The sequence below is a fragment of the Pinus tabuliformis genome, chromosome 9 (genome assembly GCF_031772625.1).
Source record: "Pinus tabuliformis cultivar Carrire ecotype Pingquan chromosome 9, CPIR1, whole genome shotgun sequence".
NCBI lineage: Eukaryota > Viridiplantae > Streptophyta > Pinopsida > Pinales > Pinaceae > Pinus > Pinus tabuliformis.
The window spans coordinates 1921827676-1921971854 of record NC_142307.1 but is presented as its reverse complement, the minus strand read 5'-3'; the positions used below and the strand labels follow the sequence as shown (position 1 = coordinate 1921971854).

The 144179-nt window shown below is 35.6% G+C and overlaps 3 pseudogenes; all 3 read left to right on the top strand.

Annotated features, from left to right (window-relative positions):
* Window positions 1-32696: 32696 nt before the first annotated feature.
* Window positions 32697-89682, top strand: LOC149156623 (putative nucleoredoxin 1; annotated as a pseudogene).
* A 17566-nt stretch (window positions 89683-107248) lies between these two features.
* Window positions 107249-141150, top strand: LOC149156622 (1-phosphatidylinositol-3-phosphate 5-kinase FAB1B-like; annotated as a pseudogene).
* A 1147-nt stretch (window positions 141151-142297) lies between these two features.
* LOC149156621 (1-phosphatidylinositol-3-phosphate 5-kinase FAB1A pseudogene) lies at window positions 142298-143825 on the top strand (annotated as a pseudogene).
* The last annotated feature ends 354 nt before the right edge of the window (window positions 143826-144179 follow it).

Below are 144179 nucleotides of genomic sequence, written 5' to 3'. Positions count from 1 at the left end.
AAGAGGATAGTATTTAGCAACCAATGGTACACTTGACCTAATTAGGGAGGGGAGATGGATCAAGGAATGAATTTTCAATGAAAGGTAATGCAAGGATCCCAATGAGATTGCTAGCCTAAGGGAAATGGAGGGCAATAATTGGTCTTTGAGCTAGGGCTGGCAATATCTCAAGATCCCACCATCAGAATCTCATGAAAATTGGAGGGCTTCTTGAGGACACACCACCGTAGTTGTGGACCAAAAATTGAAGTATTTGGATGGCTATATTGAGAGATAATTGATGTCCTAGGTGACCTATGTAGGCTAGGCCTAGAAAAAGAGGGGAAGGTGAAAGAAATAAGCTTTAAAGTGATAACCAGAGGAGGACTATTTCTTTTCCTTCGGGAGAGATGGATTCATGGAATATTAAGAGTTTGGATTGATCAAAAGAAACATTTCATCTATTAATTAGAGCATAGACTAATTTATAGATGAAATGAATTTTTTATCCAGAATCTAGCTATACAATTTCAAGCATGATTGTTATTTTTTGTTGTTCAAAATATATTTTTGAATGCATGAATAGATTCAACACCCTAAAGCCCTGAGAGTTACCTCTATTTGTCGGTAGTTGAGGCACCTCTGTTATTTATAGGTAGAACTCTCTTAACAGTCTTGGGGTCAGGCTTCATGGTCTGCCTGGTACAAATATTCCATGGATGTTGCAATCATTGATCCTAGGAGACCATGAAAAAATTCTTGAACTCAATATTTAAAAAAAAATTATTATTTAAATAACAAAACTGAGTGATATAATAAAAAAGCAAAAATGAATATATATAATTGGTTTGTTTGTTTGTGTTAATTAAAAGTGTTATAAAATATCAATAAACTCACTCTTAATGACCATACTAAAAATAAATGTAAAAAATTATTTCACACTCACTTTCAATCATAAATAAAATAGATATGAAATAACATAATAAAATATGAACTTAAAAAAAAAATACTATATATACATTATATAAAACAATTGAATATATATGGTAAAACAATTGAATATATATGGTTAAAACAATTTAATGAATTTTTATATTTTATGCCTAAATAAATTTTAAACAAATTGAACAAATAGTCTTTTTATATTTTGAACAACAAAAAATAACAATCATGCTTGAAATTGTATAGCTAGATTCTGGATAAAAAATTCATTTCATCTATAAATTAGTCTATGCTCTAATTAATAGATGAAATGTTGAGAAGGAGGTAGTTGTGTTTTTTATATTTGTTTATGTAATTGATTTTATTGATTGTGTTATTTATTTTGTTCATAGAGAAGGAAATTTCTATCCTGGGTCTAAGTTTGATCAAACGTGGGATTACATATTTGATATGCAGAGTAAATATTACATGTGGCATTACAATGGCAATAAAAGTGCTATGATGAAGTGAGTTCTATTGGGCACAAATAAAATTGGCGTATAGTCATTCATGCTAAATGTTGGATTCTTGCAATATCAGTGGTATTTTGATTTGTGTTGATTGCACTTTATATCATGTGGTGCATGGGAAGTAATTGGCCTAGAACTAGGGCACTACAATCATAATTAAAGACACAAATGGAGCCAAGACATTGTCTCAATTTGATCACTTTTATTGATTCTAGCTTGGTTAGATATTCACATGAAAAGGAGTTGCACCAAAAGAAAAGTTGTTAATGATAGAGTATTTTTAGAGTCTTGGTTTTTGTTGGATTGATTACTATTGTGTTGTTAGTTGGTTGATATCTCTAGGTTACACTAGAAAGTGGGAGTGTCTCTAATCGTTGTTAGTTGGCTGATATCTCTAGGTTACACTAGAAAGTGGGAGTGTCTCTAATCTTCAGAAGTAGTGACACTCAAAATTGAACCAAGAATAAAGGCCTCGTATCCATTCAAAGAACATAGATCTCTATGTAAGTTAGAGAAACAAAGATCGAGAAGTTAGTTTGGCAAACTCTTACTGTTGGTGAAGTGAGTGGGCTATAAGTCTCTCATTTATGGAACATAACATACCAAAGTAGATGAATCTTTGATAGTGATGTAGTTCCTAGTTATTTGAAGATAAACTAGACTCAGTATGAGTGAAAAAAAGTTTGGAAGACTTGTAGGTCATCAATGTTTAGCTTGAAGAAGAGAATAGGAACTTGAAGGAGAGAGTCCAAATGTAAGACTAGAGGATAAAAAATATGGAGAAGAAACTTGAGACCTTTACAAGACTATTACCATTGATAAAGAACCAATTTTCCTAATTCTAAGACTCGTTCACTACCATGAGGGAAGAATAAGATAAGAGAAAATCACAACTCTTCCAATTTGGGGAGAACTTAACTCAAATGGATAGTTGATAAGAGGACAGTCTCACTCAAATGATGGCTTAGATAAAGCTAAATCATGAGATAAGCTACAAGTAGCTATCTAAAAGGCCATTAAAGCAAAGCCACCTTCCATTAATACCACCAAAGCCAACACCATGATTGAGACAACTCTTATAATCTTACCTTCCTTATTTCTTAAGAAACTTTTCGTGAATTTGAAAAGCAGACAGGTGACATTGGTTTTAAGATAATTGGATTTGGAAGATCATTCTAGTAAATCTTAATGGGCAGAAAATGCCATACACTGATCTTAGTTGCCACCTAAAGTAGGAGGAGCCTATAAATCAAGTTGGAAGATCATTGGACTAAGTTTTCTCTCCTCCTTGACATCCTTATCCATGGAATCTAAGTTTTCTCTTCACTTTGACCATCAAAATTATCTTGTTCTTCCCGTACCTATTGTTTATTCACCATGTGTGTGTTGGGTCGTGTTATATTCTTTCCACGACTAGCCCATGTAGTTAACCGGGGGGTTAGATGGGGGGCGGAGCCCCCCCTTCGTTTCACTGATTGCGTAGCGGGGGGGTCACAGGGGGTTTGAGGGGTGCAGGTAACCCCACTTTATGGGGTTCGGGGCAGCACCCCGGAAAATTTTGGTTTTGGAACCTATGTTAGGTTGGGCAGACCCACCTATGGTTTTGTGCATGATTTTCGTACATGTTTTTTGGACATGATGGTTTTCGGTCCATGGTATTGGACGCGATCATTTTCGGTCCATGGTATTGGATGATTCGGCATGTATAAATATGTATTATAACATTGAAAGGAACATAATAAGAAAAATCAAGCAGGTAGTCCCGGTTTTGGGATCCAGGGGAAAATCTCTGTGTATATGTGTTTTATGTGTTATGCTCTTACATTGTTTATTTTTTATGTTTTAGAATTCGTATGCAGGTGATTTTTGTACGGGGTTAAAACCTACATTTGGTATCAGAGCTGTTTTGGCTTCAAGGGGACGCCTTTGTCGCTGAGGAGTTTCACTCAGGCTTGCGGTAGACCCTGTTCAATGGGAGATCTGGGAGATCCATTTTGGTGGTGAAAGAAGATGGCGAGCAGTGGAAAGATAGAGATCGAGAAATTTAATGGTCATAGTTTTGAGTTGTGGAAACTCAAGATGGAGGATCTGTTGGTGGATAAAAATCAGTGGATCACGGTAGATCTGGGTACTAAACCAACGGGAGTCTCCGATGAAGAATGGAAGAAGTTGGATCAGAAGGCAAAGAGCACAATATGATTGTGTGTCTCAGATTCAGTATTGTTGAATGTATCAGGAGAAGCTACGATAAAGGCTTTGTGGGACAAGTTAGGGACTTTGTACCAGTCTAAGTCTTTGGTGAATAAACTGTTCCTGCAGAAAAAGCTGTATAACTTGAGGATGAAAGATGGAGACTCGGTGATAGAGCATCTGAATGCATTTAATATTGTGGTAAGTTAGTTAGCATCTATTGATGTTAAAATTTCAAATGAAGATAAGTACATCGGTTTGTTTTGTTCTCTACTAGATTCGTGGGATAGTCTGCTTATTGCAATAGGTAGCAATGCAACTACCTTGTAGTTTGATGAAATAGTCTCATCCTTGCTGATGGAGGAGATGAGACGAAAAAATATGGAGAGTGAGAATGGTGATGCCTTGTCTGTACGAGGATGGTCCCAGAATAGAAACAAAAATAATTCATCGAGTGGGAGATCTAAATCTCCAAGAAAACCTATAAAGGTGGTGTGCTGGAATGTGGAAAGGAAGGACACTACAAAAGGGACTATAAATCTAAAGCGCCTGATAAAGGAAAGGGATCTGATGATGCTCCTTTTGCATAGGTGACAACCACCTCAGATGAAGGTCGGGATGTGTACTTGGCTTCTTCAAGTACAAATGTAGATCATGAGGCATGGTTGATTGACTCAGGTGCATCCTTTCACTTCACTCCCCATGGAGAGTGGTTCTGCGAGTATGATAAATACGATGGTGGTGATGTCTTCTTAGGAGATGATAGGAAGGCTAGAATTGTTGGTCGCGGAAAAGTAAAGTTGAAGTTGCAAGGTGGAAGGGTTAGAACACTTCCGGGTGTTCTGCATATTCCTGCATTGGCCAAAAATCTGATTTCTGTAAGCAAGTTGGATGATGCAGGTGTAAAAACAGTGTTCTAGAAGGATACCTGCAAGATGGTTCAGGAGCACTGGTACTGATGCAGGGAGTTCGAATTGGAACTCTGTACAAGCTGTAAGGTAGCAAAGTTATTGATGGGTGCAATAGTTCTATGGTTCCCAAAAGTGGAGTAGAAAATCTAGTGGTCTCTGGAGAGAAGACCATGCTGTGGTATCAAAGGCTTGGACATATTGGAGAGAAAGGCCTTCAAATACTTCATGGTAAAGGTATGAGTAATAGCTCTCTGGATTTTGATTTCTATGAAAATTGTGTATATGGGAAGCAGAATCGGGTGAGTTTCCCCTCTGGTGGTAAGAGGGCGAAACATATATTATAGCTTGTGCATAGTGATGTGTTTGGACCTGTGAAGGTTCCATCACTGGGTAAGCTTGATTACTATGCATCATTTATAGATGACTTCTCAAGGAATACATGGATATATTTCCTTAAGAAGAAATCTGAAGTCTTTGACAGGTTTAAAGAATTCAAGGCTCTGGTGGAAAACTAGACAGAGAAGAAGATAAAGGTGTTGAGGATAGATAATAGTCGAGAGTTTTGCAGTAAGGAATTTGAAGAATTCTGTAAGTGTGGTATAACATGGCATAAGACTACTCCATATACACCTCAGCAAAATGGAGTTGCAGAAAGAATGAACAAGATGTTGATGGAAAGGGTAAGAAGCATGCTCAGTGGTGCTGGGTTAGGATAGGAATTCTGGGTAGAGGCAATGAAGACAACATGTTACCTGGTCAACAGATCACCTTCATTAGTGTTGGAGGATAAAACTCCACAAGAGGTTTGGACTGGTAAGAAACCCTTCTTTCACATCTGAGGGTACTTGGATGTGATGCATATGTACATGTTCCAAAGGAGAAACAAACCAAGTTGGATAGTAAATCTGAAAAGTGTATCTTTATTGGGTATAAGGATGGTTTAAAGGGTTATAAGCTTTGGAACCTAGTAACAAGGAAGGTTGTGTACAGCTGATATGTGGTGTTCAGAGAGGTGAAAGATGTTATTAAACATGAAGTTCAACTAAAGGAACCTGAGAAGAGAGAGTGTGAGCTAAAGGAGGAAGAATCAGATTCTACAGCAGAGGAGGAATCAGAAGATGAAGAGCCACAAACTCCGAGTGTGAGAAGATCAGTTCGAAAAATAAGGCAGCTAGAAAGGTATAGTCCATCTGCTTTCTGCTCAAATTTTTCTTTATCTATTACTGATGATGATCCCAGAACTGTGAAGGAAGCAGTAGATTCAGAGGATGGAAAACTCTGGAAAGAGGCCATGGTTGATGAAATGGCATCTTTTCACAAAAATGAGGCTTGGGATCTAGTGGAGTTGTCGGCTGGAAGGAAACCCATTGGCAACAAATGGGTGTTCAAGAAGAATACAAATGCAGAAGGAAAGGTGGAGAAATACAAATCTTGGTTGGTAGCAAAAGGTTATTCACAGGTAGTGGGGATTGATTTGGTGATATTTTTTCTCTTGTTTCCAAGGTAACCTCTATTAGATTACTTTTATTTGTTGTTGCTGCTTTTGATTTTGAGGTAGAATAGATGGATGTGAAGACAACATTTCTTCACGGGGATCTGGAAGAGGAAATCTACATGAAGCAACCTGAAGGCTTTGCGGTGAAGGGTAAGAAAGAACTAGTATGCAAGTTAAAGAAGTCTTTGTATGGGTTAATACAGTCACCAAGGATGTGGTATCTGAAATTTGATACATTTATATGGGGACTTGGCTTCACTAGAAGCAAAGCAGATCACTATGTGTATTTTAAATTAATTGGTGACTATGTTATTTATTTGGTCTTGTATGTGGATTATATATTGCTGGTTGGAAATGACAAAGAAATTATCCAGGATTTGAAGACCCAATTGTCCTCCAAATTCGACATGAAAGATCTTGGTGCTGCAAACTATATTTTGGGCATGGAAATTAAAAGAGATCGGGCAAAGAGGAAGCTCTAGTTAAACCAGAGGAAGCATGTCGAGACAATATTGTAGAGATTTAATATGCAGGATAATAAACTGGTGAAGGTTCCTATTCCTGCAGGTGTAAAGTTATCTGCTGAACAATGTCCCAAGACACAAGAAGAGGAAGAGGACATGTCCCGTGTTCCATATGAAAGTGCAGTCGGTAGCCTGATGTATGCAATGGTCTATACTAGACCAGACATTGCACATGCAGTGGGAGTATTGAGCATGTTTATGTCAAAACCAGGAAAGGAGCATTGGACAGCAGTGAAGCAGGTTTTCAGGTATTTGCGTGGCACTAGTGATTATGGTTTGTGCTACCAAGGAAGACCAGGATTAGACTGAGTGTTGGATATTCGTGCCTTTGTTCATGCAGACTGGGCTGGAGATCTGGATCAGAGAAGATCTACAAGTGGGTATGTGTTTAACCTATTTGGAGTTGCAGTTAGTTGGATGAGTAAGAAACAATCTGTAGTGGCACTCTCAACTACAGAGGCAGAATACATGGCAACCACTCATGCAAGAAAGGAAGTAATTTGGTTGCAAAGATTGTGTTCAAGTATGGGGTTAGTACAGGGAGCTATAAGGATAGACTGTGACAACCAAAGTGAAATTTTCTTGGAAAAGAACCCTGCATATCATTCAAAGACAAAGCACATTGATGTTCAGTATCACTTTGTGAGGGATATGATAGTAGACAAAAAGGTGTTGTTGGTAAAGGTGGACACTTTGAATAATACTGCAGATGCATTGACAAAATCTGTGAGCTTTGAGAAGTTCTCTTGGTGTAGAGAAACAATGGGCGTTGCAGGGCTGGAAAAATGACTAAGCTCTCTTGTGGCCCCCTGTGGAAAGAAAACAACAGGTGGGAGAATGTTGGGTTGTGTTATATTCTTTCCACAACTAGCCTGCGTAGTTAACCGGGGGGTTAGATGGGGGGCGGAGCCCCCCCCCTTTGTTTCGTTGATTGCATAGCGGGGGGGTCATAGGGGGTTTGAGGGGTGTAGGTAACCCCCCGAAAATTTTTGGTTTTGGAACCTATGTTAGATTGGGCAGACCCACCTATGGTTTTGTGCATGATTTTCGCACATGTTTTTTGGACGCGATGGTTTTCGGTCCATGGTATTGGGCGCAATGATTTTCGGTCCATGGTATTAGATGCTTCGGCATGTATAAATATGTATTATAACATTGAAAGGAACATAATAAAAAAAATCAAGCTGGTAGTCCCGGTTTTGGGATCCAGGGGAAAATCTCTATGTATATGTGTTTTATGTGTTATGCTCTCGCATTGTTTATTTTCTATGTTTTAGAATTCGTATGCAGGTAATTTTAAGTACAGGGTTAAAACCTACAGTGTGGCCCTTTGTTCTAGTCGTTAAGCAGCCTAGGAATAGGTCACAAAGAACTAGGATGTTCTAGGTCATATTTTTAGGTTTTTATATTATGAACAAGTTTTTTCTATGCTTATATTTAGTAGCAAATAAGAGGGACTTCATTTTCAAACAATGTCCCTAATTTTGGGCTCTATGGGAATGCTTATTTACAGTAGAATCTTAATTTTTATCTAAACATGGAAATTTCCATTGCTCATGTATGGATCAAATTGTTGCATCTACTCATTATTTTCAAGGATGAGGACTCTCTCAAAAATATTGGAAACCAGTTGGGTTGTAATACCCTAGGTTTTATTCCCAAATTAGTAATGGATATATGCACATGATGAAGGAACTAAGAGCCTAGCTATGTAATGGATTTGAATATTTATAGTAACATCATCACCAACTATAGAGCGAATAAGGACAAATGTATAGGTGGCTATGATTCCATGAGAGGGCAGTAACTAGAGGGGCTACAATTTTGGTTTATATTTTTACTACACTCATTTTGGAAAAAATGGAAAAGATGGCTATGTGAGCCTCTTGGGTGAGACCATGTGGCATTTTGAGATCATGCATATTTAACCATACAATTTTGATTGTTTAGGGGATTATTCATTCTTCACTTTCGTTGTGAGGTTCTTTCTTCATAGACAGAAGAGGATTTTTATGGAAAGGAGCCATTTTTTGTGGTTGTAGGTTAATCTTTGTTATGTTCTAGCTGAGAAATGCCTAAGTGCATGAATGCATTGATGGTGAACTTGTCCATACATTATGAGTCTCTAGAGATTTTAACATTGAGATTTCATTGCAGAGAAAGGGAAAATTGGTATTTCGTATGCCAAGGTCAATGATCTAATTTAAAAAGATACTTGAAAATAAGGGGTTGCTTTTTCATCAAACAACATTGATTTTTGGGCTAACCAAAAACCTAGAAAGTTAGAAAGGGGAAAGGGGATTTCTTTCCATTACTTTAGTTCATTTTTACACCACAATTTTTTTAAGCATTGATCCATGAATGTTCCTCCCCAACCTTCCTTCACTCCTACAACTTATTCAACTTACAACCATTACCTCTTGACATGGAAACACTTAATTAGTAAATTATTAATAGATTTAACATCTTCTCTATGCAAAATATAAATATAGGTTCTTGCATAGAATATTTTTTCATATTTCGCCATGTTGAGACCTTATGCATTATAGCTAGCCACATAATTTAGTTTTCTCTAGAGCTCTGACCTTCAACAATTATTTCACCACCAAGATTTGTTATATGTTTACTTTAAGAAGTAGGCATGATATCCCAACCTAGTCAAATAATGTATGATAGTTTTTCTTTGAATAAATTATTCATTATTCATCCTTAGTAATTCTAACATGACTTCTTTGTAGTTACTTAATATAGGCATTCCATATGACATCATTCTCCCATATTAATCCTAGATTTTCTTCCTTTTCTCCGCCCCTATTTCCATATACTAGTGATCTCCTATTCTACTACTTCATTAATAGTGAAAATTTCTTTATACTAAATCATTTCTATCAATATTTCATGTAACATATATTTTTTTAATGGATATGAGCTATGGGTCCACTCTAACCATCACTTGCTTCCCAAATTCTACCTTCCATACCAACCATCTACCTAATAGTGGAAATGACTAGGCCAACACCTCCTAGTGAGTGGAAACATAGGTAATGGATTTCCTTAATCTTGTAATCAATCCACTACTAATCCCCATCTCATGCACTTCTAAATTAATATATCTTCCCACAAGATTTCTTAAGTAATGACTCTACATAGGCTTTTTGCTACCAAAGATTTCCTAAAGTAATGGATATTCTTTAGACCTTATCCTCCTTCCTATTTTGACTTCTCAATCTTACCACTTTATTATTGAAATAATTTCAATTGGTTTTTTCCCAATCCATAAAAAACTAAGAATTATTTTCTTAATTTTCTCTAAAATCCCCTTTGAAATATGATAGTGTGTTCCAAAAACTTGAATCACCTATAGCAAGAATTTCACTCTTTCTAACCATATATCACACCAATTTTGATACTTTCCTCAACTTTTCCATCTAGCCATTACAAGTACTTATTCCCAAAATAATTGGGCTTAAGAGGTAACCACACATGGGTGAATGCATGAAGATGGGTTACACTTTTGTGCCAAATGTGGCGATGAAATTTTATTTATTTTTCTCTTTTATTGAGTTGAAGCCCTCAAAATTGATATAATCATTTTGAATTTTGATTTGGAGTAAAAAGACAATTTGTGGAGAATTATGCTATTGTCCTAATGATATTTGTTTCAAAAAAAATTAGTGTCGTATAATCTGTCAATTTTCCACTAAATGAAATGTTTTCCCTTACAATTTTTCACAAATCTTAAGAGGTATGCATGTGTTCACGTAGGATAACTTAGTCTAAAATGTGTAATTTAAAAACAATATATATGTGAGCATGATCTACACTAACAAAACTAAGATTTTCAAATTAAAAATTTGTCTTTTTATGAAATTTTTTTATTTTTTTTATTTATTTTCCAAAGTTGGCGAAGTAATATTTCAATTGCATTTTACAGACACATGTGTCATGTAATATTATTTTCAATTGTTTAAATAAATTGAAAAACCAAGAGTACCCTTTTGAATAGAACTCGTAAATGAAGATAGTGGTATTTTTTGAAATTTTTTTATTGTGTATATTTTATGTTATTGATTTTTTATTCAACCCCTTTGAAACTGTCCAAAAAATCTCAAGCATTGTGTTTAAAAGAAATTAGATAAAAAATATCATAGAAATCTAAAAGTGTCAAACTCATATTCCATTGGATAGAGGATTCTTTCGCGAATTCAACATTATCAACTCTTCTACTTAAGGATAAATTTCACCCTAAATCTGCCAAGGTACAAAATGGTGTTGCTAAGAAATCTGCAGAAGGGGAGCTAAAACCCTGTTTTTTAGGCCTTTAGTAGCTCGATCAAGTGCTTGAGATAAAATTTCAAATAACTCAATCAAGGGCTTAAGAAACTGTCTATCGATCACTTAACATGGTTAAATAAAGGCTCGATTTAGATTTAAAGCTCAATCTAGCTTTAAGGCTAGATATAGCTTATAACTCTATCTAGATTGGTAGGCTTGATCGAGACCATATCTTGATAAATATTTAAGGCTTGATCAAGACCATAGCTTGATCAATCTTTAAGGCTTGATTGTGCCAATTTTTTTAATTCCATTCCTAGGTTGTATTGGTGGGAAATTTCAAAACCATAGCTCCATCGACCCTATTGCTTAATCGAGCCATTATCTTGATTAAGCTCCTAGATAGCCTTGGGTTACACAAGAGCTTGATTGATGGTTTGTTTTAATTCTTAATCAAGTTATCTGTAATCCCTCAAACATCTCGATCGAGGGCTCAAATATTGCTCAATCAAGAGCTTAAAATGACTCAATATAGTTGTTGTTTTCCACCCACAACATGCCCTATATTGCCAAAAAGTGTAACCCAACTTCATGCATAGACAAAAATATTTAAAACCCTCATTCAAGCACCATCCAAGGCCATGCTTTTTGAATGAAATTTTATGTAAAACCTATCTTTTTAATTATATGTGTTAACCTAAAAAGGATATATCATGTTTAGTAATGTCAATTGTTACTTCCCCTACCTTCACACTCGTGTTTTCCACTCAATAATGATAAATTGATAAAACACAAGTGCATCCCTAAGGGAAATTTGACTTCCATAGCTATGGCTAATCTATACAATTCAAGAATTTCTTATGAATTTCTATCATAACTCAAATCCCATTTTACAAATAACAATACATCATCAATAAATGGAAAGTGTGACAAAGTTTAATCTCTTCCCATCTTTACACTAGAAATTATTGTTAGAAACCAAGATAATGCTGAGAGGGGGGTGAATCAGTATTGAGATCATTTTACAACTTTCTTTCACAAAGTAAGGAATACTAAAACACCAATAAACACTTCAGAAATCATACATATAAGCATCACAAGAATCAAAACAAGAAGCACATATTAAATGCATAGATTATTCAATCTTTTCTTCAATTTCTTTTACAAAGGCAAGCTTAAACTTTCCTTTTCAATGTTATCTTACATCCACCGAAAGGAAGGAACTACTCCCTAATTTACCAGCTACCACTAAAAAGAGCTACTACCCTTGTTTTATCAGCTACCATTGAAAGGGGATATTTCCCTTGGTTTATAAACTACCATTGAAAGGAGCTACTACCCATGATTGTTTACTAGCCACTACAGGAAGGAGCTACAACCCGTGATTTGTAAGTTGTCACTTGCTTAACCTCCTTGATTCATCTTTCATCTCATTTTCAAACTCAAATCATGAAAGTCTATTTCTCATAAAAAAAACAATCTCACCTCATGCAATCAACAAAAATAACCTTCAACACCTTCGACACCTTCTATGATCTTTGATCAATTCACCAACACACACCAACAATAACAACAACAACCTTCTTGCTAATTCAATTATGCATATAAATAATTAGAGATAATATTTTTAGATTTAGAGCTTTAGTTAAGTTCATCTCTTAATCATGCATGAATTTATATTTTTACCTATATTTTACTTTTGTTACGTCTTCTTGATGTGTTCATATTGTCTTCATACTTTGGTTTGTTTTTTCTAAGGTGAGAACCTCAGTTTAACTGCCAATTTCTTCAATTTTAGACATACAGGGTTGTTGATGACACTGGACTTGCCAACATTCAAGGGATCTCCCTAATATGAGTTCCCAACTAGACCTCACACTGTTTGGAGTAGGGGTCACAATAGTGGGTGGTAATGTTATGCCTTGACTTGCGAAAACGCGTAGAGTAAAGTATGGTAACTTTAGGTGAGAGAAAGTATGTGACCCTGCGGAGCGTCAAGTGTGATGCATGAAAGTTCCAACACATGAATGGAAAAGGAAGTTCACCCTTTGGAAGCTTGTAACATTATGCAGCTTGCAAGGAACACACGAGCATAATGACATCACAAGCTAAGTTGCAGAATATTCCACAAGTTAAAGTGATGGATTAATACAACAATATGCATTTAACGAGATTCATACAAATGCAAACAAAATATTTCATAAGATTAAGCGTAAGTTAAATAACATACATTGTAAATACAACAAGAATAGTCCTACTATATCCATAATATATGCATGAAATCATGTTGGATCTGATTTTATTAGTATAAGTGAAAGTTCCACTCATACATACACCATTGAAAGACCACCAGCCCAAATAGTGGTACATTAAAGTCAAGAACACCTGCTCCTCCAAATAAGTACACTTGGTCTATGCTACGTAGAATCCAAGGCTCTTCACAATACTCCCAAGCTCCTTTAAGCCTAAGCCTAGCCAAAAGCTTGGCTCCCAAAATACTGTTACATAAGTTATGAGGTTCTATTTATAACAAGAGGGGTGACTCTTCAACTCCCCTATGTGACCTTTGGACTACCCTCATGACTCTTCAACTTATTTACAAAAATGACTCATTACATTACATCATGACTCTTCATATTCCAATATTGACACTTGGAATTTCACTTACAACATAATTCCAAATAATATTACATTTTACACTTGTACCCATATAAGACAAAATAGGGTCCAGACAACTTGAGAGCCTAACAAGGCATAACACTGTGATGATTGAGTTTGGGATAAATGTAGATCAACAACCTCCACTTGTTGCTTCTCGGTCACATATTTGTGCCAAGCTTGATACTGTGTGATGATGTCCCCAAATTGCATGATGGTGTCTCATTGGAAGTGGATTCTAGCCTCCATGACATCCAGGTACAATGTCTTGGAACAGGTTTCAAGTTTGTTCTTAAGAATGAGCAACATTGTTCTGACTTGGATAGGACCATTGATGTACTTTTGCATGTTCTCTTTGTTCACCTCTAAATCCTCCTTGGTGGAAATCTGTTTCAGCTGCTCCAAGTACTCTTTGATCTCCTATCAGAATTGATTCCTGGATTTGGCTTTAGTGAGCGAATCAACTGATGGAATCTGGTGTGTTCTCACCAAGACATCCAAACTACTGAAAAACCATACATATGATGCCAGAATGCTACCAATAAATGAGGTGAGCTGCTTGTTGTTCTGAATCAACATCCAAACTTTCTCTTTCTCCAGCTCTACCCATGGCTTCATTTTCTTCACTAAGTCAAGTGGTGCCCATTTGTATTTCTTTGACCACTCTTGCACATAGGAAATGGGAACTTGCATGTTCTTGAGAGTTTTAACAAACACTTTTCCTTACTATTGTAAGCTATGCAAACAGACGACTTCTTTATGTATGATGACAAACCCCTCATAGAGCCTCTGCATGGTTTCTCCAAGTGTTGATACTTCAACAAGTATCGATGCTCTCATCTCCTCTAAGTAAACTTTTGCAGAAAATACATATTGGGTTGCTACGTGGAGTTGTTTTGCCTCTTGCCTGGTAGCCTTCAAGTTTTGTGCCAATTGCTCATTCTCGGTCGTCAAATACTAAATGTTTGATCTTGTTGCTCCTACATAGGCCAAGTTAGTTTCGGCAATGGCATTTGGATGCTTCCTGGTGTCTAAAACTATCACCCTTCCTCTAACAATTGCAGGTGATGCATGATCATCCGGAAAATGCTTTCTCCGTTCTTGTACAATATGCTTTTGGAACTCATCAAACGACAAATTGTAAACATCCATTATCATATCATCTTCTAGGGGAACAACACCCCCTTCCTCGCTCAGGGTTGCCTCTACTATTGGAGGTGGTGGAGACTGAGTCATGACTTGTGCTGTGCTCAACATTAGATCAAAATCTTTATTCTATGGCTCCTATTCCATCTCCATGTCTATCATTTCAATCAAGTGCTCAATATGTTGAGAAATCTCTCGATCCTGCATCTGTTCACCTTTCTCCTCAGTTGTTGGTTGGTTTTGTTCCTGCTCTTCAACCTCTATCGACATTGTTTCCTCTGTCATTACACCTTTCCTTTGTTCTTCTTCCTTCTTCTACTTCTCTTCTCATTCTCTCCTCCTCAACTCCTATTATTCCTTTAGCTTTTGCTCTATCTTCTACAACTTCAGTTTTGCTTCATGCAAGCTCTGCTTTTCTCTCTTCCTCCGCTCCACCCTTTGTATCTTGTTCTTCCTCTTTTCTTCTGCTACCAAATATTCTTTCATGATAATAGGATCTTCTTTCATCTTGCAACTTTTTTCTCCCTATGGATTGTCGGCAAACTTCCTCTTTCCCTTGTCCTTCATGGGATTGTTGCTTTCTATGATGTTTCTTCTAGAGTTACTGTCATCTATGGAGTAGCCTGTGAAGTCCCTGCTAATGAAAGGCTCATGGAGTTTGGAGGCATTGAAAAAATACCTCTATGGATCCTCCTCTAGCCAACGGAATGCCCCACCGATCCACGGAAAGTAAACTCTCGCAAAATGGTATTTTCCAATACCACGGGGATCATCCGAATTAAAGTCTCCAGTAACAAATTCAAACTTCACTATCTCCTTTCCCTCATCATCTGTGACTTTCAAGTTCTTTGTCTTGTATAATCCAATTTTAAAAGGAAGAGTGGGTCATGATGCTTTCTTCTTCCTATGCAATGTTACTAACAACCCTGTGGTGAGATGATACGACACTTCTTGCATGACAAGTTTATTAGTGGCATACCTTGGTAAGACATGCAAAGGATTCTCTCTGCCAAACACTCTAAGGAAGGTTCCACCTTGTGAGGCATACCAATCTATGATGTCTGCTATTGCCCCCTTTTCTCCTGGTGACATGCAAGGTGGATCTTCTTCAAAGGTGAGTTTGTACAGTGCGATGATGAAGTAGTTAGTTAGTTGTGACATTACTCCTTGATAGTTGCAATCCAAAAGAAACTTGCAATAGATGTGCACTCAGGCTCTCATGGTGTCTATGTCCAGTTCATGTCAGGGAACTGTTGTTGTGCACAAATCACATCCACTAAATATGCATACATATAAAACCTTGCTCGCTCACCATCGAGAGGACTTTAAGCCTGTGATACATGGGCCTTCAACTGTCGAGACAATAGATCTGACAAGTTGAATGGATTCCCCTCTTTCACCACCTCTTCCAATAAGACTTAACACCCTTTAGGAAAATTTTTCCTGCTCTTCTAACCATGGATCCTACAAGCTAAGATAACCAAGAGTTGGTAGGCCTTCTTGAGAGAATTTTTCTTGTATACATGGGTTGGTGTCTATCGAAACTTCGATGGCTCTTTCACCCAACCTCTAGAAATTTCTCTTGTGTTCACATAGATTTGGGTGGCATATAAAGGTGAGTCCATGCACTCTACTGGCTCAAGCAAGTGATACATGTGATAATAGTCTTATTCCTAGAAAGTGGTAAGATTTTTTCTGTTGGCACTGCTCAATATCATCTTCTTCTCATCAATGTGAGACAATCCAATTGATGACATTTGTACACGAGAAGGTTGGATACATGCATGCAGACTTGTATAATAACGAATGTCGGATATTGAGACACACCTATCGGTCCTCTAAGTCTGCCTCAAAGTCCTTTGCAAAAGCATCATTAACTTGTGCCATGTGAGTTATGATCCCTTTTCTATAAACAATTGAGTATTTGCATACAATGGAAAGTCTATTGGCGCTTGTTCAACTGCTTCCCCAGTAATTATTTTAGTGGTTTCTTTTGAAGAAGCACACTTATGTTCCATGGTAACAGTGACTACTAGAGAGGTGCTCAACAACTACTGTACATGTTAGACATAAAATACACTTGGAAAGCAAATATTAGTCTTAAGAAAATCTACTTACAAGGCATGTTCAAGCATCAAAATTAGAATCTGATGGGGAGGATTGCACAATTCTCATTGACAAGAGGGATTGGCTGCCTATGGGAACTATGAACTATGTAGTCCCAACACTAGAGTTGAAGCTTGTGGCTTGAAACTGCACAATGTGTAGTTCAACCTCGACAATGGTTTGGGAGAGCCCATGCAATGGCTAAGGTGAAAGGCCAACTAGTGGAACTTCACAGTACGCAGTTGGAACCAACTTGTACTTTGCACTACCCAATTCCAGAGGCCATGCTTGTGGCTTGACCCTTAGGATTGCACAGTGCCCAGCCAGGAAAAGTGAAAACTGGCCAAGGAAAGTGAAAATATGCCCGAGGGAAGTGTTTAAAACAAGCACATTTGAGAGATAGTGTGAGATTAAGTGAAAATATAACTAAGTATGAGTAAATCCATGTAGATCAAGTGTAGAAATTAATCAAACAGAAGGAAAATCAAGTATGTGAGGGGTGTCGCCGCAACCACGACCATTGGTGAAGAAACAGGAAAACCAATTTAACACTTGTAAAAGCTAATCTAAAAATTAAAACAACACTTCTACAAGTTAAAACAAGTTGAAATGCCAAAAAATATGAAGAGAAATAAGTGAAACAATGCTCACACAAGAAAAATGACAAAAAGCGATAGAAAAAGTGGCAAAAGATGACAAAAGTGAAACTCACCCAGAAAAGCGATGATGATTGCACTGAAGGTTCCTTGATCTCCTCGAGAATGCTAGAGATCCAAGATCATATGTGAAAATGAGCTCTAGAAGCATCTATTAAATAGATTTGAGGGAATTAGGGTTTATGACGCGCATGCCTAAAATCAAGGAAAGACAACACTTGACAGAAGTTTATAAAAATAATGAAAGTTCCTCCTTCGAGATGCTAAAAATATATCCCTATTTTTTAGGGATGTTTTTTTCTTTTTTAGCTTTTTGATATTTTATTTTTTTTATCTTTTTTGGGGAAACTCGTGATACACACTACTAGGAAAGACTGTTCAGTTTTGGGGAACTGGGCAACTTTTCGGCTTAGTGCACTGTGCATTTTCTGAGCTTAATGATGGATTGCATAGTTTCTGGGTTCAGTGTTAGATTGCCTTCCATGACTACACAATTTTTTAGCTCAAGGATTTCTACCAGTCAGGACTGAAAAATTCCCATCATCAAGGTAGCTTGCCCTCAAGGATTGCGCAGTTTCTGGAGGAAACCTCAGAACTGATGTGAGACCAAGTTGCGAGATCAACTTGTGAGTTAGAAAGATCATCTAAGTGTGTGAAAACAAGTCAACACTACGAAAAAGAAAAAGATAATTCTTAGTTGAAGCATGAATACCTAAATTAGTGCAAGACTAGCTCATGTGGATAAGAAGGAAGGCTCCAAAATCGAAGCATAGGAAAAATTTTGGAGGGTGGTTGTAGCCGTTACAACATTGGCGACACGGTGGTAGAACTCCAACTATCTGAATGGATCTTGTCTCGTGAAAGAAAGGTCTAACTATTCTGGAAATATTGTTCAGTTAATTGATTATCACATCTTCTTCACTTAGTTTGAGTTAAAGATATAGTCCCTACCATTCTCTTCATCGGCAGCACACATACCAAGCCAAGTCAGGATGAGTTGTTTTGATTGGGGATGAGGAGTATATAAATGTACAAGTGAAATAGATTGTCAGAGTCTTAGTTTTTATCTATGGTCTTGTTGTAGTGCCAATAGGCTTGGACAGTACCCGGACGGAGTCACTTCAGGAACACAAGCATTTCTCCGCTGCCAGTGAGCCTGGATAGTACCCCGACGAAGTTTCTTGCTTCACCTCTCTGAGTAGGAATCCTTTCTCTTATTTCGCCCTTTATTTCATTTTTCATTTTTTCCTTTCTATGGGTTCAAAGAACCATGCATAGGCACTTATTTATTTCATGGGGCGGAAGAGGGATCTTGACTTATTAAGAGCAGAAGAGGTTGTCCCTTCAGGGAAGGATGTTTATGTATAGCTCTGACATACTTGTTAAGGTTTTCCTCCTCTCCTTACTCTATTTGACTTAGTTGACTAGGATTAACTGAAAATAGAAGACCGACTCAAGTAGGCGGTACTAGTTAAGAGTGAAATCATCTTGATTTCACTATGACTCTCTCTAAAATGATGTATTTTCCATCATAGTATCATCGACTAGAGGAAATGTAAGATTAACATAAAGAGAGGGGATAAATAGATAACCAAGTGTTGATAGCAGTACAACTTCCTCTTGGATTTCACCGAGCTTGTCTGAGAAGACAAACATAGTCTCATGCAAAAACTAACCTTTAAATGAAAAGAAAACAAACTAAAGGAAAGAAGTGGAGCGAAAGCGAAACAAAGTGAAGAAAATCAAAGGAAACAACAAAGAAAAGAAAAACTACTCCTACTCCTAACCTAAGTAGAGCGTAGGCCAAACTTACGTAAAGAGATACTTCTAATGTCGTCGTCGATGCATTGGTTGGTCTATGTAGGCGAGGGAATGCATGTCAAGAAAGATATACAAGTATAACAACAAACAAGAAAGATAAGACAATACAAACCAAAACGTTCGAAGTTTGAATGAACATGTAGAAAAGTAAAAATGAAAAGTGCATGAAATACACTTTGCAGGTGTACCATAGTGTTTAAACAAACTATGAATCAAATACATGCAGGCATAAAATTGAAAGGAGAGTGAACACGAATAAAGAAGAAAATGTTCACTTTGGTACTGTGCTTGCCATGTATGACTTCTCCAGTGACTGAGCAATAGGATCGTGTGATACAAATGGAGGATGCAAAAATTGTAAAATAGATTGATATCCAATGTGTATGAGAGAGTGATGAGGAGCCTGGAAAGATTTAACACATTTTTGATAGGAAGTGGAATTGACCTTAAGACTATGCGAACCTAACATAACCATCATCTCAGGTTGAAGTGCCTTGACAGCTTAGGGAAGTTCCAATTAATCATAAGATGTATCATCAAAGATCGATGGATTAGAAGGAGGTCATCCTCCACCACAGATTCTTGTTCAGACTCCCACACATACTCATCGAAAATGATACTATGGGTTGGTTGTTCAACACCAACTCCATCCAGAACTTGATCCTCATGAACATTAAAAAATAGATTCAAAATAGGTGAACACAACACATCACAATCTGTAGGATCAGAGGGACCAAAGGACAGAGGACGAGGAGATAGCACTCCATCACAACCATCGGACTGACAGTCCGAACCTGTGTTGAAATTCTAGGTATGTGAGGTGGGAAAGATGGTGGTAGATCAACAAATGAATTTTCAACTTCTCCTGCCTCAAACTACAGAACTAGAGTTGTTTAATGAGAAGAGGATGAAGGGTCACTTGGAAAAACAACCTTGTCTGTCATAGATTGAGAAGCTCTAACACAGAGGTACGTTAGGAGAGGTTCAGAAGGTGCAAGTTCATGTATATTTTCTGAAATGTGAACAAGATATTGAAATATTCATGTCAAGAACTTCCAATCAACTTCATCTTTCAAAAATTCAAAACACAAATGTATGAAACAATTGTGAAAATGACGCAGTGATTCATTAGGTGATTTTCACAATTCGAAAATTTTCTTGCACTGATGTTTATGATCATACATATCAAAAGCGCGAAACAAATATGTGACAATATGTACGAAAGAGTGTATGGAGGCATCTGAAAATGTGTGACACCATTACCTTACGTGCCCTTTGAACGTGCGAATGAACAACCAACATGCTCACAATGGATGTTGTGCTCTGTGCAGAAATCAATAAAATGAGTAGTATGCTCAAATAACATTATCTCACCCTCTCAAGGAACATACACAAATTTATTTTCATGTGGTTTTGGAACCTCTCTTGGCATATTAATTGAGTCATTAAACAATTAAGTGGATGAAAAACTTAAGGGGCATTGCAAATTTCCTCACCCTCCTTGCCAACCATTTTTCCAAAGAGTTCTAAAAGCTAGGTTTTTAGTCATGTTGGGCATAGAATCCACCATAATGTTTAGCCCTCTTAAGGATTGATAGAATCTTACACTTTTGAATCCTTCTATTAGATTTTGAATATAACAAATCAACATTCTCAAACGAGTTTCCTTTCGAAGAGTTTTGTTTACCATGTGTCAAATGATGACATCTAAATACACTATTACGAATCAAACATTGCATATGTTTTGACTCTTCGCTATCAAGAGTCCTTTCCAAAGGGCCAAGGCTTCCACATGATTGTTTATTGTTTTTCCAATTCTATGGAAAATAATTTTCCTTCCTTTCCTTCAAGGTAAAATATTAACACACCCAATAGGATGAGGTGTAATATATTCTTTCTAGCGATACTTGTGGCCATAAGACATTCTGCCAATTCCCACCCCCCAATTAAATGTCCATAACACTTTCATAGAAGACCAAAAATGAACACCACTCGAGTCTTAAAGAGTCCATTGGTGACATTTCTTTCCAAACATAGGAATAAGACTCTAGTTAGACAAGACATGACAAGAAATCAAATCTCTCGTTCATGGGCTATACAAATATATTTAGGTATTGTGCCAATTCCCAAACATAAAGACATGCACTATGGTCCATCCCATCCTATCAAGCTTAATGAAGGTGAAAGCCCTCAAGAATGTTTGAGTAGCATGTCCAATAGTCCTAAGGAACATATACAAATTTATGTTCATTTGGCTTTGGCACTTCTCTTGGCATATTAATTGAGTCATTAAACAATTAAGTGGATGCAAAACTTAAGGGGCATTGCAAGTTTCCTCACCCCTCTTGCCAACCATTTTTCCAAAGAGTTCCAAAAGCTAGGTTGCTAGCAATGTTAGGCATAGAAGCCACCATAATGTTTAGCCCTCTTAAGGAGTGGTAGAACCTTACACTTTTGAATCCTTCTATTGGATTTTTAATGTAACAAATCAGCATTCTCAATTGAGTTTCATTTGGAGGAGTTTTGATTACCACGTGTCAAATGATTACCATTAAATGCACAATTACAAATAACACATTTTATATGTTTTGGCTTTTCATTCTCAAGAGTCATTTCCAAAGGACCAAGGCTTCCCTATAATGTTTGGGAAGCTGATAAAATTGAATTTAATCCATGAAAGGTTTGAAAATAAGGGATATTATATGTGTGTTGGGGCTTCGAAAATGAATAGTTTTAGTGAGATTATAGTATTATAATGATTAAAATAATTATCTATATATATAAATGAAAAAATAGATTTATTATTATTATTTTTAAATAAATTTATTTATTAATAAAAATAAAATAAATAAAATATATTAAGTCTAGAAAATCTTGGATAGAGAAACAGTGCTCTGTAATGCCCAACTTAATTGAAGTATATGAAATTTTTTATTAACAAAATTTTGTGAAATATACAGGGTTATACGACCTCATAGACCTTCTCTCAAGATTATAATTAAAGTAAATTTAGTTATTCCAAAAACAGAACATGCATTTTCTCCCCTTGGACTTTTGCATTAATTGATGTAAAATCAGTTAGTTTGTCTTTCTTTCTTTTCCAGGAAGAAAACTGGCTTTGTGTGCTCCAAATTCTTACACTTTCGAAACAATCCTAAAGTTATTCGAAATTCAAATAAAGTTTTTCCTATTTTATAATATTAAAAATTATATATTTTTAAATAAATAAATAAATATTAATTTTTTAATAAAATTAAAAACATAAATATTTAAAATATTAATATAAAATTGCATTTATATAAAATTTAAGTTATTTCCATATTATTTAAATTTATATTTGATTTTAAGTTTGCACATTCAAAATCTATCATTTTAAAATAATTTGATATAGTTATTATATAAATTAATCTTATTTTAATTTGTATGTAATTTTAAATTTCTATGTATTTATTTTTTAATATTATTAATTAATTTTTCTATACTTAAATTCAGGAATGTTACCTAATTTTTATTTATAATATTTTCTTTATAAAATTATTATTATTATTATTTTAATGTTTATGATTAAATTATATTTTATTTAAGTTTGAATGAAGATTTTTATGAGTGGGAATGAGGATTTTTTTTAATGGGAAAATAATTAAATTTAACTTCATTTAAATAGGAATGAGGATATTTATGAGAGGGAATGAGGATTCTTTTAAGCCGGAAAATAATCAAATTTAACGAGGATACTTATGAGCGGGAATGAGAATTCTTTTAAGCCGGAAAATAATCAAATTTAACGAGGATACTTATGAGTGGGAATGAGGATTCTTTTAAGCCAGAAAATAATCAAATTTAACGAGGATACTTATGAGCGGGAATGAAGATTCTTTTGAGCGGGAATGATGATTCTTTTAAGCTGAAAAATAATCAAATTTAACTTCATTTAACCTAGAATGAGGATTCTTATGAGCGGGAATGAGGATTCTTTTAAGCGAGAAAAAGAAAGAAAGAAATTATAAAAGGGCACAACTTTGTTCTAGTAAAAGGATAGGAAGAGCCATACAAGGAATGCAAGAAGAAGTATTGTGAGGATACTTATGAGGGGGAATGAGGATTCTTTTAAGCCAGAAAATAATCAAATTTAATGAGGATACTTATGAGCGGGAATGAAGATTCTTTTGAGCGGGAATGAGGATTCTTTTAAGCTGAAAAATAATCAAATTTAACTTCATTTAACCTAGAATGAGGATTCTTATGAGCGGGAATGAGGATTCTTTTAAGCGAGAAAAAGAAAGAAAGAAATTATAAAAGGGCACAACATTGTTCTAGTAGAGGGATAGGAAGAGCCATACAAGTGTGTATGTGGAATATTTGGGTAAAGATGCAGCGATGTGGAATGTTTGGGTAAAGATGCAACAGTAGTGTATAGCTCTGTTTGGGTAAAGATGCAACAGTAGTGTATAACTCTGATAAGAAGATGACAAGAAACTCTGGGTAGAAGATGACTTTAGCCGGAATGAGGCTTCTTTTACATGGGTAAGAGAAGCAAGAAATTATAAAAGACCCTTTGTTGTAGGAGAGGGATAAGGAGAGGGATACAAGGAATACAAGAAGAAACACTCTGTGTATGTGGAATATTTGGGTAAAGATGCAATGATGTGGAATGTTTGGGTAAAATGGAGCGACAATATAGAGTCCTGATAAGAAGATGACAGGATCATGATTTCAGGTAAGTTCTTGCAAGTTATTGTTTTTTTGTTGAGTTGCATGATTTTTATAGATATCTTCTCTTCAAATTCTTTAAAAATCAATTTAAATAAAAATTTTGATTTTGTGTTTTATTAGTTGATTTCTATTTGTGATTATGTAAGTATATTTGATTTTTTTTGTTGTTTTACACAATATGCACTTTTGATGGTTAAAATATGGTTTTATGCGTGATTTTTTTTCTTATAATAGAACATGAATAGTAATAGTAATAGTAATATCATAACCCTAACCCTAACCCTAATTTTATAGTTGATATTTTTTTTAAGAACATAATTATTTGCGTCATTGTAAATCCAAAATTTCTTTCCAGCACTGTAAACCCAAAATTCCCTTTTCTATTGAAAAGAAAGAAAAATTCATAACCCTAACCCTACTTTGATAGTTGATATTTTTTTTGAAGCAAATAATTATTCTCATCAATATAAATCCAAAATTCCTTTCTGTCCCTATAAATCCAAAATTCCCTTTTCTATGAAAAAAAAAAACCAGACAAAAAAAATAAAAATTATCCCAAATCCCCTTTAAAAACAAAAAAAATTAAAAATTTATAAAAAAGAACATGTTCCCACCAAGAAAATCTCTCTCGCCCTTATCATGTGCTCTTTTTCACCCCCATACTGCTGGGAAGGAACAGTACAACACATTCGAAAGGAAAGTAGGCTATCCCTGTTGATATCTAATAGCAGCGTGTAATGCTTAGGAAAAGAGTCGATAAATCCACTGTAGAATGAGCCAGTGGATCCACTTTAAAATATGTTCTATTTTTGCAGCCCTAGAAAAGGCATCAAACCCTAGTACGTTCTTTGAAATCTAAATACCTTTATAAACTTCCGATTATAAATAATACACTGAAGTTGTAAGTTGAATACATTATGGATACATAATATAAACAGATTTCCTGACTAGAAATGTGATCAGATAAGAGTCTCTTGTGAAACTTCAATATAAACAGATTTCCTGACTAGAAATGTGATCAGATAAGAGTCTCTTGTGAAACTTCAATATCCTGTGATACAAGAGATGAGGCAGCCAATATAGAGATCAAAGATACACAGGATTATGTTGAAGAGATCTAAAGAACAAAACATTTAAAACCATAGCAAGGGCACGAATCAAAACATAATGTTAACCACAGATTTACAGCACACTCACGAAAGAAATAAAGAATATCTACTGCAAGTCTCCATATCCTATGATGCCACATATCAGAGAGCCAACTTGAAGGTTGAATAAAGGATCCAATGGAAGAGCTGTAGAGACTATAACCTAAAAGAAGGTACATAATCCCAATCAGAAGTTTTTTTTAAAAAGAAGTGACTTTCAGGCATAATATCTTACTTCAGGTCAGAAACTAATAAATAGTAAGAGAAGGTAAAACCATATAGTATGTGTGCAATTTGCTTAGTTGTAAGGATATCTATACTAAGTTACTGAAATGGGAAAAGGAAATCAGAAGGCAAATAGGAACAGAACTATAAATTGGTTACAGGACTCTGGATCATCTTAACAGAAAAATGAAAGAGGTATATTTGTACTATCAAGATAGGAATGGGAAGAAGAACATAACAAAAACCTGGGCTTTTAGTGAAGTTTATAATAACATAAATTTCAGGGGATAAGAAATCTAAACAGATTATCCTTCCAAAATATATTATAGATAAAATCAATCAATAATCTTGTAATAAATTGTCAGGAAGGAAATGGAAATGAGAACATAAACTAAACTAGAAACAGGTCTCTTGGGCAAGCTTCTGGTAACATAGACTACATGAATCTCATATTGATATCATATCTTCTAGTAGCATAGATTACATGAATCTCAGATTGATGTCATATTGAGAGAAGGTAAAACCAAACAATGTGCGTGCAATTTGCCAAGTTGCTAAGACATTCATGCTAGGTTACTGGAATGGGAAAAGGGAAACAAAATTGGAAGTACCAATGGAATTATAAATTGGCCTAGAAGGTTTCAGGGAATCTAAATGAAACCCCTTCTCTTCTCTTAGTATATATTATAAATTTGATTGGTAATGTACAATTGTGGTGTCAAGATAGGAATGTGAACAAAAATGTAGCAAGAAATGGGCTAGGTGTCATGGGATAAGAAAACTAGAATAATCACCTTTCCAAAATATATTGTAGATACAGATCGATTACTAATGTACTATTAAAATGTCTAGAAAGAAATAGAATTGAGAACAAGAGCTAAACTAGAAACAACTCTCATTGTCAAGCTTCTGGTATATAAACAACATAAATTTTATATTGATGCCATAGAAATAAATTTATAAACAAGGCCTCTGCATAGTTAAATGGAGTGAAATTAAAAAATTTAAGTTAAGAGAAAAAAATCTAGATTTTACTAAATTATTATCTCCCAGATGAGACATTTGTCATATTTAACTAATATAATCCATGCCTCTAATAAAACCAAAAGAAAAACAATGAAAGTCTTACTTACTGTATTGAGGTTCTTTGAATTCCATAAATCGTTTTCATTTTACAGTCACTCTTCATACTGCCTAATGACACCAATTTTCCAGTCAGCCTACCTATGCACAACCAATTTCATATGATATCATTTATTTTCACAAAGTTTGCATTTATCATGGAGAAAGGAGAAAAAACCATTCTTTTACACCTAAATCATTATAGATATCAATTGAACAAAGATAAAATAATAAGATTTACCGAACGATATTATGCAAAATGGCTTTAGTTCATTAATATTTTTTTGGCTTTTTTCCTTGTTCAATGGGTATATATTATTGGTTAGTGTTATTGTATATTAAAATGATGTGATACCGTTCTCCCTTCTTCCTTGGAAATCTAAAACTTATGCAATTCTTGGGGATTTATAACATTTTTGTACCTAAAGGCTGATATCATATGAATTTGGTTGTGCATTGAGTGATTGGAAAGTGCATTTCATTGGGACATATGATCAATGATTTAAAGTGGAAACCATCAATGATTCAACCAATCAATTGTACGTACAGTTCAATGGAACCCAAGACAGTAACTAAGACTTCTATTGCTTTTCTTTCTTTTGGGAGTACCAGAGACATGGGTTATGCTAGTTGCATTGAGACATTCTCATTGTAGGAATAATGATTTAATAAAATGTTGATTGTTCTCTGGAATAGTTTATAGTGTTTGACTATGTTAATCTGGAATAGTTTATAGTGTTTGACTATGGTGATACTCTGTTGCTTAAATTTCTTATATAGCATCAAAACGTTTTATGTAATCTGTTTTTCTCAGTCTATAAATAGTTTATAGTGTTTGACTATTGTGATACTTTGTTGCTTAAATTTCTTATATAGCATCAAAACGTTTTATGTAATCTATTTTTCTCAGTCTATACTTTGTAATCTGTTTTTTTAGTCTATACTTCTACAGATGTCCATCTCAGGGATAATGATTTTAAAATATAGTTTGTTCTATTAACCTAAAATAGTATATAGCCTTTCATTTGACTATTGTGATGATTTGTTACTTAATCTGCCTGTAAAATCAAAATGTTTTCTGTCATGTTCTTTTCTTAATTTATACCATTACAGATGGTACCAGAGACCTATCCTATGTTATGCTATTAACATCTTCTTGATCCTATTCTAATCTTGACATTATATTTGTACATTACTGATTGATTTTAAATGCATATTATATAATGGACGAGAGGATGTGTGTTCATGTTAATGTTAATATTTTCCTTAGCATCATTACATTCCTATTTTGTGTTCTCTTTTTCATTTTCTGGTTTCTGGTAATAAAGAGTGGGTGTGGCAATTTATACACATGCTCTGTTTAGTTTAAACCTCTATTAATATGTATTCGTATGACCTGAAGTAGCCTATTTTCCCTAATACCCCCTGTATCACGACTTACTTTTCAACTGCCTCTTTAACTTTGCCCTTGGATTTTATTCAATCTCTACTTTGGCTGCTTCATCTATTGTATTAGAAGATAGGAAAAGTTGGAGTGACTTTTTTAATTGGTATTTAGTGAATTGATAATTTTTTTGGTTGGAATTGTGTTGTGTTATAGATTTATGGGTTTTTAGATTTTATTATTTAAAATTTTTTACTGTGATAAAAGTAAATATAAAAATTTGGAATTCATAAGATGTGTATGGTTTGATGTTTTTGCTAATAATGTATATGATTTAGTTGTTGTTAAATTGGATTCTTCATTTTAGTGTTAATAAGTATTTATTTGTTTTTCCTAATTTTAGAGTTAATAAGTATTTATTTGTTTTTCTTAATTGTAATAAAAACATTAGGAATGATTGTTTTAAGATTTTTGTGGTTGGTATCGTGATTATTAGAGTTCGGATTTGATTCCATAGTATCCATTTTTGAGTGGACGTTTTGAGTCTACAACAAGATGATCTTGCTATAGACTTGAAACTTCCACTAAAAAATAGTTACTGTGGAATCAAATCCAAACTCCAATAATCAACATTAAAAATTGCAAATGGAATGTCAAGCACAAATGGTTCAACTACTTTACTTTCCATACTAATCCATTTTCAGACATACTCCTGAAGTTTAAATATGATATTTAACTTTTATAAATTTATAAATAGATTCTTACTCTGACTTTCCTATATTAGAAGTTATTTTTATGTAAACAATTTTATTATATATAATAAATAAATATAAATATAAATATTATTTATATATTAATATTTTTCTAGATTATATTATTTTTCATTGCTTAAAAAACTACATAAATAATAAAGTATTTAAAAATATAAATAAAATATATTGAAAATATTATAAATAATTTAATATATATTAATTTTTTACCTTACTTATGTATTATAGATTAAGTTTTTGTGATGAATTTTCAACTCAATAAATGTTTTGGACCTCATTTAAACACAAGACCATGGTGTTTCAGAGTCATGTTGATTTATACATAAAAACTTAATTATTTATTTTTTATCTTTCTATAAACTGGTTCTATCCCATAAGACTTTCTAGCATCCTCTTCTTTCAATTTTTATCTTTTGATTTTATGAAAACAATTAAAAATTCATTTAGAAAAATTACATTAAATAAAAAATACAATAAAAAAGAGTAAAGAGATATATTCCCACCTGTGTTTGAATTTTTTTCGAAATTTCCTTTTTCAATTTTTTTTGTTAATGTTAATATTATTAAAAAAAAAAAAAAAAGCAGAAATGAAGATTCTTATGAGTAGGAAGCACTATTCTTATAGGTAGGAAAGAGAAGTTAGAAAGTATAAAAGACCATAACAAATAATAATACTAATAATAGAAGCAACACATGTAAAATGATAAGTAAAAATACAGCAGTTGCATAGAATTTTAATAAAAAGATGACAAGATCATGATTTCAGGTAAATTTCTGTAATTTTTTATTTTTAATTTTTTTTGGTTGAATTGAATAAATTTGATATATATTCTCTTTAAATTTTTTAAAAATCAACTAAATAATTTGATTTTGTATTTTATTAAATAATTTGTAAATTTGATTTATCAATTTTTTTAAACATTAATTAAAAATGATTTTTTATCTTATTAGATGATTTGTAATTTTGATTTGTTAATTATGTTCTATTTTATCGTTGCATTAAAGAATTTGCAGCTTTGATTAATAGTACTCTGAAGTTATAGCTTCAATACAGTGATATTTATAATAACATAAACAGATTTTCTGAATAGGCATCACGCGTCTGACTGGACGTGTGATCACGTAACAGTCTCTTGTGAAACCTCAATATCTTGAGAGAAATTAAAACCACACAGTATGTGGGAAGGAAAAAAGATCACATATTTGGATGAAGTGATGAGGTTTTTTTAAGTAATTTTTACAAAGTTAATTACTTAAGAATTTAGAGAAATTTTTAGACTTGTTGTTAGGATAATATGGTGTGACTAATTGAACTACTATTTTATTTATTTTAAAAAAATGGTTATCATTAAAGATATTTAGTTTTTTTCGTTGTTTTGGAAAAAATCATAATGAAAATGGATGCGCATAGATTTTTCACATCTAAAAATATAAGGATATAGGAAACAACAAATTGATAAGATGGAATTTATGGTTAGAAAAAATTGATATTGAGTTTGAATATAGAGCAAGTAATAACAATGTTTTTATTGATTTCTTAGTCAGGGAATTTCAAGTGCCAATGAAGATAGTGAAAATGGTAGCAAGCAAGCTCTTATTGATTTCTTAACTAGGGAATTTCAATTGCCAATCAAGCTAGTGAAAATGGTAACAAGCAAGCAAGAATCAAGAGAGCAAGAGAATCCAGATATTTTGCGTCTTACTTGCAGAATAAAGACATGTCCAACAGAAATTCAAGAAAAAATATTTGAAAAATGGGCTTATCAATCCAATTCATATGATAACACAGAAGAATGGAGAAGCAAAGGATATTGCACCACCTACATAGATAAAAGTGACAATGGAAGGGTTTATTTGGAATTCTATAAGGCACATATAGATGATTGGTCTTCTTTATTAAATTTTCTTAAGTTTCATAAAGAAGTTATAATTGGCTTTGATTGTAGCCTTTTGATGAACAATCCATGGAGTTCTTTGTTTGAAATATTTATTGCTAAATATGTTCCTTGCACTGATGAGAGCCTCAAAGATGCAGATTTAATCGTAATTCTTCAGTCAGATTTGAAGATTGCTGCACAATTTAACTTATGCTTCAGGTTTGCTATTACATTGGAAAGTACCAAAGTATCTTCACTTGATCGGAAATCAAATCATGAGGAACCAAGATTCCAAATAAAATCCACTTTTTCCAGCGATCCCATATCTGAAGAAACATTTATTGAGTGCTTACAAGAGAGTCCTTTTGAAAGATGTTTCTCTTATCATATCATGGAATATAACTCAGATCTAGAAGAAGATGATCCAAATGACATGATACCTCCTACTAGTTGAGCAAAGTGAAGTAGGTGGGTCTTATATAACAATACCATGATAGTTGGCAAGTGACTATCTAGTTGTGTTGTCAAAGTCATGTTTATTTTTTGTCTTCTCAAGCTGTATGGACAATGTTGAGTTTTTAATAGGGTTTCCAAATCCTTCCTAGTGTGTTATAAAAGGAATGTTCAAGATCATTATTAGAAATTATGTGTATCTAGAGCCCAATGTACTAAGAAAGATATTTTCCAAATCACTGGTTTTGCAAGAAGAATTAGTGTTGGAGTTTGTATCAAATATTGGGTTTCTAAGCTTCTTGAATTTTGCAAGACTTTCTTTAATATAAGTAGTAATTTTTGTATCTCTCTATTTTCTATCTGTATCAATATAAATATTAAGTTCTCTAAAGTTTTTGGGTGCTATAGAAGTTCTTTGTTTTAATATGTGTTTCAACTTTTATGATATGGACTACCCTTTAAGTATGTTTAAGAAATAATATTAATTTATTTAGTTTATAAGATATTGTAAATTTTTTTAAATTGAGTGGATTTAGTTATTATTTTAACTTTTCCCTATTATTTAAATTATTATTTTTCATTCTTAACTAAGAATTCCTTTAAAAATATAATTAATCATTTTTCCTTCTTAAATAAGAAGTTTTCATAGTCCAAAAATTTAGATCAAACAATGGGTGCTTGATTTGAATCCCCTAAATTAAGCATTATTTTATATCAACAAATTTATTGTGAATGCCATTTACAAATATGAAAAAGCATTCTTTTTTTATAGTCCAAAAATTTAGATCAAACAATTATCGTTAATGTTTTTAGGTATTACTTCTTATAAGTGGGTTTTTGATTTGAATCCTGTAAATTAAGCATTATTTTATATCAACAAATTTATTATAAATTTCATTTACAAATATGAAAAATGATTCTTTAAATCTTATAAATGATTTATTTTTAAAAATTTAGGGAAAAAAATAAAAACTTAATTATTCAAATGATACAAACAAAAACTTTAAATGAATTTTCTTTTGGGACAAAATATGTTTTCCTTTTCCTCATATTTGATAAAAACTTAAAAACAAATAAATATGTATAAGAAATAATGATTTATTTAGTTTTTTTTTTTAAATGGTAACTATATTTTTTATAATTTTGTTAATATTTTTATAGTTTTTATTATCATTATCTATCTTAAATAAACTAATTTTATCTATATCAATATCATACATTGGTGGAAAATAAAATTTTAAATTACTCTCATGTATAATATTTTGCAAATTGGATGGAAAGCTATGAGATTGGACCAGGATCAATTATTACTTTAAACTTCAGATTGAGAGGAGGGACTCCATCTCAAGGACAGCAAAATGGTGACAAGGGGAAAAAAACTGCATCCTACAAAAACATTCTTCAGGGCAGCAGAGACGCAGGGCCCTCTTCAGATCCAAGCAGAAACATACCCAGGCCATACATTGTAGATCAGGCAGAACAAACCCCAGCCTTAAATCTAGACGCTACAGGGCTAGACGATTTCGTGAAGTCCTATGAAACACAGGCTCTAATCTGCAGATTCAACAACTTTTGGCCCAAACCTTTGGACATATTCCATTGGATTTTCACCAGATGGACCATGGAATGTGAGATTCACCTATGTTCAAAGGGGTTTTTTATCGTAAAATTTACATCCCAGGAAGTCAGAGATACAGTCATCAGTACAGGGCCATGGTTCTGGGGAACATCGGGGCTATTTATGACCCCATGGTTCCCAGATTTTGATCCAAACAAAATGACTGTAACAAAAATGCCGGTCTGGGTCAGACTATACAATCTCCCCCTGCACTTCTGGACCGAACGAGTCTTGGAAGGCATTGGGAACAGTATAGGGAAATACATAAAAACAGACCTGGAAAGGATTGATGATAGGATCTATACTTTCGCACGTATTTGTGTGGAAGTAGATTTAAGTAAAGGGTTGCCGGACAACATAAGGCTGATCTACAAACAACAAAACTGGCTGCAAGTATTAGATTATGAAAACACCGCCTTCAGATGTAGGCTATGCAGACAGACAGGACACCTACAAAGCACGTGTCCAGAAGCAAAGAAAACCAACAAGAAGCAGAAAGGGAAGCAGAAGAAAGGGTGGCAATTCTCACCTCCAGATTCAGAGGAAGAAGAGTCAGAAGCAGAGGAGGAAGAGACCCCTGCAGAAAAGACTGAGATATCACAAGAAATGGAGAATCAGAAGGGAACCAATCCGAACGGCAAGACAGAGATGACAAGGGTGGATCCAAGTACAGGAGGCATCAAACGTCATCACCACTCTGACACTTCAGACTCAGACAAAGAAATCACTCCACAGAATGCAGAAACACAGATAGTCATAGCTTCGATTGAGCCCTCTCAAGGAGAGTGGCGTAAGGTCGAAAAGAAAAAGGGGAGGAAAACTTGAAGCGCGAGTCTCACTTGCTGCCGGAATTCAGTTTTTTTGCTTCTTTTTCTTTCCATCTCCTCTCTTCTCATCTTCTCTTCTCTCTCTTTTTCATTGCACGTTAGCCTCTAACGTTGCGGAGGGTGCGAAAGCACTCGAGCCTTAATGGCGGTCAACAGAATGTATCAGTGTAACTTTCATTACCTTTTTAATAAAGTTACTGTTTTTTTCCTTGGAAAAAAAAATAATATTTTGCAAATTCACTTTAAATTTTAATTTATAAAGTTTAATATATGAGATTCACTTCCTTCTATTAATTTATTGATAATCTAGTTTTTGTTGTTAGAATATCCCATCCTTTATTATGTTTTTTTTGTATATTAAGAATATAACACTTTGTTGTAATATTTTTTTCAATATAATTATATTTTTTAAAAATAAATTAATTATAAAAATAATGTGATCATTTTATTTATTTGTTATTTTAATTTGAAGATTTGAATTCAATAAATAAAAAGCTTTCTATATAGCAATGTAAAACTGAGTGTATCATTAAAATTTTCTTATTAAAATTTTTCTAAGTTTTTCTAGGTGGTAAAAATAGTACATTTTAAATCATTTCATTTTATATCTCATTCATGTTTTTATGTGCCATATTTGTGTTTCTTTTTATGACCTTTGTCTTAATGTGCATCTCCATATTGTATCACACTTTGTGTCCCTAACATGCTTTGTGTCTATATTTATAATTTCAATGAGTCCATATTTGCATGCTTTTATCTAAAAGTGAGGTTTTGTTTACATCCTATCAAAATTGAGGTATTATTTTTGTACTTGTATTAACATTCACATGGCTTTGTTTACATCTTATCCAAAATTGCGGTGTCATTTTTATCATTGTATCAACATTCTCATCTCATATTACATCCCTATGTCATGATTTGCATCTTGAGACTCAAATTGTGTAAGTTTTACATCCATGCACCTCAATTTGTGTCTTAGTTTGATTTCTTATGTCCCCCTTTTCATAATAGTTTATTCCCTTGCATCCTTATTGTGTCATTTTATGTGTCCTTGCATGTTATTTTACATCCAAAGCACCTGATTAATAACTTATCATGATTAAGTAAAATAATAATAATAATAGTTGTTAATTAATTATTATTCAAATTTATTGTTAATTATATTAGAAAATTTTATTTAATTGTAATTATTTATTTTCACTTATAAATCTTTTTTTATATCAAACATATAAGGTTAATGAAATCGATAGATCTATTTTTAGTTGAGATGTGTCTAATCTAGGCAATATCATTCAACCAATTTCATGACATAAGAAAAAATTCACGTATAGATACACTTTGATGAAATTTTAGTTCAAATGAATACATACAGAGTAACTTTTATTCTTGCAATAAATATCCCATCGCTATCCCATTGTATGTCAACTATCTAGAGATATAATTAAAGTAATCTTAGTGATAACGATGAGAGAAATGTTATTGTAGAAATAAGGGTTTCAATCCTCGCACCCCTCAAGGTGTTTCCACTACATTTTTTCTAGTAATCGCTTAAATGCTAACATTCGAAATTTCTTTAGCATCTATTGTCAAATTTCCTCTAGTCCCCTTCAAATTTGCAAATATTTAGGTTGTCCCATTCATATCTCTCTTCATGCCTACAAAAATGATATCGTCCTCTATGCTTGCTACCTCTATACTTTGATACCCCTTAGTGAATGCTAACACCTCAAATCCTTTGGGTTTCCAACCCATAAATTTAGTCTTACACATTATTCAAGAACACTCTATCAATTGGAAAACTTGTTGGCTTTTTATATCATCCCTCCCTATGTTAACTTGTTGGTTTTTTACATGAATGGGGAATCTTGTTGGTTCGTTATATCGTCCTCTATGCTTGCTACCTCTAGACTTTGATACCCTTAGTCAAACCTAGCACCTTAACTCCTTTGGGTTTTCAAACCATAACTTTAGTCTTACACATCATTCAAGGCACCCTATTAATGGGGAAACTTGTTGGTTTGTTATATCATCACTCCCCTTCATAAAGTGTCCAATTCATCAAAGAATTTTTAACTCCCTCCATAACAATATATTAAGATGCAACAATCTAGATGGATTTCTTTCATCATCATTAACTAATTTGTACATTCAATGGGATTTTTACCAAAGTTAGTAGATTCTCATAACTAGATATTGATAACTTGGAAATCAAAAATTCAAAAGGAGGCATGCCTTACCCATGTACCATAGGGTTATTGTAGTGAAATTTAACTTGGTGAAACATTTGGACCTCATCAATGGCACTAGACCATGGCTTGTGTATGAAACTCTAATTCCTAATATTTGGTCCCCTCTATGATTTCTCTCCCTCCATAGCTTTATTATGAGTAAGACATCCCAACCTCCCTCTCCAATGTTGGGGTTTTGATTCTTTGAAAGTAATTGGAAATTAACTTGAAAATTCCATTTCAAGAGTGAAGAAATTTAGCAAAGATATATTGCCACATATGTCTAATTTTTTGTGTGGAAATTGAATCCTCCATTGAATTCCCATCAAAGATCAAACTAGGAAAATATTACACTTTGTTTTATTCTTTGGACCATAAATAATTGAATCTTGTTGCAAACCATATTCTAGTAATATGAATGTCAACATGTATTTCCCCGAGGTTGAAACCCTAAACAAGATAAAAACTATAGAAAATCCCAACCTGATAGATGGGGACATCAAAGTAGAATTATTTAATTATAAAAATTTCCTAGTGGAGACCTCCCCATCATCTCTAAATGGAGCATTATTATGGATGGAGAGCTCCAAATCATACCCATATATATTAAAAAGGCAACACCAATATTCCCCATGGAAGGTAATTGAAGGAGAAGAATCATCCTCATTACTAATAAAATTTCTACAAATTAATAAGACTCCAACGTCCCTCAAGGATAATTTAGAAAAAAATGATCTTAGATGATATATACCATGTGAAAAATGAACCCTACAACAAACTCCTTACTTAGCATGAGCATAACATTTCCATCCCACCCTAAGCACTTTTAAAGCCCTATACATAGAAAATATAGGAAAATGTTGCATATTTAGAGTTTCATTATACCCCTCAACCCCCTAAGGAAGACAATCAAGCCCTTGAGGAATCCCCATTTAGTAACATATGCAAGGATTCAATAGACATCCAGATGGATTTCCAAGAATGGTTCACACCTTTCCATGAGAAATGGAAGAATGGATGAAAATAACAAAGAAAAAACACACAAATATTTATAACTAATGCCAGTTTATATGACTCAACAATGGAATAGGAAACTTAATCAATATTTTTACCTTTACAAGTTACTTTGTAATCGATCTGTATGGATCTATACAAGTTCCTTAAATAATTCAAGAATTCTAAAATAAAAATAAAAAAATCTTCACTTTAAAATCCCACAATCTCTTTTGAGGAAGGTGAAGAACCCAATCAAAAGTAACTACATTAATTATTTGCACTCTATTATGTTTTATTACTAACTATATGAACAATCCACAACATTCAAATCATACAATTATTCTTTTATGTTTAGAAAAAAAAGTATAATCACAAGTTTCACGATCCATTGTTAGAATATCATCACAGGCATTTCCCTCATCAATGTGTAAGAGTGAAATAAAAGAACTATTTAATTAATTAAAGTATTCTCAACCTTGTAACATGATACAATTAAAAATTCAAGATTTTAAGGAGGGAAAAGCCTCTAACATTGGCATGATTTTCCTTGAGTTAACTAATTGTTCACTATTTTCTTGGATCAGTGCCCTATGCTTTATTGCAACCTCATTTTGTGGCTTCTTTGTCTTGTCTGGAGGCCACCCTAAAATCCTTCATTTGAATGCCAATACTGGACTATGAAGAACTCAGGCCCAGTTGATTTCTTTCCTTGCTTCTAAGATAGGCATTATACAAAATTATAGCATAATGATATGGAATGTCCACATCTTTTCTATGCCTTTATTTTACAAGGGAAATTAGTCAAGGGTCATCCAAATCCATATATTCTGGTAGGGCTTGTACTTAAGCTTCTTCCGAAGGGGAACTAATCATTTCCTGTGGTGTTGGATTTTATTAGTGCTCTTCAAAAGACTTTTGTGCGGGCTCTATAGGATTCAATAGAGGGTTATGGGATTTTCCTACTGTTGAATCTATGCTTCATTGAAAGTTTCCTATCTTTGGAGACTCCTTCGTAAAGGAGAGAGACTCAAATGTATTTCCAAATTTGGGGATCTGGTCAAGATTTGAGGTACCTTAAGGAATCATTTTTTTCTTCTTTGGGCAACTTTTCACTAATAATATTGCTCTTTCTAATAAAGGTGTGCTTCAAATGATTCCTTGGTATTCATTGAACAATCCCTAACAATATTACCTTATTAATGACAATGTCTTCATCTAAAAGGGACATGTTCATAATCTAAAGATTACTTCTAAACATTATTCTGACAATAAATATCTAGGGAGGTTGGAAGAGGCTAGGAAATATTCATGTAAACATAGATCTTATAACACCCTCCTCCCACATCTACCTAAGTAATTGGCCAATCAAGGTAAACATGTGATGAGAGGCTACTGTGATTGGATTCAACCTCCTATGTGACCTTAATGAAATGGAATCAACAGAGACACAACATACATAACTTCCACATCATCTACAGGACCCCTGAGAACCATTCCAATACTTTAGGTGGCTTACCCTTGGGTCCCACTGAAGTTTTTGATCACTTTACCTTTGGACGCTCTCATGATATGGGCATGCCAACATCCAGGGACCTCGGACGCTCTCACAGGCCTGCAAGCCAGCGTTCAAGGACCTTTTTGTCTAGGTCTGTGCCAACATCCCCAGGATTTGAGCCACTTTTTCAGGCCCAGAGCCCAAGCCACTTCCCATAATGGAATGACATCTTCAAAGCAATAAAATAACAGGGAAACAATGATGCAAAATCAAATAGTTGAACAAGCCCTTAACCAAACCCTTACTAGTCATGACAGGCATTTCGCCAAACATATCACAAACATGTAATCCATAGGTGTAAACAAATTTTTTAAGAATAGGGATCTCGTACTTATCTGAGAATCTCTATGAGCCATTTTTCCCTCATTCCATATGTTGCATTAACATATATTAGGTTTTAGATGCATTGTCCATTCATTTACAAGTAAAAACATAATGAGAGCCATAAATAGATGTTGTCATAAAACATATACATAACCATCATAGTAACAATAGAAATACCATACATACATCAGCCATAGAATCCACATATAAACTAGTACATTTACACATGAAATCCAAAGGGATGAATTTCTCATTAATGAATGTAGAAACCAATAGGGGATGGGACTAACACTTTCCACCTGACCATAGATTAGCTGAACCAAATCTCTCTTCAACCAATCACCCATGTTCCATATTCCAAACTTGAAAGTGGGACTCATAACCAACTGAAAAGAACTAAACAAACATGGATGCTGCTGGATTTCTCCACCTAAATCGTGAGGAATTTGAGTGCCTCCTAGTCTCTCAGGATTTATCCTAATCCACAGTTTGCTCCAGGGATCACTAGGCCCTACACCGAGATCCACTCTCCAGGATTTACTGTACATCCCATCCCGAGACTACTAGGCCCAATGGAGAGTAATCCACCTCTTGTCTTTACCGTATATTCTGCCATTTATTAGCAAGGATTCCTAGGCTAGTGGCTTTACCATGATCCACAGTCTGGTTCAAGGACCACTACGCCATGTGTTTGTCATTTCGAAGATCCACCCCACTGAAATTTGAATCCATATGGCAATCCATCTCAACTGATGTATGAGAACCCATCTCATCAAGGCTATTAGGAAATGACAAGGTTAGGTTGAAAACACTGTCACACCTAGCAAAACGCTACAACAAAAAAGGTCATTGGTGAGGGTCATGCCTGTGACAAACCTTTAAGTTTCATCACCAATGTTGCATTTGGTGACGGTCCTTAAAAAATCATCATTGTAAGTGCATATAGTGACAATCCTTTAAGGTTTGTCACCAAAGTCATTTTCAATGATACTTTTGGTGAGGGTTGTTAAAGGCCCATCACTACTTCTCTCTTTGGTGACATTTCTAGTTACGATATTTTATTGGCCCTCACCAATGCTCTTTTTGGTTACTTTTGGTGATGGTCAAAAAATGTTCGTCATCATTGATCATTCCAATGAGTTTTTGATGACGTTATGTGACTATTGCTATATTTTTTTCAAAAGATAACGATTTATGACCATTGTTATGGAGCCTTTTTCATTGTGTGTCCAAATCCATAATGGTTAGAGTCAATCAATTTGTTAAGAAGTAATTAGTGTGTTTGATTTCCCTCAAGTACTGAGAATATAATTTTCTTATGAGTCAACAAATGATTCATATCTATTAGGTTTATTATCTAGCAAATTCTTTTTAAATGAAGTTCCACTAGTGTGTGTAGGAACCATATTATTTAATACATAATCATGCTCAAACAATTCTATTAATGGGAGAGACATAGCAATCCTCAAGACTCCTATGGAAAATCTTGACATGCTTTGGCACACACTAACATTCCTTAGTACCTCACATGTCTTGAAACGTATTTGTTTTAACAACCCCACCCCACATTTACCTACTCTTACAAGCTCTCTAGGGTAAACATGAGCTGAGAATTACTATGACATGACTAGACAATCAAGTTCCAATTATGGAAGTGGGGTCTACTAACCGAAAACTTACAACAACCTCATGGGGATACCTGATCACCCAGATGTCAGGCAACAACCCCTAGCGATCTTCCCCTAAGCTGGAACTTTATTTTTGCCTGACTTCATAGTCCAACTACATGCATGCAGGACATAAGGCTCTAGTTGCACACATAAGCCTTCCTCCATGCAGTTACAGTCAAGATTTCTTAGTTAAGAGATTGTGGCTAGAAGCCCTATTCTGAATTTTCAGGGCTAGCTACAAACCAACTACCTAGAACAACCCAGAATTGTCCATAATCCAACCTATGATGATAATAAGTCTGCATAATAAATACTAATGCTAAGATCTTGCCCAAACTTTTCAAACACATGATAAACATTTCGTCAAACACATGGTAAGCATAGTAACTATAGGTCATGAATGCAGATCTATTCATTGTTTCTTTAGCTTCATCAGATAATCATCAAGAAGAATCAATGCCCTCTCAAGCTAGCTTCATCAAACACTAGTTATCCCATGCATTCACATAACATTCAATAATTTATTGAGCCATAAGAAAGATCCATAACAAGAGAACATTATACAACAAGAATATTCCATGCTTATAACCAACATTTAACCAAAATGAATTCAAGAAAAACTAGTCATAAAATTAACACAATAAACAATACATGTACTCATTGATCTCAATGAGAAATAACACATAATAACATATTCATAAAGTCAACCAAGTCAAGGACTTCAACTTACAACCCAACCATAGATTGGGTTGAACCAAATATTATTTTAGCCAATCATCTCGATGTCATATTCCAAACATGAATGTGGGATCATCACATGGGATAAAACAAACAAAAAACCAATCAAGGAATCGAGAGGCTAAACCACCTCTACCCTCAACCATAGTGATTTCACCTAAACCAGCCTAGAAATCACTAACACCAAAACAAGCTTGGATGCCTCTGACTTTCTTCATCAAACCAAGATGAATTTTCCTATCTCCATTCATTTGCCAAAAGTTCCAGGAGAAATACCATCTCCACCCTTGACCCTTGGGAATTTTCCTGGGACCACCTCAACTAGGATCCAAAATATACCAGTCATCCAAAGCTTAACCAAAATAGGGAACTCACTAGATCATATGTATCCAGGAAATGGCAAGGCAAGGTTGAAAACACTTTCAATCTAGGCAAATCTCATGCCAATGATAACAAAGTAACTAAATAAATAAATCCATGTACCATGCATTCAAATCGCAACAAGGAAATCACACATGCAACCTGTTACCTGCAATGTTCTCCTTCTATAACTACTTTTCCAACCTTCTTCTTTGTTTCCCATGAATTCCTTTGGTTGATTTCTTGCTTTCTTACATTTTTCCAAGTGCTTTCTCTCTCGAAGTCCAAGTGAGATAGCCTCAATATCCAAGAGAATGCTCAAATGCTCCTCGTGTAACCAAGAAATGATTCAAAGTAACTAAGAGTAGCTAAGAGAAGCATAGAATGTTATCTCTCTCCTTTTGTTTCCTTTTCCTTAATTTTCCTTTGCATGCATATTCTTGTCTCTTCATCTTCCTTTTCTCCTATTTTCCTTTATTTCTTTAATTAATTGTCATTTATTGTCTTTTTCTTTTGCCAATGTCAATACCTATTTCCACATCCAATAATATGCCACAAGTGATTCCCATTATAATGTTTTTCCCTCCATTCATCTTGGAATACGTGTCTCATGACCTTGGTTTAATTATTTACATGGAAAATAAACCTTGGGTTGCTACATTTGTACCTAGAACATCTTTCCATGACCAAGGTTCCCAAGCACACATTGGCATGCCCTAGCAAAACATAGCACTCCCTTAGCATGTGGTTACATGCCCTGGAAGACCTTGGCAAGCATTGACTTACATTAGCACTTTGCATGCATTGACACATGGTATGTATTGGAACCTATTGTAAGTGTGCCTAGCATGCCCCTTTTGAAGAAGGTAAAGTCCTCACTTATTAACCCTCTTATGTGTTCATTTCTTTGCATTGTAGCTTAATTCTCTCATTTTTTTCCTTAACACTCCTTGACACATGTTGGCACACCCTAGAACCCTAAACATCTTAGCATGCCTTAGAACCTAGCATTTCTTGGCATGCCTTGGCACTATTTGGCACATGTTAGCATACCCTTAAACTCGATAACAAACTTTTGCACTTATTGACATGCCCTGGTATTCCCTAGCATGCCTTACCACTACCTATCATACCCTATCACTCCATCCTTGACACACCTAACACTCATTGGCAGTCCCTAGCACACCCTTATATTCATTCATTTCCATGCATTTTAACCTAGTGCTTCCTTGTGTTTCCCTAGTACTCCCTAATACTCCTTGGTGTGCATTGGCACTCTCTAGCACTCTTCGACATGCGTTGCCACTCCATAGAATGTGTAACACTCCTTGACACACATTGGCAATTGCAAAGTCTTAGCATGTCTAGCATGCATTGATATTCCTTGGTATGTTTTGGCATGGTTTAAGATTAAAGTTACTTGAGATCAATTATTGGAAAATAAGAGAGAAGTAACAAAGGAAGATTTGGCACTTAGAATACACTAACACTTGGAATATGATATGTTTTGGCACCTACATTACTACAAAAAAGGCTTTTAGGGGTGGTTTGGCTTGTCGTAGTCTTCCAAAACCACCTCTAGAAGTGTTTTTATGGATTTAGGGGCGGTTTTTGAAAACCCCCCAGAAAGTCATGAAATTTTGAACTTTTTTGGGAGGTTTTCTAACAACCACCTCTAAAAGTGTTTTCTCATGAATTTTGGAGTGATTTTTTAAGTTATTGCTCCTAAATATATTTTTCATGGTGGTCTTTTCAAACCCACCTCAGAAAGTCATGAAAATTGAGCTTTAGTGGGTGGGGGGGTTGGGTTTCTAACATCTTCCTCTAAAAGTGTTTTCTCATGACTTTTTTTTTGCCCAGAGGGGTAGGGCTTAAATGAATTCCCCTAAATATATTTTTCACGGTGGTTTTTAACCACCCCCCCGAAAGTGATGAAAAATAAACTTTTTTGTGGCAAAGGGTTTCTAACAACCACCTTTAAAAGTGTTTTCTCATGACTTTTGTTCGGGGGGGGGGCAATTAAATTACTGCTCCAAATTACATTTTTCATGGTGGGTTTTTGACAAGCCCCTAAAATTCATGAGAAATAAACTTTTGAAGGAAGTTTTTGAAACCCTCCCTCGCCTTCCCCCCCCCCAAAAAAAAAGTCATGAGAATTGAACATTTAGAGGCAGTCATTTAACAACTGCCTCTAAAAGTTCAATTCTCATGACTTTTTTTTTTTGGGAGGGGGAGGGTGTCGAAACCACATCCAAAATTTCAATTCTTGTGAATTTTAAGGGGGATTGTTTGATAAAACCCCTTAAAAATCATTACAATGTAAATTTTGGAGGCAGTTTTGGACAAAAATCCACCCACACCACTCCCCCCCCCAAAACAAAAAAAAAGAAAAAAAAAGAAAAGAAAAAGAAAAAAAAGAAAAAAAAGAAAAAAAAAGTAGTCTTTAGAATTGAACTTTGGAGGTGGTTTTTAATTGATCACCTCCAAATGTTCAATTCTCATGAATTTTTGGGGATTGGGATCTTTTGGTGTATTGAACGGGGTAAGGGGACATAAGGGTAGCATGAATGGGTAAAAGTGAGAGGTTTGAGCATGGTTTACTTAGATCTATAATCCTAGCATTAAAGAATGAGAAGGGGCCTTAGGACCTCATGGCATAGGGGCTAGGGGGCTTAGAGGGAAGGAAATGAGAGTAATTGATAGGGGAACTCCCAATAGTTGTGTTAAGGGGATTAGGGGCCCCATTATCACAACCCATAACAACTAAATTCCTCCCATTAACCCACAAGCCATAATCCCTTAACCCCTAAACTCATAATTCATAACCCATTAACTCCTTGATCCCTTAAAACCTAAGCAACTAGCACCTAAATTAGAATCCTTGAACAACCCTTAAAGTCACGACAATGTAACTTTTGGAGGAAATTTTGGACAACCCTTCGCCCCCACCCCCACACCCCCCCTGGCAACCCCACCACACCACCCCCCCCATCCCCCACCCCCAACAAAAGTTACGAGAATTAAAATTTTAGAGGTGATTGTTAAATGATTGCCTCCAAATATTCAATTCTCATGACTTTTGGGAGAAGGGGATATTTTGTTGTATTTAAAGGGGAAAAGGGAAATAAGGCTAGCATAGATGAGTAGAAGTGAGAGGTTCAAGCATGATTTAGTAAGATCTATAATTGTACCATTAGAGAATCATAAGGGACCATAGGACCTAAGGAAATAGGGTCTAGGGGGCCTAGAGGGAAGACAACAAGAGGAATTGATAATAGAACCCCCAATATTATGATAAGGGGCCCCATTATCAAAACCCATAAGCCCTTAACATATAACTAAATTCCCTATCTTCTTAACCCCATAGTCATAATCCCTTAACCCATACACTCATAACTCATAACCCATTAAGCCCTTGATCCCTTAAACCTTAAGCCAATAACCCGTTAACCCCTAACCCCTAACTTAGAATCCTTGAAACCCCTAAGACCTCACCCCTTATCCTCATAAAACCTGAAACTTAACCTTTAATCCCTATCCCCTAACCCCTTGACTAGTTGACACTTGAATCCCATAACCCTTAAGCACTTAGCCCCTAAATCTTGTGACCCAGAAGCCTTTTGTACTTAACCTTTAACCTCAGAAGCTCTTAACCACTAAATCATTAACCTCTAACCCATAAACCCCTGAAACCTCAATCCCTTGGCCCTCAACACCCTCATACCTTACCCTTTACCCTTAACCCCTGACTCTTAAACCCATAAACCCCATTAACACCTAGAACCCCTAAACCTTCCTCCCAAACTATATGTGGTCCAACACTAATATTATTGGTAATATTAGGTTTTTGTTCACTAAACCATCAAAATAAAACCTCCAAGCACTACTAGGGTCTAAGGAAAAGAGCCATAAGGTCCTCAAATATGATTTACATTTATGGACAATCACATTTCCCCCAAATATCCTGGACATATTTTCTTTCAAAGGGAAATAATATGATCCTATAATGTCCACAAATGCATCTAAGTTCACAGGAATAAAGTAAGGATCATCTCCATGCATGACCCAAATGTAATTCATGTCCACTCAAAAGAAAAAAGAGGATATAAGGATGTCCCTTTAGCTATCATCATCCTTTAACACTGGTCCATTCTCTTACCAAATGTATGGGTAACAGTCCCATACAATTCTACAATATTTCTCAAAGGTTTTGTCCACAACATGATCAAAACAACATTCAAATTCCCTTAGTTTTCTCCAAGTGATCTATTTGAAACTAACACAAGCAGTCCTCAACTACATGAATGGTGCAATCTTCAAGTTATCCATATCTAGGTTCATCCCATTTTGACCCCCTTTTTTGTGCCTTCAATACAAAGTTGACCATGGTCATTTTCTAATTGGATCTCCATTTTTCATCTAGCGAAAATGCCACCTCGTTCTTTAAGAATGGCTTGCTTCTAAACAAAATTACACTAATACTCTAAACATATATGGGGCTAGAAGATACATTAATAGAAGAAAACATAGGTAAAACACAACCTTATTTGTCAAACATAGGTCAAACATATAAAAAATTTAAAATAGTTTACACATGTAATTCTTACATTGTTGGATGGCTTTGGATTAACTCCACCATTTTATTTCCCCATATCCATGGTAGTTTTTCATTCCATTAATTATTCAACAATTGCTTTCAATTTTCCAAGTTCCTTGTCTTTTACTCTCAATTTATCTTGTGTATCATGCAGTTAAAGTTGACTGGAGAACTCTCAATAGTTGTGATAAGGGGATCAAGGGCTCCCTTATCACAATCCATAAACCCTAATGCATTTAACCCCTTAGTCAAGGGGGCGCAAGGGTGTAATTGTAGGGGCATTGAGACAAAATTTAGGGGTTCATAGCAATAGGAGAAATTGAATGGTGTCACCAAAAAGGTGGAAGGGGTATCTTGTTGTGTATTGAATGGGGCAAGAGGAAGTACAAGAATGGTTTAGTATGATTTATAATCCTAGAATTATAGAATGAGAAGGTGACTTAAGACCTAATGTCATATGGGCTAAGTGGCCTAGAGGGAAGGAAACTAGATGAATTGAGAGGGAAGCCCCCAATAGTTGTGATAAGGGGATTAAGAGTCCCATTATCACAAACCATATTCCCTTAACCCATAACCACTAAATTCCATATTCCCCTTAAACTCCAAGTCACAATCCCTTAACCTACACACTCATAACTCATAGCCCATTAAATTTTAAGCCAATAACCCCTAACCTAAAATACATGAATACCCTAAGCCCTAACCCTTGACTTAAAATCCACGAACCCCCTATTCCCTAGCCCCTTATCCTCTTAACTTGTGATCCTTAACCCCTAATCCCCACTAGTGCATATGGGTGGAAAATCCAATGTCATACTTCGATAGGTCGGTCATACTGTTGGATTTTACTTCCAAATATTTTTTGTATTTAAAAAAAACCCCGACATTTGTCAGATATCTGACAAACACAATTATCTCGGATATCCGACGATATGTTAGTCAAATATTTGACGATAATTTTTTTGGTTAGATATGCAACGAAAATTGAATGTTCATCAAATATCTGACATTTGACTAAGTCAATTATGTATCTATTGGAATATTGACTATTGACAATGTCAATATTTTTCAAGTTGGACAACATCTCTCTAGTCAACATCCATCGAATGTTCATCAGAATGGCTATTTTTTTTCATAATACAAAAATATTTGATTTTTCTATTTGCATTACAAATAGTTAAACACTATTGAGGTTTATTTTTTAAGATATTCACCATTGAAAATTTGGTAAGGAAAAATGTCACATAAAATTCCTCCAAGAAGACAAGGAGATGTGAGATCTACATTGGAGGCTTTGGGTGATTTACTTCCCTTGTTTCATCCATATTTATCATCCTTAAGCCCTCACAAAATTCACAATTACTCCAAAGAGAATTTCAATCTCTGAAGTTTGAACATGCCAAAAATTGATTTATTTCGAACCCTTTTTTTACAATCGAACATCATGAATTATTGAGTGCACCCATCATGCTTCTTATGGGATGGGACCTAGGTATGAACACCTTGAAAAACATAAAGGAAACCTATGTACTAAGGCTTAGTTGGACCAACATATAACACAACAATTTTCATCTCAATTTGGCAATGATAGAACAAAAATTAAATTTTTCCCACTACTAACATTTGTCCTTCCATTTCTAGCTAACAAACAAAAAATCCTCACATGATATCTAAAGAATAGGAAGCGAAGGAGTTGCAATCATACATGCATTAAGCATAGAAGAAACCGAGAAATCAACTAAGAGTGTTCATATGAATCCAAGGCACTTTGAGGCATTCAAGAGCACTCTCCTTAACATTGTACTAACATTCATCCATTTGTGTAACTATAACATTAGGTTATATCGTGTATGCAGTGCATATAGAAACTATGGCTAAAACGTTTCTCATTATCCATGAAGCTACAAATGATCAGGTCCAAGACATTAACATTTATTTCATTCTTGTTATGGTGTATAACATACCCCGACATATTATAGTTGACCCATACATAGAAGCTAAGGTCAGTCTGTGATTAAAAATAATGTTGATTGGGGTTAAGGTTTTATATAATTAAGAAAATTGGTCAAAACCATAGAGGTGGTTTTCCACATTGGAGAAACAACTTTCCTTTCATCACTAACTTGCACCACCCTTACAATGCATATACACATCCTAATGGAGTACGTATGACTGCCAATAAACCATCAAAACCTATATTACAACCCTTGAAATTTGATTGGTCTAAGTCTTAAGAAAACCATAATGCATTAATCCCAACTTCCAAGGATAGGATGATAATTATGATGATAAAGACGATGGTGGTTACAATGACAATGATGATGATGATGGTAATGACCTTGCCTAATCTTCCCAATTTTTAAATGTCATCATTGTCATAATCATAATCATTATATTTAGCATCCTCATCCAAGTCATCATCATATGATGATCATTATCATCATTGTCATTGAATTTTGAGGATTTCCCATCACAAATTGTAATTTGGATGTCATAGGACATGTTACCCCACCTTCTATATGGGTTTTTAGAGGATATTTTTAAATTTTGATTGTTATCTCAACCCCTGTGATTCTTGTCACATCGATCATTTTCCAATTGAGATATATGGATCTATATGTAATTCATGGATGTATCACTGGTTTGATGATAACTTTCCTTGTCCATCTAGGACACTAGGTGTAGGAAGAGGTTGCTTTAGCTATCACATTTAACTTGATATGTATGATCCATGTGTATATGATATCTCCAATGTGTATTATTTTTACCATGATCACTTAAGCATTCTATTCTAACTCTTGATTCTTTGGCTATAAGTTCTAAGCTTGGTTGTTCCACGTTGTTACTTGTAAGGGACTCTTCGCTAATGACATAACATATGTTGAGTCTCAAAATTGTCTTCCATTTTCATCCATATTTCCATCATTTCATGTCCATTTAGCCTTCATCTCATGACTATCTAGCCCTAAAACCCTACATCAAGTAATCATATTCACAAACATATGGGTTAGAATCCTTATTTCCCAAAGTTATTTATTTTATGCATTATAACTGAATTAATGATTAAAAAATAGGAAATTAACATAGTTTCATATACCTATATATGTGTTATGAGTTTTGTGACATATGTAGGCTTATTTGGAGGTTCTAGAAGGATCTTACTTGGCCTCCCAAGCGCAAATTCGAATTTAAACTCAAGAGGTGGACCATATTCCAAGGAGAAAGATCATGAAGATCTTGATGTGTCATGGGATTTGTATATAGTATTTAGGGGTAAGTTGAGACAAGTATGGATCTAGTAGATATTTAAGCCATTTACATTTGTTGAGAATATACCCTAATTCATGTATAAATAAAAGGAGAATCCTTCAAAGGAAGCCAACAGTTGTCAGTTATTCATTAGCATCAGATTTATGATTGTTCATTCAACATGAATAATATCATTTTCTTGCAATTATGAGTTATGAATGTTGCTTGATTCTTAAGGAGTGATAACTATTCATGTGTGCTCATTGAGGAATGGATGGATCCCCATCAACCACAATTCACATACATCTATAACATAGTTTAATTTCTATTATTTCCTTTCATGCAGGTGTGATTTACTTTCTGCAAGTGTGTTTTGTTATGTGAAGATTGATTTCCTTTCATTAGCTAGTTTTAATGTGAGAAGGAAAATCAGGACTCTTGAACAAGAGGCTTTTCTCCATGAGCTAAGAACTGAATTTGAAACAATATTTACTGGCTTTCATTTATATGCTTTCTTTCCTGCTTTCTTAGATGAAATGGTAATGTTATTGAAGTAGAACTGTGAGGAATGACAACTAGGACCTCCTAAGTTAGGAGTCTCTTCTCTTGCTTTCTACACATTAAAACTATTGCTCTTTAGTTTCTCTTTTTGAGGATAGTACTATGGGGAAGGACAACCAGGACCTCCTAAGTTATGAGCCTCTTCCTCCGCTTACTACATCTTGAATCAGATACTTTTTAGTTTTTTAAAACATAGAACTTATTTGTAATATGCATTTCCATTCTAAACAAACTTTCTACAATAGTTTCATCTGAGGTCCCATATATTTTGGTTTGATTCTAAGTTTACAAAACCCCCAGGTTGAAAAATTAAATGAGAGGGACTTAACATACAATTAAATTGCCCTACAACATAGTACCATCCTTAATTCAAGGAGATCATAATGATATACATGTTTTTTTTGAGGATAGGCTGGGCCTAAACTAGGGCTTGCCCTTTTATTGGATAGAAGAATACTAATCTACCCACAATAGGATGTTATTCACCATGATTGTGTGAGGCTTAGTCGAGCTTGGATGCCCCTTGGGATAGTTAATTCCCCCAAAGTGGCTTCCATCCTCAACCCCTCCCCATGAGGTTTGAATCTGTGACCTAGGGGGACTAAACCCATGCAAACCAAGTAGTCTACACCTCATGGGTCATAATGGTGTACTTATTAAAATTATTATTATATATAGTGATTGAACAATATTTATTGACTATTAACTACTTATACAATTAAATAGATTCAAAACTTAAAAAAAATTCAAAATATTAAGTATATATAAATTTAACAACTCAACTTTACATTTTTAATAAAATAACATATTCTTTTTTTGTTATAGATGTATTCAATGTACACAACAAATTGAGAGTAAGTTAAGAAGAGAAGAAGTAGACATAAGATGTAGATTTTAATTAGAGTTAAGGGGCTTAGATTTGAGGGGTATAGGGTGTAAGGGGTAAATAGTTCATATTTTAGCGGCTTAAGGGTTAATATGAATAGACTAGGGCTCAATGGTTAATACATTTGGGGTTAATAGGTTAGTGTTAAAGGTAGGTTTAGGGGGTTTAGGACATAGGGGATTTAGAGCCTTCTGAAGATGATGAAACCATAGCATGGAAAGAGATAATATTTCAAGCATAATACCATTGTATGGATTTTCCATTTGAAAGAATAGTTTTATTGAATTTATCAACTACTAGGATTCACTCAAGGTTTACATCCATTTGAGTTTCAACATAAGTAAGATGAGTCATCCTAATAAACAATTTATCTTCCTCGATATTTTCCATGTCATTGGTAATGTGTATGCTAGTGTACATACTTCCTTTTAACTTTTGCATTAAACGATGAAGTGGAAGAGAGTTATGCCTTTAGGAGATGAATCCCTTATCAATGATGATGAAGTTTTGTATTGAACTCAAGTTTACTACAAGCATTCAATGTTAAGACAATGAAAAATATCTTAGATTATGAACCAAGATATCCTTTCAAGTTTACTTCCATTTATGCCATTTTAGTTTGAAATTATAACTTATTGAATCTTAATGAAAATTTTCCACCACATGGTATTTTCTTATTAAATACAAGTAATAAATTAGATTTCCCATTTTTAAGGATTGCCAAGTTTACCCAATTATAGGTGGCACACGTCAAACTTGCGCCTAATAAGTATGGTTTGTTATCTATGATAGCTCCCCTTTTCTAGATATTGGATTATGATGATTCCATGTGCATAACTTTCTTTATGTAGGCTTTAGATATGTAACTTTATTATGGTAAGACTAGCATACCTAGGTAGACCTCTTATGTTCCCTTGGTTTTGTATGACAATTGCAAATGATAATAACTAGAATAACCATGAGGAAATACTATAAACGAGTAGTATACAAATTTAAGGCACTCATAACCCTCATCTTATCCACAGTACTATTGAGAAATGGCAACAAGAAAAATCCAATTTAAATTTGTCCTCGAATTTAAATTGTGAATTAAAATTGAATTCTATTCTCATAACAACTTGTAAATAGTTAATTAAGTTTAATTAACTTAATTATCCTAGGAATTTTGAGTTGGAAGTCTTTCTAAAGTCATGTATTTGTTCTCCCTAAGTTTTAGGGGTCTAGTATGAGTTTAATTGTGATTTGTAATTAGATAATTCCATTTACTGAGTTATGTTCAGTTAAATTAGTTTACTGAGTTACTTTTAACTAAAGATTCTCTCATGAGAAACTAATGCATGTCAGTTCAAAGAAATACCCAGTTGAGACTAGAGTGCAGGGACAACATACTATTAATTGTATGATTTACTGAGTTGTAAATACCATGCATGCAATCAGAAAAGAACCTATGTTTGGATTTCATAGTTTTTGAAGCATGAATTCCCTTTAAATATGGACTATTCATCCTAGGAATTACGCAAGGAAATAGGAGCTTTGAGGGGCAGCAAAATTGGCTAAGTGTTGGGCAAGGGTTTTCTTGTGAGCTGAGAGAGTTGAGCATACTTGTGTGGAATTGTTCTAGTGAGAACAAGCTTTGTATCTTCACTTATATTTCTAATATATGTAATACAAATAGTGGGGTTTTGAGTAGTGTCTTTATCCATATACATCTTATGCTATGTGCCATTGATTTATCTTCTTCTTGTTCATATTGTTTTCATCGACCTATTGGCTTCCGCTAGTTGAAATTAGAACTAGATTCTTGTTCTGTGCTTTAGTACATTGCATGAGCTTATGAATCTACAAGATTTTCTACATGGTATCGGAGCTGAATTCAATATAGTAGAGGAGATTTCAAATTTTTGAGTTTTGGATTTCAAGTGAAATTCGAATTTGCAATACATACTTCAAGATCAGTAGATGGCATTCTACAGTTTGCGGCTATAGTATGCCTTGGAAGGAAGATCGAATTTTATATCCTGGAGGGACAAAATGGAGGCTGTGCTAGAGGATAATGGCTTGAAGGAATTTGTTGATCAAGAAATTCCTAAGCTAGTAGCATCAAATGCACAAAATTTGGTCAAATGGAAGAAGTGTGTGGTGAAGCCGAGGTGGATAATCCTTGAAGGAGTTCGAGACCACATTGTCTCGAGTCTCCATGGCAAGGAAAATTGATATGCTATTTGGAAAGCATTGATGGACTTGTATCAGAACAACAGTGACCAAAGGAAATTGGCACTGAAGGACAAACTTTGAAAAATCTAAATGGTTAAAGGTGAGACTATTCCAAAATACTTGACCAAGTTCACTCAATGTCATGATGAACTTGGAAGAGTTGAAATCATAGTTTCGGAGGATGATATGGTGAGTCTTGTTCTTCTAGGACTTCCAAAGAGTTGGTATAGTTATTAGGACTCTTGCAATGGTCAGGAGAAGCTATCGGATTGGTAACAATGGTGGTCGGATTTGATGCAGGAGGAGATAAGGAGGAACACCAGGGATGGATCTTCATCAAACACTGATGATGAAGAGAATTGTGCCTTAGCGATTAAGGTGAAGAATGGGAAACGGAAAGCTTCCAATTCCAAATCAGATTCTTATCATGGAGGTAAGAAGAAATATGTGACAAAAGTTAAGTGCTTAAATTGTCATGAGCTAGGCCATTTTGCTACAAATTGTCCACCCAAGAAGTCCAGGAAGAAGTCCTCAGGAGGAGCGTTGGGTGAGGATTTGGCCTCTAATTTCGAATTGGAATTTTCCCTCATTACATGCATGGTGTCATCAATGATAGGAAGTGTAAGGTAATTAGATAGTGGATATTCATTCCACATGACTAGCGACAAAGAGTTATTCAGTGACCTGGAGGAGAAGGATCTCGAGATGTATATCTTCAGAGGGAGAATGAGGCTCTACTCACCTTGAAGAATGTTATGTATGTTCCCAAGCTCAATAAGAACTTGGTATATGTTTCCATGCTTGATGATAGAGGCTATGATGTGATCTTCTTGAAAGGAAAGGAATTCCATCAACACGTAGCTACAGGTAAAGTAAAGAAGATAGGGATTTGGGTGAAGAATATCTATAAGCTAGAGGTAGAGGAGTGTGCTACTTTGAGCACAAAAGCAGAAAGGGTGAAGAGCTGATACATTAGCGAGTTGTGGCACAAGCGATTGGGCCACTTGTATCATGGGGCTTCGAAGATATTGCAGCGAATCTCTACCGGTCTTCCCAAAGGTACACTTGAGCAAGTTGATACATGCAAGGGATGTACTTTGGGAAAATACTCCAAGCCTTCCTTTCACGACAGAGACAGTTGGGCAGAGGTTATTCTAGAGTGAGTCCATTCAGATGTGTGTGGACCATTCTCGATAGCATCCATGACCAAACATAGGTATTATGTTATATTTGTTGATGACTTTTCTCGAAAATGTTGGATATTTTTCATGCAAAAAAAGGATCAAACTTTCACAAACTTTTGTGAGTTTAAATCATTGGTGGAGAATGATTTGGTAAAGAAGGTTAAATCTCTACGGAGTGATAACAGTGGTGAGTATGTCTCAAATTAGTTTAATAACTTATGTGTAGTGGAAGGGATTAAAAAGGAGTTGACGACATCCCATAACCCTCCGTAGATCGGGGTGGCTGAGAGGAAGAACAAAAGCATAGTAGGGGAAGTGAGGGAAATGTTGCATGATCAGGGTCTACCACTACACTTGTGGGCTAAGGCATGCAACACAATGATTTATGTTTAGAGCCGTAGCCTACATTGAATACTTGAGATGAAGACACTAGAGGAGGCTTATTCCAGTAACAGGCCAGATGTTGGTCACTTCAGGAATTTTGGGTTATCAGTATACTGCCATGTGACCAAATATGCACGGAAGAAGCTTGAGCCAACAACAAAATTGGGGATATTTGTGGGGTAGACTGATACACCTCACAACTATTGGGTTTACTTTTCGACCAGCAGGATGACAATGGTTCGCAGGGATGTTAGATTTGATGAGGAGAAGGCCAGGTGAGTTTCCATTGAGAGGGATCTTGAGATACATGTAGATGAGGATATTTTAGCTCCTAAGTTTGAGGAGACTTAGAGTGATGTGGATCAGCCACATGCAGAGGATCCAGAAGTGGAGACATCCACTTAGGCAAAGTCTTCCAGAGATGGGATAAATCACACCAGATAGGCAGATAGATTGTTGTCGGATGCCAGAGAGAATGTGGGAGCACCCACATCACAACGCAAACAGAGGAGATCACTCGATAGGTGCATTGGATACATGGCTCTTATGAGTGGATATGATGTGATAGAGCCATCTTCCTTTGAGGAAGGAGTGCAACAATTGGTTTGGGTTGATTCCATGGTGGAGGAGTATCATTCCATAGTTCATAAAAGTGTTTGGGATGTGGTCCTGAGATTGGAGGATAAGTCTGTGGTGAGCTCCCATTGGCTCTACAAAGTAAAGCAAGATGTAGATGGTAGTGTGGAGAAGCATAAGGTTAGATTTGTTGCTCGTGGCTTTTCACAGGTAGAGGGGATTGACTATGGTGAGAGCTTTTCTCCCGCTGCAATGTACTTGTCGATTAGATCTATATTGGCACTATCATCACAGATGGGTTGGAAGATACATCTTATGGATGTAAAGACAACCTTCCTTAATGAAATGATTAAGGAAGAGGTGTAAATAGAGAAACCTGAAGGTTTTGAGACCTTTGACCATGAGTCGCATGTGTGCTGGCTCAAGAGAGCTTTGTATGGGTTGAAGTAAGCACCGTATGCTTGGTACACCAGGATAAATAGCTACTTCACCAGGTTGGGCTTCACTCTGGGTTTCACGAAGAGTGAAGCAAATGTGAACCTATACCACAAAGTGGTGGAAGGTAAGTTATTGATCATTGTACTTTATGTTGATGATCTCTTGCTAACAGGTGATGATCAACTGATCAAATATTATAAGGAGGACCTTGAAAGAGAGTTTGAGATGAAGGACATGGGGTTCATGCATTAATTTTTTGGCATGGAGGTATGCCAGGGAGATGGGGAGTTGTTTGTGTCTCAGGGAAAGTATGCCAACGAGATACTCATGATATTCTGCATGGAGAGCAACAAACCCATGGAAACTCCTTTAGTAAGTAACTAGAGATAAAAGAGGATGCTACTTCAAGGGAAGCAGTGGAAGCTACAGTTTACAGGAAGCCTGTGGGTTCACTCATGTACTTGGTGAACACATGACTGGATATGTGCTATGCAATTAACCAAATTAGTCAAGCGATGGTTAGGCCTACCAAGATGTATTGGAAGGCAACAAGGCATGTGTTGAGATACCTCAGGGGAAATTCTTAGTATGGATTATGGTACAGATAGATAGAAGGAGTGAAGCTTCAAGGCTTCACCGATGCAATTGGGAAGGGAGTCCATCTGATTGAAAGAGCACATCTAGAGGGATCTTCAATATTGGGTCAACAACAGTTTCTTAGTACAAAAGGAAACAAAGATCAATTTCACTCAGTTCCAGAGGCAGCGTACATGGCTGTGAGTCAAGAAACATGTGAGGCCATTTGGATGAGGAAGTGATTGACACAAGAGCTCCTCTAAGTCTTCCAGTTGGTTTGTTTGGACAGTGGATGGACCCAACTATGATTTACTGATAATTAGAGTTGTATCAAACTCTTTGAAAATCTAGTTTTTCATGATCGGTCCAAGAATATTGATATCCGATATCATGATCTCAGAGATTGTGTATTGAGGTGGATTATGTTGTTAGATTACATTCCCACGAAGGAGCAAGATGCTAAAATTTTTACAAAGGCATTGTCAAGATGTAAATTCGAGTTTCACAGAGACAGGATCAGGGTAGCTAATAATCCCTTTCTTGTTGAGAGGAAGTGTTGAGAAATGGAAATAAGAAATTCTAGTTTAAATTTGTCCTTGAATTTAATCTGTGAATTAAAATCGAATTATATTCTTATAGCAACCTATGAATAGTTAAATATTTTAATTAACTTAATTAGCTTAGGAATTTCGAGTTGGAAGTCTTTATGAAGTCATGTATATGTTCTCCCTAAGTTTTAGGGGTCCAACATGAGTTTAACTGTGAGTTGTAAAGATAACTCAGTTTATTGAGTTATGTTCAGTTAAATTAGTTTTAATTGTTTATGGAAATAATAGAGAGTTAACAATTAGTTTGTGCACTAGTGCATCCACAAGTGTCACTCTAGTTAACTGAATATTCCCTCATGAGAAACTCATGCATGTCAGTTCAGAGAAAGACCCAGTTGAGACTAGAGCGCAAGGATAGTGCACTATCAGTTGTATGATTTATTGAGTTGTAAATATCATGCATGCAATTAGAGAAGAATCTATATTTGGATTGCGTAATTTTGGAAGCATGAATTATCTTTAAATATGGGCTATTAATCCTAGGAATTACACAAGGAAATAGGGGCTTGTAGGGCAACCTAATTGGTTAAGTGTTGGCCAAGAGCTTTCTTGTGAGCTGAGAGAGTTGAGCATACTTGTGCGGAATTATTCTAGTGAGAACAAGCTTTGTATCTTCACTCATATTTCTAATATATGAAATATAGATAGTGGAGTTTTGAGCAGTGAATTTCCCCAGATATATCTTGTGTTATGTTCCAATGATTTATCTTGTTCTTTTCATATCGTTTTCATCAATCTATTGGCTTCTGCTAGTTGAAAGTAGAAGTAGATTCTTGTCTTGTGCTTTAGTACATTGCATGATCTTGTGAATCTACAAGTACTAGATACTCTTCACTAAATATGTTTGATATCACCTTACACTAGTAGTTCTTAACTAAAAGAATCCATCAAACGATATCTTAATTTCACGTTTTTCTTCTCAATTAATCTAATTGTACAACTACCTTAAGAAGGGCGATGCTAGAAAAAGGGACCAAAATTTTACGAAATACTAGTTGCTAAATCCTTATCTTACTCTATCTTCATTGCCCATACCTAGCCAATGAGAGCACAAGAACACCTACTTCTATAGAGGCGCCTATAATACTTTTGTGGGTTTGAATAATCACCCTTTGGTTAGTGTGTACACACTAGCCTAGATTCTAAAGTGATGTCCTTACAATCATAATCCACTAGGTGTATTTGCTCTTAAAAACTATTCATAGATGTCCCTTTTATGGCCAAGTTCAAACAAATTGATTCCTCCTACCTACCTAGTACCTCCATTTATTTCATAACAAGACTACCCTACAAGCCGCCAAATGTCTATCATATCCATGAGGTCATTAATATTTTTTGGTCAAAATATAGCTACATTGGAACAAACTTAGCTCTAGAGCCTATGTTATTTTTCAACCCCTCATGTTTATGGACAAATAGATATCAATATTCTAAAGCATGTGGAAGCCAAACTATCACCTTTCCCAAGTTGACTCCCTATACTGAACATCATGGAAAATATCTGAAGATTATTTATCCTTACTAAACCAAACATTTCATTGAGATTGATCATTACCATGACATTACTATGTTGCACTTTTTAACTACACAAAACTTATTTTAATTTCACTAATTCACATTTTTTATATCAATCCATCAAAATCCCCTCAAATAATGTTTGGTAACATAAAGACCCAATGATTTTTATATGATTAATAAAACCCTATTAACCAAAAGAAAAGACTTACACATTTCATTTAAATTTAATTCCACTTGAAAAACACACGCGTTTAATTTAAGGTTTCATGGGATTTGTCTTTCAAATATCAAAATTGTTTTTTCCCTCGTTTATTTCCTCAAGTTGTAAGGTTTACCTAGGTAAGGAGGAGAAGGGAGGACGCAACCATGTGATTATAGGAATGTTGAATTCATTCAAGATATTGGATTCTCGATTACTCCAATCGTGGTGATTCCCTTCTGCAGAGAGAATTTGCACAAGGTTCCCCACACTCTTTGGTGATGCCCCGTCGCCAAGCCCTCCATCTCTCTTTTCAACTTCAAAATACTTCTAGACAAGCACAACAAGGTACTCAATAGGCTATATGTTCAGGATTCCATGGAGTAAGATGAAGTTGAGGGCATCCCAAAAAGGGCCTTGGACAGGAGAAATTTTAAGGATGGAAAATTATCTTGAAGTTTAAAAACATTAGCGAATCTCACTAGTCCCTAATGTGAAAACTATAAAATGTTTATTGATGTATTTGTAAAAATATTCAAATTTATAATGATTTTATAAATACTTTCTATATAATGTTGGGGATTATTATGGTAAAATAATTTTATATTGTAAAATCAAGTCGAATAATTTTTATAAAAGACGGAAATTGGTGAATATTTTTTTTGGAAAAATCATGGAAAATTAGCCCACCTGTGAATATTAGCCCCTAAAATTTACCACAGCCTTGATTTTCCTGGACCCCATGCTCCCAAGAGTCCCAAAGCAAAGAAATTGGATCATGAGGAAATGGACGTGGACTCAGAAAAACAGGATTAAGGATCTGTGCTAGAGGAGAATCTTCTAAAGGCTATGAAACCCACTCAAGAGGTGGCTAACTACATTTTATTTTGGTAACTATATTTCAGGGAATGTGAGTGATAGGCATGTATCAACCAATGGGGGATTAGATCCTACTCTCTTGGGCACATCATTTCTTTTGAAAATTTTCGTCCACACCTCATCAATCCATGATGTTTCAATAGCTATTGCATTAACTATATAACATACAGTAGAAAATTTCCAATCTAATGGTTGTGGAGACTATGTATTCACTGTTTTTACATAGTTGGAAGCTTCTTGAAATAATTTTTCACAAATAACATCTTTCCCAAGTAACACCTACATACCAAGGCTATTACTTCTATAGATAGTTCTAACTTCTGTCCTTGTCTTCAAGAATTTAAAACCAATTTCCTTCATGTTGAAGAGATGAGACATTACTCCAATCTAAGTCTTTTATAAGAACACATATTTCACTAGCCAAGGTCATGAAAATGGCATCCAGTATGTCAATAATGGATATTTGAAACTTCGAAACTGTCATTTCACTAGGTACTGAAATTTTTTTATATTGTATGAAAATGAAATTCCTTGAATGCCACAGAATTGGTAGCACCTACCTCTTGCAATCATCAAGACAAAAATTCAACAGGTAATCGAATCTTATGATATTTTCTTTACATAGATTCTTAGGATTAAGGTTGAGAAAAGAATTAATGATTAGTGAAATTTCAAATGTTGATCCCACAGGTTTAGAGAAATGCTCAGAAACAGATGCTAGTATCCCTTGTAGTGGTTTTATATTAAACCCAACCTCTATGTCTACAGTGTCACCATTTTTATCCTTTATATATGTAGACACAAACAACCATTTCAATGTTTTCTTCAAAGGTTGTCATTCCTCCAATATATTGTTAGCGTCAATTGGGAAAGGTCTCCTATGCATATGTGGAAGTCACGTTGCTTGCAAAAGGAGGTGAACTAGAATGCATTAGTCACAAGCTTGGCATGAACCCTATATTGCTTCCTAGAGGCCAAGAGTAATATGGATAGAGTATGTCTTAAAGGATGTATATATATCATTCTAAAAGTTTTTCATACTATTATACTTTGTTCTATTGTGTTGAATATCATAAAATTTGATTTATTTAACTATTGAGCCTAATTATTATTATTTACATATGTTTTCCCTTTATTAATAAAATTCTACTGAGAATTTGAACTCCAATTTCTGTGGTTTCATAATCATTGAAAATGGGTACCATAATGCATGCATATTATGGTAGAGGAATATCATTAATGTGAAACAACATAAATAGATGACAAAATAGCAAGAAATGAATGACTTCAATACAATGTGTCCTTTAGCTATGAAGAGCAATCATTGGCATATTTTCTTGGCAATGATTTCTTTGGTGTAATTGTACTGCAAATGGGAGTTCTCTTGTCTATATATAGTGATTGGGAAATGCCTAAAATATCTCCTGCTACTGAGGATTATATTCTTTAGAAACCAGTAAAATTGGTGTCTAAGATGAACTCTTCAGTTTTTGGCATTGTCATGCAACCCTGAGGTAAGGTTGTTACCACTGCACCCACTAGGCGTTTTCATTCTTCAGGTGGCATGTTTTTATAAATAAAAACCTGGATTCATATTAATATTGGAGAATACTATGATGGTGCCTTCCCTGAGGGAAAAATTATAGATCAAGGTGCTTTTCAAGGCATATTGGTTCCATTCATTTTCCACTCTATTCCATTTGATGGTTTTGTGGTAAAATACACCAAGTTATAATTAATGAGTGGATTAGTTTCTGTAACTCACTATTCAAATTACATGAATGCTTCACACAACACCCCAAGCTCTAGCACTTTGCAATCCTATATTTTACTTTCCTAAACATACAACTAGGAAAAGAAAGTCCTCTAAGCACACTAGTAACTTTTCGATAGCCATCATCAAACTCCACATGCAGTTTGCAACCACATGAAATAAGCTTTAGTGAACAACTTATTTTTAACATTAAGCAGTCCCCAACCTCTAATAACTAGTTTGTTGAACATGTTTCCAACATTTCAAGGTTCCATTATATTTAACCATGCTTTATATACACCACCTTTCTTATCACATAATGTAGCCAATACAACCAATACGTTCAATGACAAACAACATGTCCTCACAATCAATTAGTTTGAAACAATTAACTTGTAATAATATCATTAATTGCAGTACACCTGAGCTTCTTAAAGTGAGAACAAAAATAAACCTTCACCCTCCATAAAGCCCTTGACAAAACTTTGCATCATATCTTTGAAGTGAAATGATATTTATATTACGTTTACACCATTGTTGACTTAATGTTACAAAAATGATCCTTGTACATGAATCATTGCAGGGGTTCTTCTCAACTTCTGGCATTGACTCAGGCTCAATCAATTGTTACCAAATTTTACCTTATGGGTAGTTCCTAATAGAACTTGAAAGAGATACAATCATATCTTTATTCCCATATAAATATGATACAGACAAAAAAGTCCTCTAGATCCGTCTCTAACAATAAATACCAAATTGTATTTGTTTGAATGGAAGAAGACAAAAATAAATAGTCCATGTGAAAAATCTTGTCTTCTTTTATTAGTGGATTTAGTTCATTATATATGTTTGAATCAAAATTTTTATTAGTGGAATCATTAGCTAATAGATTGCACCCTGGAGATAATCTTTCCCAATAATTAATAAGCAGTAATACTCTTGCATCTAAAAAAACGTACAATGCAAGAAATCAACTGTTTGTGCAAAAGGAAATGATGGCATAGCTATATGAAAAAAAATGATGATATTAAACCATTACCAAGAGCTAGGGTTTTAAAAGCGAGTTAAAGAAATAATTATAGACTTTTTGCCCTATATCCCTATACGTGTCCAACATGATAGGGTCTTTTAAAGAGTCCCACGACATCCACAAGTCACCATCTCATAGAATTGTTTTCAGAATCTCTCTTATTGATATTCATATTATGTGTCAAATTTCAGACACACAAGTCCCCTATATGCAACAAATTTATTTGATCTCCATTTCACCAAATTTCAATTGTGATTTCCCTTCCTCCTAGAGTTTGTCCTTAGAAAAAAAGCTCCAAAGGTGCTTCACCATCCCCATTAAGCACACAACATGAAACAATAGTTTTCAAGGTCATAAACACATGCATCGAAATTTTATCAAACACTTACGTCCAATACCCAAGATCCCACCAAGTGATTTTTTTGCATGTTCATGGGGATGAAAACCCACATTTATTATTGCCTACAACACCCATGAATTTAAAATTTTTCTATACAGGAACACCAATTTCATAGATGAATTCTCACATGTTATTTTTCAATTAACCTCGTGTATAAGAGAGATTTTCCCTTTCTTATGCATTGGCATATACAAAAATATTATTATACAACCCACTTCGAGGAGCCATTATAAACTGACGCAACTATGAACAACCTTTCAATATTTTGGCTTCTCGAATTCTCAAAGAACCGAAATTTATCAAGGATTACATTGTCAACCTTTAGTCTCTAGGATGTTTTCAAAGGGATATGGTTGATTATAAAGCTATGTTGGGAATTTAACTTATATTATGAATACTAAAATTCCTAGATGATTGCTTCTATAGAACTATACACCAGAGAACACACACCATATATTCTGATTTCCTTTAAATTGAGGTAGCAAGTTTTAATTTTCTAAATCTATGTCCCAAAATTGGTTTTTCAGTAGTGTAAAAGTGAAATGTTAATGTGAAAACAAATAAGAAATAATTCCTTTAAAAGGTTATGTCAAACTATCTAGTTTCCATAAATAGAAACCAATGAGGAGTCCTTTGTTAATATGATAGTGGGTAAGATACTTGATCATGGCCTAGAGTTATCCAGAGATCATTACAATTCCAGCCCACAAGGGGTATGTATGACATATGAGATCCTGGAGTCAATTAAAATGAATACAACAAAACCCACGTCATGACTCAAAGAAACTTATCAGTACATCTCAAATAAATTAATCAGTATGTGTGGATGGATTAAAAGAACATGATCTCAATCATCTTGATGCCAACAATCAATTGAGACTCAGATGCATAGTCTTGCAGTCACCCTAGTAACTGAAGTAAACCACCAATCTTCACAACTCTACTGAGGTAAGGAGACTAGTTACGACTAAGTTGGAAATGCTAGCTCTATGAGTAAGAAGCAAAATGGTCTTAGTAATCCTAGCTAGGTGACAACTATATTGGATGTGAAACAATTTGTGATTAAGAAAAAATTGCAACAAACATATTAATTTAGTAGATCTTATATTGTCCAAAATCTTCTACAATATTTAAATTTTCCAACTATTTGTCAGCATACTAATGGAGTGAACCACCTATTAACATCATATTTTTATCTAAGTTGTGTTACCACTCAACTAGTAGGGGTCCTAGGAGGGAATCCTAAAGGGACAATTGCTAGGTCAAGGGAAAACAATGGAGCAATAACCCACTGTCACCTTAGCTAAAGCGCCCTTCTCTTTACAAAATTTCACCAGTGGGATGAGACCGAGTATGATAAGGATCACAAAGATGAATAGATTAAAGATACGATGAATGGTGATCCTAGAATCCTATTCATAAGAGAGGCTCAAGATTGTGGCTTGCTTGTCTTGGAAGACAAGATGGAAGGCTCTCTAGGAAGGGCTTGGGGAGAATTTCAAGGGTTAGGTTTTGAGTATGTGTCTTATAAAGGAGATTCCTAAGCCCTAGAATTCTTGTGGAAACTTGGGTTCCAGGTGATCTTTGAAGAATTAACCTTGATAGTACATGGTAGCACACAGGACGAAGTGGACCCGAGGTTAGGTCAAGAGGATAGTATTTAGCAACCAATGTTACACTTGACCTAATTAGGGAGGGGAGAGGGATCAAGGAATGAATTTTCAATGAAAGGTAATGCAAGGATCCAAATGAGGTTGCTAGCCTAAGGGAAACGAAGGGCAATAATTGGTCTTCAAGCTAGGGCTGGCAATATGTTAAGATCCCACCATTAGAATCTCATGAAAATTGGAGGGCTTCTTGAGGACACACCACCGTAGTTGTGGACCAAAAATTGAAATATTTGGATGGCTATATTGAGAGATAATTGATGCCCTAGGTGACCTATGTATGCTAGGCCTAGAAAAGAGGGGAAGGTGAAAGAAATAAGATTTAAAGTGATAAACAGAGGAGGACTATTTCTTTTTCCTTCGGGAGAGATGGATTCATGGAATATTAAGAGTTTGGATTGATTTTCACTTGTCAATGAGGCCTAAAAGACAACTTCGTCGGGCATTAGGGCTTAATGGAATTAGCTTCAAGGTAATTTATCCTTTGTTCAAGAATATTTGGTGACTTTTGAAGACAAGGATGTCTCTAGGAACATTCATTCATTCAAGTATGGCCCAATCATGATACAACACTATTTAGAGATTTAATTTCCATAATTTCATTCCAAGAAAAGCAACAAACTAACCCTAGAATAGAGAAAATCCCAATATCATGAATGTAGCAAAATAAAGAATCAAAATAGAATTAACATAGTACTTACATGTAAGAATAATATATTCAATCACCAAGATATGCCAATCATAGAAGCTCCGAGACAAATAAGAATAACCAAACATCGAAATTCATCCAAAAAGTCTCATCCTCAAAAGATAGGGAAAATATCACAAGAAGATATGATCCAATCCAAGTGATTATGAGATAATAAACTCATCTCACTTGTATTTATACACCAATGAGGAGTTCGAATTCGCCTCCTTGGCCTACATAAGCCCCAAAAATAAAATAATGTTTTAATAATCTAATGTTTGCTGACAAGCCCACCAAAATAGCTCATAAATGAAAGAATAAGACTCTCAAGAGGTCAAATAATAATCTATGCATGTCGTAGGGCCCTCTAATATGCCTAATGAGGTCCATGGGTGCCATAATGAAGAGTGGGACCCTCAAAAGTGATGGAAAATGGGTTGGCCACTTGTTCTCCAAACAATAAACCCGTGGTGCTCCCTGTGAAAATTCGGCTAACCTCGAATCCTACTACAGAAACTGATTTAGTTTCTTCTATTTTTTAGATGAATTAACCAAATTATTTATTGTGTTCTACGATAAATATCAAAACTAATACGTTGCAGCTTTCACAAACAAAATTATACTGCAGAAGAAAAATAATGCTGGAAGATTAGATGCACATACATAGAAATACACAATTATTTTTGGACTAAGTTCCCGGGAAACCCCAACTCGGGAAAATCGGTGCAGTAGTTGTGGGTTTTATTATTATGCAGTAGTAACTATGAGTACAATATTATGGATGCTCAAATCTAGCAACCCATATAGAGAAATGACTAGCAATAAATCTAGTTATAAAAATATCATGCCCACAAGCGACCCAACAATGACCTTGGCTAAAGTTGAGCTACTCTTTGTTGCCTCTACGTAGTCACCACGTCAGCCTATGCAGTACTATGTCCCATAAATTAGAACTGCTTCCCTCTCACTATCTGATCATCTGCTGTCTAGAATATGGATCCTCTTGGCCTTTGGACTCTCTCTCCAACTTCTAGAACTAATCACTACTTCTCCCAAGCAAAATACAGAATCCCCTTTGAAGCATTGTGCTTCCTCGACGTGGTTCTGTGCTGCTTCTCTGTGGCACTCAATGCCTCTCTGCAATGCACTCATGGGAACTAGAAAATATCCCTCTGACCTTACTATACCTACCCCTCTCTCACTGCTTCGAGCTCACTAGCTCTCTCTCCGACAACTCAACGCTGCTACTCAGGAAATCGATCTACTAGTGAAATCAAACTGTCGGTGTCTTCTCTCCAAGCCCCATTGAGTTTCTTCTTATAATCTCTCGTTGAGATGTCAATGGCCATGATTAAAAATTAATCAATGGCTAAGATTAACTAGAACTCGATCCAAGTCTTTTTCTAGAAGATTCTCACCATGACTTAATTAATACCCTTTAATTAATCATATTTCCTAAGTTTAGACTTAGGAAACATTAAAAAAATGATTAATTATTTTAGTTAAGTCATCTCTAGGTGTAGTTTCCAAAAACAATTTCTGGGTTTTGGAGATTTCATATATTCTAGCCTCTCCACAAAACTCCAAGGCTAGAACTCATCTGACGCTACAAAACTAACACTCCCAATGGGTGTGGGGGTACAATAATAACCTCATGGGTCTCCAAATGAGTCAAAGATTCTTGTAGATCATATACAAGGGCTCTGATGATGATGTATGGGATTCCACATCGCCCTACAAGTCCTAGGTCAGCTTTCAAGTGCATGATACATCTGTGGGGCTAGCTGGGAAAAAATGAACAAGGTGCATCTTCCTCTTCCAATGGGAGTATCTCGAGCATCTCTAACCATCCTTGGGGATCCATTGAGTGTTTTCTATTATTGTGGAGGCCCATGGCTCTCAAAACACACCTTACATGTGCCAATGTAGCCCTCTATAGAATTAGGACCCTGTCTAGGGAGACCAAACCCAGGATGGAGACCATCTGCAATCCTGCATAAGATCCAATGTGTCACCTAGCCTTCCAGTACAACAGGTCATTAGAGAAATCGAGTAAATGAACTTACTAGTCACGAAACATAGGTGGGGATTTCGTAATGGCCCGCCCTTCCATAATGGGCTTCGGGATGTGCCAATGTCTTCTAAACTCCAAATGGGGTTAACGAAGTATCTTATTAGGTGGTTTCCACTTCTAAAGGGGATAATATGTTCAAGGTATATTCTTCAAAAGGTGGTGGCATGTGACAAATAGGTGAATGGAGTAGGGGATGAGAAGGGGCAGCCTTGGGTCACACGTTGGGGTAAAATGGTAGCTCATAAGAGGGAAACCCACACTTGGGTTTATAATGTATAGGAGGGAGTAATCGTGGTACATGAGGTGCCCCGACCTTGATTTTTCCACCCTTATTTATATGTCTTTTGGTTTTTTTATTATTTTCTTTGATTAACTGCTCGTGGCTCAAGGTGTAATAGCATGATGCATAAGATATAGTAGTGAATACCCCCTTTTAAGGTAGTGTGGTTCATTGCCCACCGGGGGTTGGGACAAACATGGGTTCCTATATGATGAAAGAGGCTCATAGAACCTGTAGGAACTAGGGTGATGGCCATGATGATGGGGTAGAGCTCACATATTGGCTTTTGCCCACCTGCTAAATGTGTTTGTCTCGACTATCTTTTGCATTTTGTGGTATAGTTTCCTGTTGAGTGTGGAAAAATATGCTTTTATCCTTATTTTTAGCTGCATCATCCTTCGGGGCATCATTCCAAGCGTGACGAAAGGTGTGGGCAAGGGGAAGGGGTGAGCTAACCCTATGTGGACCCAATGGAGGAATGTGGACTCGGGCAGGAGAAATGATTAAGGCGATAATAATGAGTGGAAAAGGGGGTAATATGAGAAGATAAAGGAGCAGGACCACACAACCAAAATGAGGGTTTCCCATGAAATACCATTCCTAAAGCCAAATGGCTAGTAAAAGAGATTCCACGAGACTAGAATGTAAGGTTAATATCTAAAAAGGGGTCTAGGGGACCTGGGCACAAACTTGACCCATTCTTTCCACTAAATCCCCCCATTAATCCATACCAAGAAGTGTCCATGATAAGCAAACTACAATACTCAATTACCAAATGACAAGGCATACCTTTAGGTTCGGGAGGATCACCTTTAAACATATGATCATGGTAGATGGGCGAGGGGCCACATGGCTAGCTCAGGTGGAGAAGAAATGGCACAATGAGCTAGCTGGTGGCTACAAGGGGATGCTAGCTACCAGCTGAGGACCATCTTGGAGAAAAAAAAAACTCCTAGGGATATCACCCACAAAATGGTCGGTAACAAACTCCACTGGAAATAGGCAATAAGTAGCACCAGTTGTTCAAATTTTTGGAGTATTTGCAGAGACCTGCACAATAATGATACTTGAATGCATGTAAACAAAGGCCTACTTACCAACTCATATGAGATTTTATGAACACAGGAACATTTGGTTTCTTTTCCATCTACCATAGTAACCAAGAAGTTGTAGTAACCATATATTCCAGAATCCTAGAAATTCAAAATTGCAATTATTTGTTACCATCATTTTGGTGATTTAGCAAAATTAATTAATGCTATAACATTTTGTTGTCATTGTCTTGAATAATGGTCTCATTTGGCTAGAGTTTTAGTTCCTCAAAGAAGCTACTACAACTAATGCTTACTTGAGGTCCACAATCCCTAGTTTTTGATAATTCATTTTCATATCTACATGCATTGTTTCTGCAAACCATTGAATTATTGAGCCTGATCATCCGATCTATTATCTAAATAGGTGTGTCACTTTGCCAATAATTTCTACAAAGACTTTAGAAGGTATTCTTATCAATTGAAATATAATGAACATTCCCAAATTGTGTTGGGAGTTGATTACTTTGTATGCCTTTAGCTATGGTGGCTATTTCGGCAACAACAATTTAAGTTTCGCAAAATTTTCTGACAATACATCAACTCAACAAATCAAACATCTTCCAAAATTTGTTGCAGTACTCAAAACTGGGAATGTAGCACAAGATACCTTAAAACTATGAACTTTTAGTGGCTTCCATGGTAATGGAATAAACCACCTCTTTCTACTAGATTCTATTTAAGACACAGGAAATAGACAAGAATCAACAATGGTGGTGCAATGTTTCCAACCATCATGAGGGTGATATTCAAAAACAATGAAAAAAGATATTTTAAGAAGGGAAACTAGGTATTATGAGCCTTTACTGACATGCATATTGGGATTCTACACCATCTGCATTAGACATAAAAATACACAACATGATTATGTGACTTGTCACAATACTAAAGTGAAGTAGTAGTTACAAAATCCTAGAACTCCAAAATGCATTTATTTTACCAACATTTTTCTTTCATTAACCTTAATATAGCTCCTTAGTTTTCTTAGGCTAGAGCTTTAGGGTCACTTGGGGTCCAAAGTCCACTAGCGTTTTTGACCGAAATTCTTTTATGCACTGTTGGTTTAAAGTAGGTGAACTTAGTGACCTTGACCAAGTTCCCCCTCTTTATGGAGTATCTGACAGGATTTCTCACTCTGTTAATCAATCCCCAAGACTTGTGAATATACTCATTTCTAATGCAATATATTGAATATGCCAACATGGCCCAGAATCAGTTCAACTGTGGCTCATGTTCGCAGGACATTGATTGCTTCAATTTTGGACTGTATGACATTTCAGCATGGTTAGGCTAATTCTCAGAGTAGTTAGGTCAATTCTATATGTGAAAATTCTACAAATTGTCACTAGAACACTGTTATTACTGAGCCTATGCTATTGCTATCCTTGTCATGATGGACCTATATTATTGTTGTACTAAATTAGGCATGAAAAATTGTGATCCCTATTGTAGGTATGTGATTATATTTCATTGCAGCCCAAGAAATATGGTTTTCCAACAACTCCATGTAGGTGTAATTGTATGCATAAAAAGTAGAGAAAGAAATATTTAAAGGATGTGCATACTAACCATCAATGCACCAACATTTGAGGTTGATAAATGTGTAGTAACAACAGTACCATGTTGGCAACAAAAAGGACAAAGTCAAGCAAGCCAAAGTACTCTAAAAGCAACAACACAAATACAACATTTGCATTGTTAATATGCAACAAAATATTGTTTAGATTGTAAAGTACAACTCTTCTCCAAAATGTTGTACTTTTATCTTATTTTGATTCTCTACTTTGCCCATATACAAGGGAATATGAACCAGAGCCCATACATTTACATGAATTGTTTCCACTAAAGCTTGATTCACATTAAGTCTTATTATACCTCCAATGTAATGTATGATTTGACCCACCTGCATTAAAACATATGAAATGCAAGTAATAGATTAAATCTTAAAGATGAGAATTTTGAATAGTCTTCAAAATACAAATTCCAAAATGCAAGCATGGTGTAGGAGAAAAGGGTAACAAAGAGCTCTTTTTTAGGCTATGTTTTCTCCTTTTCACTTTTACTTGCAGACCTGATATGTGAAAACTATGGATGCTTTTCCTTCCTGTTGTGGTAAAAACACAACACCCCCCATTATTGATGCGTCCGCTTCGAATAATGGGGACCCTTTCTATAAAAATTTTGGCTAAGCACCTTTTTGATTTTTATTTTAATTGATTGCCCTACGCTTTCGTTAATTTTTAGTTTTCTTTGGATTCTTGTTTTGATTGCCTTGTTAGAATCGATTTTTTATAAGCTTCACATTGACGCTTGTTTCACCTCATTTGGTCAACTGGTTTGAAAATGGCACTCCTTTGAAATCTCATCATTTATCTAGCCTGGGTTAAAAATGCATAAAATGTACAATATCGCATTTTGTAAATAAATTTGTCCAATAACGCATTCAGTTTAAATATTAACTCGTAGAGGGTTTTACTAACATTTTTCATTATGCAGCCAAATAATTAAGCATCGGGACTTAAGAAATTCACTCCAATTTTCTAATCAAATCTTAATATCGAAAAACCAAACATTCAAGTGGTTGTAGTTTATTTTTATTATTTTTCATTTATTTTCTAAGTGGCTGTAGTTTTATTTTTAGCTATAGTTTAAAAACTTATGTTCATAAAAACAAAATAAAAAAATGAAAATTTAAATTTAAAATTAAATTTTAAATTAATTAAATTAATTAATATATTATATAATTAATTTAATTAAATTAAAATTTAAAACAAACAAATTTAAAAAAAATATAAAAAAACAAATAAAAGATCGCATCGGGAGTTCTATTTCGCATTATATTAAAAAGCCCCGACACCTCCTTCCCGATTTGCCGATGCGATGAAGCAAAAGGAAATAACCATTCGCATCGGAACTTATATGCATACGAAACAAGTTCGTTAACCCATCCATCTCCCGATGCGATGTGATAAGGTATGTGGCGATGAGGAAGGTGCCAATAACAAAAAGGAATAAAACCAAAGTCTTATACGTTGGTTCCAACGACTTGTTCCATGATTCATTAACATATGGTGTGGTATGTTTACTTTAATATGTTTTAATATATTAACATATGGTGTGATATGTTTTAATATATTAATGTATGAGTGGAAAGTAGTTTAGGTTAGTATATCTTTAATATTAGGTTATATATGTTAAATGTAATATCTTATATTATATTATATTAATTAAATTAATTAACATGTAATATATTATAATCTGTAATATATTATATTAATTAAATTAATTAATTATATGTAATATTTAAATATCAGTTAGATTAATATTAATTAGTTTTTTTAATTAGATTAAATTCGTTTATAAATAGTTAATTAAATATTAGTTAGTTAAATTAATAAATAGTTTACTGATAATTAGTTTAGTTTCTAATTAGCAATTAAATTAGAATTAATTAGAGACTAATTTAGGATTAGTTTTTAATTACATTTTTTAGCCCAGCAGCAGAATTTCCAGATTTATGCCAGATTTGACTCCTCAACTTTGGAAGCTCATAAATTGAGTTATACTTGGCCAAATGAGGCCCAGGACGGCTCATTGGAAAGAGAAAATCAAGGAGAACATTTTGAAGGAGGTTTCACCAACAGATTTGATCATTTATTGGGCCAAAAATCAGACAGAAGATCAAGCTCCGAATTTTGAAAACAAAATCAATTTTCTGAGTTATTGTTTTGAATTTCATTTGTCCAAAACCTCTTCTAATTGCAGATCCATTGGTCAATGATATCATTTACCAATCGAACCATTCCAAGCATCAAAAGAAAGTTTATATTTTGTTTTCAGTTATTTATTTAAATAAAATTTGATTGGATTTGATTTAAATGCCAGCAATGCCATGATTGATTTTGTTGTTGCATTTTAATTTATTTTGATTTCTTTTTGCAGGAAAACAGTGGGAAGAATATGGAGAAAAAGATCTCAATCAATGAGAAGGTTCCAACAATTGAAGATCAGGAATTTTGAGCAAATAGAATTGGATTTGGCAGATTTCTCTTCACCAAACTTTCCTCTCAAGAATTCCTTCACAGACAGTATAAATAACAGATTGCAAAATGGAATAGGGGCTGCTCTCCTCTGCAATTTTAGACTGCTGAAAGCACTATTGTAATTGGAATTTAGAGTTGTAGGAGGGAGGAGTGAAAAATCTCAGATCTGGGGATTATTGAGGATTTTCCCTTTGTATATTGAATTATGCATGAGGAACAAAGCTTGCACTATTGTGGCTCTAGTTTTGAAGGCAGAAGTTCAAGCAATGTAAAGCGCTGTTGGAGACCAAGAACAGAGAAATGGATGCAATAAATTGGTATTTCTAATACTACTGTTTCAAATATCAGTTTTATTTTTATGGTGATATGAATGTGTCATTTTATTCATGTTTGTGCACTATTGTCAATATGGGTAATTTGTCTCAATCTTGTTATTATGTATCTCTGTTTTTATGGATTAATTTCTCATTTTGGAGTAACTACTTACTCTGAAATCTGTCTTATGAAACTGATTTATTGAATAATAATGCGTGTGAACTACTTCTACATATCATTATTCAATTATTGGATTTATTGATTTGATAATCAATATCATTTTGAGAACTACTTCCTGAATGTTGTTGATTTATTATTTCAGTTTTAAGGTCTCAATAGAATGTGTTTTGGTAACCATAATATCAGTTAATTGAACTACTTCATTAACTTGATATTCATTATAAACAAGACATGTTTAAATCCCAATACTTTAATTATCTTGCTCTTAGTTGGGTTAGATCTATATCTGCCTAATTAAGATAGGATTTAGATTAGTTTCTTTTGCTTGCATCATAGAATAAGCTTGCATTTAGGGTAAATTTTACATTCTTTTAAGTCCTCTCCTCAAAGAGGCAGAACTTTAGTTGTGGCTTGGCTGAACCCAAATCAGCTTAAGGGTCATTCTCTTGCCTGATCAGCAAGGAGAAGTGATCTGATGTCCCTGTCTATTGGTAGTTAAAGATACATTATAAACCAATAGCAATAGGGAGAAGGTAACTGGACCTAGATGAACAGTCGGAGCCACCACACCAAACGGAAAAGGAGCTGCTTTTAAGGTCCGGACCGGGTGGTTATCCCCCAATGTTGTTGCAGCGATTTTCGAGGCATCAACATTTTTGGCGCTAGAAGGAGGGCCTGATACTTTTTGTCTATTGGAGTCTTTTCAATATTAATGTTTTATTTATTACAATGGCTCCTCTCAAACTTCCAATTTGGAGTTGTATCCATGGACGTGCATCCTCCAATACTCCACCCGAAGTGGTAAGACTCTTGTCTCAGGCAAAGTTTAATGGTAAGAGAAATTCTTCTGCTTTTAACCATGTCTTTCAATTCATTCAAAATGTTTCAAATCACGCTTTTCAAGGAATTGATGAAGGCATTTTATGCAGAATTTTTACTCTCACATTTGCGGCAAAAGCCAGAAACTGGTGCAAAACTCTTCCAGTTGCCTCAATCCATAGCTGGGATCAATTTGTTACAATTTTCATTTGTAAATTTGACGGCTACGATTATGAACAGGTATGTGAAGAAATTGAATATCTACGAAGGTTTAAAAATGAGTCTGTTAATGATTTTTATATGCGATTTCATTTGAATTGCTTAAGATTTAAAGACGAAGATAAACCCACGGAAGAAGAATCATTAGATTGGTTTGAATATGTATGTTCTCTGCCTCCCATTCCCAATCCAAATGAAATTGATTCAAGCTTTGTTCCATCCCCTTCTAATACAAATGAGAATCCCAATTCGGATGTGCAAATAAATTGTGATGAAATGGTTTCACAAAGCTTGGAAAATATTTCCATTCAAACGCAAGAAGACAACAGCAGCAATTTTGGAGAAAAAGCCGCCTTGAAATCTGAAAGCTACTTTGAAGTAAATTCGGAAAATCAAATCGCAAATCAGCAAGTACAAGCAGCAATCAAAGCAAATAAAATGCAAACTGCTGTACAAATTTCTGAATTTCTCCATGATGAACAAATGCCGAAATCAGAGCAGCAAAACAACGTTCTTCAAAAAAGCATATGCACGCAAAGGAATGATCTGCAATCTGAAATTTACAATGAGCATAATACACAAGAGCTCTCAAACAGAGACAGTTTTAAATGCATTGTTTCAGGTTCACATTTTTCCCTTTATCCTGATATTTTTAATAATGGTAATATTTTTCCTCTTGGTATTAATGATATTCCAGAAATTAAAGAGGCTGATCTAAATAAATTACCATTAAAGTTTTATCAAGATAAAGAAATAATAATTGATCATTCTTTTGCCATTAATGAACATGAAATGCCTGTTCCTCCTTGTTTGGATATATTGGATGAGATTGAAGGGAATTCTAGAGAGTCTTGTGAGGTCATTTATGATGATTACTCTGATATTGAGGATGTTGATTTCAATTTTTCTCAAGAGAATCCTCATGATAAAATTCAAATAACATCTGACAATGAGGAACGCTTCAATTTAGAAATTATCCCAACTAATCCTCATTTTAGAGCAGCAAATTATCTTCATGATTTCACCATTCAAGAAAACATCCCAATTTATGATTCATATGAGGATCAAACTCCCATTCCCATTCATAATCATAATTCGTTTTCTAATTCACAAGTTGGAATTCAAAATTACCCAAATTCCATAATTCTGGCCATTCCTTGTGAAAATGAAATTATTTCAAAACGATTCCAATTGTGCTGTAACATTAGTTGTACAAATAGTGATTTCATTTTATTTTTGTTTCCTCAGCTATTTTGTTTAAACTTAGATTTATTTTCTGATTTTATTTTGCAAAATTTTCACACTCTTCGCTGGCATATTGAACACCTTATTATCAAACACTCAATTGATGCATTGTCCGATTGGGAAATCGAAGTTTCATATTATAATCATGAGCATCAAAAGATATTAAGATTCCAATTTATATCAATGCTAATGTTTCATCAAAAGCTTCTACATTTTCAAAGGCAATGTCAACAAGAGAATGTATTTTTAGAAATCTGCCAGCAATCCAATTTAATTAATAATTTTCCATGTCATTTGACGGACTTCCATTCATTTTTTATTGACTCATTTGAAAATTATTTGGAAGTTTTTCCTTCAAGGAGAATTGTCAATGATTTAACATTTGTACATAATACTAACAATTCTTTCCAGGCCTTTGAATTTAAAAGCTCATCTTCACAATCTGGCCTGTTATCTCTTCCTTTGAACATTTCTCAATCCTTAATAGAGGTCCATCCAGATTTCTATGATCCAATTGGTATTGAATTGGAAAGCAAATTTCAAGAGAAGGAGATTTTAATCAACTTGCTAACAATAACTGTACATTCTTATTTCAGATTTATTTTCCTTAGTTTAGTTAGATTTTTATTCTTATTGCTAACATTTGAACTGTACATAAACGCGGGAATAAAAATGAGAGAATGGTTACACTGGAAATATGACTATACCTAGTCATTTTCATGTATATAGTTAGAATAGGAGTAGAATTAATTTAGTTAGATTGTTTTATGTAGTTAATTTATTTTCAGCAGTCCTGTAGATTAAAAATAAAACAAAGCAGTCAGCCATTCTAATACATGTTCAGTGAAAACATTTTCCCCATCAGAAAATTTTAATTCTTGCTTTCCTTTTTGAAATTTCTTATAGCGATTTCTCTACTCTGCCTATTTTGAATAATGTCTTGATCAAAGTCAATTAAAATTGCACTTGGCATCGATTGCCTCAAAGCCACTTTTCTTCATTTCGGGATTTCCTTCTAAGATTTTCTTTTGAAATTTATATGGTAAGGATTTGAGGATATAAAAGCTTCATGATCCCATTATCCTATGAGATATATGATTGACTATGATAAGCCTAATTCTAATTCAATCATTATCAGTCAATCTAACCTATCACAACAATCATATGAAGTTCATATTATATTCCTCGGAATTTGCCAAAAGCTGATCTTAAGGATGCCCATTTTTCCAAGCGCACACATTTAAATCTGTTTTGACATTTTTCTACAATTAGTGGCTTAATCTCATGCTAATCTTTAGTTTATTATCTGATGCTGTAAAATGCATCATGTCTATTTACTAAAGGCATTATTAAAAAGTCACTATAACAATACAGATTTTTCTCAAGATTAATTCGGAATGAGCAGAGGTAATAAATTGTTACTTCAATTTGAAAGGGAAGCATAGTTTAATATTTATTTCTGATAAATTTTATATTTCCTGAACATGAATAAACAGATTTTGTTTAGGCTGATTGCACACTTAGATTTAGAATAAATAATGAGATGATTTGAAACGAAGGGAAAATTTGATAAACCGAAGGAAGAATTTGAAGATTCATAAGGTAAAATTTGCAGACAATTTCCTTCCAGGTATGCATTTCCAAGCTCGTTCTCATCTCTTATTAGTTTCTCTTTTCCTTAGTTTATTTTTGATTTATGTTCTGTTTTATTTGCAGGTTTTTATTTCTTTTCAAGACTTGAAGTAAGCAGCGAACTCATTTCAAATTTGCAAACAGGTTCAGGGAAATTTAATTCTGATTTATTAGAATTCAAGCATTTTTGTAACTTTTCTTTTATTCACTTAGAAAACCCAATTGAAATTTCAAGGAATATCATAAGACCATTCGCATCATAAGATTTCATCGGAAATAGCTCTTAGCATTTCTTCGCTCATCAAAGACCTCCGATGTATTATCTTACTCATATGCCATATTGCATTTCGCATGTCGGAGCTTTCCAAGTGAAGTATACTTCCATGAACATGAATCGTCGATCTTCGATAATCGAGTTTACTGATATTGCGATAAACACATAATTCCAGACCCGATATGAAATTCAAAGCAAATTCATAAAAAAAAAACGCGTCTGATCAATCGCAATAATGGTAGGAGTATAACTTTAAAGGAGGCCGATGTTTCGGATCCGATATGTTATCAAATTTTCAACATAAAATTATCGGGTCCACTCTTCACCACATATCGGCATATCGAGAATTGTTAAATCGTGCGCATAACATTGCCAATCGCGATCGCCGATTAGCCACGTCATTCATCGCATATCGGCATCGCAGCAATCATATTGTGTTACATCGGGTGCTTAAGATTGCCGATCGCCGATTTACGTCATCCATCGCATCGCCGATATCGCAATCGCTTCCTTGCAGTTTTATTTATGGCCGATATCTCGGATCAGATATGTTATTAAAATCCCATCATAAAAAGTTATCGGGTCCACTCTTCATCGCATATCGGTATCGAAAAAAATATATTGTGTTACATCGGGTACCCAAAGTTTGCCGATTTCCGATTAGCTACGACTTCCATCGCATCGCCGATATTGCAATCATTTCATCACATTCTTACGCTCACATCACCTCTCTGAATCTACAATGTGTATTTTGCAATATGGGAAGCACAATGCAATTTATTCTCTGATCCCCGATATAATATTTCTTTAATGATGCGATCGCTTCATTTCATTGCACATGTTCTTATCGGCAATTTGCCATTGCAATCTCCGATGCAATAGCTTCCAATGCATGCCTATGAGCCATTAACATTTAATCGATATATGGCATAGCAATAAAGGTGAAGTTCTGCAGATTAAATTTGAAGCATGGTGAAGAAACATGTTATGTGAATCATCCGATACGGCAATGTGTTATTTTAAAAGCGAACTTGGGTAACCACTATGGTAAGAAAGCAATTAATGACCAATTTACAGCATATCCAAATTATTTCAATTTCTCATACATTTTAGTTTAAATATATAATTCCATAATTAAAAATGGAATTCAAGACCTCTCTATCTTCATATTTAAATTTTATTATCGTAGATTTGGTCTTGATTCCGAACTATTTATAAAATTATGGAGTTTATATTAAACTTATAATATTTTGAGGAATAGTCATTACTGCAAATTCTCATTCTCATCTCTGATGCATTTCTTTTATTTCAATTCCCTTGAACACTAGGCATTTCATTTTTACATTTTACTGCTTGCTTTAGTTTAAATAAAATAAATAATGATTTTGGGTTATAGGATTTTGGTTAGTGGGATTTCTTCATGTTTTTAATGATAATTAAAATAAGGAATCAGCTAGTTTGGAGAAATTGATACCTTTTAGGTAAGATCAAAAACAATGATCCAATGGTAAGATTCATGTACCCACTTTCATTAATTTCCATTTCATCATTCTAGTTTCATTTTTGTTTTTAAATTATGCTGATATAAAACTCTGTTTTGCAGCTCTTCACAAAATTTTTCACTCTTCTGCCGAATCATATTTTCAAAGTCCATACTCTTCTCCTGGCTTTATTTCAAGGAGCAGCGATAATCCTCATTGAAACAGCCACACCAGGAAGTTTCTGAACCTTTAAATCTGTTTCTTCAAGCATTCCTTTTCTTTTAGAAAATGATTAAGATGATGCTTGGGAACAAGAAGATTCATATAAGACAGAAAGTATTCATTGTGGCTGAATTTTTACAATCACTGTTATCTTAAAGCCTAAAGCATTCACAACTCTGCAAGGTATGTTTTTCTAAATCTCAACATAAGAAGGAATGATTACATGCTTATTTTCTTTTTCTTCATATTGTTGGAGACATTGGTATAAACATTCTTGTTTGAGTTTATCTTGCAAGACTTGGATTTTCTTTTCCATTTTTAGAGATTTCTTGGTTTTGATTTTTGCTCGCTGATTTCTTTTCCCATTTTAGCATAAGAATTATTTTTCTTTGGTTTTCAGTTTTGATTTTGGTGACTTTGCCATTATTTATATGGAAGGCCTATTGGTTACCTAACAATGGTCAGCATACATGGAGAAAAATTGTTAATAGTCACCTATTAGCTTTTTCTTAAATCTCTTAGTAAAGTTTGATTTTCTTATTATAAAAGTAGACATACTTAAGGAAGAGATTACCAATCAAGAGAAGTTGGCAAAGTATCATAAAATCTGAAAATTTCTTTTTCATCAAACTGTAATCATTTTGAGATTTCAAAATTTTATTAAGATCTTTCAGAGTTCTATTATCAGTCAAGAAAAGTTATTTATAACCAAGTAAAGACACTTTACAGCAAAGCACCTTTAACTCTGAAATTGTCATTCTTAACTCTTAAGGAGTCAATGATTCTCCCTGTCCCAAAGAGTCTTATTTTTCTAGAGAATAATCCAGAAATATATTTAAACTTAAAAGATAAGAGGTCTCATCGTGAGCCTGCTTACCATGATCATAGGGGAAAATAGACTGACATTACCAACACTGCTAAACAAACCAGGGTAATGGCTTATGATTGCAAAAAATTATAAGACAAGGGGTCTCATCACGAGCCAGCTTGTTCAGTCCAATTTTAACCAGTGAATGGCATTGTCAACTATCTGGCTACCATACTAGGACAATGGCTTTTAAGATTTAATAAAAAAAAAATAAAAAAAATAAAAAATAAAATAAAAAGTAATACATATATAAATGGATTTATCTCTAGGTCTATAATTCTTGACAAGATGGGATTCTGAATCATTGATGATTGAAAAAGTAACCCTGCCGAGACTATAGATGTTTGCGGGCAGCAGTGGCTCTACTTGTGACAAATGAGTATATTTTGAAAGCTAAGCTGTAAAGTGACCCCTGCTTTATCCCTTCAGCTAATTAATGACTGATATAGAGTTTTGAAATATTTTAATTTATGAGGAATTTTAAGAAAAATTGCAGTTAGATGATTCTGGTTTTTATTCAGACTAATGAACCTATGTCAAGCATTTCAAGCATAATTCTCTTCTTTAAATTATTTTACTTTAATTTTTGGAAAATCTTATTCATGTCAAAAAAGAGATAACTGGTTCTTCTCCCGTGTGTCGCCAATTGTTGTGGTAAAAACACAACACCCCCCATTATTGATGCGTCCGCTTCGAATAATGGGGACCCTTTCTATAAAAATTTTGGCTAAGCACCTTTTTGATTTTTATTTTAATTGATTGCCCTACGCTTTCGTTAATTTTTAGTTTTCTTTGGATTCTTGTTTTGATTGCTTTGTTAGAATCGATTTTTTATAAGCTTCACATTGACGCTTGTTTCACCTCATTTGGTCAACTGGTTTGAAAATGGCACTCCTTTGAAATCTCATCATTTATCTAGCCTGGGTTAAAAATGCATAAAATGTACAATATCGCATTTTGTAAATAAATTTGTCCAATAACGCATTCAGTTTAAATATTAACTCGTAGAGGGTTTTACTAACATTTTTCATTATGCAGCCAAATAATTAAGCATCGGGACTTAAGAAATTCACTCCAATTTTCTAATCAAATCTTAATATCGAAAAACCAAACATTCAAGTGGTTGTAGTTTATTTTTATTATTTTTCATTTATTTTCTAAGTGGCTGTAGTTTTATTTTTAGCTATAGTTTAAAAACTTATGTTCATAAAAACAAAATAAAAAAATGAAAATGAAAATTAAAATTAAATTTTAAATTAATTAAATTAATTAATATATTATATAATTAATTTAATTAAATTAAAATTTAAAACAAACAAATTTAAAAAAAATATAAAAAAACAAATAAAAGATCGTATTGGGAGTTCTATTTCGCATTATATTAAAAAGCCCCGACACCTCCTTCCCGATTTGCCGATGCGATGAAGCAAAAGGAAATAACCATTCGCATCGGAACTTATATGCATACGAAACAAGTTCGTTAACCCATCCATCTCCCGATGCGATGTGATAAGGTATGTGGCGATGAGGAAGGTGCCGATAACAAAAAGGAATAAAACCAAAGTCTTATACGTTGGTTCCAACGACTTGTTCCATGATTCATTAACATATGGTGTGGTATGTTTACTTTAATATGTTTTAATATATTAACATATGGTGTGATATGTTTTAATTTGACATGTTTTAATATATTAACGTATGAGTGGAAAGTAGTTTAGGTTAGTATATCTTTAATATTAGGTTATATATGTTAAATGTAATATCTTATATTATATTATATTAATTAAATTAATTAACATGTAATATATTATAATCTGTAATATATTATATTAATTAAATTAATTAATTATATGTAATATTTAAATATCAGTTAGATTAATATTAATTAGTTTTTTTAATTAGATTAAATTCGTTTATAAATAGTTAATTAAATATTAGTTAGTTAAATTAATAAATAGTTTACTGATAATTAGTTTAGTTTCTAATTAGCAATTAAATTAGAATTAATTAGAGACTAATTTAGGATTAGTTTTTAATTACATTTTTTTAGCCCAGCAGCAGAATTTCCAGATTTATGCCAGATTTGACTCCTCAACTTTGGAAGCTCATAAATTGAGTTATACTTGGCCAAATGAGGCCCAGGACGGCTCATTGGAAAGAGAAAATCAAGGAGAACATTTTGAAGGAGGTTTCACCAACAGATTTGATCATTTATTGGGCCAAAAATCAGGCAGAAAATCAAGCTCCGAATTTTGAAAACAAAATCAATTTTCTGAGTTATTGTTTTGAATTTCATTTGTCCAAAACCTCTTCTAATTGCAGATCCATTGGTCAATGATATCATTTACCAATCGAACCATTCCAAGCATCAAAAGAAAGTTTATATTTTGTTTTCAGTTATTTATTTAAATAAAATTTGATTGGATTTGATTTAAATGCCAGCAATGCCATGATTGATTTTGTTGTTGCATTTTAATTTATTTTGATTTCTTTTTGCAGGAAAACAGTGGGAAGAATATGGAGAAAAAGATCTCAATCAATGAGAAGGTTCCAACAATTGAAGATCAGGAATTTTGAGCAAATAGAATTGGATTTGGCAGATTTCTCTTCACCAAACTTTCCTCTCAAGAATTCCTTCACAGACAGTATAAATAACAGATTGCAAAATGGAATAGGGGCTGCTCTCCTCTGCAATTTTAGACTGCTGAAAGCACTATTGTAATTGGAATTTAGAGTTGTAGGAGGGAGGAGTGAAAAATCTCAGATCTGGGGATTATTGAGGATTTTCCCTTTGTATATTGAATTATGCATGAGGAACAAAGCTTGCACTATTGTGGCTCTAGTTTTGAAGGCAGAAGTTCAAGCAATGTAAAGCGCTGTTGGAGACCAAGAACAGAGAAATGGATGCAATAAATTGGTATTTCTAATACTACTGTTTCAAATATCAGTTTTATTTTTATGGTGATATGAATGTGTCATTTTATTCATGTTTGTGCACTATTGTCAATATGGGTAATTTGTCTCAATCTTGTTATTATGTATCTCTGTTTTTATGGATTAATTTCTCATTTTGGAGTAACTACTTACTCTGAAATCTGTCTTATGAAACTGATTTATTGAATAATAATGCGTGTGAACTACTTCTACATATCATTATTCAATTATTGGATTTATTGATTTGATAATCAATATCATTTTGAGAACTACTTCCTGAATGTTGTTGATTTATTATTTCAGTTTTAAGGTCTCAATAGAATGTGTTTTGGTAACCATAATATCAGTTAATTGAACTACTTCATTAACTTGATATTCATTATAAACAAGACATGTTTAAATCCCAATACTTTAATTATCTTGCTCTTAGTTGGGTTAGATCTATATCTGCCTAATTAAGATAGGATTTAGATTAGTTTCTTTTGCTTGCATCATAGAATAAGCTTGCATTTAGGGTAAATTTTACATTCTTTTAAGTCCTCTCCTCAAAGAGGCAGAACTTTAGTTGTGGCTTGGCTGAACCCAAATCAGCTTAAGGGTCATTCTCTTGCCTGATCAGCAAGGAGAAGTAATCTGATGTCCCTGTCTATTGGTAGTTAAAGATACATTATAAACCAATAGCAATAGGGAGAAGGTAACTGGACCTAGATGAACAGTCGGAGCCACCACACCAAACGGAAAAGGAGCTGCTTTTAAGGTCCAGACCGGGTGGTTATCCCCCAATGTTGTTGCAGCGATTTTCGAGGCATCAACACTTCCTTGGCTTATTTCTTGTGGTTTTTAGAGAAGAAATCGTCAACTAATTGAATTTGTAGGATTAAAATATAGCTTGAATTGCTAAAATAAGCAAGATACTAGTTATTTCTATATAAAAGTTTGTTTTGGATTCAGGTTTATTGTGAGGATATCGAGGATAAAAATGTATCGACCTCTCAGCATAATTGGCTTTTTGTTAAAAAAATATGTATTACAGAGCAATGGAACACATAAAATATTGCAGAAACAAAGACAAAGAAAACACATAAAACAAGAGAAACACAGATATACGTGGTTCACCCAATTTGGGCTACCTCCACGGAGAAACAGTCAGACCTTCCTTTTATCTTATCCAGCAAAATGAAGAGATACAACCTACAACAGATCCATTGTAATTTCCTCTTCGCTCTCACACAATCTCCTCTCTCTTTCTCGCTCAGAATACACATATGCATAGTCACAATATAATTCCATCATATTTAGCGAGGGGTTGCCTTCTAGGGAAAAAAACACTAAATTAAGCATAACTTCCACTGTCAGATCATCTGCCTAATGAACAACTCAGATTGACTACGAAATTACAATATTTTACAAGGTAAATTTACATCTATTTTTAGCTTTAGGGGCATTGCCCCCGAACCCCCACTAGGGGGGGGGAGGCTCCATGCCCAACACATTTTAAGGTTGCATATGAAAAACTTGGCATTGCATTAGGGGCTAATGCACTCACTTTTGGAATTCACGAGGTTAAAGAGAATGTCATATTTCTTCGCGAAGTTCACTATCCACGAGAGATTCATAAGAAGCTTTTACTCAATTCTTTTTGAAGTACCTGGTGAGTTTTGTATGATCTACTATTATTATGTTTAAATAGAAACTTGGTGCTACAATTGTACATTAGCCCTGAGACAACCTAAATAAAAACAATCAACAATTGGAATTAGATGTTGGATTGTTGGATATTAGAGAAGGAAAAACGCACTGTATAAATTCCCACTGTAGATCAATAGATTATGTAATATACGAAAGCAAAACACAAGATCTACTTCTACAACAAACTTTGCGGAAGCCTAATCGAATATGAGCAAGATAAAATAGAACACATATAATTAATGAAGAGAATTCAATCACACATGAAACGCAGAAGAATAACCCGGGGAAAGACTCAGCCTAAAACCCCAATCTCTATATTATCATACAAGTGGAAATATGTTCAAGTTACAAAAAGAATCAGCTCACAAGCTATCCTGCTCTCTCTGCAATCAATCTGCTACTCACAGGTAGTCAAAGGCTTCTCAGAAACTTTCTCCTCTACCCTCCAAGCCTCCTATTTCCTTGCGCACTTTTCCTTGGGGTCCAGTGCTGCCACCTATGTGAATTGGCCTCTTCACACACTCACTAACCTCTAATCTAACTGCGCAATCCTGAAGGAGATAATTCATTCTGCATGGATGAGTTTCCTATATAGGAGAAATCCTCCAACTGATAGTACATTGTCCCTTCCTCTGATCTCAACTGGGTCTCTGACTGAACTGACATGCATGAGTTATTTATGAGAGAATATTTAGTTATCTGGAGAGCAGCAGTTACATGCATGCAAGCATTAACTAATTGAACTCACAATTAATTCCACAAACTGTTGGAACTAGTCTAACTGGACTTAACTCATATAAATGAGCTAACTAATTACAACTCAAATTACAACTCATCCTTATCTCTTTAACTAAGGGATAAATTCCTCAATCAATGGAGAAACTGTTGCATGTCCTCACATAGACTTCATGTTTGATTTTCTACAATTAATTAACTCAAGATGAATTAATTAATTATTTTACAAATAGCTGCTAAGATCAAATTCGAATTTTACTTCTCAATTTTAGATCAAGGACTAACTAAAATTGGAATCCATCCCAAAATGTTATTTATATCAATGTTATTTTTAGCACTTCCATTTTTCATTCCTTGTTGCTATGTCCAACATTGGTACCCGAAATGCTATTTATAGGAATGCTATTTTTAGCATTTCTTGTTTCCATTTTCAACACTCCCTCTCAACAAGAAACACATTCAACTCAAACCCGATCCTGAACCTTTGGAATGTTCTACATGCAACACTTCTCCCAAGAGTTATTGCTCCAGCAACTATAGAAACAAAAAAACTCCCAACTGCCCTCCCTGTTGGGCTAGAAACATCCTCTGATGCTAAAGCTCCCTCTGCCACTGACAAGTGCTCCCTCTCTGACCTCTGAGCTGCTGCAACACTCCATGCATCTCGCACCATTGCACACCTCTTTGTGCCATCCTACACTAGTGCAACACTCATGTGCCTCTCGCATTGTTGCAGCCTGCTAACTCTGCACTGTCTTGGGATTCCTGCACTATAGCTCTCTCTGTTGCTCCGTCCACATCCGTCTCTACCCACTCAGCTAGTCTTGCTACTCCTCATTGGGGATCCTGTAGAAAGGTCTAATCAAAGAGGTTGGGTACCTCAATCATCCTGCCCCTATTCTAGCCTTCTTGGGACTATCACTCCACATCACCCCACCTCCGACTTGGAGGTATGGATGCATGTGATCCCTCTGCCCACTTGGCTCGAAATTTCCCCCTACTGGAGGTCTCTGCATGAGTGGATGCCTCCACTCAGTCTCCTCTTGGCTTCTCTAGTTTTGGCTACTCCACAACCTCCTGAAGCTGCTTCACCAATTGTGGCTCCTCCACAATTGTCTGAGACTTCTTCTGGTGCTGCATGTTGAGAGGTAATGTACTCTCCCTCTAAACCACCAAGCATCTAACCTTTTCCTTGCTCCTCAAGGCTTTGCATGCATCTTTAACCTCAAGTGCATATAGGTTCTTGGCTAGCACACCAATTTGTTTCATCTTTCCCACTGTCACGAAATTTTCTGGAAAAAGAGTTGATTTTAAATCAGTGATATCTCCCTCATTTGAACTCTGATTCAGTCGATTTTTTTTTTTTTTTTTTAATTTGGGTATTTTTCCACAAGGAATCCAAATCTGCTATTTGTTTCTGAAAAAATTGCACAAAAATTTTCATATCTGCTATGAAAACTCGCGGCCCAAAACTCAAAACTTCGAAATATCCTCTAGTATATTATTCTCCACTTTGATCACCTTTGCTCTGATACCATGTAGAAATTCCCACTGTAGATCAACAGATTATGCAATATACTAAAGCAAAATACAAGATCTAATTCTACAATAAACTTTGCGGAAGCCTAATCGAATATGAGCAAGATCAAATAGAACACATATAACTGATAAAGAGAATTCAATCACACATGAAACACAAAAGAATAATCCCGGGAAAGCCTCAACCTAAAACCCCAATATCTGTATTATCATACAAGTGGAAATATGTTCAAGTTACAAAAATAATCAACTCACAAGCTATCCGACTCTCTCTGCAATCAATCTGCTGCTCATAGGCAGTCAAAGGGTTCTCAGAAACCTTCTCCTCTACCCTCCAAGCCTCCTATTTCCTTGTGCAGTTTTACTTCGGGTCTAGTGCTGCCACCTGTGTGAATTGGCCTCTTCACACACTCACTAACCTCTGATCTAACTGTGTAATCCTGAAGGAGATAATTCCTTCTGCATGGATGAGTTTCCTATATAGGAAAAATACCCCAATTGATAGTACACTATCCCTTCCTCTGATCTCAATGATTGAACTGAATTGCATGAGTTATTTATGAGAGAATATTCAGTTATCTAGAGAATAGCAATTACATGCATGCAAGTATTAACTAATTGAACTCACAATTAATTCCACAAACTGTTGGAACTAATCTAACTGGACTTAACTTAGACAACTAAGCTAACTAATTACAACTCATCCTTATCCCTTTAACTGAGGGATAAATTCCTCAATCAATGGAGAATTTGTTGCATGTCCTCACATAGACTTCATGTTTGATTTCCTACAACTAATTAACTCAAGATGAATTAATTAATTATTTTACAAACAACTGCTAAGATCAAATTCGAATTTTACTTCTCAATTTTAGTTTAGGGACTAACTAAAATTGGAATCCATCCAAAATTCTATTTATACCAATGCTATTTTTAGCACTTCCATTTTTCATTCCTTGTTGCTATGTCTAACACTGGTACCCGAACTGCTATTTTTAGCACTTCTATTTTTAGCATTTCTTGTTGCCATTTTCAACACGCACTACAAGGTCCAGTTCTTTTACACATTTATTTTTTGTTTTAATATTCTCTTATTTGGAGTGTTGTGTTTTCTGTTCTAACAAGAAAAACCATATTTTGTATTAGAATGTTGTTGTAGTTGCACTGGTCAGCATAATAATACAAAAATAAAATAACTATCCAAAAAGACATCTTGAAAATTGTCCAAATTTGGAGTTTACTAGTTAAAGAAACAAAACAATCCTTTGCAAAGGATTTTGGATAGCTACTACTTGTATAAAGTTATAAACTCAAAGGTATGGTGGTTGTAAGTAGGATTTTTTACCAAACTCTCCACCATTTGTTGGAGAGCAACACACTCAATTTGTTTGTTTTGATTGTGTGTAAGGTTTTCAAAATGAAGGCATACTCAGTGTTTCTAGCTTCTTCTAGAAATGATAATTCCTAGGAATGCATCCTATCAGTATTAGAGAAAATTTAATTCCTATTATTAGAGATGAAATCTTCTTGCCTTCTTAGAGCTATTTGAATATTAGTGGTCTCACATAATGGGTGTTTCCTAGGATGATCGTGGTCCATTATAAAGGCACTAGATAACACATGTAAAACCCCTTATCACTGCAGATTGATAACAATCTATCATAACCACTAACTTAACCCGTTTCCAAAATTCCCTTAGGTATTTGATCTTCAACCGACATTTCCACATGCTGTTGTTGTTGATGAATAGTCTCATCTTCCTTGACCTCCTACACAGTAGATCCAATTGACAACCTAGTATTTGAGATCAGTGAAATAGGATTTTTGACTAGGCTCAACCATTCGTTGAAAAGAAACACACTCAATTTGAAGATTTTCAATTTTCCTCTTTTGATTGTGTAAGTTTTCCAAATGAAGGCATATTCTATGTTTCTAGCTTCTTCCTAGGAATGCATCCTATCAGTATTAGAGAAAATTGAATTTCTATTATTAGTGATGAAATCTCCTTGACTCCTTGGAAATTTTTGAATATTATTGGTCTTACATAATGGGCATCTCCAAGGATCCTCATGGTCCATTCTAAAGAACCACATAACAATTGTAAAATGCCTTACCACTGCTCACTACTAACAATATATCATAACCAGTAACTTGACCCCTTTCCAAAAATACCTTAGGTAATTGATAATAGAGCATAAGAATATCCATCTTTAAGATTGAGCCACTTTTCAATATCCCTGAGACTTTTGAATATACACTGTTGAGTTTACAGGGAACAACAAGGGTCTATATTTCTCGGCCACTAGTGTGGTTTCGGTATAAATTTCATTCCACAGCTTGTGGATATTTACAACGAGCTTTCAAAAAGAGGTGAGGTGTTGGAGTTTGCATTTCTCTCACATGAAAAAGAGGAGAAAGCTTTTGAAGAGTATTATGCAAGCATGCCATGGATGGCTTTTCCATTTGCAGACAACACTAGGAAGAAATTGTCTTACTACTTTGAAGTTTTATGTATCCCAACGTTGATCATTTTAGGTTTAGACGGGAACATAGTACAAAATGATGTGGTGGTCCATATACGGGACTATGAGATATGAGCTTCACATTTACAAAATATTGACTGGATGAGATTGAAGCTGAAGAAAATGTGAAATTACAAGCACGAACCCTAGAGTCACTCTTGGTTTCTAATGCGCACAACTTTGTTATCAAGCATGGTGGTGCCTAGGTCCTGGTATTTGAGCTTGTGGGAAAGACAATTGGTCTTTATTTCTCTACCCATCCATGTCCTCCTTGTCAAAGTTTCACTCCAAAGCTTATAAAGGTTTACAACAAACTCAAAGAAAGAGGAGAATATTTTGAGATTGTTTTCATTTTTATGGACCAAGGTCCAGATGCTTTTGAAAACTACTAGAAAGGCGTGCCAGGGTTGGTTCTTCCATTGGAGATAAAACTAATAATGATATCTCACAGTATTTCCGTGTTAGAGGCATCCCATCTTTGATCATGGTTGTTCTAAATGGGAAAACTGTGACAAATAATGCCAGAAGTACAATGTACACTCATGGAGCCAAGGCTTATCCATTCATTGATGCACATTTTCAAAGGCTGCAGAAGGATATGAAGGAACTTGTTGAGAAATCTCCCAAGGAAATCAAGTACAACCAACATGAACACCAACTTTTACTAACAAAAAGTTCTATGTTCATCTGTGATGGATGCAACAAAGATAGTAGTGCATGGTCCTATTATTGTAAGAAAAAATGTGACTATGATCTTCATCTGGAATGTGGTTTGGAAGATCAACAAGATCAAGGAAAATAGGAAAAAGGGACAGGATACAGATACTGTTGTGGATGAGAACTGTGAGCCAACATGAGTAATCTGTGAAGGAGATGTATCTTACAAAGCTTAAGTTTGATCATGATAAAGGAACTCCTCATGTCTCCTAAAAACATTGCATACATTAGTGATATCTGGGGAATTCCTTAGATGCTAGTATCCAAGGGATGTCCTCTACATTTTACTAAAGACTATGCAAACTAATTTGACTGGAAAGAAGCAAGAAACCCTCTTGACAAATTTGAGGAGCACTAAAGCAGAACAAGGTGTATTGGTATTTTTTCAAGAGGTTGGACAAAGGAACCTGGTTGTAATGTAAGGTTGTCACCTTCAACATGCTCATCAATATATTTTGTAAGATGGAAAAGGATATAAACTTATAAAACCATCGACATTTTGCTGGAGGATATACTAGAGAAGAGTATTGATCCAAATTTTGTCACTTCCTCCACCTTGATGAATTTACGGTATAAGGAAGTTTTATTGCATGTTGTTGTGAAACCAAGAAAGCCATAAGCAGGTCCATCAGTCATGTTTTTCAATCTGGATTGGGGGTGATTGGGATGCAAGAAAGACCACCGTACAACCCAATCTAAGGTTGGGTGGAGAGTTGCAATCTCTAGCCTAGTTGCCTAGTTCATATTGAGATAAGTATCTAACACCATTACTATGAGTATTGAATCTCGTGTCAACATTTTGGACTTGTTTGAATGTCAGTTAAGAGTGAAATTTCTTATGATAGGGTAGCATTTGAATTGTTGGTTTCATAATTTTTGGTTGTTCATTCGATTCCAATTAATAAACATATTTTCTCCATTGTCTCGATGAGTGAGTTTCCTTGGTTTTAGCTACATGGCACATTATGATTGTGCATACATGTTGTTCCATGGATTTTTATGGTGTAACATTTGGTGCATATTTTCTACTCACTCATGATTATACTTGTTGCTTGGATGGATGATGGTTACTTTCCCCTCGGATCCATGATATTGGTGGGACTATGGACACCTATCTTATGATTTCTATACATTGCATGATTTTGGTGATGGTTACACTTAGCTCTGGGCATTTTGAAGTTGGTAATGGAACTGATTCAGGTTACTTTAGTGTTTTTGTTCATGGGATCCTAGTGGGTGTGAATTGTGCATTCACTTGAACTTTAACAACTAAGTTGAATATCTCATTAAATTAAATGGAGTACCAACATCCATATTAAACCAAAAAGTAAAATCACCAGTTCCTATAATCATTTGAGACATTAAATCTCTAATTGGTAAAATCTTAACTCGCTACATTCAAGGCTCACTACAATAAGAAATAACATTGTTCTCCTCATGGTAATTAAAATGGTGTGATGATCTACAAATAGTAAATCTCTTGTAGATGCCACTGTCTCCATGACCAGCGCAAATTCTTCCTTGATGCCAGGTCTAAACCTTATTAGTGTTGGAAATAATACTAAGAGCGGGGGTGAATCAATATTTAAAATTCAATAATATTTCATTTCCCAAACATATTTATATACACTACTTCAATGAAGTGAACTTGCATGTACATGCTACTGTGATTAGAGAAACCAGCATATATCCAGAGAACTTAGGATTTAGTCAATTTATCATGTGTAGATCTTTAATCAGTGCATCAGTAACTTATTATACAATAACTATGTGTAGTAAAGACATAATAAACCATCACACATAAGAAACACACATGAACACCAAGATTTAAGGTGGAAACCCAATGCGGGAGAAAAACCACCTGCTGCTGTCGTCTCTGTCTTCTTTTAATATAAAGAAAATTTGTTTACAATCTTGTACTGGTGCAGAATCATACCAGTACACAGACACCCACCTACAAAAGGCTACAACCTTCTCTTGTTTTCCAACTTCTAGTGGAAGGGAGCTACAACCCCCTAGCCCTTGCACTAGCCGATATGTTTACTAGTATGTAGGCGCCAGCCTACAGAAGGCTACAAACTTACCTCTTCCTCCAGGGACCACGTTTCATTAATTTTCGGATTGGATGCTCCTAGTACACAACAATACAAATGAAGGCCTCATTTCATCAAATTTTCATACTGGACCCATCAGAAACTTTAAAACTCAAACTTCATCAACCAATAATCAATTAATCTAAACAATCAGATCACTGTCACCAGAACATTATGCTGAACCCAGAAACCTGCATCATCATTCATAACCAACTGCAACTTCAAAAATCATACATCAGAATGCATAAGCTACTTTACTGAACCCAACCTGCATGTATACGCTACTTCCTTTATCCAAACCTGCGTATACCTTCAAAACTACTAAAACATAAAACTTTCTGAATCAATTATGTACCAACCATCAATATACTGAGCATCTACTGTCAATTTACAGAGTTCTAAACATCCAGTAGCGGAGATAACCCTTATCACTTAAATAATCAGTCAATTAGACACCAAACTCCTTATGCATTCAGATTTACATTCAAATCTAAGAAGACTTCATTGACAAATAGAAGTAAAACAATAGAACTGATCAGATAGATCAGTCATTTCTGAAGAATAGGATTTTCTTTTGTATACACTACTTGGAAGAGTCAAACCTGCATGTATACATGCCTTTACCGAGGTGAACCAACGTATAGATCTGCAAATATTAATTCACAACTTAGTTGTTATTCTAAACTTTAGACATTCCCAGATCATGTCATTTAGAGAATAAAGTAGGTGTACGCAATCAGATCTAGCCCAACCAAAATCATATCATTCAGTGATAAGTCATTTTAGGTCTCATGATCCTGATCCAACATTTAATACAAGGTGCACAAATTATTTCAGATCATATCACGAACATAGCCCCTACAACATAAAATATACTCCAGATAGAAGTATTCCTGATAAACCCTTTCACTTGCACAACTTGGCCCTTTGATCTTCTCCTCCTTATATATTTTTGACCTATCTCAATACCTTGGATGAAAACCACACTTAGGACCCGTGGTATTCTTGGACGGGATCAAATAGTCGTTACTCTGCTCAATATTGTGGACTAATACCATGGTATTGACCCCCAGTATTCTTTACTATTGAATTTCCTTGATTTTCCAACCTATATGCTCTTTTCCTCTTGTGAAAGTGTGTGCATATGTATACACTATTTTTGTTCTGTGAACCTGCGTGTATACACTCATTTGACAAAGTGGACCTGCATATACATCTTAAACTACTTTACACCATCCTTTTCCTTCAACTTCTTCATTTTGATTAGTGGACCTTACTTCCATTTTCCTGTTCTTCTGTACCAATGCCCCATTACCTCTGAAATGATCTATTACACTGTGAGTTTCCTTTTATAAAAAATTGAACTGACCTGTGAGTGAGTTTCCATCAAGGACAACACTTGTATCATAATGCCAACAATCTCCCCCTTTGGACTTGATGGCAACCATGTTGGTGTTGATTACTGCAAGCTATAGAAATTGTTAAAGATAACAAGCAACACCAAAATACTCTCCCCCTTTGACATCAAGGGAAAAGGGTGGACCAAGATACTCTCCCCCTTTGATATACATTATGTTGTCCATGCTCCCCCTGAGTACATGCAGAGTCTGCAGAGATATGTTTCAAAAGAATAACATGACTCTATAACTCAACTAAGTGAGTATGACCTCCCTAAGACCAAAGACTCATACATACATCAATCTCCCAACCAATTGGGGATACATCAAATTTAACTCATCCACCCAAACAAGTGGGGATATACCAATAGTTTATACATAATTGAAATATAGGAATTATTACATCATCCTTCCCATGCATAGTGGGGATAAAAAGTTACATCATATGTCCAATAGGACTCATTCAAAAATAGACTATGACAGACAGAGACATATTACCCCCTAGATCTTTTACATGACCTATGCATCAATTGATATGAATATCTGAAACCAGAGCTGAAATCAACAACCATAATGCCAACAATGCAGAATGTTTGTGAAGGCTAATGCTCCCCCTGAACCTATGCTACCTGTGCATTGTCAACAAAACATTCATCAAGGAATCTTCATCAGTCAGATAAAAAACAATGAACAAAGCATATCGTCAGACTGTAATCATCAATATCAGACTGAGCACCCATATCAGAGTCTGACCCACTATTTTTCTATCAGAAAAACATATACGCTTCTGCAACCACAGAAACCCGCATATACATGATTATCCTTCATGAAACCCGCATATATGAACCTTCCTCTTAAAAACTGGATTTAACATCAGGATGATGCAACAACCACTCCCAGTTTTTGTCTAAGATATTCAAATGTCTCTATGGAAAGCGGTTTGGTAAATATATCAACAACCTGTTCTTTGGAGGGAACATACTCCAATTTAACCTTTTGTTCAAGCACTTGTTCTCGTAGAAAATGGTACTTAATGGGTATGTGCTTTGTCTTGGAGTGCATGACAAGATTTTTTGAAATACTTATGGCACTTGTATTATCACATAGAATGGAGATGGGTGGAGTACATGTCATCTGAATGTTTTGCAATGTTTGCATCTTCCAAAGCAGTTGTGTGCAACAAGATGTAGTAGCCACATATTATGCTTCAGTTGTAGATAAGGCAATCAAACTTTGTTTCTTGCTGAACCAAGACACTAACCGTGAACCCATATAGAATGCACCTCCACTAGTGCTCTTTCGATCATCAACATTTCCTACCCAATCTGCATCTGTATATGCATGAAGAGTAAGATCTATTTCTTTAGGATACCATAGACCAAAGTCTTGAGTTCCTTGAAGATATTTGAAAATTATTTTTACTACCTGAAGATGTGATTCCTTTGGATTTTCTTGTAACCTTCCAACTATTCCTACTGCATGCATGATATGATGTTTGGTACCTGTTAGATAAAGCAGACTTCCAATAATAGATTTGTAAGTTGGTTGGTTTACTGCTGGTAATTCATCGTTAGAACTGAGACTACATCATGTTACCATTGGAGCACATAATGGTTTAGAATCTTCCATTCCATACTTCTTCAATATCTTTTTGAGATATTTGGTTTGTGAAAGAAAAATACCATCTTTTGTTTGTTGTACTTGTAGACCAAGAAAATAAGTAAGTTCACCAAGTAAGAACATTTCAATTTCTTGCTACATAATTGAAGCAAAGTTCTGACTCATAGATTCTTCATTTCTACCAAATATGATATCATCAACATAAAAAACAATAATTAGTAGTTTACCATTTTCAATCTTTGTATATAAGTTGTTGTCTGTAGAACCTTTTGTGAAACCTTGTTGTTGTAGATATTTGTCAAGGCGATAATACCAAGCCCTTGGAGCTTGTTTCAGACCATAGAGAGCCTTTTTGAGCTTGCATACAAGTTTTGCATAATTTCCTAAATGAATCCTTCTGGTTTCTCAATATAAACTTCTTCTTCTAAATCTACATTAAGAAAAATTGATTTTACATCCATTTGATATACTTTGAATTTTTGAAAACTAGAAAGAGAAAGAAACATTCTTATGGCTTCAAGTCTGGCAACAAGTGAAAAAGTTTCTTCAAAATATATACCTTCTTATTGAGCATACCCTCTACAAACAAGTGTTTCCTTGTTTCTAATAACCTCTCCATTTTAATTCAACTTATTCTTAAATATCCACTTTGTTCATATAACATTTTTATCATGAGGTCTAGGAACTAATTCCCATGTATCATTCTTTTCAATTTGGTCAAGTTCTTCATCCATGGCCTTAACCCAACATTCATCTTTGCTAGCTTCATTTACATTCTGTGGTTCTATGGAGGATAGTAATGCAAGATAACTTGAGGTCCCTGTAAGAGTTCTTCTTGTCTATACTCCAGACCCTTTTTCTCCTAGAATTTGAGATTCTGGATGATTCTTTTGAACATACTTGGATGGATTTTTTTCCCTATCTATTGTATCTTCTTCTGGTGCTTCATTGGTTTCTTCCTCTATATCATTTTGATTTGATACGAGAAATAATTCACTGTCTTCCTCATTGTCATAATCCTCTGTTGATTTCATGTGTTCCGGATTTCTGCATGCTTCATCAATTACAACGTCAATGCATTCAACAATTTTCTGAAGTCTTTTATTATAAAATTTGTATCCTTTACTTCTGGATGAATAACCAAGAATAATTCCTTCATCTTCTCTAGGTTCAAACTTACCAAGTTTTTCATCAGTGCTTTTGATGAAAAATTTTCTTCCAAAAACTGTAAAGTTTTTTACAGTAAGAGGCTTACCATACAAAAGTTCATATGGAGTTTGATCGGTATTTACTCGAACATTTCCTTTGTTGAGAATAGTCATGGTGGCAAATGCAGCTTCATCCCAAAAGGTTGCAGGAGTTCTAGATTCATCAAGCATAACTCAAGTCATTTGTTGAAGTGTTCTGTTCATTCTTTCCACTATGCCATTTTATTTAGGAGTTCTGGTGACTGAGAACTACCTTTTTATTCCATGTTGTTTAGAAAAATCAAAGAATTCATCTGATATGAATTCTCCCCCTTGATTAGATCTGATACATTTGATTTATCGATTTGATTCATTTTCAACTAAAGCTTTGAAGGCTTTAAACTTTTCAAATGCTTCATGTTTATGCTTTAGTAGACCTATCCAACACATTTTATAAAAATCATCAATGAATAAAATAAATTATTCTTCTCCGCGAGGTGACTTTTTCCTTGTTGGTCCACATAAATCAACATGGATGAATTCAAGAGGCTTACTTGTTGATCCTTATTTTTCAATGAAATGAACTCTAGTTTGCTTACTGACTTGACATGGTTTGCATATGGTATTTTCTAGAATGCTGATATTTGGAAGATCATGGAACACCTTGAGCCTGCATGCTTTTCTTATTTGAGAAAAGCTTACATGCCCCAACATTTTGTTCCATAACCAATTAACATCTATTTTGCTTAGATAACATTGTTGTTGTCCTACTTTGAGTATGTATAAATAGGTTGGAGTTATTGTAACTTTGATTACGGTCTTTCCTATATCAATCTCACGAACTACACATCCATTTGATAGAAACACAACTTCATTTCCTTGATCACACATTTGACTGACACTCAACAAGTTATGCTTTAAACCATCTACATACATGAAATTTCTAGCTTTAACCTTTTCTTTCAAGAAAACAGAACCTTTACCTTTAATGATAGTTGGTATGTCATTTCCAAATGAGACATTCTTTTCTTTTTCTAAAGCATTATATGAATGAAGTTTCTCTTTATCACCTGTCATGTGTTTGGAGCATCCGTTGTCGATGTACCACTGATTCTCTTGTCCTTCTGCATACAGAGCTATGCCACATATTTCTGATTGAGATTCCTTCTTTCTCCATATCTTGGAATTTGATGATGTTTGCTCCTTTTGAAGTGTTGGTCAAAATTTGCTCCTACATTCAGATTCTTCATGACCAAAGTTGTTACAAAACGAACATTCTATTTCATCTTCAAGAGGAGAAAAGTTATTATAGGAACTTTTCTTGATTCCTGTTACACTCCTTTGATTTCGTGCTTCTCTAGTCATGATGGTTTTGTAAGCAACACATTGAGCAGCCTTATGTCCAAAGTTATGGCATGAAAAACATTGTCCATTAAAGAAGTTTCTGCAATCATAGAATCTTTTGGCATTTTTTACCTATTGGTTGATGCTTCTATTGATGTTCATCCTTGGAGTAAATTGAGCATGATTTACCTGATGAGTACTTTTAGGAATTTTCTGATGATTGACATATTGTTCACTAGTCTTTGTTGCATCAAGATAGCTTCTGGTGGAGGCTGACGACTTTAAATATTGGGATGATTCTTCAGTATATCCAACACCTAGCTTTATAAGAGGAGAACACTGAAATTTGATGATTTCATTTAAAGTTTCTTATCTTTTAGCAAATCTAAGATTAAGAGATTTTGTTTTCTCAAGTTCTTTTCTTAGACCCACAACTTCACATTATAGTTTTTCATTGTGCTTTTATCTTTCAGTGAGTTGATGTGGCAATATATCTATGATCATATTCTTCTTCTAAACATATTTTGAGTTTTGTGATTTCTCCATGAAAGTATTCCTCTTCTAAGGCATCCAAACAATCATCATTGTCATAAGCCATGAGTAGTTTATAATCTTGTTCAGTTTCATCTTCATCACTATTAGATAAACCATCACTATCTTCATGAGTATAATAACTCCTTCTATTAACAACCTGTTTTCTATTGCCTTTTGCATATTCCTTTCCCTTTTCATATTTATCTTTATGAGGACATTTGGTAGTATAATGGCCGACTCTACCACAAGCAAAGAATTTGAATGGTAGCTTACCTCTGAATCTTCCAGAACCTCGTTGAAGCTTCTTGACAAAATTTACCTCATCTTCTTCTTCTGAAATGTATCCTAGTTCATTGTGCTCTTCCTTTTCTTTTCCCTTTGCTGAAGCTTTAAAATTGGCTTCTCTCATATCTGATGGACCTCCTTTCCTCATTTCAAAGGAAGTTATAATTCCATGGAGTTGAACCACAGTAATAGTTTGAAGATCCTGTTTTTCTTCTATGGCAGATACTTTTGACTCAAATTTAGAAGACAAAGATCTCAAAATTTTCTCTACTAAAGTAGCTTCCTTTATCTCTTCACCCATATTCTTCATACAATTAACAATCTCATATACACGTATAAAATAACTAGTAATACTCTCATCACTATGCATCTTAAGAGTTTCATACTAAATTCTAAGAGTTTGAAGCTTAACATGTCTTACCTGGGAGTCTCCTTCATAGATCTGAATGATTTTGTCCCATATCTCTTTGGATGTCTTAAGCTGCCTGACTTTGAAAAATTCCGATTCTAACAGACTTCCCAATAAGTTATTGATTGCTTTGGCATTGGTTTCGTATAACTTATTACCTGCTAAATCTATAGGTATTGCTGCTGGAAAATGATATCCTCCTTCCAAAATTTCCCAAACATTGGCTCCAAGTGATCCAGGTGGATGTTGGTGGCCACCCACCTATCGCATTTGGACCCTCACAACTATCTCTTTCAGTTTTTCAATTTACGTAATTGTAGCACAATTTACTATTTTTAGCAGTTTTTTCGAGTCTTGAACTTCTGGAGCCATTTTGAGGCCCTAAATGATGGTTTTTGGGAAATCTGGGAGAAACATGGGTCCATGGATTGATTTTTCACTTCCCAAAGTTGTAGTGCTTGGATAGATCTTTCTAACGAGCTCTTGTACACGTTAAACGAAGATCAGGTGCCAAAGTTACAACCCCGAGAAGTTGATGTACCAACTTACCCAAAACGGGGCCACAATTTGGCGTTTCATCTTCTAGGGTTAGGTTTTGGGATGTTAAGGGTTTTCTATTGTTTCTCAACAATAAATAGGCCTTCGAGCCTCATTGTAACATAGTTCAAAGGCATGTAGCCGCCACATTGCTTCTCAGAGATAAGCTACCATCACCCTAGCTGGTTTATTTCCATTTTTATTTGTAAGCTGATTTCAATATTTTACATTAATGAAATGAAGTATTATTTCCATTGCATCTCTGTGTTTACGGTTATCTCTATAATTTTTTGCATTCCTATTTAAATTCGGATCAGTGGTATTAGAGCGGTTTGCTTTTTTCTCTGTTTTTCTTTGCATGTCCCCAACAAGGTCGGGATATAAGGAGTCAGGGCTTGAACTGATCAAACCTTTGCAATACCAGCCTCGCAAATCTCGATGGCCTCCCATGGTGGATGAAAAGAAAGATGAGGGGGAAAGATATCCTATCAAAATCTTGCTCGAAGTAGCCCTTGAGTGGCAAAGGAACGGGATGATGGATAGCTTTGCGCAGATCCTTCAGCGACTACCCAGAGGTGACGCATCAGCTTCCAATAGCTACTTTGTAAATGCCACACCATTTAACATACAAGTTAATTTTCAAATCCCCATCTTCGAGGGTCAAATAGACGTAGATGCCGTAGATAAATGGTTAAATCTACTAGATGGGTATTTTTCTGTTCATGAATTTTCGAGTCAGGAAAAGACTGTTTTCGCTCTTCTCAAAGCAGCCCCCCATGTTAAGGACTAGTGGGAAACCTACTACGAGATGAAGAATGAAAGTACAGGCTCACTATTTTCAGTCGCACCAACTTGGGATTCATTCTGGGATGTCGTCAAGGAGTAGTACTACCCTATCAAAAGCTATGAGGACAAATACATCAAATGGACCACACTGCGGCAGGGAAAGCACCAAGATGTGCCGGAGTTCACAAACATTTTTCATACCCTTCGCACACAGTTGGGTATCAAGGACTCTAATCTGCATTTGGTACTCAAATACCATGGCTGCCTACACAGATATATCCAGGAAGAGATGGAGTTCCTGAACATATCCTCGCTCGGCACGACGTACCGATACGTTGTCAAAATCGAACAAAAGTTCAAACAGAAGAAGCGAGACTTTGGATCTACAAATATGAAGACCAAAGGACAAAGCCAGGGCAGGGTGACCCAAGACAACCTGTCGAGACCGCAAGAAAATAACAACACCACAAAGTCGAAGAAGGACACAGGAAAGTGGTGTGAGTTCCACAAGAGTCCCACTCGTAAGACAGGTGAGTGTCGGACCAAGCAGTCGTTGGTGGCCGAGTTGAAGGCTTCAGAATCAGATGCATGTTCTGACCTCGAGTCAGAACCTGACATGGGGAATGGCAAAGGGAAGCAGATCATTGATGCGGAGCCCAGCGTCACTGTTGCCACTACCAAGATCTAGAAGAATGAGCCCGAAGACCTAAAGGAGGGGGAGCGTCTTTTCCACTCACAGATGTGGGTGAAGGGTTCACCACTGCAATTCATTGTCGACAGTGGAAGCCAAAAGAACCTAATTTCAGTAGAGGTCGTGAAGAGGTTGGGCCTATCGACTACACCACACCTGCAGCCGTACAGTATCGGGTGGCTTCATGAAGGACGAGATCTCAAATTTTTTCAGCAGTGCTACCTTCCCTACAACATCAAGCCCTTCACAGACGAGGTATTGTGTGATGTTACACTTTTGGATGTTTGTGATATACTATTAGGCCAACCATACTTGTGGAGGCGACATGATGTGTATGAGTGAAGGCCTTGTGCTGTCATTATTTATTTGTGTAATTCATTATACAGGATACCGGAGGTAGCCCCACCTACTGCCACCTCTTTGATCACTGCCAAGAAAGGCAACAAGCTCATCTCCTAGACTAGGAAATTCATTTTCTGTCTAGTTCGTTCCCAATGTAAGGGGAAGATCGTCACAACATCCATGACCCCCGTGAAGGGTTCCTCCACGCAGTAGCAACAACAAAGGGATACGGTCATGAAAAAACACAGGAACAACTTCTCCTCACCCACAGGGGTACCACACAAGCTTCAGGTGGGCAAAAAAGTCTAGTTGCATCTGCAGAAAGAACGCCTTACAAGAGCCCATTAGAAACTCTGACCACGCCGACATGGTCCTTAAACCATTACCAAGGCTACAGGAAATAATGCTTTGGAGCACATCATTCCTCCATTCCTTCACTTGCATCAAGTGTTCAATGTGGAATGCCCTTGACCATGCTTCCCACCATTACTGGACACATCAGAGATTGCAGAACAGCTCACCAGGGACCAAGCTTAGCAGATGGAGGAACTCAACACAACGCAATGGGGACCATTGCTTCCTAAGCAGAGAGGAATGATCTAGGTGGATTTTGGTGGCCACCCACCTATCCCATTTGGACCCCCACAACTGTCTCTTTCAATTTTTCAGTTCCCGTAATTGTAGCACAATTTACTATTTTTAGCAGTTTTTCAGGTCCTGAACTTTTGGAGCTGTTTTCAGGCCCTAAATGATGTTTTTTGGGAAATCTGGGAGCAACATGGGTCCATGGACTGATGTTTCTCTTCCCAAAGTTGTAGTGCTTGGATAAATCTTTCTAACGAGCTCTTGTACATGTCAAACGAAGAGCGGGTGCCAGAGTTACGACCTCAGGAAGTTGATGTACCAACTTACCCAAAATGGGGCCCACAATTTGGCGTTTCATCTTCTAGGGTTAGGTTTTGGGATGCTAAGGGTTTTCCATTGTTTCTCAAAAATAAATAGGCCTTCGAGCCTCATTGTAACACAGTTCAGAGGCATGTAGCTGCAACATCTCTTCTCAGAGATAAGCTACCATCGCCCTAGCTGGTTTATTTCCATTTCTATTTGTAAGCAGATTTCATTGAAAATGAAGTATTATTTTCATTGCATCTCTGTGTTTATGGTTATCTATGTAATTTGTTTCATTCCTGTTTAAATTCAGATCACCAAGCAATTGAAGATAGGCTCTGGTTCTTGTTTTCCAATATACCAAGTTGTTTCCATTAAAGATTGGTGGTCTGATAGATCTCATGCCTTCGTGATTGTTCATCTTGAAAGATCTTCCTTCAGGTGATCAAGCTTATTTTGAAGGACCTACTCTGATACCAATTGTTGGAAATAATATTGAGAGAGGGGGTGAATCAGTATTTACAGTTCAATAATATTTCATTTCCCAAATAGATTTATATATGCTACTTTAGTGAAGTGAACTTGCGTGTACACGCTACCGTGATTAGAGAAACTAATGTATATCCAAATAACTTAGGATTTAGTCAATTTATCATGTGTAGATCTTTAATCAACACACCATTAACTTATTATACAGTAACTATGTGCATTAAAGACATAATAAATCATCACACTTAAGAAACACACATGAACACCAAGATTTAAGGTGGAAATCCAATGTGGGAGAAAAACCACTTGCTGTTGTTGTCTTTGTCTTCTTTTTAATATAAAGAAAATTTGTTTACAATCTTATACTGGTGCAGACTCATACCAGTACACAGGCACCCACCTGTAGAAGGATACAACCTTCTCTCATTTTCCAGCGTCTACTGGAAGGGAGCTACAACCCCTAGCTCTTGCACTAGCCAGTGTGTTTACTAGTACGTAGGCGCCGACCTATAGAAGGCTACGACCTTGTCTCTTACTCTAGGGACCAAATTTCACTAATTTTCAGATTGGATGCTCCTGGTACACAACAACACAAATGAAGGCCTTGTTTCATCAAATTTTCATACTGGACCCTTTAGAAACTTTGGAATTGAAACTGCATCAACAAACAATTAGTTAATCTGAACAATCAGATCATTGTCACTAGAACATTGTGCTAAACCTAGAAACCTACATCATCATTTAGAACCAACTGCAACTTCAAAAATCATACATCAGAATGCATACGCTACTTTATTGAACCCAACCTACATATATACGCTACTTCCTTTATCCAAACCTGTGTATACCTTCCAAACTATTGTAACATAAAACTTTTTTAATCAAGTCTATACCAACCAAAAATATACTGAACATCTACTATCAACTTACAGAGCTCTAGAAAAGCAGTATCAGAGATAACCCTTCTCACTTAAACAATTAGTCAATTAGACACCAAACTCCTTATGCATTCAGATTTACATTCAGATCTAAGAAGACTTCATTGACAGACAAAATTAAAACAATAGAAATGATCAGATAGATTAGTAATTTCTAAAGAATAGGATTTTCTTTTGTATATGCGCCTTACCGAGGCGAACTAGCGTATATATCTGCAAATATTAACTCAAAACTTCGTTGCTATTCCAGACTTCAGACATACCCATATCATGAAATTTAAAGAATAAAATAGGTGTACGCAACCAGATCTATCCCAACCAAAATCAGACCATTTAGTGATAAGTCATTTGAGGTTTCATGATCCAGATCTAACATTGAATACAAGGTGCAAAAAGTATTTCAGATCATATCACAAACATAGCCCTTGCAACATAAAATATACTTTAGATAGAAGTATTCCTGAGAAACCCTTTCAGTTGTAGACCTTGGCCCTTTTATCTTCTCCTCCTTATACAATTTTTGCCCTATCTCAATACCTCAGACCAAAACCACACTTAGGACCTATGGTATTCTTGGATGGGATCAAATAGTCGTTACTCTGCTCAATATTGTGTGCTAATACCATGGTATTGACCCCTGGTATTCTTTACTCTTGAATTTCCTTGATTTTCCAACCTATATGCACTTTTCCTCTTATGAAAGTGTGTGCATACATATACACTCTTTTTGTTCTGTGAACCTGTGTGTATACGCTCATTTGACAAATTAGACCTGCATATACATATTAAAATTCTTTACACCATTATTTTCCTTCAACTTCTTCATTATGATTAGTGGACCTTACTTCCATCTTCCTGTTCTTCTATACCAATGCCCTGTTACCTCTGAAATGATCTGTTACACTGTGAGTTTCCTTTTATAAAAAATTGAACTGACCTGTGAGTGAGTTTCCATCAAGGAAAACACTTGTATCATAATGCCAACAATTGGTTGCATGGTTGGAAGTCCTCTATCTCACATTTTAAGATCTTTTGATTAAGTGCATGGACCAACTTGTATCATGAAAGACATGATATATCTCATCTCCATTAGACTCCTCATAGGAGTTTGGTTGGCTACTATGAAACTTTTCAGGGCTATCATCTCTATGACCCTACCTCTCACTAAGTGACTAAGCACCACGATGTGATATTTGATGAGAATTTTCATGATGATTGATAAGGTATCTTCTATAGATCCTTTCTGGTGATGAATCTCAACATGTATCCATGGAATATGTCTCTTCTTCTCTTGTTGGGTTGCTTGTTGATGACTCCTAGCTAGTTGTAGTGAACCTTTCCACATCTCCATCTTGTGTTGGTCCACCTATAGAAACTCCTCCGAGTTCATTCTTTGCAGTTATTGAATAGTAGGGGTGATTTTAGGGGCGAATGTTAGCCCTTTGGCAAAATTAAGGGGTTTTAAATTTTTAGTGGGCGATTATTTTGTATCATAGTACACTTTTACAAATCACCTCAAATAGCCCACCTTCTTTTAAGGGAGAGGGTAAAAAAGGTAAATTTAGCCCTTGAAATTTGGAGTTACAACCTTCCATTAGCCCATTTTCAAGAATAGGTTTTATTTAAGTGAATCCATTAGCCCATTTTCAAGAATAGGTTTTATTTAAGTGAATCCTATGGGCCAAAGGCCCAAATACCATATTATAAAAGAGGTATGGTAAATTAATAAAAATATAAATAAATGAGAAGTATGGTAAATAAATAAAAATAATAATTTATATTTACTCCATAAGTCACCTTATATACATGCAAGGGTGTAAACAAATAAAAATATAAGTAAAGTGGAGGTATGGTAAATAAATAAAACGTTTTTTTATACTTACTCAAAAGGTATGGTAAATAAATAAAAATATAAATAAACTAGACGCATGGTAAATAAATAAAACCTCTTTTTATATTTAGTCCATAACCCTCGTTCTATTTATGAAGGCTCAAGAAAGAGATTTTATTTAAGTGAATCCTATGGGCCAAATACCATATTTGTAAAAGAGGTATGGTAAATTAATAAAAATATAAATAAATGAGAGGTATGGTAAACAAATAAAACATTTTTTTATATTTACTCCATAAGTCACCTTATATTTACGAACACTCAAAAAATGTGTTATATTTAGGTGAAACCTATGGGCAAAATACTATGGGACAAATACCATGGACTAGATTGTTATTAATACCATGCAAAAAAACATTACTAACCCTAATATTAGTATTAATAAAAATAAAAATGGCACATGGTATTGACCCATGGTATTCACCTGGAATGTAGCCTATTTAAATGGGGGAATTAAACCAGCATAGATCCATCTGGATCTACTAACCCCCGAAAGGTATCAAATATCGGTAATTTTGATTTCAAAAGATATTTTAAAGAAATTCAATGATTTCATTTGTGTATTCAATAAACACAAGATTTTATAATTGAGTAAAATATTCGCCATGCCTGGTGAGAGATTCGCCAAAAAATTATATATACATATCATATTATTGATAAAATCGCCTTCCATTTTTCCTATATACCATGGAGATTCGCCCATTTATTATACATGTAAATTTAGGGGGGCTTCTTAAAATTTTCCCTGTTGAATAGTCTATGGAGAGTCGAGACTAAAGGGATTACTTTATCATCTAGTCCATCCTCTCCTTTGGATGTTTCTTCTAGTCTTCCCTTGCTAGATGAGGTCATCATTGTTAGTACTTCATCTTGAGGTGAACAACCTAGCGATGCTTCTCCTTCTAGAAGGTAGTGATTCCCAACTTTGAGATGATATTGTTCATGTGGATGTACAATAGTTTGTTGATGATGGTAACAAACCCTCTTCTACATCGTTTCCATATTTTCTTTGATGGTTTGTTTCTTGGTGATATCATGCTTCTTGTTATGGGTTGATCATGGTGATGCATGTAACTTTCATTTTGATGTAGATAGTTTGCCTTGACGCATATTTTCTTTTGACCCGTGGTTTTATGGATTGTAGTAACATGATCCTGGACACATGAATCAATATGTGTGATATTATGAGGATGATGTGCTCACAAAATCTATCTCAGTGTTTTGAAACTTGTCCACAGTCCCAAAGGAAAGATGACTTAGCACTTGCACACATGCTAAGATTATTGGCAGCAGTAAAGGGACCAGAAATGGACATAGTTTGGAAGCTCTGAGTGCGTCATTATGACTAGAAAAGATATAAAAGGCTAAAATATGACCAAGCTTCTCATGTACCGGCTTTTAAAATCATACTAGAATTTTTGATAATAAAGATGTTGTTAGGCTCAGTGGTGTGATTTTATTTGTTAGAAATTTGTTATAGATTTCCTAATGTTATTCCATTTGATATATGGGAGACAACATCATTTCCAACAATAAATAATAATATACTCTATGACAGTGAATTTGAAAGGACAATGGAAAGAATTTCACATGGATCTATTCACTTTGGAGCTTATATCTAAATAATTACACGAGCATTCATTCTTAGGTTTAATATTATTGCATGTCCAACCAATTTGTCCAAGAACTAAACATATACATAGCTTTTCATGGGGGTTTGACATCCAAGAATATTTACACTCCATTTGTAAATCATTATGCAATCGTAGTGTTCATCATACAATGTTACGTTGTAGCTATACGGTATTGTTACACTTTATTTTTGATTTTATGCAGGAAATGTTTCTCATGTTGAGCAGTGCTCTATCCTACAGGTTCTGATGTGAATCAATAAATCTACATTTTGAATACAAAATAGAAATGTGTTTTCTAGTCTAGGATGGTGATTCCAAGGGTGGTAATCTGTCTATGATTCATTGTATATTTAATATTTTATTGTCATTAAAATAAGTATTATATTTATTCTTAATATGCCATGAAATTCTAATATTTCTAGTAGAAATGGTACTTCTATTATGTATGTTATGATAATTTAAGTCACAGATGGAGGCTGGAGCCTGGAAATCAATCTAATATTTTCTCTTAATATTTCCAAAAAAGTAAAGAGGTTCTCAAAATTGTGTTCTTGAAAGTATCTCATATGGTTGACTATCTCCAAATTAGGTGACATATTGATCTTAAGTTATATTCTCTTTTCTTGAAGTCATAATTTATGGGACTCACTCTGCTCTTGTGTTTACAGGTTCTGCTTATGGGTGCAAATCATGATCAGTTGAAGAAAGTTAAACATGTTCAATATGCAGGGTTTGCAACTTACCATTTAGCCCTTGAGACATGTTTCCTTGCAAATGAAGGTTCCACCTTGCCTAAACTTCCCTTGAAATCACCAATAACTGTTGCATTTCCAGACAAACAATTAAGTTTAGATAGATCTATTTCTATGATACCCAATTCTGTTGTTCCTATTCCAAAACAAAACCAGTCAAGAGAAATGCAAAACCTGAAAATGTATAAGACAATGTCAATTGTCTCTACCTTAGCAGATGACCCTATGATTGATAACAATAAGGGAGAGTCCAAACCACCTCTTACTAGTGGAGGGATGGGGCCACCTATATCACATGTTACTAGTAAATCTAGTGTTGATGGAACTAGTCTTGTTTAAACATAAATTGTTTTTAAGAGATCCTCCATAGGAAATACACGTGCTCAAGTTACAGGGGTATAGTGCGATATATATCCATCTGGAAAGATACCTTCCTTGCCAACTACTCCTTCAGCCGATTTATTTGGATTGTCATCTTCAATAAAGGCATATCCAAGTGAAATTATATCTCATGTGGGTCCAGGTTCATATGGGGAAGGCACATCATATTTGGAACTTCGAGATAAGGAATGAAAAAATTGAGATTTGGAAAATGGTTTCATTGTTTCTCTTTCATCCAAGGTTAATCTTAATTATCAAATAACAACAAAGGAGCTATTTGGGAAGGTGGCATGGGTGAATCAAGGTGTTAGGTTCCTATACCAATAGGTGTCATATTTCATGATTGACTGTGGAAATGCCAAATATGATCATCCTTTCCATGCTGCAAAGGTTCCATATTTTCAGAAAATCAAAAAAAAAAAATTTAAAAAATGTAAAGAGGGTATGCCCTAAAAGAAAAATCAAAGGGCAAGAAGAATGAATTGGTCAAGAAAGAAAGAAAATGAACCCCAAAGAGAAGACCAGGAAAGTGTGCTAGTCAAAATGCCACTACTGTCCTATTTTTGCAAAGAATTTCAAATCATGCAACCAGTGACTTCTGTCACATTTGATGGATGGTCCAATAGCTCAATCTTGGCTAGTCCATATTTAAATTTCTTGTTTTAGCATTAGAAAATAAGGTCTATTCAAATAGTTCAAAACACTCTTGCTATCAGGGCCCTTCGAATTTCTGACGCTGATCATCTGAATGAAGAAAAGAAGCATTTAGTCTCAACCTTTAAGGGTATAGGCTACAAAGAAAATGAGATTAAAAGAGCAATTCAAAAAGCCGAGAAAAAGATGTTATCTCATGAACCCAAGGCCCGAGATCAACTGGAGGGTGGTAGGGTTTTTCTACCTTACATTCATGGAGTTACAGATAAGATTGCAAAAATCCTAAGAAGGAAAAACATAAGAACGCAATTCTCAGCACCTGGAACTATTAGACAAGGTATGAGATCTGTCAAGGATAATATTGATAGACATCAACTTAAAGGGGTCTATAAAATTGATTGCTCATGTGGGAGAAGCTACATTGGTGAAACAGGTCGTTCCCTGCAGACCAGACTCAAGGAACATGGAGCTGATATTAAGAATGAAAGGTCTCGTACTTCCGCCCTGGCAGAACACTCCTCAAAAACTAAGCACCATGTCTGCTTGGAAAGCGCCTCTATTATTGCTAGGGAAGAGCATCACCATAGGCGAAAGATCAGAGAAGCTCTTGAAATTATCAAACACCCACATAATCTCAACAGAGACAATGGTATGGAGATTAGTGGAAGCTAGCTTCCCCTAATCAGAGAAATTAACTCCCTTTATTAATATTAGTATAATAATTATAATAATAATAACAATTAGTCAATTACATTATTAATTTTGACATTAACCTTTATCATTAATTAATTAATTAATTACCCATATTAATTACGTTATTCCTAATATTAAAATATCTATTTTAATATAATAATAATTATTATTAATATTTATTCATTTAAATAGTTTAACTAATATTATCCCATAATCTCCCAAAATATCAAAAATTTATTGGTAATTATTCTATTTAAAATAAAAATAACATTATTCTAACTCATATGGTATATATAAACTAAATAATAAATATTAAATATTATATTCAATATTCTAGGATTAATATTATCAATATTATATATTAATACAATAATCTAGGATTAATTTGATCAATTCCAATTATGATTATTAATATTATTAATACTAATTATTATTAATTATTATATTAATAAATAATAATTATTAATATCAATAAAATTGACAATTAACAATAAAATTTCTTTACTAAGCTAGATGGTAACCTATTATAAAAAAAAATAAAAAAAATAAAAAAAAATTCAATAAAAATTATTCGAGCTTATATTTTAATAAAATTCCAAATATTAATTCAATTTTTTAAAATTAATATTTAACATTAATTTTGATCAATATAATATCATGAATTCTAATTATTATTAATTATTATAATTCTTATTATTATTATTACTAATTATTACTTTAATGATAATAATAATTATAATTACAATTATTATTAATAATAAATTATTATAAATATTTATGATCAATCATTTACTATAAATATTAAATATTAATTCAATTTTCTAAGATTAATACTTTTTAACATTAACTATGATAATTATAATATCATTAATACTAATAATTATTATTAATTATTATAATACTAATTATTTTTATTATTAATTAGCATATTAATAATAATTAATAATAGAATTAATATTAATAATAACTATCATATTAAATATTAAGTTACTAAAAAATAAATAAATAAAATTTAATTAATCTGAGACTGCCGACATCTCATCTAAAATTATTTTTCAAAAATTGAAAGCCGACATTCATCTCTCTTTTCTCCTCATTACTATTTAATCCCGCCAATAGGCTCTTCTTCTATCAAGCATTCAAGTTGTCCTGATGATGGATCCCGGTTGGGATTTGAAACGTTGGCAGAAAATGGTTCTTACTGTGGATTCTCCGGTAACTAAGTTAAAAGTAATAAACCACAGAGGTATTAAATCCAGTTCAAGCTTGGTAGACAAACAACTAGGTAGAGAAGCAAAGGGTCTCAACAGCTAAATCTGAGCCCTTGGAAGAAATAAGGGTAGACTTAGATAGGAGGGCAGCTAAAAGAAAACAAAAGAGAAAGGGTTTGCTAGTTCAAATGCACCCAATCAAAAGGAAGAAAAAATGTTAGGTGTATTAGGCTGGGTAGGCAGGTGGATGTTGTAGAAGCAGGTTGGTGATCAATTTTGTCTTGTTAGATATGATCTATCTCAAGGATATCACAAATACCATGGCAAGGTGATTGGAGTTAAAGTGGAGCATGACTAATTTCCCCTCTCATTTCCTCAAGAACACTTACTAACATCCCCTCAAGGACATTGGGAACTACTCAATGGCCCTAGTTCATCTCATTTTATAGGAATTACTAAGTGAAATTTTGTGTTTACCTAGTCAAAACAAGCCACATTTCTTGTGTAAAAATAATCATTCCATTTCACTTTCATTTTTCTAAGAACCTAAGTTTTTACCTTATAAACTTAGTGTTTTCTATTCACAAAACCATATTAACATCCTAACTATATTGTATAGCTCCCATATAATACTTCTCTGCCCCTATTACACATAAAAAACTATATAAAAAACCCCAAAATACTTAAATATCCCCGCCCTGGCAATTATAGCCATAACCATGTTATTTTGGGAATTATTGGTTCAACTGGGACCATGTAATAACCCCTCCGCACACATAAAAAAGGGATTTGTTTAACATTTGGTTAAACAAATAACCAAAGCCGCCCGCATAAACCATATAAAACCCAGTAACCAAAGGTTTTATGCCCCGCAAAACCATATAAATGTTAATATATCGGGCGGGCCCCGTGCCGTACCCCACCGCCAACTTACCCCTCCGTCAACCGTCGGATCCGATCCCCCAGATCGGACGGCTCTCATCAATATCGGAGGCGCCCCGATGACCGGACGATAGTGCGTGATAAAAAGCGGTTTTCTCGCCGTACTGTGGGACGCGTGTCGCTCCCACAGTTTATCGCATCCGTTTGGTCCAAAACCGCTGCCGTACATAAAGCAGTGCGCTGAAACCATAAATCGCTCCCGCTTACCGCTGCTGACGTCGTCCACCACGTCAGCACCCACGTCGTCCACCACGTCAACACCCACGTCAGCACCCACGTCAGCATTCCGCATCACCATTCTGTCCGCCGTGTCTGTCACATCATCGCCAAGTCACCTTCCGTACTCCCCGCTACCCGACAAAGATGACGTCATGTTGATGTCACCCGACTAAAGTGCGCCAATAACCTGCCAAAATCAAAATTTTTGTTAAAAAGTCGTTTTAACGACGTTTTTTTCCATTTCTCTTTGTTTTTCTTGCGCAAGCTTTGCATGGTTTACGACGTCCAAATCGACATTTTCTTTGCACAGTCCGCCACCCAGAGGAATTCAATCCATAGCTCGGCCCCTTAGCTCACTCTTCAACCTACATTTCGCACCAGGCGCCCATAGAACAGGTATTTACCCGTAATTCGCTTTAAAAACCTTGTTTTTCCGAGTTTCTCTATTAAAATCACCCGAAGAATTAAAATTCGAGTTAAAATGCGCTCCTGCCTACAAATCTCTGCATTATAAATCACTATCTTACCCCATTTTTCCAAAGAAAACCTGCGAATTCTGTTCTCCTCTGCAAATTGCCCATTAAGCTAAAATTCAAGCCCATTTCCGCCGGCAAAATCTCCAAAAATGCCCAAATATTGAGTTAAATTTGTCAAATCACTTGCAATAAGAGCATCATTTCCACTGTTTTATCCAGCTTCCCAAATTTAAACTCCGCAGACTTTGTCTTTTCTATGAATTTTACCCAGTGAGGCCATTTCTATATAAAACTCAGTTTGCAAATTTCCTGAGAAAAACCCTAGTGCCAGTACTCTGTTTTCTGTTGTTACACAGACCCAAATTCCAATTATAAACACAGACAGTGAAGCATGGAAGCTCCAGTGGCCTTGAATGTTGCCCCCTTGAATGCACCACATAAGGAATTGGAATGGATACCCCTTGCTGACAGGGACTTCCAAATTAAGGATATGATGGGTTACAAATCTCACCTGCAAGCCTTTTGTGAAATTAGAAATAGCTACAGAAGCAACATTGATGTCTTGGGAATTTGGGAATCCAACATGCCTATCTATTACCTCCCTTCAGTAAATGTGCTCCCTGATTTCATCTATTTATGCTGTGCAAATTATGAACCCACACAAAGAGTAGTTATGGCTCCATCTGGGACTATACTCTTCAATATTACTCCTCAATCCATAAATGAGATGCTGAACTTTAAGCCCACTCAGCCTCTGGCTCCTCTCACCATGAAATCCTTGCTTGACCAAGCTGCCAAACTGCCCAGCTCAGAGATTACCAGAATAGCTCAATTATTCATGAGACCAGAAAGCCAGCCCAGGCATCCACCTCCTTTTAATCAAGTCTGGTTTAATGACGCTGGCATACTCATTACTGATATGATTTCCTACATTCTGGGTTTCAAAACTAGTGAGCATATTGATGAAATTGTTTTAGCATTGAATTCCATATTCACTCCAGGACAGCCCCCTGCTGTCAAATATGATTATTCCACCTTCATAGTAAATAAAATCCATAATCAATTCATGAACTTGGAGAGAGAAAGAGTGTTCAAATATGCATCCTACATATATCATTTGCTGCTGTACTATCAACCTGATAGTTTCCAAATTCCTCTTAAAAAATTGGACCTCAAAGGAGAAAGGAGGTCTGTAATTTTCTGGACCTCAGTATTCCATGAGGTCCACAACTCCCCTTATACATATTGTGAGTTCATTGACCTGTTCATATATCCAGCCACTTCTTTGTTGATAACAACTCCTCCTTCCAAGCTCTCTGCTGAAATGTAGAAAATTTTACATCTCTCAAAGGAATACAGTATTGGTGACTGGTATTTTTACCAAAATCACACAGTGATTAGGATTTATGGCTGTGAGTTAACTCCCTACAAGCTGCCAAAGTATGTCCCTATGAGACTCTTTCCCTGGAATACTTCCGGCAATTTAGCAGTTCATATTTGACTCATTTCAATGGTGCCAGGAAACATGCACAGTTCAAGATAAGACATCAATTGGGCCATTTTATCTTCAATAAAAGGGAAGAAGCCTGGGAGGAAGTAGATAAGATATTAAGAGATCAACTTATGCTGAAACAAAGTTTTCATTGGTCACCATATGACCCTGAACATTTCATAAGTTTTAGAAGAGTAAAAAACAAGCTTACAGGATATGTGCACCACAAAATCCATGAAATTGAACAATATGCTAATCAATAGGAATGGGTAGAAGGCACACTAGTTGAAGAGCTTACTGAAGAAGAGAAATTAGAAAAAGCAATGAAAGAGCTTGAAAAAACGCTTGACCTGGACTCTTTTGGATAGGTCACTTTCACATTGCCTCAACACATTGGAGCGGGCACATCATCCGCCACAACTTCACAACAACTTGCCCAAGAGAGTGCTCCACCTGCAGGGACATCCAAAGGCAAAGAAATACAGCATTCAGAACAGCAAGATATAATGGCAGACCAGCCAGATACAACAAAGGAGAAAAGTCAAGGGCAAGGTCCTTCAACACAAACAAAGGTACCTGAAATCCCTGTGTTACAGACTCCTCTCAATGAGGAAAGAGCCAAGAAAAGAGACAGACCAGAAGACACACCTTTTGGTGGATCAGTAGAACAGCAAGGGGCAAAGAGGCAAAGGTTGAATCCTTACTCTGAAGAGGAACTGGCGGAAGAAACAGCAGGCAACCTAAGGGGTGATGAAACAACCGAACAACAGATTCCTCCAATTTTGGAAACATCAACTAGCTCATATCAGCGAGAGCAAGAGAGGCAGCATGGTGTGGAGGTTACATCCACCAGGCAACAGAGCACGCAAGGCTCGGATATCAAGAAAGCCTTTACTAAAATAAAGGCTAGAAATGACCCAATAAGGATCCAACTCTATAATCAATTGCTGAGAACAACCCCCACAAATCAACGAAGGCTAATGGCAGCCTATGATATTCAAGAAGGGAAAATGACCCTTAGTCACTTCAGGCCCACAATACAGCAGCCACAGTCAGCTGCTGATTATATCAGGACCAATCTGGAAGTCCTCTCTAGAGACATCCACCCAATGGACCAGATTGAAATACATAAACAAACCAGAGAAATGGTGTACTCCACCTTGGCAGACAAAGCATTATTAGCTCACAGACTGCAAAATTCACTACATAATACTGCTGCCCAATTAGAATTGGAAAAGGCTTCTTCTTTGGCCAAGGATAATGTAATCAAATCCTTGGAGGAAATTATCATTGAGCTGGGACATGATCCCAAGGATCCCAAGGGCATACAGGCCTTAATAAAGAAGAAAGAAGAAGATATTGCAACCCTCAGAAAGCAATTGAAGCTGCCAATTACAATGCACCCTCAAACCACAGAAGTTGCACAGCAGAAAGAAGAGGAGGACGTGGTGAGTTTTCTAATGAGGATGAATGAGAGACTGGCAGAAACAGAGAAGGCATTGGAGATAGCATTACAAGGAAAACAAGGAGAATTGGCCTCCCAGCCACCAGAAATAGCTCCAATAAGCACAAAAACTCCTGCTACAACTACTGCAGCAATCCCTCCCTCTGTCCCAGCACCAACAGTAGGTACCTCAGCTTCAGCAACAACAGCAGTACCAGATACCAACCTGAGCATGGAAGAAATGATGAAGGAAATAAAATCTTTAGAACTCCAAATGGCAGAGCTAAAAGAAGCCAAAGAAAAACTAGCCAAGATAGAGTTGAGCTATGATAAATAAAAAATAACTGTGGCTGAGAAAACAAGAGAAGTAAAGGCCTTGGAAAATAAGGTAAAATCCTTAGAGAAGGACCTTACTCTTCACAAAACTCTAGCATAAATCAAAACAATTTTGTGGACTAAAATTGGCCAGTCCATCACTGATCAATGGACATCAATACAAACTATCCATGACCAGATTGAATTGATAGAGATAGCTCGAGTTGAGACTCAAAAGGTGTTAGAAAATTATATATTACGGAGCAATGGAACACATAAAATATTGCAGAAATATAAACACAGAAAACGCACAAAACAAGAGAGACACAGATATACGTGGTTCACCCAGTTTGGGCTACGTCCACCCTGAACAGCCAGTCCTTCCTTTCTATTATCCAGCAAAATGAAGAGACACAACCTACAACAAATCCGCTGTAATATCCTCTGTTTTCTCTCACAGTCTCACCTCTCTGTTTCTCGCTCACAGAATACACATCTATATCTCAGCCTCCAATACAATGCCCTCATACAAAGAGAGGGGTTGCCTTCTAGGGCAAAAAACCCTAAACTAAACATAAGTTCTACCGTCAGATCATCTGCCTAATGAACGACTCAGATTGACTAGAAATTACTATACTTTTACAAGGCAATTTTACATTTGTTTTTAGCTTCAGGGGCGCTGCCCTTGAGCCCCCCCGCACCCCCCCGCGTGGAGGGGTATGCAAACTTCCTGGGGTATACATCCGGCTGAAACAAAGACCTCTGAACAATCATGCTCCACACACAACAAAAGGCCAGAGTACTATTAGCAAACAAGCCCGAACAGGCCACTAGACTAATTCATTTTTTGAATACTCATACCAGAGAGCAGCTAGCAGCTCTAGATATTCAGGACAGAACAGGCACTATTTTTACAGTAAAAAAGGTGCTGACCATGAGGAATTTTGTACAGAATCTGGAAAGAAAGTGCCAAGAAATGCAGACAAAAATAAATGCCTTTAGAGAAAAGTTTGCAGTATTGCAGAGCAAAGGGTTACCCAGCTTATTGACCAGCAATCAGAGACTATTGACACATGAACAGTATGTTCACAGGGTAAATACCTATGTTACCAATCAAATTACAGCATCATCAAGAATTTCAGAAGACATGGTATCTCCCTCTGGACAGAGCTTATACGACAAATTAGAAAATTTGTTCTACATTGAACATGAGATGACACATCATTTTGAAGTCCAGCCCAATTACTACAGGTATACTGAAGCTGATGAAACATTAATAAAACTACAAAGACACCAGTTGCCAACAGACCAATGGTGGCAGGGCATGTTGGAGGTTTTACCAAGGTAGTGTTGGCGCTAATTATTTTTTGATTATCTGCATTTAATCAAATTTAATGCGCGTGCCACACATCATAAATATGAAGACAACAAGGAAGGAGTTCACGCCAAAACGCATTAAAGGGAAATCCGGCACAGATGGAAGGGTCAGGACAGCAACGCAGGAACACGGGATGAAGAGACAGCTACCTGCCGACTGGCTGAATCAAAAAGTCAAATATATCAGACCACCTAAGACAGCCAGCACAACGCAAGTTACTCCTACATTGATTACGCTCTGTTTTCAAGATCATTTATTGCCTTTGAAGAAGTAGATGGATGAAGTTAATGCTTGATATTTTCTCTATGAAATATTTTGTAACTCTTTTTTATAAATACCTACTCAATATATATATTATTGTTGGCTGGTCAATATCATTCTGGACCTGCGCTGTAAATTTTGAGAACTCTTCTGAAATAAAGATTGCTGGAATGCTTTGCTGGTGAATTTGCTGGTTATGGGATTAATGGCAAAGGAATATGTTGCATAATTCTCGTGTTACCTCATGGATCAATAAGTCTTCTTTACTCTTGTTTTACTGTATCTGTGTTTTATATACCATCTAAATATCATGTTCTAAATTGCAGGAAAAAAGAATAACCCAAAATTTACTTTGCTGTACTCTGTGTTCAATTCCTGTCATTTTTTATGTTTTCTACAGGACTAGCATAGGCAGGAATTCTTGACTGCTCCTGTCTCCCTGGTTCTTGCACCCTGAATACAATTAGGGAATTCTTAACTACTCCTTGATAGTATTTACTCATCTTCCCTCTGTTAGCATAATGAAAGATTCTTAATTGCCTTTCATTCCCTGACTTCACTTCATCTTATTCCAGCTTGAAATTTGTTTTGTGTCTAACTATCTTTCTCTGTAGTTTCTCCTTTTGACTAAGAAACCATACCCAGTAATTCATTCTCACTGACTCCATTAACCCAATGGTCTCAACTTCTTTTAGTTTGCAGCCATGTTCTATTGAATGTCACCTTCCAAACACCAAACAAATATTTGTGCTTCATAACTAGCCTAACATATAGCAAAACAAAGCTAAATCACAAACAGAGAGCCCTCTCTGGTTGCAGATTGGCTAGAATTTTTAGCTAAAAGACTGGTTAGTGGTTACCTCGGCCATATCCCCTCCTTAGAATTTTCCTAGGGGACAACCTGAGTGATAACATCATTGGCGACTCCACTGGGGACTGAATGACTGTGCTTATTACTGCTGTCTATTTTCTAAAGCTACAGATGGAGCCTGAAGTTAGCCAGGTAGCCTTTGAAACTGTTTTTGTTGTGCATTTACAGGAGTAAATAAAAGCTGCTTCAGTCAATCTCCAGTCTAGCATTAGGATTTATACAGTTGTCTCAAAAATTTGATCAGTTTCCTCTTATTTTCAAAAGATCTTTAGGAAAATCCAAAACTTTTACAATTCATATTTTCCTAGAAAAATATTGTCAAAAACAGTGTCCTTTGAGCATTTCCAGAAAATACCAAAAAATTGATTTAGAAGCTGGCTCCAAAGAAGAAAGTGTGTTATACTAGATCAAACCCAGATCCCAATCCTCCAACTATTTTTGAAAACCCTAACTTGATCTCTAAAAATCTTAAAAGACAAGAAGGTCTAGAGAATTTTGCTGGTATAAACCTTGATATATTGCAGCAAAACCTTGCTAAATTTGAGCTTACTCTCGGAAAACCAGCAGTCCTTTCTACTATTGGTACACATTCTTCCAGTTCACCGTCATCACTTCAAAGCACCTCTTCCACCCCTCCATTCACTCCATTTATCTAAGCTGTTATCCCTGTGCTACGAATGTCCCATTCATACCTGTAAATATGGCAAACTGTTATGCTCCTTTGCAGTTGCCTGCAAATCCAGGGGCTATGCCTCAGGATTATCAGAGTAAAATCACATACTTTGATGGTACTGGCTCCTACACAGCCCAACAACATACTAAGAAAATGATGGACTACTTTGAGAACTATGAAATTGATGACAATGATGTCAGAATGAAAATTTTTGTCCAAAGCTTAACCGGTGATGTAAGGACTTGGTTTAGGGCACTTGGTGCAAACACAATTGCTGATTCAGATTCCCTATACCAAACCTTTGTGAATATATGGGAAAAGAAGAAGGACCCACTACATATCCTATCAGAGTATGATAGTTTGAAAAGAGGCCCACAAGAAACTGTCCAAAATTATTGTGTTAGATTCAATAATGTGTACAATGCTATCCCTCAAAACCTTAGACGTCCACCTGACTTAGCCTTAATCAAATTCCCTGATGGATTTGACTCTGACATGGCATATCAGCTGAGGGAAAGAGCTCCTGCCAGCTTAGAAGACATGCAGAGCATAGCTGTTAGCATAGAAGCCAATCTAACCTCTAAAAGAGCCCGAGCTAGAGCTGAAAGAAGGACTACCTTCAAAGAAGAGCCTTCTACATTTGAACAAAAACTAGATGCAATCATCAAAGGCATGGATAGACTGGGTGATAGAGTGGAAACTATTGAGAGAAAATCTTCATGGGAGGGTCAACCAAGTAACAATGTTAGAAATCCAAACTTCAGAAAAAATCAAAATCCTAACACCGGGAAGCCTGGCCCTGATCAGAATATCAGACCTCCATTTCAAGAGAACTATGCCGAAGCCTCAACCTCTAGTGAGCCAACAAAGGACACCCAAATCAACCTAATGGGTTTAAACAGTGAACAACAAATCTTTCTAAACCAAGATGACCAAGAGGCTCATAATTTCAAACAATTTCAAACCAAGTCTGGAGAATCATTTGATTTCAGAGAAGGGTATGATGCAGTGGTGTATGAGGTCCATAAACAATATAAATTGAGAAGCAGAACGACAGATGTGCCTGAACCTAGCAAACTAAAAGATACCAAGCAGCCTAAGAAAGCAAAGGATAAAGCTGCCCTTACGGAGTTTCCTGCTAAAACAGACCTCAATCCAAAAGAACCCACAGTTGAGGACATATCAGACTTACAACCCTCAAACAATCAATCGTCCACCTCCTTTCCTCCAAAATAAAAGGTAAACAACCCTCCTGAAAATAATTTTAAAACATATCCAGTTTCAAACAGCAATTCTGGTAGACAGGAGATCACTGAAAACACAGTAGAAAAAGAAAACCTTGTTGCCCGGAATACAAAGATTCAGCTGGAAAAACCTTTCAACCTAGAAACAGAAATAGGCAAGTTAAAAATAGCCATTCCATTGTCTGAATTGGCTAAACATGAGGTTTATAAGGAACAAATCAGTAGGTCACTTCAAATATCAGAGAATAGAGATGCAGTCAATGTTTTAGATGACCAACCAGAGCTAATTTTTGGCCCTGAGGTAAATGGTAAAACAATAGATGGAGGAGTTCCTCCATTCTATATAAGCTTAAACATTCATGACAAAGTGCTACATAATGCAATGTTTGATTCGGGAGCTTCACATAATTTGATGCCGAAATCTGTGATGGAAAGATTGGACCTAGATATCACAAGGCCATACAAAGACTTATTCTCATTTGATTCTAGCCAGGTCAGGTGTCTGGGTCTGATCAAAGATTTGTTTGTATCTCTAGTACAGTACCCTGCCAAAAATATTTTGATGGATGCAGTGGTGGCTGATATCCCACCAAAGTATGGAATGCTTTTGTCTAGATCTTGGGGTGCAAAACTCCAAGGATCTTTGCAGCTAGATATGTCCTATGCCACCATTTCAGTCTTTGGCCAGCCAAAGAGATTATACCGGGAAACATTGATGAAATATGTGGTCAGCAGTCAAGAGAAACCCCAAAACTTCCCCATTTATTCCATGCATTCTGATATGGATTCATTCATCTTATACAATGCTGAAAGGTGTCCCAAAACTGATGTCAAACTCCTAGAATCAGCACAAGTAAAAAACATAAATGAACAATCTAGTGCTCAAGATCAACAAATTGTTGAAGTGATTGAAGCAAAAAACAAGCAAGCCAAACCATATGAGTTACAAAATCCAAATCTGCCCACTGAGCAAGTTTCCAAAACTCCTAAGGCTAGTGGTAATCAAGAAATCTTATGGTACTTAAGAGTTTGATTGGTCAGTGAACAAATTAGGAGCAGGGGCAGAGATTTGGATACACAATATGCAAAATGACCATGCTTAAGGACATGCATATAGGTTCAATTTCAGATGTACAAACAATATGGCCGAATATGAGGCCCTTTTGCTGGGACTTAAACTGATTAGAAGTCTAGGGGCAACCAAGGTTTCAATTCTAGGGGACTTAGATTTGATTATCCAACAGATAAAGGGAAACTTTGTTACAAACGATCTTAGGCTAAGAGCTTACAGAGAGGCAGCCATTTAAATACTCAACACCTTCATAGAATTTCAGCTCACTAAAATTCCAAGAAACCAAAACTTACATGCTCATAGTTTGGCAACTTTTACCAGCACGTGCAAGCTGCCATTCGAGCCCAACCACCACTTCACTGTTGAACTCAAACACAAACCTGCTATCCCAGATAATGTCAAAAATTGGCAAGTGTTTGAAAATGACACACAAATCAATAATTTCTTGAATTTGAAAGAAGAATTCTCAAGGAAAAACATAGACACAAGCATCATTTGTGATCGACAGCAGATAGACAAAATTGAGAAAAATATATCAGCTGAAACAACAAACCACATTTTACACCCAACAATATTTACTACTAAAGATCTACAAGAGCTGAAACAAATGGACCTTGATGAAATTGCTGAGGCAGAATCTGAAGTAATTGAGCTGAAAGATAACTTTTTGCCCACAGGCTTGACTCCTTTGGAGGATATTTTTGATTCAAATGATATGCCAAGAAAACCAAAAATGCAACCTTTAAACGCAGAAATTGAGGACTGCAATATAGGAACTGCACAGAATCCTAAGATGGTAAAATTATCCAAAGCCTTGCCTCCCAACCAAAAACTGAAATACATTGAGTTGTTTAAAGAGTTTCAGGATGTCTTTGCATGGAGCTATGAGGACCTCAAGTCCTATGATACTTCGGTCATCCAACACACAATACCTTTAAAAGAAAATCAAAAGCCTTTTAAACAAAAGCTGAGAAGGGTTAATCCAGTCCTCCTTCCTCTCATTGAAAAGGAAGTCAAAAGAATGTACCAAGCTGGAATAATTGCACCTATTATATTTTCAGAGTGGATTTCAAATCTAGTGCCCACTAGGAAGAAAATGGGATAAATAAGACTGTGTTGACTTAAGAAATCTGAATAAAGTTTCTCTCAAAGACCATTACCCCTTGCCCAAGATGGATCACATTTTACAAAGGGTAGTAGGAGCCTCTAGGATCTCACTGTTAGATGGATTCTCAGGATTCAATCAGATCTTAGTTCACCCGGATGATCAAGATAAAACTGCCTTTACAACACCTTGGGGAACCTTCAAATATGTAAAATGCCTTTCGGACTTAAAAATGCAGGGGCCACATTTCAACGAGCAATGGACATAGCCTTTGCAAAAGAGATTCATGATTTTTTAGTCATATATCTCGATGACCTCACTGCTTTTTCCAAATCAGATCAAGAACATTTAGAACATTTAAGACAAGTGTTCCTAATTTGCAGAAAATATGGCATATCTTTGAACCCAAAGAAATCATTGTTTGGCCTAGAAGAAGGCAAACTCCTAGGTCACATAATTTCAAAAGATGGCATTAGAATTGACCCAGACAGAATACAAGCTATCCTCCAAGTGCCTCACCCAAGGAACATCAAAGAATTGCAAGATTTCCTAGGAAAGATCAATTTCCTAAGAAGATTCATTCCCAACTTGGCCGAACTAATAAGACTGTTGAATAACATGTTGAAGAAAGATTCTAAAGTCAAATGGACAATAGAAGCTAAACAAGCCTTTGAGGAAATCAAAATAGCTTTGACTAAAACACCTGTCCTCACAAGCCCCAAGTTTGATAGAGATTTTATAATCTTTTCCTTTGCATCTGAGCATACTATTGCTGTTGTCCTATTACAAAAAGATGACCAAGGATGTGAGAAGCCCATTGCTTTTTTCAGCAAAGCACTTAGAGATGCACCACTTAAATATCAAATCATGGAGAAACAAGCTTATGCCCTTGTAAAGGCCATCAAGGATTTCAGAGTTTATATCTTGTACTCTCATGTGATAGCTTATGTCCCAAATGCCGTGGTCAAAGACATTCTGACTCAAGAAGGAATTGAAGGTAAGAGGGGCAAATGGATAGCCAACATTTTGGAATATGACATTGAAATCAAACCAACAAAACTAATAAAAGGACAAGGATTAGCTAAGTTGATGACTGAAACCAATTTTAAAGCCCTTGACATCAATGAACTGGATAACGAGCAGGAGATGGTGACTCCACAGATCAATCAAGCCTTCTTACAATCACCTTGGTATGCTGATATAATTTATGTATTGTTAAACCTGCAAGCTCCTCCAAGGTTATCCAAAACTAAAAGGAGATTCTTGAAAATGAAAGCTTCAAAGTTTTGTATTGTAGACAATGCTTTATTTTGTAAAAATCATGAAGGTATTTTGCTGAATTGGCTAACACAGGATGACATTGACAAAGTACTCAAGGAATTTCATGCAGGGGACTGTGGTGGACATTTATATTGGAAGTCAACAGCTGATAAAATCTTAAGAGCCGGGTTTTATTGGCCCTCCCTGTTTGCTGATATGAAAAAAATTTTAGTTTCTTGCCACAAATGTCAAATCTTTGAAGGCAAGAGAAAGATGTTACCTTTACCTATAAAGCCCATTTCCACTGAAAGACCATTTCAACAATGGGGTTTAGATTTCATTGGAGAAATTCACCCTTCCTCCTCTGGCCAACACAAGTGGATTTTAATTGCCACAAACTACTTCACCAAGTGGATAGAGGCCATCCCTTGTAGGCAAGCCAATGACTCAATCATCATGCAATTCTTAGAAACCAATATCCTATCTAGATTTGGCTGTCCGGAAAAGATTATAACAGACAATGCTGCTGCCTTTAAATCCAAAAGAATGATCAATTTTTGTCACAAATACCATATTACCTTGGGCCACTCCACAGCCTATTACCCTCAAGGTAATGGTCTAGCTGAATCATCCAATAAAAGCTTGATCAACATCATAAAGAAAGTATTGGAGGAAAATAAGAAGAATTGGCACAAAAAGCTTGTTAATGCACTTTGGGCATACAGGTTATCTACAAAGAGATCTATTGGAACAAGTCCATATGAGTTGGTTTATGGCATGGAGGCTATGTTCCCTTCATCCTTGGGAATCCCTGTGATCAAATTGCTGCAAGAAATACAAGCAGAACCCAATGATATTCAAAGAAGAATCAATCAAACTATTCACTTGCAGCAGACTAGAGAGGAAGTGTATCAGAGAACTCAGGTTCTGCAAGACAGACTCAAGAAGATTTTTGACAAAAGGACAAAAGCAGAGGATTTATTCATAGGAGACAAAGTGCTGAAGTGGGATTCTAGGAGGGAAGACAAAGGAAAACATGGCAAATTTGATTTCCTATGGAAAGGCCCTTTTGTCATTCAGGCTGTACAAGGAAATAACACCTATTTTTTGAGAACTTTGGATGGTACAGAAGCAGAGGAACGGCCAATCAATGGTCGGATGCTCAAGCATTATTTCGATCCTCTTTGTTAACATGTTAGGACTGTGTTTTGTACATAATAAATATCTATTTTCAGCAGTTTATTACAGCAATAGAATAGGGAATAGGATGCAGCAAATTTTGAGGGAAAAGGAAGGAATTTTGCCTCCTTTTGTGTATATTTTGAGTTTATCAGAAGAAATCAAGAAGAAAACTTGGGAGCTATAAAGATGATGACTAAACACTCAGAAAAACTGTCAAAGACAGAGCTGTAACTCTGTTCAAATTAGATCATAGGAAAAAACATATATGTTGCAGAGATACAGTTTTGTTTGTCTATAGTAGAAGGAAGTTTCAAAAGCAGCAAGAGTTGAAAATAAGGCCATCTGACCTGCTGTTCTTGGCTTTTCACCTGGAAAATCCATCCCCAAGTGGAGCCACTATTAGGTTCCTATACCAATAGGTGTCATATTTCATGATTGACTGTGGAAATGCCAAATATGATCATACTTTCCATGCTGCAAAGGTTCCATATTTTCAGAAAATCAAAAAAAAAAATAAAAAAATGTAGGGAGGGTATGCCCTAAAAGAAAAATCAAAGGGCAAGAAGAATGAATTGGTCAAAAAAGAAAGAAAATGAACCCCAAAGAGAAGATTAGGAAAGTGTGCTAGTCAAAATGCCACTACTGTCCTATTTTTGCAAAGAATTTCAAATCATGCAATTAGTGACTTCTGTCACACTTGATGGATGGCCCAACAGTTCAATCTTGGCTAGTCCATGTTTAAATTTCTTGTTTTAGCATTAGAAAATAAGGTCTGTTCAAACAGTTCAAGATTGGCAGACAAACAGCTAGGTAGAGAAGCAAAAGGTATCAACACCTAAATCTGAGCCCTTGGAAGAAATAAGGGTAGACTTAGATAGGAGGGCAGCTAAAAGAAAACAAAAGAGAAAGGGTTTGCTAGTTCAAATGCACCCAATCAAAAAGAAGAAAAAATGTTAGGTGTATTAGGCTGGGTAGGCAGGTGGATGTTGTAGAAGCAGGTTAGTGATCAATTTTGTCCTGTTAAATATGATCTATCTCATGGATATCACAAATACCATGGCAAGGTGATTGTAGTTCAGGTGGAGCATGACTAATTTCCCTTCTCATTTCCTCAAGAACACTTACTAACATCCCCTCAAGGACATTGGGATCTACTCAATGGTCCTAGTTCATCTCATTTTGTAGGAAGTACTAAGTGAAACTTTGTGTTTACTTAGTCAAAACAAGCCACATTTTTTGTGTAAAAATAATCATTCCATTTCACTTTCATTTTTCTAAGAACCTAAGTTTTTACCTCATAAACTTAGCATTTTCTATTCACAAAACCATAATAACATCCTAACTATATTGTATAGCTCCCATATAATACTTCTCCGCCCCTATTACACATAAAAAAAACTATATAAAAAACCCAAAATACTTAAATATCCCCGCCCCGGCAATTATAGCCATAACCATGTTATTTTGGGAATTATTGGTTCAACTGGGACCATGTAATAACCCCTCCGCGCACATAAAAAAGGGATTTGTTTAACATTTGGTTAAACAAATAACCAAAGCCGCCCGCATAAACCATATAAAACCCAGTAACCAAAGGTTTTATGCCCCGCGAAACCATATAAACGTTAATATATCGGGCGGGCCCCGCGCCGTACCCCACCACCAACTTACCCCTCCATCAACCGTCAGATCCGATCCCCCAGATCAGACGGCTCTCATCAATATCGGAGGCGCCCCAATGATCGGACGATAGCGCATGATAAAAAGCGGTTTTCCCGCCGTACTGTGGGACGCATGTCGCTCCCACAGTTTATCGCGTCCGTTTGGTCCAAAACCGCCGCCGTACATAAAGCGGTGCGATGAAACCATAAACCGCTCCCGCTTACCGCTGCTGACGTCGTCCACCACATTAGCACCCACGTCGTCCACCACATCAACACCCACGTCAGCATTCCACGTCACCATTTCGTCCGTCGTGTCTGTCACTTCAGCGCCAAGTCACCTTCCGTAACCCTCCGCTACCCAACAAAGATGACGTCATGCTGATGTCACCCGACCAAAGCGCACCAATAACACGCCAAAATCAAAAATTTTGTTTAAAAGTCGTTTTAACGACGTTTTTGTCCATTTCTCTTTGTTTTTCTTGCGCAAGCTTCACATGGTTTACGACGTCCAAAACGACATTTTCTCTGCATAGTCCACCACCCAAAGGAATTCAATCCGCAGCTCGGCCCCTCAGCTCACTCTTCAACCTACATTTTGCACCAGGTGCCCATAGAACAGGAATTTACCTGTAATTCGCTTAAAAAACCCTGTTTTTCTAAGTTTCTCTGTTAAAATCCCCGAAGAATTAAAATTCGAGTTAAAATGTGCTCCTGCCTACAAATCTATGCATTATAAATCACTATCTTACCCCATTTTCCAAAGAAAACTTGCGAATTCTATTCTCCTCTGCAAATTTCCCATTAAGCTAAAATTCAAGCCCATTTCCGTCGGCAAAATCTCCAAAAATGCCCAAATATTGAGTTAAATTTGTCAAATCACTTGCAATAAGAGCACCATTTCCACTGTTTTATCCAGCTTCCCAATTTAAACTCTGTAGACTTTGTATTTTCTATGAATTTTACCCAGTGAGGCCATTTCTATATAAAACTCAGATTGCAAATTTCCTGAGAAAAACCCCAGTGTCAGTACTCTGGTTTCTCTTGCTACACAGGCCCAAATTCCAATTATAAACACAAACAGTGAAGCATGGAAGCTCCAGTAGCCTTGAATGTTTCCCCCTTGAATGCACCACATAAGGAATTGGAATGTATACCCCTTGCTGACAGGGACTTCCAAATTAAGGATATGATGGGTTACAAATCTCACCTGCAAGCCTTTTGTGAAATTAGAAATAGCTACAGAAGCAACACTGATGTCTTGGGAATTTGGGAATCCAACATGCCTATCTATTACCTCCCTTCAGTAAATGTGCTCCCTGATTTCATCCATTTATGCTGTGCAAATTATGAACCCACACAAAGAGTAGTTATGGCTCCATCTGGGACTATACTCTTCAATATTACTCCTCAATCCATAAATGAGATGCTGAACTTTAAGCCGACTCAGCCTCTGGCTCCTCTCACCATGAAATCCTTGCTTGACCACTCTGCCAAACTGCCCAGCTCATAGATTACCAAAATAGCTCAATTATTCATGAGACCAGAAATCAAGCCCAGGCATCCACCTCCTTTTAATCAAGTCTGGTTTAATGAGGCTGGCATACTCATTACTAATATGATTTCATACATTCTGGGTTTCAAAACCAGTGAGCATATTGATGAAATTATTTTAGCATTGATGTCCATATTCACTCCAGGACATCCCCCTGCTGTCAAGTATGATTATGCCACCTTCATAGAAAATAAAATCCATGAGCAATTCATGAACTTGGAGAGAGAAAGAGTGTTCAAATACGCATCCTACATATATCATTTGTTGTTGTACTATCAACCTGATAGTTTCCAAATTCCTCTTAAAAAATTGGACCTCAAAGGAGAAAGGAGGTCTGTAATTTTCTGGACCTCAGTATTCCATGAGGTCAACAACTCCCCTTATACATATTGTGAGTTCATTGACCCGTTCATATATCCAGCCACTTCTTTTTTGATAACAACTCCTCCTGCTAGGCTCTCTGCTGAAATGCAGAAAATTTTACATCTCTCAAAGGAATACAGTATTGGTGACTGGTATTTTTACCAAAACCACACAGTGATCAGGATTTATGGCTGTGAATTAACTCTCTACAAGCTGCCAAAGTATGTCCTTATGAGACTCTTTGCCCTGGAATACTTTCGGAAATTTAGGAGTTCAGATTTGACTCATTTCTATGGTGCCAGGAAAAAGGCACAACTCAAGATAAGACATCAATTGGGCCCTTTTATCTTCAATAAAAGGGAAGAATCCTGGGAGGAAGCAGATAATATATTAAGAGATCAACTTATGTTGAAACAAAGTTTTCATGGGTCACCATATGACCCTGAACATTTCATAAGTTTTAGAAGAGTCAAAAACAAGCTTACAGGATATGTGCACCACAAAATCCCTGAAATTGAACAATATGCTAATCAACAGGAATGGGTAGAAGGCACACTAGTTGAAGAGCTTACTAAAGAAGAGAAATTAGAAAAAGCAATGAAAGAGCTTGAAAAAACACTTGACCTGGACTCTTTTGGATAGGTCCCTTTCACATTGCCTCAACACATTGGAGCGGGCACATCATCTGCCACAACTTCACAACAACCTACCCAAGAGAGTGCTCCACCTGCAGGGACATCCAAAGGCAAAGAAGTACAGCATTCAGAACAGCAAGATATAATGGCAGACCAGCCAGATACAGCAAAGGAGCAAAGTCAAGGGCAGGGTCCTTCAACACAAACAAAGGTACCTGAAATTCCTGTGTTACGGACTCCTATCAATGAGGAAAGAGCTAAGAAAAGACACAGACCAGAAGACACACATTTTGGTGGATCAGCAGAACAACAAGGGGAAAAGAGGCAAAGGTTGAATCCTTACTTTGAAGAGGAACTAGCAGAAGAAACAGCAGGCAACCTAAGGGGTGAGGAAACAACTGAACAACAGATTCCTCCAATTCTGGAAACATCAACTAGCTCATATCAGCAAGAGCAAGAGAGGCAGCATGGTGTGGAGGTTACATCCACCAGGCAACAAAGCAAGAAAGGCTCGGATATCAAGAAAGCCTTTACTGAAATAAAGGCTAGAAATGACCCAATAAGGATCCAACTCTATAATCAATTGCTGAGAATAGCCCCCACAAATCAACAAAGGTTAATGGCAGCCTATGATATTCAAGAAGGGAAAATGACCCTTAGTCACTTCAAGCCCACAATGTAGCAACCACAATCAGCTGTTGATTATATCAGGACCAATCTAGAAGTCCTCTGTAAAGACATCCACCCAATGGACCAGATTGAATTACATAAACAAACCGGAGAAATGGTGTACTCCACCTTGGCAGACAAAGCATTATTGGCTCACAGACAACAAAATTCACTACATAATACTTCTGCCCAATTAGAATTGGAAAAGGCTTCTTCTTTGGCTAAGGATAATAGAATCAAATCCTTGGAGGAAATTATCATTGAGCTGGGACATGATCCCAAGGATCCCAAGGGCATACAGGCCTTAATAAAGAAGAAAGAAGAAGATATTGCAGCCATCAGAAAGCAATTGAAGCTGCCAATTACAATGCACCCTCAAACCACAAAAGTTGCACAACAAAAAGAAGAGGAGGACGTGGTGAGTTTGCTAATGAGGATGAATGAGAGACTGGCAGAAACAGAGAAGGCATTGGAGATAGCATTACAAGGAAAACAAGGAGAATTGGCCTCCCAGCCACCAGAAACAGCTCCAATAAGCACAACAGCTCCTCCTACAACTACTACAGCAATCCCTCCCTCTGTCCCAGCATCAACAGCAGGTACTTCAGCTTCAGCAACAACTACAATAGCAACAACAGTAGTACCAGATACCAACCTGAGCATGGAAGAAATGATGAAGGAAATAAAAGCTTTAGAACTCCAAATGGTAGAGCTAAAAGAAGCCAAAGAAAAACTCGCCAAGATAGAGGTGAGCTATGATAAATCAAAAATAACTATGGCTGAGAAAACAAGAGAAGTAAAGGCCTTGGAAAATAAGGTAAAATCCTTAGAGAAGGACCTTACTCTTCACAAAACTCTAGCAGAAATAAAAACAACTTTGTGGACTAAAATTGGCCAGTCCATCACTGATCAATGGACATCAATATAGACTATCCATGACCAGATTGAATTGATAGAGATAGCTCATGTTGAAACTAAAAAGGCCAAAGTACTATTAGCAAACAAGCCCGAATAGGCCACTAGAATAATTCATTTTTTGAATACTCATACCAGAGAGCAGCTAGCATCTCTAGATATTCAGGACAGAACAGGCACTATTTTGACAGTAAAAAAGGTGCTGACCATGAGGAATTTTGTACAGAATCTGGAAAGAAAGTGCCAAGAAATGCAGACATAAATAAATGCCTTTAGAGAAAAGTTTGCAGTATTGCAAAGCAAAGGGTTACCCAGCTTATTGACCAGCAATCCGAGATTGTTGACACATGAATAGTATGCTCACAGGGTAAATACCTATGTTACCAATCAAATTACAGCATCATCAAGCATTTCAGAAGACACGGTACCTCCCTTTGGATAAAGCGTATATGACAAATTAGAAAATTTGTTCTACATTGAACATGAGATAACACATCGTTTTGAAGTCCAGCCCAATTACTACAGGTATACTGAAGCTAATGAAACATTAATAAAACTACAAAGACACCAGTTGCCAACAGACCAATGGTGGTAGGGCATGTTGGAGGTTTTACCAAGGTAGTGTTGACACTAATTCTTTTTTGATTATCTGCATTTAATCAAATTTAATGCGCATGCCACATATCATAAATATGAAGACAACAAGGAAGGAGTTCACGCCAAAAAACATTAAAGGGGAATCGGGCATAGATGGAAGGGCCAGGATAGCAACGCAGGAATGCGGGATGAAGAGACAACTACCTTCCAACTGGCTGAATCAAAAAGTCAAATATATCAGACCACCTAAGACAACCAGCACAACGCAAGTTACTCCTACATTGATTACGCTCTGTTTTCAAGATCATTTATTGCCTTTGAAGAAGTAGATGGATGAAGTTAATGCTTGATATTTTCTCTATGAGATATTTTGTATCTCTTTTTTATAAATACCTCCTCAAGATATATATTATTGTTGGCTGGTGAATATCATTCTGGACCTGCGCTGTAAGTTTTGAGAACTCTTCTGAAATAAAGATTGCTGGAATGCTTTGTTGGTGAATTTGCTGGTTATGGGATTAATGGCAAAGGAATATGTTGCAGAATTCTCGCGTTACCTCATGGATCAATAAGTCTTCTTTACTCTTGTTTTACTGTATCTGTGTTTTATATACCATCTAAATATCATGCTCTAAATTGCAGGAAAAAAGAATAACCCAGAATTTACTTTGTTGTACTCTGTGTTCAATTCCTCTCATTTTTCATGTTTTCTACAGGACTAGCATAGGCAGGAATTCTTGACTGCTCCTATCTCCCTGGTTCTTGCACCCTAAATACAATAAGGGAATTCTTAAGTACTCCTTGATAGTATTTACTCATCTTCCCTCTGTTAGCATAATGAAAGATTCTTAATTGCCTTTCATTCCCTGACTTCACTTCATCTTATTCCAGCTTGAAATTTGTTCTGTGTCTAACTATCTTGCTCTGTAGTTTCTCCTTTTGCTTAAGAAACCATACCCAGTAATTCATTCTCACTGACTCCATTAACCCAATGGTTTGAACTTCTTTTAGTTTGTAGCCCTGTTCTATTGAATGTCACCTTCCAAACACCAAACAAATATTTGTGCCTCATAACTAGCCTAACATATAGCAAAACAAAGCTAAATCACAAAGAGAGAGCCCTCTCTGGTTGCAGATTGGCTAGAATCTGCAACTAAAAGACTGGTTAGTGGTTACCTCGGCTGTATCCCCTCCTTAGAATTTTCCTAGGGGACAACCTGAGTGATAACACAAGGAATAGTAGAAATGGAAATGAAGTCCAAGGTTTTTCAAGATGAGCAAATTTTAGGGCATAGAAACCAAGAATGGGTTCTCTAAATACTTTCCACCTTCTCCTCCTTATCATAAAAGTATATTGGTTTTGTTATCAAGTTGTTGTGTGTTGAAGTAGACAATCTGTGAGCATTCACAACTCTTTCACATCAAGTATTATGGTAGTTTTGACAAGTCACTAGGAAGGTACCTCCGGGATGATTTGTTTGACCAAGTAGGTTTTTTTTCATGTATTTTTCTTCTTCCATAGGTTTATCTTGATATCTTGTATACTTTGCATTTACACAATAATAATTGAAAAATTTTGATGTAACAACATACCAAAACATGCAGAATTCTCGTTGTTTCTGTAATGAACCCTCAGAAGCACATGTTCTTTGCTATACACACTGTCAGGGTAGCCTCATGATATCAGTAAGACAATTACCTTTACTGTTGACATTACCTGGTGAATGTGAAGGAAAAATATGGATGTGGCATAGGTGCTTAAAATGTGCATGGAAAGATGGAGTTCCAAAAGCAACCCAACGAGTAGTCATGTCTGATGTTGCATGGGGTTTATCCTTTGGAAAATTCATAGAGCTTAGTTTCTCTAATCATGTTGCAACAAGTATAGTTGCAAGATGTGGTCATTCATTACATTGAGACTGCATTTGATTTTATGGGTATGCCATTGAATTTGGTCGCTTTATATTTTGCAAGTAGTTTTCATGTTATTTTTTTATTTTCATCTTGTGATATCTTACATAATTTATGTAGCTCTTGATTTTTACAGAGTACCCATAATTGTGTGTGATAATTAATGGTTATTTCATAATAATCTATTGGACCTACATTGTTCCCAAATTCAATGTGACATGTTTGGCAGTATGATTGCATGTTTATGATATTCCTCCATCAATGTTATACCTGTGCATTTTAAACCTTCAAAATTAAGGTTCCATGATCTACATCAACAAGATCGGATCAAAAAGGAAGTTATAATGGTACTTTATGATACAAATTGTACATATGGGTAGATGTTTTGATCCGGATTTAAACAGGAACGCAATAAAATAAAGAGATAACCATAAAGACAAATATGCAGCGGAAATAATACTTCATTTCATTACTGTAAAACACTGAAATATGCGTACAAATAGAAATGGAAGTAACCTAGCTAGGGCGATGGTAGCTTATCTCTGAGAAGAGATGTGTCGGCTACATGCCTCTGAACTGTTCTCCCAAAAACTGTGTTACAATGAGGCTCGAGGGCCTATTTATTGTTGAGAAACAATGGAAAACCCTTCACATTCCAAAACCTAAGCCTAGAAGATGAAACGCCAAATTGTGGGCCCCGTTTTGGGTAAATTGGTACATCAATTTCCCGGGGTCATAACTTTGGCATACGATCTCCGTTTGACGCGTACAATAGCTCGTTAGAAAGATATATCCGAGTACTACCACTTTGGGAGGCAACATCGGTCCATGGACCCATGTTGCCCCAGATTCCCAAAAAAACGTCGTTTAGGGCCTAAAAATAGCTCCGGAAGTTCAGGACCCGAAAAACTACTAAAAATAGTAAATTGTGCTACAATTTAGGAAACTGAAAAGACTGAAATAGATAGTTGTGGGGGTCCAAATGGGATAGGTGGGTGGCCACCAACATCCACCTGGATCATTCCTCCCCCCTTAGGAAGCAATGGTCCCCATTGCATTGAGTTCCTCCTTGAGATGAGGAAGCTTCTGCTGATTTGGGTCTCTGGTGAGCTGTTATGCAATCTCTGATGTGTCCAGAAATGGTGGGAAGCATGGTCGACAACGGTCCACATTGAACACTCGGTGAAAGCCAAGGAATGTTGTGCTTCAAAGCATTGTTTCTCGTAGCCTTGTTACTAGTGTAAGGACCATGTCGAAGTGGTTTGAGTTTCTGATGGGTTCTGGTAAGGCGCTCCCTCTGCAAATGTAACCAAACTTTGCCGCCCAGCTGAAACTTGTGTGGTACCCCTTCGGGTAAGGAGAAGTTGTTCCTGTGTTCTGTCACGACTGTATCCCTCTGTTGCTGCTGCTGTGTGGAGGAACCCTTCGCGGGGGTCATGGATGTAGCAACGATCTTCCCCTTACTTTGGGAGCGAACCAGACAGAAAATAAATTTCCTAGTCTGTGAGATGAGCTTGCTGCCTTTCTTAGCAGTGATCAAAGAGGTGGCGGTAGGTGGTGCTACCTCCGGTATCCTGTATAATTAATTATCCAAAGAAATGATGACAGCACGAGGCCTTGACTCATACACAGCATGTCGCCTCCACAAGTATGGTTGGCCTAATAATACATCACAAACATCCAGAGGTGTAACATCACACAATACCTCGTCTGTGAAGGGCTTGATGCTGTAGGGAAGGCGGCACTGCTGGCGAACTTTGAGATCTCGTCCTTCATGAAGCCACCTGATACTGTACGGATGTGGGTGAAGGGTTCGTCGCTACAATTCATTGTCGACAGTGGCAGCCAAAAGAACCTCGTTTCAGCAGAGGTAGTGAAGCGGTTGGGCCTACCGACTACACCACACATTACAGGGTATCTCTATCCTCGGATCTTCATTTATTAGGGTTTTGGGTTAACCACATAAAACCCTTATCTTCAATGGCTCTTCATATTCCACAAAGGCTTCGCAAGAGGGAACTTTACGCAATGGGGACCATTGCTTCTTAAGGAGGGAGGAATGATCCGAATGGAAAATGGCATCAACCCATGGTACTCATCCACCCATATTATTCATCGACCCATGGAATTTACCTATGGTATTGTAAATGGAATCCGCCCATGGTATTATAAAATCCACCCATGGTACTCATCCACCCATATTATTCATCGACCCATGGAATTTACCCATGGTATTGTAAATGGCATCCACCCATGGTATTGTAAAATCCACCCATGGTATTTATTCACCCATGGAATTGACCCATGGTATTGTAACTGAAAAATACTATAAGTCACAAGTCACATTTTGTAAAAGGACAGATTGTCCGCCACAATGTAGCCTTTACAGTTCAGAGGCATGTAGCCACACATCTCTTCTCAGAGATAAGCTACCATCGCCCTAGCTGGTTTATTTCCATTACTATTTAAAATAAAAGTTTCTTTGTGGTTTTGTTTATTAGGCATTCTCCTTATTTTTCTTCTGGTAATTCAAATTTTCAGATCTTGGGGGTCTCTCCTCCCAAGATCCATTTCAATCTTTTAGATCTTGGGGGCCTCCCCCCAAGATCCGGATCATGTTTGCTAATTAATATATGCTTATCCTACCTGTTGTACCTTAAGAAACCAATTTCCTGGTTGTATAGAAATTGTGCTTAAGACATTAATGATTATAATTATTGTCACTTGTTTGTCACTTAATTATATATTGTGTTCTCAAATGAAGGACCTAGGAAATTTGGTTCTTGACCCTCAATACTTAGGTGACAAGAAAACATCAGAATTACATTTGATTTTTGAATACAAATGATGAATGAAGAAAGATTGAATAAGTCATAGACAATATGTTGTTTTACACATGATCTACTATCTGTGACATTGGGAAAAGTTATAGATAATATGTTGTCTTACACAGAAACTACTCTCTGTAACTTAGAAGAATTGCAGAGATGGAAACTTCAAGTATAGGAGCACTCTTTAAGGAATTTAACTTTATTTACAGAGGAAAATAAAGACTTGCAACTTCAATTACTATACTCAAAGGAAGACAAAATAAGATGAAACATAATAGAGAAGACACAAAATCATATCCAACAACATATGGAAAACTTCTGATTCTTCATTAATCAACAGTTGTATCAGGAATCCAGTAGCTTAGTCTCTAGGTTCTCCAAAATTCGAACCCTTTCTCTGTAAATTTTCCTCTTTTTATACATTATAAGATGGTGATCACCAAAACTGTCAAACTGCTTAACTATTTTCCTAACTGCCTAGGGTAAAAATATAATAGAACAATACACAGAGGGTAAAAGACACCTCATTCTAAGGAACATAGAATAACTAGAAGTAACGGAAGTTGCAAAATGATGATGACTATTAGTCTTTTCGACTCTGTTGTTTGGTTGTTGAGTTTCTCTGTAGATGCTTTAATAATGATTAAATTGTTTTAATCATAATAAACTATATTTGACTCAAACCCTGTGCATGGACCTGGGCTTACGTATGTATCAAGTGTGTTTTGATTGGCCAAAACACAAGAAAACCCGACCAATCACCTTTCTTTGGAGTTTTAGTCATCCACCGATAATTTTGATTATTTCTCTTAAACAACGGAATCGGCTAATTTACACAGAACATTAGTTTACCACAGAACTAAAAATGATTAACAATCCAATTCATAAACCTGTCGAGTCCACCTTGGCTGTACGTGAACCATTCGATCACTTAATCAATCAACAATTCAATCCTTTAGAACTCACGAGACTTTAGACCTATTTGAAATAAACCTTATCGAGTCCACCTTTTCAACACTCCACTGACTCCCATATGGACCCGATGGGAAATATAAACCACCAATTAATAATCTATCGGGCCTGACTTTAACGCTAAAATCTGATTATTTTTTCACTTGATATCCGTTGGATCCCATCTCTTTGGATGGATAGCTGAGATTAGCCTGGACTTCAGTAAGTTTAAACTATGTTTGATATACCATCGCGTCTGATAAGTTACCACCCGATTGCCTATGGATTTGTGGCATGTCGATCAAATGGTCCAGATCTTCTCGCAGGTTTACATTCAAAGCCATCTTGTCAATCAAACAAAATACTTCATTTATTTTACACTTTGCGGGGGTAAAGAATATAAGGGAACTACATTGATGGAGAACCCCCACAATGATTCTAGGCCACACGTTGTGGTCAACCATGCTCACGTCATAGTCAAATGCGGGGGTTGAGCTTTAATTAACCTTCGTTCTTCTTGTTTCCTCACAACACACCTCATCATACTTATCAAGCTATTTCTTGATCACACCTATTAAACCTGCATGGAATTTAAACAATGGTTTGATTTTTCATTTCTTTTAGTGATAAAACTGAAAATAAGATGAAAATAAAAATGGAAGCTACAACATCTGGCTCCACCTGGGGATAGTGATTTTACCACAGAAGCACTAAGAACCACAGATCAGTGCCTTCACCTTGGGCATGGAGTCATATATTTCTTAATCAATTTAAATTTTATGGCATTTGCACACTAATTTCACTCTGGTATCTACAATAATTGGATGCTTGTGCTTTGATAGCAAGGTGTTGAGAATTGTAGATCAGTAGCCTTAGTTGGGCATGGAGTCTGAAATTCTTAAAACCCTGAAATTTGAAAAACTGACATTCTTGAAGTCTGAAACCTCTGCAAACCGGTTTCCAACTGGGACAGTCACCCTTATTTATTTGCTAAAATTAAACTAAAGAACTGCAACTAGAAACCAAATACTCAACACTTGAGCTTATTTATGTATAGGTTCCTACCTATGTGCATGACTGATCTCCATCAAGTGAAGTCAATCTTCCAATGGTACCAGGTTAGCATTTGAGTGCCTGATCTAGAACCGTTATGCCAGTGAATCTTGAAAATAAAATTCATCCTGAACGGAAAATAAACTATGCATAAGGGAAACTCACAACAAAAATTAGGAATATATCCACAAAATGCTATGTGTAGGCTGTTAATAAATTTCTCCATGTAATCTACCACAAGATCTTCAAAAGTATAAGAAAAAATATGGTCCTGATCAGCTCTAGGAAAGAAAGTCTCTATGTATGAAGGTTCTTGCTCGAATAAACCTTCTATTGGGACAATATGCTTAATAGAACAATCAGCAACATCTTTAAGAAAATGATCTATGTCTCCACTTTTCATCTATGAGATTTGATTGAAAGTAATTTGTAATTATGACCTCAGGAATAAAAATAAATTTTTTCACATCTGTATATGACATACAGCTAGCTTCAAATAGATTGTTTACCTATGATCCATGGGCATCATTGTGTTCTTCAATGCAATGATATACAATCTCTTTATTAGCTTTCTTTTTACATAAGATATCCTCTTTTTCTATGATAAATGGCTCAACATATTGTTGTCCAACATTTCCCACTTGCTGGTTTTCTTCTCTATGTCCAACATCCAACTATTGAACTTGAAGAACTTCATCCCGTTCCTCATCTGAACCATTTTTGTTATAAATACGAGAACCATCAAATTTAACAAAATAAGATCTCTGGGGATTTATTTGCAACTTAATTATTTCTCCCTCTTCTCGACTGTTGGGCAGAAATTCTTGATGCATGTTTGAACTTTTCTCCATTTGAATACTCTCTTGATTTTCTTGGAACAGAGTCAACCAATTATCTGCTTGTGAGGTTATTGAAGAAAAGTCTTTTATAAACTTTTCTGCATCATTTTGAGAAAATGATAGTTCTTTGCTTTTAGAGACTTGCTCATAATTAATTTGGCTATAACCTCTCTGAATGCTTGATATATTATCAACATGATCATTAGTTTTTTCAGCAAGATTATCATGAGCTTTTAAAATTTCTTTAGAATCATAATCTTCACAACAACCTTCAAAAAGAATCTTATGTGCATAAAAAGTTCTACAAAAAGAATTGAATACTGAATGGAAATCTTTCAAAGATGAAATGCTTGAATGAGGCAGAGACCTGTACCAAACCCTAGCTTCTTGGTCCAAAGAAAACATAAACAACTTCATCTTCACATCTTCATGAATGACACTCTACTGCTCCATGCATTCATGAAACTCTTGGAGATGTTGAACCAGATCTTCATATTCATTTCCACTGAATCTTGTAAGATACTCATTCCACTCATGAAATGTAGGCATATGATGAGGATAGCCAGTGATCCCAGCAAAATCTAGTGGGCCAAATTTATCGACTAAGAATGCAGGGATAGCCATTAAATCCTAGAAAAGAAAGCTTCAAAGTGAAGATCACAGGTGTGAATGTACAACCAACTGCTGAAACTTCTCATCTTAAAGAATCAACTTCTAACTTAATAAACCCAGAGAAAAGTGTTCTTATTCAATTGTTTTGCAGGCTGTGGTTCTTTTTCTTGTGGTGTCGCTTTTTTATTGCTTTTATTCAAAACAGCCAAATATTTCCTCCTCACTGAACAACCAAAGGAAATGATTGAAAACCCATGGAAAATTTTTCTTGTCTTCTCTCCCCGGAAAGGGCACCAATTAATGTTGTACCTTAAGAAACCAATTTCCTGGTTGTATAGAAATTGTGCTTAAGACATTAATGATTATAATTATTGTCACTTGTTTGTCACTTAATTATATATTGTGTTCTCAAATGAAAGACCTGGGAAATCTAGTTCTTGACCCTCAATACTTAGGTGACAAGAAAACATCAAAATGCCATTTTATTGTTGAATACAAATGATGAATGAAGAAAGATTGAATAAGTCATAAAAAATATGCTGTTTTACACAGGATCTACTATCTGTGACACTGGGAAAAGTTATAGATAATATGTTGTTTTACACAGAAACTACTATCTGTAACTTAGAAGAATTGCAGAGATGGGAACTTCAAGTATAGGAGTGCTCTTTAAGGAATTTAACTTTATTTACATAGGAAAATAAAGACCTGCAACTTCAATTACTACACTCAAAGGAAGAAAACATAAGATGACACATAACAAAGAAGACACAAAATCATACCCAATAATGTATGGAAAACTTCTGATTCTTCATTAATCAACAGTTGTATCAGGAATCAAGTAGCTTGGTATCCAGGTTCTCCAAAATTCAAACCCTTTCTCTATAAACTTTCCTCTTTTTATATATTATAAGATAGTTGGTGATCACCAAAACTGTCAAACTGCTTAACTATTTTCCTAACTATCTAGAGTAAAAATTATTACAGAACATTACACAGAGGGTAAAAGACACCTCATTCTAAAGAACATAGAATAACTAGAAGTAACAAAAGTTAGAAAATGATGATGACTGTTAGCTTTTTCGGCTCTGTTGTTTGGCTGCTGAGTTTCTCTGTAGATGCTTTAATAATGATTAAACTATTTTAATCATAATAAACTATATTTGACTCAAACCCCGTGCGTGGACCTGGGCTTACGTATGTATCGGGTGCGTTTTGATTGGCCAAAACACAAGAAAACCCGACCAATCACCTTTCTTTGGAGTTTTAGTCATCCACCGCTAATTTTGATTATTTCGCTTAAACAGTGGAATCAACTAATTTACACGGAACATTAGTTTACCATGGAACTGAAAAGGATTAACAATCCAATTCATAAACCTGTCGGGTCTACCTTAGTTGTACATGAACCGTCCGATCACTTATTCAATCAACGGTTCAATCCTTCGAAACTCACGAGACTTTAGACCTGTTTGAAATAAACCTTATCGAGTCTGCCTTTTCAACGCTCCATTGACTCCCATACAGACCCGATGGGAAATATAAACTGCCAATTAATAATCTATCGGGTCTGACTTTAACGCTAAAACCCGATTATTTCTTCACCCGATATCCATTGGATCCCGTCTCTTTGGATGGACGACTGAGATTGGCCTGGACTTCAGCAAGTTTAAACTATGTTTGATATACCGTCGCGTCCGATAAGTTACCGCCTGATTGCCATTGGATCTGTGGCTTGTCAATCAAATGGCCCAGATCTTCTCACAGGTTTACATTCAAAGCCATCCTGTCAATCAAACAAAATACTTCATTTCTTTTAGACTTTGTGGGGGTAAAGAATATAAGGGAACTACATTGAGGTTGAACCCCCGCAATGATTCTAGGCCACACGTTGTGGTCAACCATGCTCATGTCGCGGTCAACTGCAGGGGTTGAGCCTTAATTAACCTTCGTACTTATTGTTTCCCCATAGCACACCTCATCATACTCATCAAGCTATCACTTGATCACACCTATTAAACCTACATGGACTTTAAACAATGGTTTGATTTTCCATTTCTTTTGACTTTTATTTCTTTTTGTGATAAAATTGAAAATAAGACGAAAATAACAATGGAAGCTACAACACTACCTATGGTGTAGGATCCCCCATATCCAAACTAATGTGCTTGTTGATACAAATGAATAGGTTGCATATAAAGTGGAAATCTTGTTTAGAGAGGTTTTTAATTTTCTCGGACATAAAATTGCCACATCTAGATCCTTTTATTTTGGTATTAAGGTTCTTGAATCAAGGAGGCAAATTGCAGAGCTTGAAGGAATGTTGCATAAAGAGAGAGTTGAATTTGAGGTGATATTATAGATGTATATAAAGGTTGTTTAGTGTACTTTAGGTTGTCTAACATGATAGTATGCTAGAATAATATTTCCACTTAATGAATATTTCCATATTTGTTTATAGAAATTGCTTAGTTGGAAATCATTTCTTCATAGGGTTCATTATTTTGATGCAATCTATCAAATTCAAACAGGGTTTGTTGCAAGAGGCCATCATTAGTGTTGGGCACGTTGGAACTTGGAAGACCTGTTGTTGATATTTCAAAGCTAATAAATATAAGGTGTCTTATTCTTGATGAAGCCTATGAATAGGATCATTGTCTTTTCCATTTAGATTCATCTCTTAGAGTGAAAAGTCTCTTGCCAAATTGGAATCTAGTCCACTGGAGGATTTTAAGACTCCACATAAGGAATATGATTCTAGCATAAATGAAAAAGTTGTAGACTGTCGGGGTAGAGTCAAATATAGTAACAATGCTAGTGGTGGTTTTGGCATTCTAATGACAAAGGACACATGCTCCATGGTTGATGGAAATTGTTTAGACATAGCTATATGTTTTGGGAATCTTCAGTTCAAAGATATCTAAGCTGGCATAAATAATGGATCTGGGCAACTTTCCATGATTAGCAATGTGAGAAATTCCCACTTGTGTGACCATTTAGAGGGAATTGGGACTCTGAATGGAAAATTAAATTAAGTCGTGGAAATTATTAAATTTTCAGAAGATAAAACAACCCAGAATATCTGGATGACATGGAAGGATATTCAATCATTAGAGATTCATCCAATATAACTAATGGTACCATGTTTCATACTTTTGACATGGATAATGGTAAATGTAATACCAACATAAATGTTTTTTATACAATTTCTTTTGAAATAGTTGATATTAGGGACAATACAAACGGTTTTAATGAAGATATGGAAACCTGTTGGAAACTGTCAAAGCGTGATTCTCCTATCCTGGCTGATCTGTCAAATACATTAGATGTAACATGGATAGGAGAAGGCCAATTAGTAAAATTTTAGGTTGTATTTGTGACATCACAAGGGTGGGAAGTTGGTTCTGCCACTTTGGCTACTGTTTCCATAATCTGTTGATAGATAATATTTTAATCTAGTTGAACAAATTTCAATAGGAGATGGGATGATTTACAAATCTGCCTAAAACATGCACGATAAAGGTGGAATAGAGGTGCCTGAGAAAAGCATCCCTCCCTCAATAGTAAAATCATTAAATCTATCGAAAGAGTTTGGAAGTTGCATTGGGGCTCCTATGTCAAACTTACTAAAAAGTTACAAAAAGGGTTTACAAGAAAATTTATTGGGGTCTATTAGAGTTCACTTTGAGAGAAGCTATAGTCCTATGTTTGTCTCATTATTCTGTCCTTTGGGTGGTAATGGAATGGGTAAGTGGCTTTTACCAACTAGTTCCAATGATATGGCTATTGTTGTTTATGATTATGATCCAACAAGAATAATAGCTTATGCACTAAGCTCACAAGAATATCATGCTTTCCTATATGACAAGGTACCTGATAGTGAGAAGCAAAAGGAAATAGAGAGGGATAAAGAAAAGGAATGTTCAGATTTATTTGGTATGGGTGGAGTTGTTTCAAATGAACTTTAGTCGTCAGATGGTTCCTTAGACTTGAGTAAAGTTCTTTCCAAAGAGAGAAGTTTGGGATATGAGGATATTTACACATATGGCTCCAAAGGGAATGGGAGTTTAGATACATCACTATATAGAAAAGACATGCAAAAATATCCTTTCATGATGAGGGTCCTCCCAGAAAAATTGAGTACTTGGTGATCCATTAGTATGCAAAATAGTTTGATGCCCTTAGGAAAATGTGTTTTCCAACAAAGATGGACTTTAAATTGTCACTAAATCACTGCAAGAAATGGGGACCTCAAGGAAGAAAGAGAAATGTTTTTTTTTCCAAATCCTTGGATGAAATATTTATTATTAAGAGAGTCACCGGGATAGAATTAGAGTCTTTTATGAAGCTTTCCTTAGAATATTTCAAACATTTGTGTGACTCAATATGTTCTGGAAGCCCCACATGTTTGGAAAAGATTCTTAGCATTTATCAAGTTGGATATTCATATTATTGTTTATTCTATATTTCACAATTACCTTTTGTAAACTCCTAGAGAGTTTACCAAGCTTTGTTTCCTTCATTGTGTGTCTGCATGCTACATAATGTGCTTATCTTTCAGGTCACTATAAATAATGAAAAAGGTGGAAAAGTGATCAGGATGAACTGATGGTAATGGAAAATATGTTGTTTAGAACAAATGTAACACAATTTTATGAGCTCAAAGGTTCTGGTTGCTCCTGTTATAATGCAGATTCATCATGCAACAACAAAGTTCTTCTGGACCAGAATCTCTTAGAGACCATGCCAACTTCTCAAATATTTCTTGGGAATAAAGCCAAGCACCTTTTAGAGAGAGTACTCTAGAATGATACTTCATTTCTCATGGTAAATATAGTTTTTCATTTTTCTTAAGCTAACATAATTGTAATCTTAGTTTCAAATTTTTGTTGAGCTAGTCAGTTATCATGATTGTGTGCAATGTGTGTTTGCAGTCAATTGATGTCATGGATTATTCATTACTTGTTGGAGCCAATGAAGAGTGTTTTGAGATGGTTTTAGGTAATAATAGACTCATACAATGCTTATTTTTGGTAAAATAGAGTCATAAATTTTCTATGAAATATATTTTCTCATATTTGATTTTCCATTTTAGGTAACATTATCAATAGTTTTAGCTGCTGGTGATAAAGCCAATAATTCTTGCAATGGTGTTATTTATGCAACAAAGTTGCCTAATGATTGCGACTATATTACAATTGACAAATTGAGCATTCTTTAACAAAGGTATATGCTCTTGATATTGCACTTTTATGATAGGACCAAGCAACAAAGTTTGGAAGTCAAAGATTTCATTCTTTGTGATCATCATTTATGTGAATAGGTTGTGGGTTCCTTGATTTGAAGGGTTTGGAGAAGCTCATTTTAAGTTCCTCATGTGGATCTAGCTAT